This window comes from Heptranchias perlo, chromosome 6 (genome assembly GCF_035084215.1).
Source record: "Heptranchias perlo isolate sHepPer1 chromosome 6, sHepPer1.hap1, whole genome shotgun sequence".
Lineage (NCBI taxonomy): Eukaryota > Metazoa > Chordata > Chondrichthyes > Hexanchiformes > Hexanchidae > Heptranchias > Heptranchias perlo.
In genome coordinates, this window is record NC_090330.1 from 65,648,695 (window position 1) to 65,792,873 (window position 144,179).

The 144,179-nt window shown below is 43.4% G+C and overlaps 1 protein-coding gene across 2 annotated transcripts; it reads right to left on the bottom strand.

The window, feature by feature from the left end:
- Window positions 1–15,800: 15,800 nt before the first annotated feature.
- Window positions 15,801–105,162, bottom strand: pcdh17 (protocadherin 17). Of its 2 annotated transcripts, none has more exons than XM_067986439.1 (4): window positions 101,708–105,162; window positions 86,129–86,187; window positions 85,837–86,009; window positions 15,801–18,587 (listed from the first exon to the last, which is right to left on the bottom strand). In XM_067986439.1, exons 1-4 carry the CDS (start codon window positions 104,279–104,281, stop codon window positions 17,896–17,898), a joined length of 3,498 nt encoding a protein of 1,165 aa, XP_067842540.1. In that variant the 5' UTR covers window positions 104,282–105,162; the 3' UTR covers window positions 15,801–17,895. The 2 variants fall into 2 exon arrangements, with proteins under 2 accessions (XP_067842540.1, XP_067842541.1); XM_067986440.1 differs by having other exon boundaries at window positions 18,473–18,582.
- Between the last annotated feature and the right edge of the window lie 39,017 nt (window positions 105,163–144,179).

Genomic DNA, 144,179 nt, shown 5'->3' on the forward strand with positions numbered 1-144,179 from the left:
TCTACTGCATCTCTGCTGTTGCTGGGGCAGTCTGGCTCAGCTGGCTTTCTGGCACCATACTGGGTATCGGTTGAGGGGGTGGCGAGAGAATAAACATGCTGACATCCTGAGAGAGGGCAACATGTGCTGCTTCCGCTGTCCCACTGCCACTCTCATGGGGCTGAGGCTCATCACTTCCACAAATAAGTGACTCCTTGAAAGCCCCTATCCATTTGCTCTACTAATCTCTCCAAAGTGGACGTCTGTCTATCTAAGGCGATGATATGGAGATGCCGGTGATGGACTGGGGTGGACAAATGTAAGGAATCTTACAACACCAGGTTATAGTCCAACAAATTTATTTTAAAATCACAAGCTTTCGGAGATTATCTCCTTCGTCAGATGATCAATCATCTGACGAAGGAGATAATCTCCGAAAGCTTGTGATTTTAAAATAAATTTGTTGGACTATAACCTGGTGTTGTAAGATTCCTTACATTTATCTAAGGCGAAGCACAGGTTTGAGCATGGCAGACGTTGGAGCTTCCACCTAAGCTGCAAAACATGAAAACATGGACTTCTGTTGTTAGGGACCGGATGCAGCGTCCCTTGAGGTGGCCACACTCTCTAAGGTAGAATGCTGATGCCATGCGAAATGACAATAGTCAGGCTGGCAGTAGACTCCTCCATGCTTTCAGCAATGGCAGGATTTCCAACGCTTTGTTAGAGGACCTTGTCTCTGCCACCAGTATCTGCTGCTGCTTACTAGTACCCAGTGCATCATCACGAATAGACTGCTTTATATCACTCTCTAACCCAGCCGCGGTGCCAATGTCTGTGCTGGTGCTTGAGTGTGATGGAGCCTCCTCAAAAGGATTCTTCTCCTCTGGGCTTTCTTCATCAGGGGGCTGTGGGTATTAAGAAAGACTGAGAGGAAAAACAAAAGGGACAATAGTTAGGATGGCACTGGGAGGCTGCACATTTGTACATGCATCACAATGTGTTTTGATGTAGTCAAGCTGGCTCAATGTGCGTTTTTCCAGTGTTCAATGAAGGGGTACAAGTAATTGCCAGAGACCCAGTTCAGTGAAGGTCCAAGCCTCAAAATGCCCAATGCGCACAGCTCTAGCAGACCCACAAGTTTCCACAACTTGCTGCTCTAGCTTGCTGAGGATCATGAGGCTAGCTGCTTCTCCTCCAGTCTTGCTTCCCTCATGATTCTTGTGTGCAGTTATTACATAGGATTACATAGAATGTAAAGCACTGAAACAGGCCATTCGGCCCAACAGGCCCATGTTGGTATTTATGTTCCGTACGAGCCTCCTCCCTCCCTACTTCATCTAACCCTACCAGCACATCTTTCTATTCCTTTCTCCCTCGTGTGTTTATCCAGCTTTCCCTTAAATGCATCTATGCAAGTCGCCTCAACTACTCCTTGTGGTAGCGAGTTCCATATTCTAACTACTCTCTGGGTAAAGAAGTTTCTCCTGAATTCCCTATTGGATTTATTAGTGACTATCTTATATTTATGGTTCTTAGTTCTGGTCTCCCCCACAAGTGGAAACATTCTCTATGTCTAACCTATCAAACCCTTTCATAATCTTAAAGACCTCTATCAGGTCACACCTCAGCCTTTCCTTTTCCAGAGAAAAGATCCCCAGCCTGTTCAATCTTTCCTGTTAGGTATAACCTCTCAGTTCTGGCATCATCCTAATATGCCTTCTCCAGTGCCTCTATATCCTTTTCATAATGTGAAGACCAGAACTGTTCACAGTATTCCAAGTGTGGTCTAACCAAGGTTCTATACAAGTTTAACATGACTTCTCCGCTTTTCAATTCTATCCCTCTAGAAATGAACCCCAGTGCTTGGTTTGCTTTTTTTATGGCCTTATGCGCTGCTACTTTTTGTGATTTGTGTATCTGTACCCCCAGATCCCTCTGTTCTTCTACCCCACTGAGACTCTTATTTTCCAAGGAGGTGGCCTCCTTATTCTTCCGACCAAAATGTACCACCTCACACTTATCTATATTGAAGTTCCTTTGCCAATTACATGCCCATTCTGCAGATTTATTAATGTCTTCCAGTATTTTGTCGCAGTTCACTTCAGTATTAACTATACCCTCCAATTTGGTGGTGTTCACAAATTTTGAAATTGTACTTCTGATTCCTGAGTCCAAATTGTTTATGTAAATAGTGAACAACAATGGTCCCAGCACCGATCCTTGTGGAACACCACTTTCCACCCTTTGCCAGTCTGGGTAATTACCTTTAACCCCTACTCTCTGTTTTCTGTTTTGTAGCCAGCTTGTTATCCATTCTGCTATTTGTCCCCTGACTCCACCTGCTTTGACCTCAGTCATGAGTCGACTATGCAGTGCCTTTTTGAAGGCCTTTTGAAAATTCTAACATATTACATCTACCGCATTACCCTTGCCTTCTCTTTCTGTTACTTCTTCAAAGAATTCAATAAGTTTGGTCAAGCATGATCCTCCCTTTTGAAATCCATGCTGACTACTTCTTTTTATATTTTTGGTTTCTATATGTTTTTCTATTACATCTTTGAGTAAGGATTCCATTGGGCCGGAAATTGCTTTAAAAAGAACGGAGAGCTCAACAGCGCTCACTGTTGTTAGTGGTCAAATGAAAGAGCAAGTTCCAGCGTTCGCAAATGCGCAAACGTGGAAATCTGGAATTTGCTCGTCCAGGTTTACCAGCGATCTGTCAGCTTTGTCTTAAAGGGATATCGCTGGCTGCAATCAACAGAATCAACGGACCAGTGTCAACTTGCTCTTCTGCCCAGCTGGAAAGTAACTAATATCACCACAAAAACAGGTAAGCTTAAAAATACCAGGTCAAAACTAAGTTTTAACGCTGTGACTAGCACCAGGGACTAGCGCATGCGCACTCGGGCCCAGAGAATGTTGGACCGCGCATGTGCATGTGAGGCCACCAAATGCGCATGTGCATTTTAGTTCACCGTTCACCACTGCCGTTCACTAAAAGCGCAGACCGGAGGCCCAGCCACAAAATCACAGCTGATGCAGGTAGTCATAAGATGGGGGAAGAGCAGAGCAGAGCCCGGAGGAAGGGAAGAAGCGGGGTTGCGGGGGAGAGCAGAAGCAGAATGGGAAGGGGAGTAGCAGGGGGAAGGGGGAAGGAGGAGTAGAAACAGCATGGGAAGCAGAATAAGCGGGGAGGGAGGAGCAGAAGAACAGGGGACAGGGGAACAGGGGAAGCAGGGGCAAGGGGAGAAGAACGGGGAGCAGAAGAAGGGGAGAAGTGAAGGGGCAATGGGGAAGGTGAGAAGCAGGGGGGAGCAGAATCGGGGAGAAGGAGCAAAGCAGGGGTTAAGGGGGGAGCAGAAGCATCGCAGGAAGCAGGGTGAAGGGGAAGCAGAAGCGTGGTGGAAGGACAGAAGCAGCAGGGGAAGGGGGGAACCCGGAGGGAGCAGAGCAAGGGTGGGGGGGAGGGGAGAGAATATGATCCGGACCTAAGGTGGGGTAAGAGACGGAGAACGTGGTCCAGACGGGGAGATGGATCACACTCTCCTCCCCCCCGTTAGACCTGGATCACACACTCCTCCCCCCCGTTAGACCTGGATCACACACTCCTCCCCCCCGTTAGACCAGGATCACACTCTCCTCCCCACCGTTAGACCTGGATCACACACTCCTCCCCCCCGTTAGACCAGGATCACACTCTCCTCCCCCCATTAGACCTGGATCACACTCTCCTCCCCCCGCCGTTAGACCAGGATCACACTCTCCTCCCCCCGTTAGACCTGGATCACACTCTCCTTCCCCCCGTTAGACCAGGATCACACTCTCCTCCCCCCGTTAGACCTGGATCACACTCTCCTTCCCCCCGTTAGACCAGGATCACACTCTCCTCCCCCCGTTAGACCTGGATCACACTCTCCACCCCCCGTTAGACCTGGATCACACTCTCCTCCACCCCCCGTTAGACCTGGATCACACTCCCCTCCCCCCCGTTAGACCTGGATCACACTCTCCTCCCCCCGTTAGACCTGGATCACACTCTCCTCCCCCCCGTTAGACCTGGATCACACTCTCCTCCCCCCCGTTAGACCTGGATCACACTCTCCTCCCCCCGTTAGACCTGGATCACACTCTCCTCCCCCCGATAGACCTGGATCACACACTCCACCCCCCATTAGACCTGGATCACACTCTCCTCCCCCCCGTTAGACCTGGATCACACTCTCCTCCCCCCGTTAGACCTGGATCACACTCTCCTCCCCCCCGTTACACCTGGATCACACTCTCCTCCCCCCGTTAGACCTGGATCACTCTCTCCTCCCCCCATTAGACCTGGATCACACTCTCCTCCCCCCATTAGACCAGGATCACACTCTCCTCCCCCCATTAGACCTGGATCACACTCTCCTCCCCCCATTAGACCTGGATCACACTCTCCTCCCCCCATTAGACCTGGATCACACTCTCCTCCCCCCATTAGACCTGGATCACACTCTCCTCCCCCATTAGACCTGGATCACACTCTCCTCCCCCATTAGACCTGGATCACACTCTCCTCCCCCCCGTTAGACCAGGATCACACTCTCCTCCCCCCATTAGACCTGGATCACACACTCCTCCCCCCCCGTTAGACCAGGATCACACTCTCCTCCCCACCGTTAGACCTGGATCACACACTCCTCCCCCCCGTTAGACCTGGATCACACTCTCCTCCCCCCCCGTTAGACCAGGATCACACTCTCCTCCCCCCCGTTAGACCAGGATCACACTCTCCTCCCCCCGTTAGACCTGGATCACACTCTCCTCCCCCCCCGTTAGACCAGGATCACACTCTCCTCCCCCCATTAGACCAGGATCACACTCTCCTCCCCCCCCGTTAGACCTGGATCACACTCTCCTCCCCCCATTAGACCTGGATCACACTCTCCTCCCCCCGCCGTTAGACCAGGATCACACTCTCCTCCCCCCATTAGACCAGGATCACACTCTCCTTCCCCCCGTTAGACCAGGATCACACTCTCCTCCCCCCGTTAGACCTGGATCACACTCTCCACCCCCCGTTAGACCTGGATCACACTCTCCTCCACCCCCCGTTAGACCTGGATCACACTCCCCTCCCCCCCGTTAGACCTGGATCACACTCTCCTCCCCCCATTAGACCTGGATCACACTCTCCTCCCCCCATTAGACCCGGATCACACTCTCCTCCCCCCATTAGACCTGGATCACACTCTCCCCCCCCCATTAGACCAGGATCACACTCTTCTCCCCCCATTAGACCTGGATCACACTCTCCTCCCCCCATTAGACCTGGATCACACTCTCCTCCCCCCCATTAGACCTGGATCACACTCTCCTCCCCCCGCCGTTAGACCAGGATCACACTCTCCTTCCCCCATTAGACCTGGATCACACACTCCTCCCCCCCCGTTAGACCAGGATCACACTCTCCTCCCCACCGTTAGACCTGGATCACACACTCCTCCCCCCCGTTAGACCAGGATCACACTCTCCTCCCCCCCCGTTAGACCAGGATCACACTCTCCTCCCCCCCGTTAGACCAGGATCACACTCTCCTCCCCCCCGTTAGACCAGGATCACACTCTCCTCCCCCCCCATTAGACCTGGATCACACTCTCCTCCCCCCATTAGACCTGGATCACACTCTCCTCCCCCCGCCGTTAGACCAGGATCACACTCTCCTCCCCCCATTAGACCTGGATCACACTCTCCTCCCCCCGCCGTTAGACCAGGATCACACTCTCCTTCCCCCCGTTAGACCAGGATCACACTCTCCTCCCCCCGTTAGACCTGGATCACACTCTCCACCCCCCGTTAGACCTGGATCACACTCTCCTCCACCCCCCGTTAGACCTGGATCACACTCCCCTCCCCCCCGTTAGACCTGGATCACACTCTCCTCCCCCCGTTAGACCTGGATCACACTCTCCTCCCCCCCGTTAGACCTGGATCACACTCTCCTCCCCCCCCGTTAGACCTGGATCACACTCTCCTCCCCCCGTTAGACCTGGATCACACTCTCCTCCCCCCGATAGACCTGGATCACACACTCCACCCCCCATTAGACCTGGATCACACTCTCCTCCCCCCCGTTAGACCTGGATCACACTCTCCTCCCCCCGTTAGACCTGGATCACACTCTCCTCCCCCCCGTTACACCTGGATCACACTCTCCTCCCCCCGTTAGACCTGGATCACTCTCTCCTCCCCCCATTAGACCTGGATCACACTCTCCTCCCCCCATTAGACCAGGATCACACTCTCCTCCCCCCATTAGACCTGGATCACACTCTCCTCCCCCCATTAGACCTGGATCACACTCTCCTCCCCCCATTAGACCTGGATCACTCTCTCCTCCCCCCATTAGACCTGGATCACACTCTCCTCCCCCCATTAGACCTGGATCACACTCTCCTCCCCCCATTAGACCCGGATCACACTCTCCTCCCCCCATTAGACCTGGATCACACTCTCCTCCCCCTGTTAGACCTGGATCACACTCTTCTCCCCCCATTAGACCTGGATCACACTCTCCTCCCCCCATTAGACCTGGATCACACTCTCCTCCCCCCATTAGACCTGGATCACACTCTCCTCCCCCATTAGACCTGGATCACACTCTCCTCCCCCATTAGACCTGGATCACACTCTCCTCCCCCCATTAGACCTGGATCACACTCTCCTCCCCCCATTAGACCTGGATCACACTCTCCTCCCCCCGTTAGACCTGGATCACACTCTCCTCCCCCCATTAGACCTGGATCACACTCTCCTCCCCCCATTAGACCTGGATCACACTCTCCTCCCCCATTAGACCCGGATCACACTCTCCTCCCCCCATTAGACCTGGATCACACTCTCCTCCCCCCATTAGACCTGGATCACACTCTCCTCCTCCCATTAGACCTGGATCACGCTCTTGAGCTTGAATTGCTGGGTTGACCTGGCATGGAGTGTTATCAGAGTCAAAGCGAGGTGGGAGACTGCCCAATGTTGAGGCCTCAGTCCTTCAGCAGACAGGAGGGTTTGGTGGGAATTTTTATAAGATCGTGCTGATAGCATTCGACATGGTTCCACACTGTTAACAAAAACGAGAGCACATGGAATTAAAGGCAACCTATTGGCTTGCCCTCCACACCTGTCTCCGAATCTGGACATCAGTCCGTCGATGTTCCAAGCAGACTCCACCCTAATTACGTCAACTTTATCCCTCCACGGGACCTCTGACTTTACCTTTGGACTCCCTCCTATTGTCTCCTCCCTATTCTCTGTTTATTACCAGAATATATCTCTCCTAATCTTGCTATGTAACCACGCCTATGTAATTTGAGTTTCCCTGTGTCCATTCGTGTGTGTTTTGGACGCTACTCCAGACCCGAGCCCATCGCTTGTATTTCCCCTTTTTTCTTCTTTTTCTTTACCCCTCCAAGGTCCCTCTTTCCTGTCCTCATGCCTCCTTTCATTTTACCCCTCTTGAGTTCTCTGTCCCCCCAAATCCCTGCCCTAACCCTTTAGGACTCCCATTTAGATAAGCCTAAAGCTTCCATATGTGCCTCTCTAGGCATCCTCCAAAGGGCCCATCGAGGCACTCATCGCTGCCTCCATACGAGCAGTAACCCCAGCCGCCCCATCCTATTCTCTTACTGACTTTTCCGCCCAGTGCATCCGCTGGGGACTAATCTTGCCAATCTCCTTCCCGACCACTCACCCCTCCAGCGCTGACCCTGTGGACTCTGCCAGCGGATCAACTACCACTGCCATTCTCCGTATTTCTCTCCAGAATGTCCATTCACTTGTGAACAAGGCCCTTGCCATCCATGTGCTTATCGTGGATGATTGCATTGACATCATGGCCTTGACGGAAATCTGGCTGACAGGTGATAACAACCTTCCCCCTTAATGAAGCTTTTCCGCCTGGCTATATCTTCCACCACTTGCCCCGCCCAGACCACCGTGGTGGCGGTGTGGCCCTTATCACCAAATCATACCTTGGTCTGTCTCCCTATTTCTCTGACACCTTCTATTCCTTTGAGCATCTCACCTTGTTCCATCCCTCTCACCTCTCCTTTAAAATCCTCGTTCTCTACCGCCCACCGACATACCATGCCAAGTTTCTCACTGAGATAGCTTCATGCTTTCCTCCCTCAGCCTCTGCACTGAGCAACTTCTCATCCTCGGTGACGTCAATCTCCATCTCAACTCAGCATGCTCTCTCTCCTCTGAGTTCACTGCCCTCCTATCCTCCCTTAATCTCCCCATCCACATAAAGTCCCCTACCCCTTTTCACAGCTACCTCCTTGACCATGTGGCCTCTCTACACCCATCGTGTCAATTGCGGATAAGGCCATCTCCGACCACTTCCTTGAATCCCTCTCCACCCACATCCCCCTTCCCCCTCCCAACCCCACATCTTTCTGGACCGCCCCAGAAAAAACTCTCCCCCAAGTCACTTACAAAAGCACTTTCAAATTACCAACTGTCTAGCCTTTGGCCCTCCATTCACCACAATGTTCCTGCAGCTACCGATTTGCTCAATCACACCCTCACCTCCACCTTTGATATCCTTGTCCTCGTTAAAACATTACTTTCTCTCACTCTGGTCGTTTCCCCTGGTACGGCCCTCATCTCCATTCCTTTATTTCAAGGGACGCAGTCTTGAAAGTTTATGGCGGACAATTGGTTTAGCTATTCACCGCCAAATCTGGCTGGCCCACATAAAGCACTATTGGGTCCTGCTCTCCTCTGTCAAAACTGCTCACTATTCCAGGAACAACCTGAAATGCAAAGATAACCCCCGGCTTCTCTTCTCTACTACAAACTGTCTTCTTAAACCCCTCTCCCATGCCTCCTCCACCCTCACCTCCAACAACAAATGTGAGGAGCTCATGGACTACTTTGTTACTAAATTGAGACCATCCATTCACCTGCCTCTGCTGCTTCCCTCTCTTCCGCTAGCCCACCAAACCAAACTTCCCCTACGGTTCCCCCTTGCCGTAGCCGTGAATTTGCATCTTTCTCTAGTTTCTCTCCTATCTCCCCTCATGCCCTCGCCGAGCTCATCTTGACCATGAGACCCACCTCCTGCTCCCTCCAACCAAATATTAGGAAGACCAAAACCATTGTCTTCGGTCCCTGACACAACCTCGGTCCTAGCCATCAACTCCATCCCTCCCTTGGCCGCTGTCTGAGGCTGAACCGGACCGTTCGCAACCTTGGTATCCTATTTGACCCCGAGATGAGCTTCTGACCACATATACACTCCATCACCAAGATTGCCTAATTCCGCCTCCATAACATCGCGCGTCTCCGCTCGTGTCTCAGCTCATCTGCTGCTGAAACCCTCACCCGTGCCTTTGTTACCTTTAGACTTGACTATTCCAGTGCTCTCCTGGCCAGCCTCCCATCTTCCACCCTCAATGTACTTGAGCTCATCCAAAACTCTGCTGCATGTATCCTAACTCACAGCAAGCCTTGTTCACCTATCACCCCTGTGCTCGTTGACCTACATTGGCTCTCGAACCACTAACACCTTGATTTTAAAATTCTCATCCTCATGTTGAATTCCCTCCATGGCCTCACACCTTCCTATCTGAACACTGTAATGTCAGCACTGTGCGTTCTCTTTACTTGGTAGAGTCAGTGCCGTGCGTTCTCTGAAATCAGTAGTGTCAGTGCTGTGCGTTCTCTGGGCTTGGTGGTGTTAATACTGTTCTGTTCTCTGAAATCAGTAGTGTTAGCACTGTGCCTCGTCTGAACTCTGTAGCCTGCCTGACAATAACTAGATCAAATTACCCATTCCAGAGAACTTGAATTACTCTGTAGCAGACTGGATCAAATTACACATTGCAGACAAAGGGTTGGGTAAGTATTGTCTTCCCACATCCTGCCGGTGGCAATACCAGAATGTGTTAGTGCCACCATAGTGGTGGCAGTAGACCCAACCAAGTTTTAATAGCGCGGTCAGTCTTAATGACTGCCAAACAACTAAAAATTAACATTTAAAAACGTGGAGTATCATTACTCCTTACTTTAATAATTTTTGGTCATTAAAAATTTATTTTTAAAAATTAAATCTTTTTTTTCTTTTTCCTCTGTCTCTTTTATTTAATTCGATTATTTCTTACCTTCTCTTTTTTCGCTGTCTATAACTGTTTTTACAAATGATTTTATTTGTGTAACTTTCACTTCCTGGTTTTTTACGTTGCAGTTTGTACTTCAAGGTTTTGACTCTTCACAGCTTTTCAAGGATGCTGCAATCTGAGTTGTCGTGGGGAGAGATCAATCCTCTCGCTTCTTCCACAGGTCCTGGCTTTGCTGCAACTAACGCTGGGCTCTTCTCAGATTCCTACTAGAGGAAGTTCCCGCAGTAAAGACCGTGGTAAGTTAGTGGGTTAGTATAAATCTATGGAATGGTGAGCACCGTTCGTTCGCCGCTCGGAACAATTTCTGGGCCCATATCTTTCCTACCACCGATGTTAAGCTAATTGGTCTATAGTTCCCTGGACTTGTTCTAACTCCCTTTTTAAATATAGGAATCACATTAGCAGTCCAACAGTCCTCTGACACTATTCCCTTTTCTAATGAATTTTTATATATTCGTAATAGTGCTTCTGCGATCTCTTCCCTAACTTATTTTAATATGCGCGGATGCAATCCATCCAGACCCGGGGTTTTATCCTCTCCAAGTTTGATTTGTTTATCAATTATCTCTCCACTTTCTATCTTAATTGTCTTTATATCTTTTTTGATCTCTTCTTCTAACATCATGTCTACCATGTTAGTCTCCCTGGTAAATACTGAGGCAAAGTAATTATTTAATATTTCTGCCATTTCGCTATCATTACCTGTGAGTTTATCGTGTGTATCCCTATCCCTATCCTAATTTTTCTTTTGTTATTTATGTGTCTGCATAATCACTGGCCTCTTCATAAAACTGCCTCTGAAAAAAATCATCATTACAACTTTTGGTTTAAAATTCTACTGTCCAGCAAACTCTTAGCATTTCTGAACATCCTGATCCAAAAGACTCCCAAGTATTGATGATCACTTTATCTTGCTGCTGGCCGGTATTTCGTTCTTAAGGGATCTGCACCCCAGAATCAATGTTGCTGATGAGATTATTCAAACACCTCAGCCAAAATGTCCTGGTAAATATTTTAACCAGCAGCAGTCTGATGTTTTACAAACTTTCTAATGGGTCTCCAGGTCTTGATCACTATCGATCAGAACCAGTTGTCATGGTTCGGAAGACCCATGGTTTACTTTGATATATAGGCTGATAGTTATTAGAGTTACGACAGGATCCTCTTTTAAATTCAACTTATATATCTACAACATCAAGGTGGCTGTCTTGTGTGTAGCTTCCTCCAGCAAGCTGAAGGCAGATGTCTGTCAGATAATGAGGAAACTCTAAGGCTTGGGCGACAATAGCTGGAGGCCAATTACATGAGCACATGCTCAAGGGTTCAGTGCCTAACCTGATGGAATCACCATTCATTGGGGTATTGTGTGTGTCTATGATGTGGTCAGGTGACAAAGCCAATACTCATGCACACTTTATGGTACGTCACTGCTGCTCATCATGCCGCTCAGAATGAACTCCTCATGCCTAATGTCCACTATTAAGGGCTCAAACTTGTGCTGGTTCATTGATGAAAACCTGGAAAGGTAGATCTATCACCGGGGGTTGGGATTTCTCCTTGACAACTCCAATCCAGTGCTCGAACAGGCTGATTGGTCCCAAGTTGACAAAGCAATGGGATTGCTTACCAATGTTCTGTGTTAGTAAACTGTGCAGGTTAGGCACAGCCTGAGGTCCTGAAGGTCTAGTTTCTGCCAACCTATGCCAAAGTTCTCTAAGCCTTGACAAGTCAGCATGTACTCCAAATCGGTCAAATAGACATTTTTCTTGTTGATTTCTCAGTAGTTTTGTTTGGAGATTCTTAAGTGTGTCAGGAGCCCAGTTGACCAAAAAAAAACCTATTTTCTTGAAGTTTTTATAAAGCTAGTTAGAAATGGCTTGTTATGGAGACACTGCATCATTCTAAAGAAGCAGTTTAGTCACTGGCCTCTAGTGCCTTTTGATCTTTATTATCCTTAACAGCTTATTTATCACCGCACTTGAAGGATTAGTTCTGCTTTTACTAATTGTGTGATGTTGGTGGGTAAGTGCTATTCTGTGTATTAGTTAGGTTGTTTGTATGAGCTCCTGCTTTTAGTTGCAATGTACCATTATCTTTCAACCTCTTGGTTCACAACCTTTAATATTTTTATGTTCTAGATTTTATATCTTCTGTTAAAACCAGCAGGTATTGTAGGTCAGTTAGATCCCAAACATACTCTCAATGTTTATTTTATACAGAATTGTCCCTCTTATCTTTGTTTTTCACTGGGCACTTCCTGATAGACAAGTGATGGACTTCTTATCATTCTGATACATTTTTTCTCTTCTGTTTCCCTTCATTGTTCTTTAAGGATTCCCCTTTGTTATCACTCTTTAATTCAGTTTAGGCTGTATACACTTCAAAATCCTATTTCACATGGATTATGGAAACTCTTCTTTGGTTCTATTTCATGACCACCATGGCTGGGCTTCTGACCACTCAAATCCTCTTGGAAGAAACTACCTTCAGAACGTGCTTCACTTAGATTTCTTAATCTTCAATGGCCATACTCCTTTTTTGGGTACTCAGATTTTTGACCGTTACTTTGCAAAAGATTTTACCTTTTTTCTGTTTTATGGTGAGCCATCTTTTTTGTAAGTAGACTATCTCAACAAAATAATCAAGTTAAATCGGTTTCGACTGTTGCTATGTGCTCCTGCAGGGACACTCTGACCCTCCCTCCTCCCACATGAAATAAGATGTGATTCTTCCTTATCATCGCCAATCTCAAATCCATTTATTCTTTGACATGTTTATAGCTCTGTTCTCTCAGAGATGCTCTGCCACTTTTTTTACCCAATGAGCTCTTCTATTTGGTTCTTTATTTTGTTTGTTTTATGTGGTTTGCACATTCCAGATTTGTAGCTACTCATTCAGTTGTTACAAAGACTGATTGTCCTTTTTCCTAGACCAGTCAGCACTCATCTGACTTCTTTTCCCTTTGTTGTGCCTAACCAGGGGTTATCTTCTGTTCGATATCCATGAATCCATAATTTAAGTTCCTCTTTTGTGTTAAGTTTTGGTTACAACTTTAGTACTGCAATATTCTTTTGTGCTCACTTTTAAGAGGGCTTTCAGATACTCCTGTTGCAGGCTCTTAGATCATGCACATTGCTCTAATAGGATGTCATGTGGTTAGATGCTCTTCACATTAATTTCTTCTGACTGGTAAGTAAAACATCTGATGTGTTGAAATCTCCTACAACAACTTGCATTTATATAGCGCCTTTAATGTAATAAAACATCCCAAGGCACTTCACAGGAGCAATCATCAAACAAAATTTGACACCGAGCCATCTAAGGAAATATTAGGTCAGGTGACCAAAAGCTTGGTCATAAAGGTAGGTTTTAAGGAGCATCTTAAAGCAGGAGAGAGAGGTAGAGAGGCAGAGAGGTTTAGGGAGGGAATTCCAGAGCTTAAGGCCTAGGCACCTGAAGGCACAGCCGCCAATGGTGGAACAATTAACATCAGGGATGCACAAGAGGCAAGAATAGGAGGAGCGCAGAGATCTTGAGGGTTGTAGGGCTGGAGGAGGTTACAGAGATAAGGAGGGTGAGGCCATGAAGGGATTTGAAAACAAGGAAGAGAATTTTAAAATAGAAGCGTTCCTGGAGTGGGAGCCAATGTAGGTCAACGAGCACAAGGGAGATGGATGAACAGGACTTGGTGTGAGTTAGGATACGGGAAGCAGAGTTTTCGATGACTCAAGTTTATGGATGGTGGAAGATAGTAGGCTAGCCAGGAGAGCATTGGAATAGTCCAGGCTAGAGGTAATAAATGCACGAATGAGGGTTTCTTTATTTTTATTCGTTCATGGGATGTGGGCTTCGCTGGCAGGCCAGCATTTATTGCCCATCCCTAATTGCCCTTGAGAAGGTGGTGGTGAGCCACCTTCTTGAACCATTGCAGTCCATGTGGTGAAGGTTCTCCCACAGTGCTGTTAGGTAGGGAGTTCCAGAATTTTGACCTAGCGACGCTGAAGGAATGGCGATATATTTCCAAGTTGAGATGGTGTGTGACTTGGAGGGGAACGTGTAGGTGGTGTTGTTCCCATGTGCCTGCTGCCCTTGGCCTTCTAGGTGGTGGAGGTCACGGGTTTGGGAGGTACTGTCGAAGAAGCCTTGGTGAGTTGCTGCAGTGCATCCTGTAGATGGTACACACTGCAGCCACGTTGCACCGGTGGTGAAGGGAGTGAATATTTAGGGTGGTGGATTGGGATGCCAATCAAGCGGGCTGCTTTGTCCTGGATGGTGTCGAGCTTCTTGAGTGTTGTTGGAGCTGCACTCATCCAGGCAAATGGAGAGTATGCCATCACACTCCTGACTTGTGCCTTGTAGATGGTGGAAAGACTTTGGGGAGTCAGGAGGTGAGCCACTCGCTGCAGAATACCCAGCCTCTGACCTGTTCTTGTAGCCACAGTATTTATGTGGCTGGTCCAGTTAAGTTTCTGGTCAATGGTGACCCCCAGGATGTTGATGGTGGGGGATTCGGCGATGGTAATGTCGAGGGGAGGTGGTTAGACTCTCTCTTGTTGGAGGTTGCCTAGCACTTGTCTGGCGCGAATGTTACTTTCAGCAGCGGATGAGCTGAGGCAGGAGCGGAGATGGGAGATGTTACAGAGGCGGACGTAGGCGGTCTTGGTGATAGAACGGATATGTGCTCGGAAGCTATTCTCAGGGTCAAATATGGTTGCTGAGGTTGCAATTGGTCTGGTTCAGCCTCAGACAGTGGCCAGGGAGAAGGATGGAGTCGGTGGCTAGGAAATGGAGTTTGTGGCGGGGACCGAAGACAATGGCTTCAGTCTTCCCAATATTTATTTGGAGGACAGAGTAATATCTATATTGAAAACTGTTTATATGATGCTGGTGACTTGTTAGATTTTTCCTTGCAGATGGAATAACAACTCTAAATTTATTGTAAAGTTAAATTTATGACATTGTTACCTAATCAACAATATTTTTTTTTAAAAGCTGTTGTGGCACCATTAGCTAAGCAATAGGCCACACTATAGTCTAGCAGTAGATCAGCTTATTTGAACTAATGCTGTTAGAAAATCATGACTTAATTTTTTTGTTCTTCGAAGCTTGGAAAAATAATTGTTCACTTCCTCTGATTGGAGTTTTATGCTGTTTAGTGATCACACTGAAGTCAGCAAATGCAAGCTATTGATCCTGGTGTTGTGCAATATAATTAATCGTATGACTGACATTACAAAGTTCTTTATTTCTTGTGAGGTGTGGGTTTATTCACTGATTTAAATCATACACAGGGCTTCAAGGTAACATCTAGTTATCAGCAATATACACAATTGGCTCAGCAAGTGTAGAATTTCATTTTTTTTAGGAACAGATATTTCAATCTGTTATTTTTCACCAAAGACAGGGATACCATTTTAATATCTAATCACGATGCCAGCAGATTTCTTCAGCTGATACACTCTTTCAGTAAGAATATATTTTTGTCTAATCTGCAAAGCAAGGGCTGTAATTTGTTGGCAACCTGATAACTGGTTTTGACAGTTACAATACCTTGCATTACTCACTGGAGCCATACATCTGTAATTACAAAGAGGTGTACTGTGGTACAGAGAGCCCAACATACTTCCGTGGCTTTAATGAATGCAAAAGCAGGCAACATTGATGTTAGTAATTGCTTTAATTCTTTGTCCTCGTTTTCCAGATAGATCACATTAAAACACAGCCATTTAACAATAGCAGTTGAGTTATTCCATACAACATATGCTGTTCTTACTAGTTGCCCGGTGTAGCTCTGAGCCCTATGGGGTGACAGGGACTGATAAATGCAGAGCATCAGCTCAAGGACCGGGGTGGGGGCGGGGGGCGCTGGGGAAGTCAGGACCTCAATCAGGCTTCATTCAATTACATTTCAAGTCAACAAACCTTGATAGCAAAAATCCCTCCTGAATACTGCTCTGATTAATTTTGCTTGATGCCAAAATAATGTAATTAGGCAATAATGAGTGGGTGTATATTATGTTGGCTATCAAGACTAGCTGTTGACCTTGGTGACTTCTACTCAAATTAGAAAACAAATAGCCTGAAAGTACAGCTTAATGAGGCTGTGCGAATACCTCATTGCTATTCAGAATTACTTTTTTTTGTTTTGTTGTTAATTAAAGTGTTGAGGTTATGTTTTTATTAAACTGATATGGACTTAATGGAAAGCTCTCCACAAAAAATAGACAGCAAAGTGACTAAATAGTGTCACTGATGAGCTTTCAGTTCAAGTTGCTTTCCTTAGTTTTCACCTCTTGCACGGGTAATTATTAAGCGGTATTGTTCCTTTTTAGCTATCAAGTTGAGTTAACATGACATTGGTCAATTCTATAAAAACTGCAGCGCACACGAAAAAAAACTCAACAATATAGAAACATTTCAAAATATGGAGACAATTCCAAAATATTACTGACAAACACACATTTCTAATTCAGTCACCATACTTTGAATGGTTGATATACTTGAAGGATTACTTTGAAGCATACATTACTGGCTCGTTAAACAGAATCTGCTCGTGTACACTGCTTCCCACATTCCAAAGGGAAAAAGGGGAAAATAGTGAAATAAAACTCATAGAGTTCGACAGCTACTAAGGCAACATTTGCCAAATACAATATAAGCCCAAATATTTTGCAACACAACTATATATTAATTTAATAAAATACACAATATAGCTCTTAGTACAATTAACAAGTTTGGCTCATATGCACTGATATTGCAATAAATCAATTAAAAAGCTAGATTCAGTGTAAACACTCCATGATTCTCACATTTGCACATCGATATGTTTTGTTTTGCTAGTACTTCATAGGTATTCCCCCTAACGAGTCATTTTAGTGTCCATCTCGAATGTAACATAAATGCCTACTAATATGGAACAGTATTTCTTCATTTGGGACACGACATATTTTACCATTGGACAATTATATGGTGACAACATTTTGATGGCTAAAATGCAGAGGAGGAATTTAAACAACTGGACACTAAAATGTCACTCTTTGGTAGTACAGCTTAGAGAATTACCCTTTTGTACTTGTTTTGTATTAGGTCTGAGAGCGTGGGGCAAATGTTTTCCCTCTGCTGAACCCATTTTATGGAAATATTTTAAAGCGGGTTCATACAAATGATCTAGATGTGCATCATTGCATAATGGTCCAGAATGAAATGTTCTGTGAGGTGACAATCAATGATGCACTGTTCACTGCAGATAAACCTAGTTCATAAGGACACCTATGTCAGCTGACAATAACTGTACACTCTGAATTAAAGACTTGTAATATTTTCTGGAAAGCTGATACCTGCTTCTTATCAATGCTGCACTTCATTGTTTCCTGTTAAACAACGATATTGTTTTGTAAGCAGAGCTGTATACACTGGTTAGCTTGACAGCACCTGCACTTTCCACTTCTTTATCTAGGGAAGGGCATATATTGAGATTGTCGAAATTCAATTCAGTGAATGAAACACATCAATTTTTCGTAACTATTCTGGTGAAAACGCATGTGGTTTCTGTTTCCTAAGACACAAAAAAAACCAATGACAAGTGCACAAATGGGCACTTTGAATTCTAGCTCACAGACATCAACTAGCATCATCTTTCCTTGTATTCTGCCACTGGTGCTTCATCATCTGGAAAAAACAATGCTACCTCGAAACTTTTGAGTGATTCTTCCTTTAGAAGAAAGGTAGTCAACTGTCACTAATTACACAGTGTTCACTTTCTCACAGTTGAAGGGTCACTTCCTCGACAATCTTGTAAAAGCTTGTCGATTTCTCGAACTACCTGCTCAGCGTCCACTCCATCCCGTCCTAGGTCCCGGTTTGAGGGATCGTACTGGTCCAGGACAGTGTCCACCTCATTGAACTCCCGGCCAACTCTGGAGTGCACATCTGCAAAGACGGTTGCCACTGCTTCAGGTGAAATGAAGTGGCTGTCATGTCGTTTATCAGGTGATGGGTAGTGGGTATCAGATGTTAAATACTGGGCGGTTGACTCTGCTGATGTGTCAGCCATGTTCTGCTTCACCTCAAGTCCACCCAGAGATCGTTTACTTGAACTGTTACTGCCTGCAACCGAAGTCTTGTCTGGACTGCTTGCAGCTGATGAGACCTCTTGCAAGAGAGGACTAAGAGCGCGCTTAGCTTTTAAATAAGGTTTTACATTTGCAACGAGAATGGTGTGCTCTCGTTTGTCCTTCCCAAAAGTACAGAAAGTTTTTTTCCCAGTGGGAGTCGTGTTTTCATGAGTTTCAGATTCAACTGTGGCCTCTACGGCTGGTACAAAAAGATTCCGGCGATAGTCTGAACATTCAGCTTGGTTTGGAACAGGGAATTGAGGCATCCAACACTTATCTGAATGACCCAAGACACGGCATTCATCTGTACAGTTGACACAGTCCTCCTTCTCTGTAAAAAAAAAACCTGTTATGCCTTAGAGAACAAATTAGTTTAGCCAGCGGAACACTCACATTAATACATACACCTATAATTAGCAGCCCAATTAGCTGTTCTAGGTAGCGGAAATCAGAAGTAGGGAGCATACGAACAAGTGGCATCTCAAGCAGTCAGATCTCAAAAGCTAAAATAACTCAGATGTAAATGATATTAAATTACAAGAGGTGATTTTTTTCCTTAATAGTTACATGTTGCATATTCATTTAATATATACCTCTCATTTATATGTAACTTGGCTGAGTAAAGATCAATTTAAATGCCATGTTATAAACATAACGTTTAAAAACGTAATAAAATTATTCCCAGAACTGGTGAATTTATAAGACAATAACTCCCAAATTAACATTCCTTTACGATACTATTTCTACAACTAAGAATACTGAGATACAGGAATTTCTGAATGCATTGGAGACCATGTTTTCAGTTAATTACTCATAACACAATTAAAAAAAAACATATTTTTGTTGCAGCCTTATTCTGAAAAAAGGTTCTTCAAACCTTCCCTAGTCTTAGTAAGTTCACTGCTTTTTATGGTTTAGTAGTTTGATGATTGATAATGAATAATCATAGATATATATCCGGGTTTTCCCATAACGATTATTATAACAATACAGTTTAAGGTATGGGGAGTGAAAAAAATCTTTTAAAATAAACTACAAAATAAGTTTGTGCAATGGCAAACTAAGGAAGTTTTCAGATGCCTATCCTTGGAACTGCTAGGTGCAAATGTTCCATCGGCTTTCTAACAGTTGTTTTCTGCAGTAAATATCAAGTAACTAGTAACACCATTCGACCTTGATGTTGTCCTTTGTTTCTAAGCATCATTTCAATAAGAAAGAACTTGCATTTATACAGTGCCTTTTACGACTTGAGGACGACTCAAAGTGCTTTACAGCCAATGACGTACTTTTGAAGTGTGGTCACTTGTAATGTAGGAAATGCGGCAGCCAATTTCCACACAGCAATGTGATAATGACCAGATAACCTGTTTTAGTTTTACATTAAATATCCAGTGAGGAAGGCTTCCTTTAATCACTTTTTGTAGCATCATCATAAACATTGCAAGATTTCCCATCTCTGGTAAAGCATGTTCTTCGCACCCCCTTTACAGCATTGCTTAGTGGCAGCTCTGACTTTACCTGCAGTGCTGTGAAGTGAATGGGGCAGCACTGCCGGCAGAACAAACACAGAAGCTGCTGCCAGAAGCAGAGGCCGTCATCTTTCCTGGCCGTGAGCGGGCTGAGCCGTGGATCCCTGATTGGTGGCCTGGCCAAACAACCCCCACTCGCAGGGAATGGAGCAACAGCTAGAATAAAAGTAGCAAAGGGTCAGATTCCACAGTGCCAGCAGCTTCAGACTTGCAGAACAGTGCGTATTAAATCGGGGGCTAGCTGATCTGATCTAGCTCAATCTATACATCAAATAACGAACACAGCCTTGGCTCAGTGGTAGCCCCCTCGCCCAAGTCAGGAGGTTGTGGGTTCGAGTCCCACTCCAGAGACTTGAGGACAAAATCTAAGCTGACACTTCAGTGTAATGCTGAGGGAGTGCTGCACTGTCAGAGTTGTTGTCTTTCAGATAAGACGTTAAACTGAGGCCCCATCCGCCCTCTCAGGTGGACGTAATGATCCCATGGCACTATTCTAGAGCAGGGGACTTCTTCCCAGTATCCTGGCCAATATTTATCCTTCAACCAACATCACTAAAACAAGTTATCTGTTCATGATCTCATTGCTATTTGTGGAACCTTGCTATGTGCAAATTGGCTCCCATGTTTCCTACATTACACTTCAAAAGTGCATCATCGGCTGTAAAGGGCTTTGAGACGTCCTGAGGTCATGAAAGGTGCTATATAAATGCAAGTTCTTTCTTTTCACAAATCTTAACATCAATTTGTCTCTGTATTAATAACAACAAAGGCAGCAGGGCCTATGCTAGAGTGCAGTGGCAGGATGCAGCCTCTCCTGTGTAGTTCACCATGCATTTGTTTGGAAGTCTTGTTTAGATTGCCAAGTGGTGATGCTGAGTAGAGGCCAGATGCTTCTCACTGGAAGGAAAGTAAAAATCTGGGAGTGATTTATGCCAGATTGTTTGTGGCGTGTACTTGGAAATATTAGTTAGAAAGTGCAGAGGTCTCCTGCTCAGTAATCAGCCAGGGAATGGCAGCAGGTGCAGGGTTAGAGAAAGAAAGGGAAGAAAACCACATTTAAAAAAAAAGGGAACAAATAATTTAATTAAATGGAAATTTACAGCAGGATGTGAACATCAGATTTTCAAACAATTTTTTCACTGTTCTCTCCTGGTAACTAGGATGCACAATTTGACTTGCAGGCTCTTTCGTTCAAGAGGCCCAATTCCTTTTCTCACAGACCCTTGATATGGTTTCACTTAACTTCCCCTTTTAATGACAGAGACAAGTATCTTTAGTACTTAATGAGAAGCATCTGTTCAAGCACAGATGCCTGATGTCCACGAGTGATAAGCTAGCCTCATCATCTTGGTTGAAGTCATTGGGTCCACAGCATCCCTCATTAACGCTTTAAAATCTCTTGTCTTTTCCTGACTTTGTGGCTCAACTATCTCCCAAAAAATAAGGAAAGGATTTTAAGAGTAGATTTTAGAAGTTGCATGCCCAGCGAGAATGACAGAAAATCCCATAGGAGCTGCTGATCCTCACATCTACGTCTCAATGAAGGCTCCTGGTGTGTGATGCTCCAAGGTGAGAGTGATAATGAATGCAACCTATCCTTTGGTTCTTAATAATTTCAACATTTCAAAAAAAAGAAGGCAACTCTTAAGGATTAATATTTAACACCTGATGTTTCCCTTAGTTAGTTTTTAATTAATTTTAAGAAGAATCATATATAAGAGACTTGCACTCTGTGGCCCCGATATTTAATTGGGGCCGTGAAGACAACCGGGGCTGTGGGGGGGAGGATTTCCGGACGGGAAACCCGGAAGTATGGGTTTTCAGTATGTCCTCCAGAATTTAACTGAGGGACATTTTTAGAATTTTCTCAACAGGTTTCCTATGCAACAGCCAGCCAGATTGACAGGCTGGCTGGTTTGCCTGTAGGGCGGGAAAGCAGCCAGGGAGCGGATGCCACAAGGAAATTATGGAGGGCTGGAAGGTGGGTAAATGTTATAATTATATTTGTACAGTTAGGGGTTGAGGTCGGACATCGGGGAGTGCCAAGGACATCGGGGTTGGATATCGCGGGCTGTATCGGACATCGGGGGGGTGGCCGATCGTGGGGGTCCAATTGCGGCAGGTAAGCTTGTTGGGCCTGGAGGAAACACTCCTGCTCCTCCTGGCCTACAAGCAGGGCAATAAAGGCATTTACCTCATGGATCCGGCCCTTCTTGCCTCTGTTTCACTGGCGAGATTCACGAGCCCTGGGAAACCCGTGCCGGAGGCGTTAAATTTGAAGGTCTGTTAAAATCAATTTAAAAAGGCCTAGTTAACATCTCATAATGACGTTAATTACTCCAATAACTAACTGCCCGCCTGCACTAATTAGGAACCTGACTCCTACGAGTAGGTTACTCGCCCACATCCAAACGCACCTCCCTTAAACTCAGAAGTTAGAGCCGGGTTGTGGTCGCACTGGAAAATTCATTTATTTTAGCTTCCCACCCTCCCCCAATCCACCCGTTCTTAGGGTTAAAATACCCCTCTGTGTCTTCCATTTCTTCAGTGAATAGTTTAACGGAGGAGCTTTAGTGATATAAACATGCAGCAAACATGGAGCTAAACAAAAGTAAACAATAAAAGAGAAAACTGTCTCTGAAAACAGTAAGATGCAGGCACACTCTGGAGGGATCCTACTCACCTGATAACACTGTCTGCCCCACTTAGAAAATGGAGGACAAACAATGGGATTATTTTGAAACAGTTAAGAAAAAAAAGTAACTCCCTAGGACGCTTTGAGAGACAATTAAGTTCACAAAATGCACCTTGGAATTACTTTCTTCTTTAAATGTCAATTTTAGTAGTGAATAATTGAGGACATGCACCACTAAACAATTAACGTCCAGAAATAGACCTGTTTCATTGGCTCTCGCTTTTTGAAATGAGAACAAGCTATTTGATGACCCTAGTTAAGTGCTTTTACCTGTGAACCAAAAAAGAGAGAATGGCTGTTTGTCATTTTTGTCATGGCTGTCATTTTTTGACTACAAAATAGGAAGCAACATATGCTTTCTGGTTTTGTTGTGTGCCAGTGTACTGTAATGTGAGGACAACCTTATGTCTCTATTCCGCCTGAAACTCTTAAGCACAATGACAACATTATAGTGGGCGCATTGGTGTCAGTCTGATTTGCCCACTCTGTGGTGTCACCAAAAATTTAAAAAAGTACTTTACAGATGTGGGGTTAAAATAAAATAAATTATATAAATGGGAATACCTTCAGTGTGTAAAGGACAATTCTCCAAATTGTGATGAAAATTACACTTCTAACTGTCCTCGAATACCTGACGGCCGAGATCCTGGAGCTGGCGGGCAAGGCGGCGCAGGACAACAAGAAGTCGTGTATTGCCTCCCGGGACCTGTAGTTCGCCATCTGCAACGGCAAGGAGCTCAACAAGCTGTTGGATGGTGTCACCCTCGCCCAGGGTGGCGTCCTGCCCAACATCCAGGTCGAGCTCCTGCCCCAAAAATCTGGCTCTAACCCGTCCACCGGTGGCAGCAAGTTAGCCTGCAAAAAGGGTTTGCAGAAGTCACAGGAGTTCTAGAGCTCCCGGGGGGAGGAAGTTGGAACTGGAGATGGCAGGACTGTCTGATCCAAATCTCAGAAATCATGAAAGGATTTAACGGCAGACACATCACTAGGGTAATCGCACTTTAATGAGGTGCGAATAGTTGCTTGAACTGAGCGAAATAGCCAGGGTTGGTGCTTAATACGTTTTAAGCGGCGTCTTTTTAATTGACCCCTGTGGTAATGGCAAATGATTAGCTCCTGCTCTTCTTCGAAATAATGCCCATGGGATCTTTTACGTCCACCTGAGAGGTTTCAACGTCTAATCCGAAAAACGTCACCCCTGACAGTGCAGCACTCCCTCAGTACTGCACTGAAGTGTCAGCCTGGGTTGTGTGCTCAAGTCTCTGGAGTGGGGCTTGAACCTACGACCTTCTGACTCAGGCGAAAATGCTACCGCTGTGTCATGGCTGACATCTAAAAACAAAAGTCATTGTAAGCAATGATGCCTTCTCTGAGGATACTCAGTTCCCAGGAAATATAAATAAAATATATATATCATGAAGGGAGCTAAGACCAACCCTGAACTTATTCACCGCTACTTAATGGGAAATGTCTGGCAGATTAGTATAACATAGCTCCTTCTCCAAGCTTTCATGGTGGCTCCCTACTTTCACAGCTGAGTGGTGAAGAAATTGGAAAATCCGCCATGCACCACGTATAGACCACAAATATAGCTTTTGTTTTTCAACGTTTGATAAATTATTTTGATATTGTGCTATTGTTAGATTTTTTTTCTCACATTCTGCAGCTCCTTTTATATTTATTAAATGTCCCCATGTTTCACACCAATTTTCAGGTAATTTTCTTTATCCGATTTAAGCTAGTTTTTCATTTGTATCACCATGACTATTTGATGATTAGGCTCCTCTCCTATCAGGCAGCTAGTGTTCTATGCTTTGGAGTTAGGACAGCTCTTAATGATGAAGAACCCATCAACTGACATGTCTGGGTGAGTGGTCCAAACAAGATTTTAGTTACGTTCTATTTTTCATAATATTGATCTAACTGAGGATGATGTAATGCAGTTAGGGATAGTAATGGAAACCGATGAGGCCATAACATGTGTTCCACAGTAAAATCTCTGTTGGCCTGAGGCTCCTTCTTTAGATGCACATGGCAGAATAAGAATTGTAAGGTGTAGCGGCTATGGAATTATGTATTCAAATCACACGTTTGCTCAGTCCATGGAAACCTTAGCAACTGTGCATTCACACTGATGAACAGCAGACACTGTGGGTCTGAAATACCGGTGGGATTCGAGGGAGGAAATGGAATAGACCATCTGTAGGGGGAAGAATTTGGATCTGCTGGGTTTTAGCCCCTTGCAGCCTGTGGCTCAAATTCTGGGTGGAGGATTGCGGTCAATTCTTCCACCTGTTCTCCTTCTCTAAGTCTGCCAAAAGCACTGCGGTGGGTCTGGGGATAATCCTGGGCTACCCTGGGAATTGAACCCAGCATGTTATTTCAACGCACAATGGATGCCATTTCTGCTGGGCGCATGGGCCTGTTAAAGGGCCCCAAAGGGACTGATTACCTTCTATGCCCACAATTCTCCCATTTAGGAGGGAAACAATTTTTTAAAAGATATTTCCCCTTTGGCCCTTTAAGGGCCTCTGGCTCCTCTCCCCCCAGTCGGAGCCGCAGGGTGACACTCCGATTTCCTGGCAGGCGTCTCTGTAGCGTCTTCACAGACATGAGCTGTCCGCCCTGATTATTTCTAAGCCCCCGCCCATCCCCACGATTTGAGATGGGGGGGGTGGGGGGTTCACGAGCTATGCTATCTGCAGCCGAGAGCCCTGCTCCGCCACATTTCTGCCGGCAGAGCTGGACCCCATAATTTCAGGGCCGTATAGGTTTTTTTTAAAGTTGCATTGATTCTGGAAGAGGGAAACCTTCATCACAATAAGTTATTCAGGACAGTGAAGTAACATCAGCACTGAGGAAACAGTAATACTTAGAGGAGAAAGCATTAGTCAATTCTCACCTAGTGTAAACCCTTGATCCCAGAGGTGTCAGTGTTTCATAGATGTACTTATTGAGCGTATTACATGCTGTAAAGTATGAAATGGGATAATAGATGGCTGGAAATCTGGCCAGGAATTACAAGGCAGTAATTCAATGAAGCACTTTCTATAATGCCATAAACTGCTAGGGCGAAGTTTAAGCAGAACCCCAAAACTGGATTACTGCTTAACCTTCTTGTCACATACCTGTCATCCTTTGATACATATCTATATAGCCTAGATTTTCTTCTGTGTGTAGAACAGTGTTTCTCATTTTTAACTGCTACATGGTGACTGTGCTAAATGCAGCAGAAGTGGTGCGGTGGGGATGACAGGATAAAAAGATAGTGATAAATAGCTGAAGGCATATGCATCTATGTTATTGATACTAGATTAATGTCAATTTTTCTCCAGCAGGATACTGGAAATTGTTTTATACATACACACCACAGAAATGGAAGGCAACTAGATATTTAAAGCTATCTGTTTTTAGTCCTTAGTTGCTGTGACCTCTTTACTGACAACGAGGATCTAAAATTCACCATGGTTTTGGCCTTTTTAATGGCATGTAAGGTTTTATAATCATACAGCACAGAAGGAGGCCGTGCGACCCATCGTGCCTGTGCCGGCTCTTTGAAAGAGTTATACAATTGATCCCACTCCCCTGCTGTTTCCCCATAGCCCTGCAAAAGTTTTCCTTTTCAAGTATTTATCCAATTCCCTTTTGAAAGTTACTATTGAATCTGCTTCCACCGCCGTTTCAGGCAGTGCATTCCAGGTCATTACAACTCAGTACGTAAACAAAAATTCACCTAATCTTCCCTTTCGTTCTTTTGCCAACTTTCTTAAATCTGTGTCCTCTGGTTACTGATCCTTGAGCCAGTGGAAACAGTTTCTCCTTATTTACTCTATCAAAACCTACATTCTGGGCCTGAGTATAACCTGGGTCTATACTCCCTGGAGTTTAGAAGAATGAGAGGTAATCTCATTGAAACATTTAAGATTCTGAGGGGGCTTGACAGGGTAGATGCTGAGAGGTTGTTTTCCCTGGCTGGAGAGTCTAGAACTTGGAGGGACAGTCTCAGAATAAGGTGTCGGCCATTTAGGACCGAAATGAGGAGAAACGTCTTCACTCAGAGGGTTGTGAATCTTTGGAATTCTCTAGTCCAGAGGGCTGTGGATGCTGAGTAATTGAATATATTCAAGGCCGAGATCGATAGATTTTTGGACTCTAAGGGATATGGGGATCGGGCGGGAAAGTGGAGTTGAGGTTGAAGATCAGCCATGATCTTACTGAATGGCGGAGCAGACTCGAGGGGCTGTATGGCCTACTCCTGCTCCTATTTCTTACATTCTTAAAATTCCTCATAATTTTGAACAGCTCTATTAAATCTCCCCTTAACCCTCTCTGCTCTAAGGAGAAGAATCCCAGCTTCTTTAGTCTCTCCACATAACTGAAGTTCCTCATCCCTGATATCATTGTGGTGAAGCAGAATGAGTACCTCTGATGCAGTGCAGTACTTCTGCCAGCTGTGAAATGTGTTATTTGTCCTCATGTGGAAATGGGGTCATAATGTATTAAGGCTGATACCCCAGCAACTGTATTTAGTCTCACTCTGACTCGCTAATTTCTTCCCAGTCTGTCTCGGGGTTTGTGTCTCATTTTCTCTCTGAGTTCACCAAACCTTCCAGAAAACAGCATCTCTGAAATGACAAATGTCAGTCTCCTGCAACGTTAACATCTGGCTGCACAAACACAGACTGAGATCGGGTGTCCCACTGATCTGTAACAAATTGCATCTCTGAAACTGCTGGCACGGTAACAGGCCAACTGCCCCAATTTCACGCACCTTCGTCACTTTACTTCTTGCTACTTTTAAAATAAATAGATGTCCTGAAACGATGTGGAATAAACAAGATTTCGACCATCCCATCGAGCAGCGTTAAGGTTAAACTGGAACAGTTTATTGGTATAGTATTAGAATAACTGTCTTAAGTTTCATACCAACCGTAACCCAAAAGCTCAAAGAGAAAAATACAAAGAGCACAAAATTAGTGATACAAAATGCACTGATTTAAAAAGGTGAACTGAACTTTTATTCCTGATGGTCATTCATGTGTGTACTGTCACTCAAAGTTAGGTGATGGTTTAATTTTTTACCGTCAAATTCCATTGTACATCCTATAAAAACTGATTTGAGTTTGTTCTTTCTGTTGTTTCTTTGCATTTTCTACTTTCTGTTATTTGTCTCCCTGAATATTGAAAAAAGCAGAACTACAAGCTGAGCATATCTTGCACATGTGCTTGGAAAATGAAAAGTCCCAACAATCACAAGGAACTGTCACTTCTTCCAACTATTACAAAGCCGATGAAAAACAATACATTTCTTCACCTTTATCACAAAGGTCCAAGCCACCAGTTACAAATTTCAACCAACATCTAGGAAAGCTTTAGAATGTGAATTGAAAGCACAGCATGTGGAATACTATCCTTTTAATTCTGGGATTTGGATTGTGGTCAGCAGTGATTGGGTAAAACTATGAACCTCGCATACCTTGACTGTGCATATAAAATGGAAAGTCCACTCAATCACTAAGAACTGTTACTTTTTCCAACTTATAATGCTGAGCTTGAAATTTTGCTATTCCACATTCTGCTAGCTCTCAGGATACTACGTGAAATGATTTGGGCAGGTTCAGCTCAGTTTGAGGTGGTCACGAGACCCCATATATGCCCATAATTTGACACCAAATTTGTAATCTCTCTCAAACAGGTCACTAGGGTGTTTATCAAAAATGAAAAATTCATGTTTTGCATTAGGGGGCCGATTCCCTGAGGCTGGAAAAAGACACATTACTACAATGCAGTACAGAAAACTCTGCATCTAACCTGGCCTGTGAGTGCTTGATGCCGACACACATGATGACTGATGAGCAGAATAATCAATCATATAAAAAAGAATCGCACAAAATATACTTTATAACAGTTATAATCACCTCCTTGCTGTCGATGGGAGGTTTAGTTGCCTTTCTGATTACAAAAGCAGGGAATTTCCTCGGAACTGCTCCCTCTCTGGCGCCGTAGCTTCGCCAGGGGTTTGCAGCGCACTTCCGGCAAAGTTTCAGCAGCGGAGGGGAAGCAGCTCCGAGGAAATTCCCAGCCAAAGTTTCCCAGCCTTTTTTTTGAAGTTATATTTTTCTCTCTGCCACCTGCACTATCTATGCATCATCGTGCTAAAGGAAGTGAGCGGTGACTTCCTTCCAGGCATCTGCCGATATTGCTCTTCCCAGTAGAACCCAAATTCTCTCTCCTCTGCGGGATGCTCCTCCTGCCCATATCGGGAATCATGGGTGTGCCCTACACCTTGTTGAACTATATCTTAATGACAGAACCTTTCCTATTATGGGGTTCTCGAGCGAGAAAGTAAGATTCCCTGAAATGTTAAGATGTTCCTTACATGTGTCTAATTGTACCTATTTTTTTTGGCACTTTCAGCTGAGTGGATTTTTGTTTGCTGCAAAGTTGTTTTGTAGTTGTTTTAGAAGCTGTATTCCAACAGCTATGCTGCTGAATAAACCAACAAGATCAAATGGAAATATTGCCAGGCAGAAGCATCAGCCCTTCACTCTCTGAAACATGCCCCAAGGCTGGTGCAGATTCATTGTTATGTGCGCTATAGGTTATTTGCATCCTTCAGGCATGTGAAGAATAGGAATTTAAAGCACAACTAGTACTATTCCACTGACAAGTACAATAATCGTATCTACTATTAAAACAGACATCTTACGATTCTGTTACTGCTGCGAGACAAATTCTGCTTTGGTGACGATGATGTTTTAATAGTAAATACTGCTGAATTCTGCCATACTTGGAATGGCTGAAGAATGGTATTGTCAGACCAAGGGAACAACGGTATGGATATATCAATTTCATAGACTCATAGAACCTTACTGCACAGAAGGAGGCTTTTCAGCGCGTCGTGCCTGTGCTGACTCTTTGAAAGAGCTACCCAATTAGTCCCACTCCCCTGCTCTTTCCCCAAAGTCCTCCAAATTTTTCCTTTTCAAGTATATATCCAATTCCCCTTTTCCTTCTTTGCTTTTTCCTTCTTGTGATTCCTTCCCTTGCATCACCTCACAGTCAATACAGTCATGTAACTTTCTGAGAAATGTTGAGAGAGATTTTGGGAGTTTTGAAGTGTCATTTACTTCTCATGAGAGAATTCTTAGCTACCAGTCTTTCTTTTGGTGAAAACAAACAAGTCAGGGCAAGGCCACTGATTTATGGTATTCATGGAAAAAGGGATGGAACTGCGAAGCTCGATGTCCAAAAACAGCGGTAGACAGCATGGAATCCCATCTACAACAACAACTTGCATTTGTATGGTGCCTGTAACGTAGTAAAACATCCCAAGGCGCTTCACAGGAGGGTTATCAAACAAAATTTGATAACGATCCACATAAGGAGATATTAGGACAGGTGACCAAAAGCTTGGTCAAAGAGGTAGGATTTAAGGAGTGCCTTAAAGCAGGAGAGAGAGGTAGAGAGGTGAAGAGATTTAGGGAGGGAATTCCAGAGCTTAGGGCCTAAGCAGCTGAATTTGCTCTACTTAAAACCGAATTTGCCTTAGTGCAGTCACTGTAAATCAGGGATCCTGAGTATCAGTAATGAGGAAGCTTTCGGCACCACAGCGCTGATTTTCACATGTGGTGCCAATCAGGCAGGCGATAAATGGGCGATCGGATGCCCACTCTTGCCAGTAGCGAGAGTCCCCAACCATTTTGATGGCTGGGAACATAGCACCATTAGGAACAGGAGTAGGCCATTCAGCCCCTCGAGCCTGCTTCGCCATACAATTAGATTATGGCTGATCTGTACCTCAACTCCACTTACCTGCCGTACAGCCTTTTGGGGGAGAGGGTTCTAAATTTTGACTTCTCTTTGTGTGAAAAGGGACCTAATTTAAATGTCATAGGTGAGCAGCCCGTGAGCCCGTGCTTAGTAGCCAGGATTGCCAACAGGTCTGAAGCCTATTTAAAATGAGATTGCATCTCCTAAAGCAAGTTGTGTGTTAAGTTTGATGAATCTATGATTGATGTCTCCAGCAAGAGATCCCAGGTTCAGCGATGCACTGGTGGAGCAGGTGAGGGCCAGGAGGTCTGGTCCTCTTCCCTACAAGTGGCAGATGGATGCCCAGGCAGTTGCTGCAGCAGGCCTAGAAGGAGGTAGCAGATAACGTCAACACCAGAAGCATCATCCCCAAGACATTGGTGAAGTACTGGAAGAAGTTCAGTGACTTTACCTGAACAGCAAAGGTGCTATCTGTTTTTCTCCAGATGAGACCCGGCCACAGCACCCCCACGACCCCCCCCGACCAGCACTCCCTCCTCCACTCCACATGCAAGTCCTCCCCAACCCTCCTTCTCATTCCAATTACACTCGCTTGCTGCCGCTGCTCTCAGAACAGCCACGAACAGCATTCTGCTTTTACCTGGTACAGTCCCCACCACTTATAGCAGACGCTTTGGTGCTAATGCGATTTGCCCACTATATGCTTTGGATGGCTTATATGAATCTTGATGAATTTTGTAATCATAGCTCTGTATCTTGTGTTAAGTAGCATAATTACTGAAATCTGCCTCACAATCTTCAATTCCCTGATGAGATATGCGCACTGACCTACATTGGCTCCTGGTCCATCAACGCCTCAATTTTAAAATTCTCATCCTCATGTTCAAGTCGTTCCATGGCCTTGCCTCTTCCTATCTCTGTAACCTCCTTCAGCCCTAGAGCCCTCCGAGATCTCTGCATTCCTCTAATTCTGGCCTCTTGTGCATCCCCCACTTCCTTCGCTCCACCACTGGCAGCCGTGCCTTCAGCTGTCTGGGCCCTAAGCTCTGGAATTCCCTCCCTATATCTCTCCGTCTCTCCACTTCTCTCTCTTCCTTTGTCTATCTTTAAAACCTACCTCTTTGACCAAGCTTTTGGTCACCTGTCCTAATATCTCCTTCTTTGGCTCGGTGTCAATTTTTGTCTGCTTACATTCCTGTGAAGTGCCTTGTGACGTTTTACTATGTTAAAGGCGCTATATAAAAGCACATTGTTGGTGTTGAGATTCCCCTCTCGTAGAGACAACGATGATTACTTGTTCCAGATTATTTATCCTCTAAATCAAGGATGTGTGTAAATGGGCAGCATTGCAATGAAGCCTTAGTGGAATCCTACATTCCCAAACTGACACCATGGCCAAAAAAAGATTTGTGGAAATGCTGCTGTTGTATTCATCAGGCAACTCCTAATTCACTAACCAGTGTATGGAGAGAATACTGCAAAGGTGCTAACTTGTAGCCGACACCAGTTAGAGGTGATTAATTATAATAGGTAATTGCACTGTAACGAGGTGCGAACTACTCACTGAACACCTGTTTCTGCCCAAAACAGCTGGCATGCTGGAAGCGGCGACTTTGTAATTGACAATAATCATAATGGAAAATGGTTTGCGTTATTCCCTGATTTAAACGATTGCCCGATTTAAAGGTAGGTGGTTTAAGTGGTAGGGCCTGTTACAACATTTCACGTCTTCACTAACTACTTTCACATTTCACACTGGAGCCACTTTTTTGCACGTTTCCACCTCCCCCCTCTGCTCATAACTTTCTGCTTCTCCCTCTCAGTGTGCACACTCTATAAAGCCACCTTATAACATCTGCAAAACCTTTTCCAAGAACCTCACACTATGTGACTCCCTCTCTTCCTGCAAAACAAGCTGGCAAGCAACAACTGGGGGAGGGCCAGCCAACGTACAAGCCCTCACTCAGATGGATAAAGATGCCTTGGAGATCATTGGGATAGGCAGTAGTGGAAGTATCGGAGAGGGCTAGGCTGGAGGCCAAATGCTGTGAGGGTGCTTGCCTATTTCTCTTTACTCAAGCACTCACACATACAGGCAGCATGACAACCTGATGCTGCATTGTGTTGCCACTCATCAGCTCCTGCCTAAGCTTCCCACTATTCACTGACCCTTGTCCCTCTTCCCTTTCTTCAGCTCTATCCCTGACTTGGGCCCTTCCGCATAAGAGAGGGAGGGGGGCCACCCTTGTGAAGTTCCACCGTCACCTACTCACTCCATCCTTCCCAAGCATCAGCACTCTAGGTGGGATGGAGGCTGAGTTAGAGGACTATATGCAGGTTGAATCACTCAGTACTAGTGAGCAGGAGCTGGTGATAGTGGAAAGAACAGACCAGGAGACGCAGCACTTACCCCGTCTGGCCTCTCAGGTGGACGTAAATGATCCTATGGCATTATTTGGAAGAAGAGCATGCTATACCTCATGTCTCAAATTACTCATATACTATATCCCAAAATGTTATTTTCTGAAAGAAATCTATCTAATTTGCACTTGAATGAATCAATACTAACTGCTTCCTCGGGAGTCTGTTCCATAGATTGACCACTCACTCATTGAAATATTGTTTCCACAGGTTAGTTTTGAATTTACCCCCCTTCAAGCACAGGCTGTGTCCTCTGGTTCTATTGTTCCGGACAATGTGAAATAGCTTGTCATGGTTGACATTATCTAGTCCTGTTAGAATTCTAAAAACTGCAATTATATCACCTCTCAACCTTCTTTTTTCCAATTGTAAAGAATCTTACAACACCATAACCTGGTGTTGTAAGATTCTTTACATTTGTCAACCTCAGTCCATCACCGGCATCTCCACATCATTCTTTTTTCCAGTGAGAACATGCCCGATTTACATAATCATATTACTTAAAAGCAGAACCACTGTTGCTGCTTAAAAACATCCACCATAATAATTGCAAGAAATAAAATCAAAATATTAAATACACTGGTAAATTAATCAAACCTGCCTTTATATTTTAATTTTATACATTATCAGAAATATTTTAATGTCAATTTTGTTAATTTGTTGTACACTGATGGGTTACTTCCATTATATGAATCAATAAACACTCTATATTTGACATAGCTCTTGCTTTTTAGGAATATTAGGGATTTTTTTTGGGATGGGATAGAAAATTACTCTTTGATCTTTTCTATATTTCGGCTGCTCTGCTCTTCCATTGCCAGCTGCCTCTTGAAGCCAACTCTCTCCTTCATCAGTCGCTATGGTGCTCTTGATCCGGCTTCTAGGAGGTGTGGGACAGTGATCGGATGATGGTTTTTCCTCTAATTTTTTCGGTGCCGAGCCTCTGCTGTGAATCAGCCAAATATTCCCGCTCGTTGTTGAAAAGATTTCAGGTGGTGTCAATTCTGTTCTCAATATGAAAACTCTTGATGTTAGTTTGTAACGATCCAGTCCTTCTAAACTGAAATCCTCCATGTATTGATCGTGAACAGCAATTGTCTGGCTGAGTGTGTATGAACAATTCTTTTCTCAATATTTCTACGCATAAGGACTATCAAGATATTTTTGTGCTTGATATGAAGAATTTTGGATAAGTGGACATTGCTAATGGCCTTCAACACATTTATCATGTTCCTGAGAGCGGTTCACCGGCTCACCACCACCTTCTCAAGCAATTAGGGATGGGCAATAAATGCTGGCCTTGCCAGCGACACCTACATCGCATGAATGAATAAAAAAAAAGAATGTTCTCCTGCAAAGACCCAGTTTCCACCTCCTTTCAGCAATATCTCGTTGACAGCTGACTCTCTGGAAACAATCTTCTTCTGCTATTGTCCTCTTTTATCTGTTTTCTGCCTGGGGTATGAGATCAATCAATCAATGCCTTTTCAGACTTTCCAATAATCTGTGTGGTTCCTGCCCTTTCTACTTTGCTCCATTGAATTATCCTATCGGTTCCACGAGGCAACAAGTACCTGGAGTTGTGAGTAAACCTTACCATTTAAACTGGGTCTGAGATCACCAGCAACTGTCTTTTCTTATTCTTTGGCTCCTCCATACTATAAATGTCTAAAATAAGAGCTATCCGATTGAAAATGCAATTCCAATTCTTTCTTCTACTCTGTCTTTTTCCATTAAGATGGACCCCTTCATACTGGCATGAAGTGAGGATGCTGTATATCAATCAGTTGGAGCTTCCGACGATCTTCAGGCCCCTTCCCATCCTCAGTTCACCACGACTGATCACTTTTCATTAAACAGGAAACGTGGCACAAGGTCTGTTGACATGTATTGCCTGATTAGTCAGATCGCAGTGAGATCACACTACGTAACTTTCTTGTGACCTACATTACTAGCAGCCCGAACTTTATGGATCCCCTTTCCTGCAAGGAGAAACAAAAACCCTTTGAACAAGCAACATCCTAATAAACCCTTACATTTGGCTTCTGGATTTTCCTGTGTGGGATTCCAACAATGGACCCACCACCCTTATCCTTGGGCTTGCTATCCAGATGCTCCAGAGGGCTATCCTGCTCACAAGATCATTCTAACTGAGGTAAAATTGGAGGGACTCAGGTTGCTGTCCACTTGTGAGTGGCACTGGCAGAGGCCTGAGAATGCATATGGTATAGAAAGACTTAAGGATGCCTAATAATAATAACAATGTCACCGATCTAAAGGAACATGCTCCTTGTACTATTTAATACAATGGGGTAGAAATTCAGGCGTGCCCGTATTTGAATGGTGAGGTCCAAGGCGCCCCTGATATTGGGCCTCAGGCCTCATTTCAATAGAGCCGACGTGGCTTGAACAGCTAGTGGAAACGGAGGGCGGGGAGGGAGATCAGAAGCTTGGGGGGGTGTGAGAGAGAGAATGGAGTCCAGGGGGTTCTGGGAGCGGCGGTGATCGGGAGGGGGCGAGGGGAGAGTCCTGGGGAAAACCAATCTTGCAGTTGGGCCCTCAAACAGGCGTTAGGCCCTTATTTGCACATGCAATTTTTTTTGTCCTTTCCCAATATGGCTGGCAGCACACTTCCAGCCGGAAGTATGCGCACACGTCCTGCCCGCCATATTGGAGACTTAGTAGGCCGGTTAGTGCCCAAGAAACGGGTGCTGCTCAGGTGAATTTATATGCCATTGTGTAGTACATGGTATAACGCTCCTGATATTATAAAACAGCATATCCCCCATCTTAGCATAAGCAACTGCACAGGAGATTTGCCAGTCTTAGTCTCATTCTTCCTTGGGTCATATTCATGGAGGAGCTTGGAACTAGCTCCTTAATCTGATACACTGATGATCAACCCTTGTTGCCCAATGACTGGATGTTTTCAATGTGATGGTAATGTCTTGACTAATTATTCAACAAAATCCAGAAGCAAATGTGGCCTCGTTTAAAACAAGGTGGCATCCTTTTGACATACATACGATGCCTAAACATGAGGCATCCACTTAATACTGCATTCAAATCCCCATGGCAATTATTTGGCTATCTTATCCCATAAAGTCTGTAGAGCCATATATTCACCCAAAGGCACATTCTTTTCAGAATTAACTGGCGATTAAGTCAACTAGAAACAATCCCTTTGAGAAAAAAAAGCCGATACACAGTGCGACATATCTAAACACGAGTTTTAGCACAGTAATGCGATAAAAAAAGGATTAGCTCAACGTGGATTAGCAGATTATGTGAATTGGGAACATCTTGGTAAACTGACATCTTGACACGCTCAGTGCCTCACCATTCTAGTTGATGTCTGTATGTGTACACAAGTCTGCTTTTATTACATTTCTAAGTATTATCGTGTTTTTTCCTATTATTGTTTCTTTAGATTTATTGACTAGCCAGTTTTTATAACATTTCCTCTGGGAAAATATGTGGTGCTGAAAGCTGATGAATGTTAAAAAAAATGTGTGTGCACTGAAGTATTAAAAAGGTGTTTTAGGAGATTTTATAGAAAATCTGTAACATTCCAGGGGTTTAAGTCAGTATCTCAGTTTAATAGGTGATAATTTACTAGTTATACCCGCAACAGGATATTACATTTAAGTAAAACAGATAGAACAGTTGCTTCCCAGGTTTTTAGAACTCTGCATTGAAACTAATCTACTTCTAGAATATGATCTGTACAAGCCTGTTATCATCCTCTGTAAATATGAAATGTGTAGCTCATCTTGCCAATTCAATATGCATTAATCAGAGATAGGCTGCGGAACAGAATAAAGTATCGTTATCCACCTCCTCCTACCACGATTGTTTGTCGAGAATTTCAGATAGCCCGTGCAATATTAGCATACAAATGCTTAAAATAAAACGGTTAATGCCTCCATTAAAATATTGGACAATTTCAATTTTTATGAATGTGTTGAACATTTGTCTGTTAATAATGCAAATTATTCGTTTTTATCATAAAGGGAACTGGTCAATTTGTGGAACAAAAACAGAAGATGCCAGAAACTCAACCAGTCAGGCATCATCTGTGGACTGACAAGTTAACGTGTCGGGTGTGGACCCCTTTGATAATACTGCAGCACCCAAAATGTTAACTTGTCCATTCTCTCCACTGATGCTGCCCGACCTGCTGACTGCTTCCAGCATTTTTTTTAGATTTCCAGTATCTGCATTTTTTTATTTTGAAATCAATTTGTCGACTTATTTAGATATTCCATTCTAAAACATATTACTGGGTCACGCAGAAGTAGAATTACAATGTTACTTCAAATCGCTTTCAAACTATTGAGGTATGGCAGTCTCATAAACTCCAGCTGCTCAGGAAGCTGGCACTTGTTTAATTCCAAAGTTTACTGCATAAATAGCATGAACCTGCCTTCATTGAGGGGAAAATACCTGTAGTGTGTTTAATTCAAGGTCTCATATAATCTCAAGTCAAATAAGGCATCTCCTCTTTCCTCTTTAACACTAAAGCAATTTGTCAAAATAAATCTCTTTAGCAAACACTTGTGGCCAAACACAGGGCAGGTGCACACTCTTAACAAGACTGTGAACAATGTGGAAAAAAATAATTGCCACTGAACAAATTATAGCAGGCTGGACGTCGCTGTGAGCGGTGAACGAACACCGCTAGCTGTTTGTTAAACTTGCACTTGCCCATATACTTTCTATGAGGTTTTGAACGGCACGTTCCTGTAAATTAGAGATCCAAAAGATCCCTCAACATGGCATCTGGGACCTGTGTGAACAGGGCAAGCAGCTGTGTATCTCCTTAACTAATCAGATTGAAGCATCGTTAATAACAGCGCAGAGTCAGAACCAGAAAGTGTAAGTTAGAATAGTGAATTCAATGTGAAATCAGCTACAGAAAGCGAAATAGAGGATAAGAAAGATTGAATTAAGAGACAGAGGTAAAAGAGACAGAAAGAAAAAGTAAAAAAAATGTTTTTTTTAAATGTCCAACAATAATTAAAATTCGAAGGAATGAGACTCCACACTTGTAAAAGTTAATTTTCATTTCCAGAGAGGTTGTTTGGCAGTAATTAAGACTTACCACATTGTTAAAAGGGTACTTAGACTTGAAATGACTGACGTAACTATTTTTGGGGAGTTTAGTCCAGATCTATCAGGTAAGTACAGGAACTTCACGCAGCCAAACAGCGAGATGCCGTTTTTGTGCAGCTTTTGGAGGAGCATCGCATCTCGGCCAGCAACTTCCAAATTTTGGCGGTAACTGGGCATGTGCAGTCGCCGGAAGTTACTGTCCGATTTGCACGAGTAACGGTGAGCGCTGTTAACCTTACTGTTATTTTTACAGCAAAATCCGGCCCAATAAGCTCAATTAATTTGACACACACTTCAGTGAACTCATTGTTAACTGCCGCAAGAAGCAATTTAAAAAAAACCTTTCCCTTTTTGTCAACTGTACTATAGATTGTTAATCTTAGTTCTTTGAATGCTACAGCTTTTTAAAATGTTTAAAGTAACTAATAATGCAAGCCCAAGGTTAGAATCATAGACTCTTACAGCACAGAAGGAGGCCATTCGGCCCATCATGCCAGCTCTCTGAAAGAACTATCTAATTACTCCCACTCTTCCGCTCTTTCCGCATAGCCCTGAAAATGTTTGCTTTTCAAGTATATATCCAATTCCATTTTAAACTATTGAATCTGCTTCCACCACCCTTTCAGGCATTCCAGGTCATAACAACTTGCTGCGTAAAAAAAATTCTCCTCATCTCCCCCCGGTTCTTTTGCCAATTATCTTAAATCTGTGTCCTCTGGTTACCGACCCACCGGCCAGTGAAAACAGTTTCTCCTTAATTACTGTTATCAAAACCTCTCATAATTTTGAACACCTCTATTAAATCTCCCCTTAACCTGCTCTGCTCTAAGGAGAACAATCCCAGCCTCTTTAATCTCTTCAGGTTGTGTTTTCTTTATGACCACAAGTTGTGACCTGCGAACAGCTACAACAATATATGAAATAATTGTGTCCGCACTTTAAAGACCTCAGTATTTTCCTCAATTTACCTGTCCAACAGCAACAACAAAATTTTATGCAGTAGCCTGGTTAATTTATATATAAAAGTTATTTAGATTACTTTGGATCACTTCAATACTGCTGAAGGAATTGGGTATAGTGATGCAATTGCTAATATTTCTTATTCTTTAAAGACGCATATACATAATTTCAATTTCAAAAATGCACAACATTACAAAATACAGTAGAACCCAATTAGCATTGTGCCATTCCTATCGTAATCTGATTATTCCTTATTTCTAATTCCCTGCCATATATTTAACCCCATTTTAGGTCCTTACTGAACCCCCTTCCAAGCTGTAAAACATCAATTAGCCAAATCATGTACATGCACACCTAAATCTATTCACACCTAGCCTTGGTAAATTACTTTGGGGTGAAATGCTTCTAATGAAAAACGGGAGAATGCCAGTTTTTAAAAAAGTAATTAATGGCCTTCTAACAAAACCTCATTCTCAGAAATTGCACATTTCTGGCTAACCGTAACTCTGTTGAGTAATTAATTACAGAGACACACATCTTCCTGTTAAAAGATGAATATCATCCTGACCTATTATTAATTCCACGAATATATTACCACAGTCATACCTGCTCAGCTCTGTCTCAGAAGGTTGTGGGTTTAAGACCCCCTCCAGAAACTGACCTGGCCAATATTTATCCCTCAACCAACAACACTAAAACAGTTTAAGTGGTCATTTTCTCATTTTTGCAGGACCTTGCTGTGCGCAAATTAGCTGCTGTGTTTTCCTACATTACAACAGTGACTGCACTTCAAAACTACTTCATTGGCTTTGGGATGTCTTGAGGTCGTGAAAGGTGCTATATAAGTGTACATTCTTTCTCTTTCTGAAGAATGAGTGAGATCATTGCTAATGTAACCCAGCCAGAAATCATCACCTTCAGGAGAGGAGGGGAAAACGTTCGAGGGTAAAATACAACTTCTTTACCCAGAGAGTGGTTAGAATATGGAACGTGCTACCACAAGGAGTAGTTGAGGTGAATAGCATAGATGCATTTAAGGGAAAGCTAAACGCATGAGGGAGAAAGGAATTGAAGGGTATGCTGATAGGGTTAGATGAAGTAGGGAGAGAGGAGGCTCGTGTGGAGCATAAACACTGGCATGGACCTGTCGGGCTGAATGGCCTGTTTCTGTGCTACATTCTATGTAATTGCTGATCCTTTAAAAAAGTCTTTCTTTACGCTTCCTTGACATGAATATCTGTTTCGAATCTATAAAACCGCTTTATTTCTAGCTGCCACTCATCTCCATGTAATGCATTGGTGCATTGAGATAATATCTGACTTTGGACATTTAAGGAGGAGGGACTGGTTGCTGTATTCTGTTCTCGATACACACATGAATCTGCTTCATGCTGAATTAAGTCTAAATCAGCTGGCAATTCAATAAATTTGGGGCTAAACAGGTGTGAAGCACCTGGCAGTCTGAACAGCTTGCAAATAAAGTCGATGTCAATTAAGATCGGATGGAATCGATTTCAACTGTTTGATTTTCTTTATTATCTGCAAATGATATCCAGAAACAGCTGGAAAAGCAGAGAACTGTGCACACATATGCCGCATTCCTTATTTTTTCACTTTTCTGTTCCTGTTTTTACACTACGCATTTGCTCCTGTCTCTGGTGTCAGGACTGCACGATGGCTGCTGGTGCAGGCTGATGTCAGAGGAACGACGAGCTCCTCTCAGACACAGGGGCTAAATTTATGGATGTGCCGGAAGTGCACGACGGAACATTGCGGGCATGCTGCCTATGATTTTCCTTCCGTTAATTGATGGATCATGCTCATGATTTCCTGATATGTGCTCCCGGAGGGTGAGGCTCTGCACCAGGAAAGCTTATTCATAAAATTGATCCTACTGTCTCATGTGGCTTTCTACTTCACATCAGCAGTACTATAAGTGTATAAAGCACCTTGGGATGTTTTACTACATTAAAGTTGCTATATAAATGCAGACTGTTGTTGCAATGTTGCAAAGGTCGTTTATTAATTCATTTTTTACAATTCAGGCGATACAGCAGCTTGCCTTTAAAATTCTACTGAAATTGTGCTACCACCCAGCAACGTTATCTGCCTTGGCTCAGTGATAATACTCTTGCCTCTAAGTCAGAAGCTCGTTGGGTTCAAGCTCCCTTTCAAATACTTAAGCATGTAAACTAGGCTGGCACTTCAGTGCAGTGCTGAGGGATTGGGGTAAATTTTAACATACCAGTAGGAACTCAGCAGGGAGGGTCATTACACGCGTGGGAAACCTGGAAAAGTTTCTTGTGCGTTTTCTCGAGCAATTGCGCAATTGAAGGCCCTTAATGTGACGTCCGGGTTTTGTATCTCCAAGCTGCGAAGCGGGTGTACTGCGCGCCCGAATGACGTGCTGGGAGCTGGAGTACTTAAAGAGCCATTGCAACCATGGATTTTGAGGGAGAGAGGAGAAATCTGAAGATATGGAGCAGCAAAGGACGAGGCCAGCACCCCGGTTCAGTGACTCCTCGCTGGAGTTGCTATTAGCCGGTGCGAGGAGCAGGAGGGACACACTGTACCCGACTGACAGGAGGAAGTGCCCTGCCTCTGCCACCAAGAAGGCCTGGCTCGAGGTGGCAGAGGAGGTGGCCAACAGCAGCAAAGTCTCAAGAACATGGGTGCAATGCAGGAAGCGCTTCAACGACCTAACTAGGTCAGGGAAAGTGACTAGTTACTGATTCACCTGCATTCTGTAGTGCACATTACCCAACCCCCCCTCACACTCTGTCCTGCCAAACCTACTCCATCACATCACTCCTCAGAACCACTAAAGGCTCAGTATCAACTTACACTCACTTTCTGTGCACTTCCTCACCTCCCCATTTGTGCAGCCACCACTCCCACTCACCCCAATCCTGATGCAATGTGGTGAGTCTGTCTGATACCCTCTGATCCATTCCTTTCATTGTCAGTCTGACCCACAGCAATGCATCCATCAGGTGACCCCGTCACCCTCACTCATTCACACGTCTGTACTTTCTCCCCTTGTAGGTGAAGGGAACACAAAATGCAAGGGAGAGGAGTCGGACTGGAAGGGGGACACCACAAATAGTGGCTCTCACAGAGGCGGAAGAGGAGGAGGCCTTGGAGCACAGCCGAACGGTGGAATTCCTGGCTGTCGGCAATGTGGAGACTGGCAACCCGCAAATGTCTGGTGACAGAACTTTAACATCCTTTACACACACAACGTAAATTGATGTTATCAGTGATTGACCTCAGTATGCTCATCGCAACATCACTTCTGCGATGATTCTTAATATTGCTGTATGTTCTCTTCCAGGGCCTTCAAGGATTGCTGAAAGACCATACAACCTGGGCAATTCCTCAGAGGAGCTCCAGAGCCGCTGAGGATGCAGCGTCACATCATAGTGAGCCATGCACCAGCGCAGATACTCACACCTTGGTGGTTCCTATTAGACAGTTAGCTGGGTCATCACCTGGTGATTCACCACTCACAAGTGTGCACAAGCAGTCACTGGTGGCAGGGGCAGCTGCGGAGAGTCTGTGTCGGTGGGCGCACTCCTCTCCAAGCTCTGTTCAGTTGGATGCAAATGCTGAACCCCAGGAGCTATCCTTGAGAAGGAAAATGATCAAGGTAGAGATGCACTTTTGTGACATATTTGCAGACGTGCCACGCACACTCTCCACAATAGAGAGGATGGAGGAGTCCACCTCCAGCATTAGTGGAATGGTGGCGCAGGTAAGTGTGGGAACGCCTGCAATGGAGAGAATGGCAGCCTCCATTGAGCTTCAAGCATGGCTCACAAATGAGTCCATTCAGGTTCTGACAACCTCTGTGCGGACTCAGGCTGCCTAATATTCTGCCACCAGTGGCCTTACAAGGCATCACAGATGTTCTCCAAGTTGTTGTCCAGCAGAGTAGTAGGAGTGATGTGGCCGTGGCCCTGGAGAGGGATGACGGTGAAAGGGGTCATGGAAGTGGGGACTCCACTCAAAGCGCTCCCACATCTCACCCGTTGTTCCCCCTCAACTCCTGCAATGCTGCCTCCTTTTGTGAAAGCGGCCTTGCATGTGCCTCATCATGGATGGCAAGACTTGATGCCACCCACTGGGCGCCTTTATAATGGGTGTGTGTGTGGTTGTTGGACTGTTTTGTGCAACAGGGTGGGGTGGAGGGTGAAGGGGCTGCTGTTGGCGGTGGTGGTCATTCCAGGTGGTCTGAGTACTTCACTATCTTCAATTTGAAGATCTCCTTATGAGAATCTATCAGATATGAGTGACTGCCTGGCATCACAAGCAGCCAGGTGTGCCGCTGCTCTGCCGATGGGTTGCCCATCGCCATGGTTGTTGTCCTCCTTCTTGTCTTCTTCAATGTTGCTGGCAGATGAGGATGCTTCATGAGCGCAGGGGAGCTCCTCTACCTGTAACCCTCTTTGCTGAGCGATGTTGTGCAGGACGCAACACACAACTATTCTACACATATGGTGAGTACTGAAGGGCTCCCCCTGATCGATCCAGGCACCTGAAGCGCATCTTGAGCATTCCTATGGCTTGTTCAATGACAGACCTGGTGGTGATGTGACTGTCATTGTCCCACTGCTGTACCTCATTGGTGAGGTTTCTCAGAGGTGTCATGAGTCACGTCTGCAGGGGGTATCCCTTGTCTCCAAGCAACCAGCTTGTGCATGGAAGAGGGTTGGGATGTTGGGACTCGCATAAAATGAAAGGATCATGGTCGCTGCCAGGGAATTTGGCACACACCTGCAGAAACCTCTTCTGGTGGTCGCAAATCAATTGTGCATTGATGGAGTGATATCCCTTTCGGTTGATGAACAGTCCTGGCTCATGTGCGGGTCCTCAGATTGCTACGTGTGTGCAATCAATTGCACCTTGTACATGTGAAAAGCCAGCCAGAGAATAGAAACCCACTGCCCTTTCAGTCAGGGGAAGTTGACATATTCAGATGCCCTGGCAAACAAGCCATCCTTGACCTGTTGTATATACTTATGTGAAGACGACTGAGAGATCCTGGTGATGTCATCGGTGGCGTCCTGGAAGGATTCAGAGGTGAAGAAATTGAGGGTGGTGCTGACTTTAACTGCGATGGGCAATGTGTGGCCACAGCGACCGGCAGGTCAGGGTCACACTTGCGGACTAAGCGGAGGTGTTCAGCAAAGCGATCACCCAATCTGCGTTTGATCTCCCCAGTGTAGAGGAGATCGCATTGTGACCAGTGAATACAGTATACTAAATTGAAAGAAGTACAAGTAAATCCCTGTTTCACCTGGAAGGAGTGTTTCAGGCGCTGGACAGTGGGAAGGGAGGAAGTGAAAGAGCACATGATGCATCTCCTGCGCTTGCACGAGAAGGTGCTGAGGGGAGGATGTGTTTCATGGTGGGATCGCACTGGAGGTGGCAGAAAATGATACGTTGAATGTGGAGGCTGATGGGGTGGAAGGTGAGGACAAGGGAGACCCTATCATAGTTCTGGGAGGGAGGGGAAGGGTGAGGGCAGATGTGCGGGAAATGGGACGGACACGGTTGAGGGCTCTGTCAGCTACAGTGGAGGGGAATTCTCGGTTGAGGAAAAAGGAAGACATATCGGAAGCACTGGTGTGGAAGGTGGCATCATCAGAATAAATGCAACGGAGATGGAGAAACTGGGAGAAGGGAATAGAGTCCTTACAGGAAGCTATTTACAGCTCCTTTAGACCATCTTTTGTTTCTTTACTTATCCCATTAGCACCCTCCTTGCCTTGCACCATCATCCCTTTTGTCATTTAATCATGCCTGCCCTCCACCCTATCACAGACCTTCCCTTTTGATCTTTCCTGCCCTCCCCTTCCTCCCCCCTTTCCGTGGCTCTTTACTTGCTTAAAAACTATTTAATCTTCAACTTCTACCAGTTCTGACGAAGGGTCATTGACCTCAAACATTAACTCTGTTTCTTTCTCCATGGATGCTGCCTGACTTGCTGAGCGTTTCCAGCAATTTTTGCTTTTATTTCACATTTCCAACATCCGCAGTATTTTGCTTTTGATTTAGTAATCCAGAGGCCTGGACTAATAATTCAGAGAACATGAGTTCAAATCCCACCATGGCAGTTTGAGAATTTGAATTCAGTTAAAAAAATCTGGGAAGTTGTTGGTATCAGTAAAAGTGACCATGAAGCTATTGGATTGTCGTAAAAACCCAACTGGTTCACTAATGTCCTTTAGAGAAGGAAACCTGCCGTCCTTACTGGTCTGGCCTATATGTGACTTCAGTCCCACACCAATCTATCAAGCCACTCAACCAGGTCAACTGGGGGTGGGCACCAAATGCTGGCCTTGCCAGCAACGCCTGCATCCTGAGGATGAATTATTTTTTTTTAAATGGTGAATTATTTACACTGATTGTAAAATAAAATAAATGGTAAAAGAGGCATCAAGGGCTTTCATACCAAGGCATTTTCAGCATTGGTACATCTACACTATAATATTCTTACGAATAAGTGCCTAACCTAATAAGTTAGCAATATTCATTCGAAAAGGTGGATGAGATAAAGCACATCCATCATAACAATTCACTTTTTAAATACTTTATAGCCTTGTAATATCCTGTCAGTCACATGATATAATATCCAGCACTTGCTTGAAATCTCACATTGAGGTTGGCATATTAGTTGTGCATTCAAGGTGAGTGTTAACCAATGATTCCCTAAAGAGAATCCGGCTGTTTGAGAAATGGGCAATTTACCAAGCAGATGTTAACAAATAACAAAAACATCTAAAAAAGATGTCCTTCAAGCTCTGGGCAACTTTAATTTATATAAGCAGGGTGACTATAAAACTCCAGACAATGGGGCAAAGTAATTAGAAAAGCTCACCAAATAAAAGGGAACCCAAAAGTCATTTATAAATATATAGATATTAAAAGAGTAGTCAGAGGAAAGGTGGGGCCGATTAGGGACCAAAAAGGAGATCTTCTTGTGGAGGCAGAGGGCAGGGCTGAGGTACTAAATGAGTACTTTGCTCCGGTCTTCACTAAAGAGGATGCTGCCAATGACGCTGTAAAGGAGGTAGTTGAGATTTTGGACAGGATAAAAATAGATAAAGAGGAGGTACTTAAAAGGTTGGCAGTACTCAAAGTAGAAAAGTCACCCGGTCCGGATGGAATGCATCCTAGGTTGCTGAGAGAAGTAAAAGTGGAAATTGCGGAGGCTCTAGCCACAATCGTCCAATCTTCACTAGATATGGGAGTGGTGCCAGAGGACTGGAGGATTGCAAATGTTACACCCCTGATCAAAAAAGGGGAGAGGGATAATCCTGGAAATTACAGGCCAGCCAGTCTAATGTCGGTGGTGGGGAAACTTTTAGAGACAGTAATCTGGGACAAAATTAATTGGCACTTGGAAAAGTATGGGTTAATAAATGAAAGCCAGCATGGATTTGTTAAAGGCAAATCATGTTTGACTAACTTGATTGAGTTTTTTGATGCAGTAACCGAGGATTGATGAGGGTAGGACCACTGCCCATTTTGATATATATTAATGACCTGGACTTGGGTATAACCGGCATAATTGCAAAGTTTGCAGATGAGATGAAACTCAGAAATGTAGTAAACAATGAGGAGGATAGCAATAGACTTTAGGAGGACATAAATTGGTGAAATGGGCAGACACAAGGCAGATGAAATTTAACACAGCGAAGTGTGAAGTGGTACATTTTGGTAGGAAGAATGAGAAGAGGCAATATAAACTAAATAGTACCATTTTAAATAGGGGGCAGGACCAGAAAGACCTGGGGGTGTATGTACACAAGTGTTTGAAGGTGGCAGGACAAGTTGAGAAGGCTGTTAAAAAAGCATACAGGGCCTGGGCTTTATTAATTGAGGCATAGAATACAAAAGCAAGGAAGTTATGCTAAACCTTTCTAAAACGCTGGTTAGGCCCCAGCTGGTGTATTGTGTCCAATTCTGGGCACCACACTTTAGGAAGGATGTCATGGCCTTAGAGAGGCTGCAGAAGAGATTTACTAAAATGGGACCAGGGTCATGGGACTTCAGTTACGTGGAGAAGATGGAGTTATTATCCTTAGAGCAGAGAAAGTCAAGAGGAGGTTTGATAGAGGTGTTCAAAATCATGAAGGGTTTTGATCATGAAGGGTTTTGATCGAGTAAATAAGGAGAAAGAGTCTCATTGTTACACTCCCAGGTCCCACTGTCACACAAGTAGATATAGGGCCTTATGCGTCAACTCCCATAAAAAAAACTCATAGGAACAGAAGTAGGCCATTCAGTCCTGCGAGCTTGTTCCGCCATTCAATTAGATCATGGCTGATGTGTACCTCAACTCCATTTACCCACCTTTGCACCATATCCCTTGACATTCGTACCGAATAAAAACCTGTCGATCTCAGTCTTGGAAATTTCAATTGACCTACCATCCATAGCCTATTGGTGGAAGAGAGTTCCAGATTTCCACTACCCTTTGTGTGAAGAAGTGCTTCCTGATTTCACTCCTGAGTGGCCTGGCTCTAATTTTAAGATTGCTCAGGCCACTTATGGGAGTGACTGACACCACTGAACGCAAGAAGATATCTACGGCAGACATGAATTTGTAACATTTTTCTTTGTTCTTAAGAGATGGTCAGCCTCAAGTGGAAATTAAAAATTACATCAGCTTTGTGAAGTATCTCATTGACAGTACCTATGTTATATGCTTCATTTAATATATATTTCAGAACTGGGAAACAGATAGTGAGCAATGGTCATATTACTGCTGTACTGGAACACAAGTGTACAAATATGATTGTTATATTTTCGAGATCATGCAAGTGTTATAATGGGTAATGTATGTCAGACACTTCATTTGCTGTCAGAATAACATAGAACAGGACTAAAAAGGAATTGATGCTAAATATCCAAAAATGATTGGAAGACATGGCTAGAGATGTGCAGTGATCTGAAACAGAAGATGGGTTGATGAGAAAACTAGAGGGTCATCAGGAATAAAATGATGTATCTGGAAGCTTATACAAGGATGAAAGGGCAGACCTAAATTGGCCTGACATTTGGTCGGAGTCTGGAGATAGTCAGCAGACATATTTAGAAAGTTCAGAAAAGAGGGATAATAAAAGAGGGAAGGGGCCTTTGCTAGTCCGGGAGGATTTAACTGTGCGAGAGGGAAGGCTTGTCCCTGGAAGGGGAAATGTCACAATCAGTTTGGATGGAACTCGGAACTAACAAGAATAGGGATATTATTCTGGGTAACGGCCGCGGTCAAAGTGAGCAAGTTGATATTGAACAGTGTAGACATATAAGGGAGGCCGAGAACTAAAGTAAAGCTGTGATTTTGAATAACTCATATTGACTGGGAAGAATAGAGGTCACCTCGGAGGGAGAGAAATCCATGAACTAAGGTAGCCCAGGACTGTTTTTTACTCCAGCGTGTGATTTAATGTAGCAGGGCAGATGCCACGTTATATATTTAATATTTAGCAGCAAGTCAAAAAACTGCTAATATTAAATGTTGAGGAACATTATGTACAACAAATAATATTATTAATACAATAACACAGGTTAATGCTCAGAACAGAATGAAAATGGCTGACTTCAGAGAAGTAAATTTCATACCTGCACAGCTGGAATTAGAAAAGAAAGAATGAACTGTAAGGGAAATGTTTTCAGGGGAAATCTAAAATGAAAGCAGGCAGCAGTGACTGCAGCTAGCTAATGTGGTGCAATTTTTATGGAAAGACAGGCATTGGGAATTGCAGGCCAGTAGAGTAAATCAGCAACATTAAAGGTACCCGACAGTGAGGGTGTGCAATTCAAGAAGGCCCATGAAAAACAAAGAACGGTCATCAAAAATACAGTAGACTGGCATAAGAAAGAAAGGTTGTATTTACACAGCGCTTTTCACAACCTCAGGACGTCCCAAAGCACTTCAAAGTCTCTGAAGTATTTTGAAGTGTAGTCACTGTTGTAATGTAAGAAACGTGACAACCAATTTGTGCACAGCAAGCTCCCACAAACAGCAATGAGATAAATAACCAGATAATCTGTGTCTGGTGATGTTGGTTGAGGGATAATTGTTGGCAAGGACACCAGGGAGAACTCCTTGCTCTTCTTCAAATAGTGCCATGGGATCTTTTACCTGAGAGGGTAGACGGGACCTCGGTTTAGCATCTCATCCAAAAGGGGGCACCACCGACAGTGCAGCACTCCCTCAGTACTGCACTGGAGTGTCAGCCTCGATTCTTTGCTGAAGTTTCTGGAGTGGGGTTTGAACCAACGACCTCGTGACTCGGGCAAGACGGCTACCACTGAGACAAGGGCACCAAAAACACAAGAGGGGCTATTTTACAAACATGTGCTACCGGCCGTGAGCGTAGCTCATCAACCGTGCATACCAGGAAATTAAAGGTCCAAAATCGTGGGCAGTGCGTCTCAGATTTCCTGATTTTCGCTAAGGTTTCCCCACTGGTAATTCGTAAGGAATCGGTGAAGGATGAAGTTATGGTTGAATATAAAAGGCAGTTGAGGATTATTGAAATTAGAATAAGAACAGCGAAGTAGAAAAGCAGATGGCATGGGTATTACAAGGATGGGCTTCCTTCACCTCTGGGAACTGAGTTGAAGTCCAATCCAATCTGATGGAATCAAAGCCTACTTTCTTTTGTGGCTGCGAATGTCAACTAATGGGTGTGAGCCAACTGCACTGAAATTCTCCTAATTTGGCACTAATTATTTATATTGGCACTAAATTAGCTGTTTCAATTAGAGGCCCAAAGTATGTCTGGTGTAGCAAATGAAAATGTCATAGTGGCAAGATGCACTTCTGACTTTGGGATTAAGGCACACTGTTGGAGCAGAGAATAAGGAGCTTTTCTGATTAGTTCACAGAGGAGGCATCCTTTCACAAATCTGAAGTATTTTTTCCCCGAATTTGCAAATCTAGAATGCAAATTTGTGATTTTGAAATTGAGGAGTTAAAGTGCTGGAATGGTAACTAACATTTAACAAGAGGAAGCTGGTCACCAATAAAAAGGAAAGAACCTATGTTCATATAGCACCTTTCACGACCTTAGGACATCCCAAAGTGCTTTACAGTCAATTTGCACACAGCAAGGTCCCACAAGCAGCAATTAAATAATGACCAGATCATCTGTTTTAGGTGTTGGTTGAGAGATAGATATTGGCCAAGACATGTGGGATAGCCGCCACAACCTTCTGACTCAGAGGCGAGAGTGCTACCACTGAGCTAAGGCTAACACCTGAAACTTAGGAAGTGCTGTAAAGCACTTCAAAAGCACGCCATTGGCTGTGACGCACTTTTGGACATCCCAAGGTTGTGAAAGATGCTATATAAATGCAAGTTTGTTTTTTCTTTCAAAAATAATTAAGTGACTAGTAACAGGTTAATACTATTCACATTTAAGTGACCAAGTAAAGTTATAAGCAGTAATCAAAAAAAACTTTCTGGATATTGAGGTAATCTAGTCACAGGTCTGACTGTATTCAGCATTCTATTTTACCAAGTATTCTTATTGCAAAATGCCATGGATAGTCTAAGAGTTAAAGAAACAGTGCTAATTGATGTTTTAAATATACTGTATTTTTTTTGTATTATTAATTTGAACTACAGCAATTAAAAACACTACAGCCTAGAAAATACTGTTGGTAATATTACTGGATGCATACTTAACATGTTAATATGACATTCCTCTGTCAGATATTTTAGGAGATGTGTTATCCATCTGTAATATAGTAATTCAATACACACTGAAAACTTCTACGTCAGGCTTTGTCAATGGGTAAACTCCTTATTAAAGGTGTCAACAGTTGCTGCTCCACCGTTGTAACTTCACTGGAAGCCCTGTTTACACATGTAAACAGGATTTCTGCCGCTCTTCTGGCGAAGCTGCGATGACAGAGGGGTGAGAGCTCTCAGGAATTTCCCGACCCTTGTTAAATGTCTGTCACATAACGTTAGGTGCCAAGCCCTCCACTGTTAATGTGATTTGGTAATAAGGCCTGGAATGCAGCTCCAGTGCCAAGTCGCTGGGCCTGAGATTATGTTGTGCCATTTAAATCATTTTGAAATCTTTTCTGTTCCAAACAAACCCCTGAAAATTCATTGTCAATTTGGCCATCCTCTGAGTGTACAGCGAGCCTTCCCATGACTGACAATGAATATGGAATGCCCTGCAACATTACTACTTCCCCATAGACCAAAGAGCCCCTTTCCCACCTGCCAAGCATGAAGTCATGGCTGAGGAGAACAACAAAGCAGTCTGTCATCCCCACCCAATTGAGCAAGAATTCAGGTCTGGGGAGAGGAATGAACTATTCCCCCTACAAGGATCTTAAACTCGGGACCCATGAGTGCAGTGAGCTTGCTCCATGCCGCCCACCCCACCCCCCCACCTCCTCCACTCCCAAACACTTGGAAGACACATGTCCTAAGATTGAAGTGAACTCACCTTCTGCCCCCACCTCACTGAACATAAACTCGGGTCAGTGAGTGTAGTGAACTCACTCTAGGCCTTCCCCCTACTAAGCAGAAAATTGAGGTTTGAAGGAGTAACGGGTAACTCAACCGCCCCTCCCCGCTGAGAGAGTTAGCATTCCCCCGCATTTCCCCTGCTTATCCTATCCCTTCCCAATAACCCCTACACCTCTAACCCCTCCTGCTCTCCCTGTTCTGCTACTATTCCCACTTCCATTCCCTCTCGCCACGCTACTTGTCCATCGTACCCCATCCTCCTTCTTTCCCCACTCCCACCTGGGACCATTTATCCCCCCGTGCTCTAATACCGCACTTGGCCTTGATCTCACCCCCACCAACAGACGGAGGAACGAAATAGAAATGTGTTAAGCAATCGTCGAGTGTTGCTAATTGTAATTTCTAGGCTTAAATCTATGATGAGTTTTATTAAATTTAAAGCATTGAAAAGAGCACCTTGTGGAAGACGTATTTTTACAAGAATTAATTTATTCTCAAGGATGGAGCTGTCGTGTGTGTAAGCCACGAGCAAATGCAGGTATAAAATACATTTTAGAAATGATATTGCTGCAGAGCTTCAGCATCTTGTTCTGATAAAATGAGATCTGCCCACCTCCAGCTGGCTGACAACGTTTGATTCTGCCACTCGCTTCCCAAAATATGAAAGTGTTCCATTCCACCACACTAGCATCCCCTGCCTTCATGAGCTCAAGAGGGGAAAAAACAAATAGGATGAAGTTTTTCAGCTATATCCAGAACAAGCAGAGACAAATTGGGCTTCTGAAAGACAAGACTGACAGATTAGTCACAGAAGATCAGAGGAAGGCTGAATTTTTAAATGGGTTCATCTATTTTTGAAAGAGATGAACGGGGTGTCACAAGAGTGAGTCAGGAAGACAGGCATTGGCAAGGGAGGAATATTTAAAGAACTGGAGATACTGAGAGTAGATAAGACACCAAGACTTGATGGCATCTGCTCAAAGATTCTTAAAATAGAGCTAAAGGAAGAACTAGGAGAGGTCTGGCAGAGATGCTTATTCGATAGTTAGGGGGGATATACCTGATAACAGGGAGGTGGCTAATGAGGTACAATTTTCAAGGAAGGGGAGAAAAATGACACTGAGAATTATAGGCCAGTGAACCTCAACAACAACAGTATAAACACTCAAGAGCATTATAGAAACACAATTAACGATGTTCTGTCAAAAAAAAATGATCAGTATGAATTAATGGACAGCTGCTGTACAGATTTACTGCATCTGTTCAGTATGGAACTAAATTAATAATGAGTGACTTACATGCTTTAATAGAATGTATTATGGGAAGAAGAGCAGGACATGTGTGTCATATGGCTGAAGATTAGTCATTGATAGAATGCATCCTAGCTAGGAAAAGACTTCATGGAAGAACTGAGCTGGTGGTACTGTACAGAAAGAAATTAATGTGACAAATGTCAGGCATCTGGCACTGGGGACGGCACAATGGAGGTCTGGTTATAAGGACTGATTAACTTAACCAATCTAGCAGATATTGTCAATCTTGACTCTTAGGAAGTGATAGAAGAGATTTGTTGTGAAGGATGAGCTCATGGTCAAGGGAGAAACAGCAAACTTGGGGGTTAATTTTAACCTAACCCGCCCGACGGGAAACTAATGAGATCAGATCAGCCGTCCATTTTACACCCTGCACGATTTAACATTCCACTGAAGGTACAACGGGGTGGGGGGATGGGTGGGGCGGAGGAGGCAATCTGATCCCGTCAGTTTCCTACTGGGAGGGTTAGGTTAAATTTACTCCCTTCATCAAAAATCGGCTTACTAGGATAAAACAGAGTGCAATTATAAATGGCCAGTTAGTGAGAAATGAGTCATGAGATTCCCCTGGTTCAGTCTTTGGACTTCTTTGGTCTTGCTTATGCCAAAATCCAGTGTTGTCAACTGGGTTCAGCAATGTGAATCTGCATAAGTTGATCTATTCCATTATGATATTTGGTAGCTCCACTGGAACATGATTACTTTTTCCAAAATGGAACTTCATGCAAGATAAACAAATCTCCTTGACTGGGTGTGTGTGCACGTCAGATATTGTGTGCACATTTTTCTTTTTTTGTTCAATTTAAGTGGGTTGTTCACCAATCGGCAGTTGGCATCAGAGAATGGCATGGGATAGGACAGCACTGGCGAAGGCTACAAACAGGAAGAGGAGGAGGAATGTGCTGGCTGGTCTGAAAAACTTTGGGCCACAAATATATACTGGCACGTACACGCATTGAAATCAGCACTGGCTTGAGGCCTGCTCCTTTAGTTGGTCTGATTTACGCTGTTGCAGAGTCAAAATTCATAGCTGGGGCACATGGTATTTAAACTTTGCATGAAGCTATCCTCATTTTTCCATTAGCTAAAGACCTAACACAATGTAATGAATGGATCTAAAAATAGAATTACAAAGTAAGCTGAGGATGCAAACTTGTATGGGTTTGGTAAATGCACTGCAGAAGCAGGTACTGTTCAAATCTCAAGAGCCTTAGCAGCTGGGCTAATAGCTGGTAAATGGTGTTTAAAATAGACCAACACAAAGTGATGCATGAAGGTTTGAATAATGTTAACTATGATTACAAGATGAATAGTTGTTGAAGGGAGCACAGCAAAAGTAAAGATCTACGTGTAAGTATAGATCAGCCTGTTAAAATGTCTCTGCAATGTGAAATAGTGATTAACAAGGCAAAGAGAATGATGGAGTTAATGCTAAAAACTACAAGTCCATGGTGGTGATATCAATACTGTTTGAGACACCAGTGAGGTCACTTCTAGAATGCTGCATTCTGAAGGAACATTGATCGATCATAAATGATGTATAGAAAAGCAGCATAGAAAATTCTCACACCTAGAATGCTGTTTCGTGAGAATAGGCTAACAACTATTCTCATTAGCAAAACAAGGTGTGGAGGAAGACGTGATCCTTTTTGAGGGGAGTGGATACAGTAAAAGCGGACAAAATTTATTTGAAATGAATCAGGAGTTGTAGGACAAGCATTCACAGTTTAGAAGCCAGTAGCTGACTGAGGATCGAAAAGAACTTCTCACAAACCAAAGGGCTGTTAATCGTTCCATACTTTCTTGTGCCACAAGCCGCCACTTAGTTTAATAAACACAAAAGAGTACAGGACAGATTTGTACCGCAGGATACACTCTTAAATGAGAGAAAAACATTAATGGAAAGGATTGTGATTTGACAGATGAGAGAGTAACAGAAGGAGCTGGTTGAAGCACCAATTCACTACATGAGCCAAATGGGCCTCTCTCATTCGGGAGGTTTTTATGTTTTAACCATGTGATGTTCCTGCCTCTACTGTAGTGTAAGGGGTAACACAAAAAGAAATCAGCATTAAAAAAATACTTGAACAAAATTGTTAAACGTGTTATTTTATACAGTGGATTCTTGTTACTGTCACTCTCAATTTACTAAGCAGTAAAATGATAATAAGCATAAAGTGACAATAACACCATTTCTCCCCGTTTTGAAGTGCTTTTATTCAGATAACCTGCAAGGACATCCACGTAGCAATAACATCCCAGTAAAATAGCTGACTCACTTTTATCAGAGATGTCTACAGCAATTTTGTGCAGACTTTTGATCCCAGTTTCCATTCAGAGGGAGCTATGAACACTTCCATTTGACGAGGGTGACAAGAAAACTATACCACGTAACTGTGTGTCTACAGCAAAAATGACAGTAGGTAAGAACTGAGAAAACTTAACAATAAAAAGTAACATTGTGTATAAAATATTAAGTGGGTCTACTTTGAAAAAAAATTTGGATCTTAGAAAAATAATTAGTGGAATGAGGACAATCAGTACATCCGGTGTAGTGCAGAACTGATGAATAATGACAAAGTCGACCATACTGACAGACCCAGTCCAATTAAAAATCCTCTCTCTAAGGCTCAGCTGATTGTGTACTTAGTTAGCTGACCTCAGCCTGGGTGGTGATAGGGACACTGCAACTGGCCTCAGCCGGATCCCGACCCAGCAACAACAACTTGCATTTATATAGTGCCTTTAATGTAGTAAAACGTCCAAAGGCGCTTCACAGGAGCGATTATCAAACAAAATTTGACACCAAGCCACATAAGGAGATATTAGGACAGGTGACCAAAAGCTTGGTCAAAGAGGTAGGTTTTAAGGAGCGTCTTAAAAGAGAGAGAGGTAGAGAGGTGGAGAGATTTAGGGAAGGAATTCCAGAGCTTTGGGCTGAGGCAGCTGAAGGCACGGCCGCCAATGGTGGAGCAAAGAAAATTGGGGATGCGCAAGAGGCCAGAATTGGAGGAGCGCAGAGATCTCAGAGAGTCGTAGGGCTGGAAAAGGTTACAGAGATAGGGAGGGGCGAGGCCATGGAGTGATTTAAAAACAAGGATGAGAATTTTAAAATTGAGATGATGCCGGAGTGGGTGCCAACATAGTTCAGCGAGCACAGGGATGATGGGTGAAAGCAATTTGGTGCGAGTTAGGATACAGGCAGCAGAGTTTTGGATGAGCTCAAGTTTACGGAGGGTGCAAGTTGGGAGGCCGGCCAGGAGAGCATTGGAATAGACAAGTCTAGAGGTAACACAGGCAAGGATGACGGTTTCTGCAACAGATGAGCTGAGGCAGGGACAGAGACTGGCGATTTAAGGAGGTGGATGTCTCTGGTCTTGGTGATGCAGAGGATAGGGTTGGAAGCTCAGCTCAGGGTAAAACAGCAAGGTTGCGAACGGTCTGGTTCAGCCTCAGACAGTGGCCAAGGAGAAGGATGGGGTCGGTGGCTACGGAAGAGAGTAGAGCAACCCCTACTGGATCTGCATGTGTGTGGACGTCAGCTGAGGATATGTTTGGGTAGGCATGCAATGTCCTCCTATGGTTGAACAACTATAACACACCAGGTATGACCACTTGGGTGAGAACTGAAGAGTTCCCTGCACCCATGGAACCATTCCCCAGCAAGGATTCAATGCCTTTAGGAGAGGAGGGGGAGGAGAAGATTGGTAGGAAAAATCATCCAATCGTTATTTTGCAACCTCGGTCCTGTGGATGGGGTGGACACAGTGGGATAGACGCTGCCATTTCACCTCAGGCACCTGGGTTCCAACACAGGCCAGACCGTTCTTTTATTGGCTGCAAGCATCCTACATGAAATAAATAGTCACAACCCAGTCCATAGTGAGCAAGGGTTCACATGACAACTGGGGACATCGCAGTAGTCACTCTGAACCTGTGCACCCGGCAATGGTTATATTGCAAGAAACAAGCCAAACAAGAAAGGAACGGGACAAACATCTTGATGTATGTTCACTGGGTTCACAGGCCAACATCACTCGATGGTTCTCACATTTGATAGTTTGAGTCTTTAAAATCTTAAGAAGGATCTATATTTATCTTTGTCCCAATGAAAAATTCCTATGGCTAGTTAATAATTAATTGTCATTAATATCTCTGCAACCTCAGAAATACCCAAATCCCTTTACGGCGCGCACCCCAAAAACTATCGTCACAGTTGCTCACAGCATTTCTTTGTTTCCTCATGGCGAGAATTGTAGTTACCAAAATGTAATTTTGTTAGCTGATACTAGGAATTCAATCAGCCATCAGCAATTTAATCATTAATGTAAACATGACAGAAAACACGCTGCAGAGAGAAATCTGCTACGATAGCTCCTTTGATGCTTGGTACTTAAAAGCCTGTTCTGGGTTTCTGATACTTGATGATATATTGATTTTTCAAAAAAGTATTTTCAGAAATAATGGGCTCAATTTTAAAACAGAGCCAGGAAGGGGGCGGGGGGGGGGTCAAATTGAGGTCGGGAAACCCATTAGTACGGGTTTCCCGGACATCCTTACGATTTTGACGTAAGGACGACTCATTTTTTTTTGTTGGTTTCCCGTCCGACTGACCGGCGGATTGACAGGCTGGTCTCAGTCGGACGGGAGACCAGCCAGGTAAAGGACGTCCTTAGTAAGTATGCAGGTAAGTCTTTCTTTGCATGGATGGAGGGGAGGGGGGGCACGGGAGCATGGATGGGCAAGAGGCATAGGTGGGCATAGGTTGGCACGGGGGTTGGAGTCATGGGGGATGGGATTGGGGGTAAGTCACTGGGGGGGGGGTCGGGATTGGGGGTCATCGTGGGGGTCCGCGATCATTGAGGGAGAGGGTCGGGGGGAGGAGGATCGGAGTGGGGGGAGGATCGGAGTCAGGGGTGGGAGGATCAGAGTGGGGGGAGGATCGGGGTCAGGGAATCGGGGTCGGAGGGGGAGGATCGGGATCGGGACATCGGGGTCGGATCGGTGTCGGGGATCAGGCTATTGGGGTCGGATCAGGGTCGGGGATCAGGTTCACGACTGGGGGTGTCTGGGGTCCACGATCGGGGGATCGGGGGTCTGCGATCATTGCGGGGTCAGTGCAAGTAGGCTTGTTGGGCCTGGGGGAAGCACTCCTAGTCCTCCGGGCCCACACGCAGCGCCTTTCTAGGCACCTAGTCTCGGGCCTTCTCGCTTCCTTTCTCGAGGCGTAAAACAGAAGGCCTGGGAATCCCGGACCCCCGGGGTTGAAATCGGGAATTGGAGAAAAATGGAGGCCTGAAGCCTCCTTGAAACGTTTTAAGCCCGACCCGCCTCCTGGGAGCAGCTTGGTCGCCCACCCTTCGTCCCGCCCCGGTGAAAAACGGAAATGGGCGGGTTGGGGGCGAGTCTGAAATGGTGGCAATTTTCAATGCCCTCCCACCCCCAACACACCTGTTGTTTACTTTGAAAATTGAGCCCAATATGTCATTATAAGCTTCTTGTATAAACAATCTAAGTCATTGAGTGTGCATGAGTATAGATGCTCTGTTGGGGGAACTAAAATTTAAGTAGAACACTAGGCTGCACGTACAGCAGTAAAGGCAGGCAGTGTCTTCCATTTATTGGGTGGCTATTTCTGGCCTATGAATCAGTAGCTTCATTCAGGAAACTTGAGAAAATCGGTCAAAATTATTTTGTTTTCCACGGAGCAAGAATCTTTCTGGGCTACCTGCTTTCGTACCTCCAGTACTATTAGGTTATTGACTGGTGTAGGTCATTCCAGGATATGAAGCACGGTTGCATAAAAATCATTGCAATAAACAATGTTCTGACTGGTTAAAGCAGTGTGTAGGTAAACCATACAGACAAGGAAGACCCAAGATTCGACCCCTGGTCTGTGCTGGGTTACCTCAGCTCAGATGGGGCAGTGGTAGGGGTGCTACCAATGGCTTGAGTACCTCCTGGGCTAGGGAGGGGAAAATCGACCAATGTTTGCAGTAGTGATCACTATCCACGATTCCTGCCGGAAGTACACATTTGGTGAGGACAGGAGCAGACTGTAATGTCCCCACATGGTTGAAAAGCCTGGGAACATAGACTCACACATGAAGAATGGGCAAGATACCGGATGATGACCAATGCCCATGGGACTGTAACGTAGCTAGGAATCAACTCTGTTAGGAGAGGATTGGGGAAAACTATAGAAACATAGAAAATAGGAGCAGGAGTAGGCCACTCGGCCTTTCGAGCCTGCTCCGCCATTCAATATGATCATGGCTGATTCTCTATCTCAAAACCATATTCCCGCTCTCACCCCATACCCCTTGATGCCTTTTGTGTCTAGAAATCTATCTAGCTCCTTCTTAAATATATTCAGTGACTAGGCCTCCACAGCCTTCTGTGGTAGAGAATTCCACAGGTTCACCACCCTCTGAGTGAAGAAAGTTCTCCTCATCTCAGTCCTAAATGTCCTACCCCATATCCTGAGACTTTGACCCCTCGTTCTGGACCCCCTAGCCAGGGGAAACATCCTCCCTGCATCCAGTCTGTCTAGCCCTTTCAGAATTTTATATGTTTCAATGAGATCCCCTCTCATCCTTCCAAACTCGAATGAATACAGGCCGAGTTGACCCAATCTCTCCTCATACGACAGTCCTGCCTTCCCAGGAATCAGTCTGGTGAACCTTTGCTGCACTCCCTCTGTGGCAAGTATATCCTTTCTTAGGTAAGGAGACCAAAACTGCACACAATACTTCAGGTGTGGTCTCACCAAGGCCCTGTGTAACTCAGACATCCTTGCTCCTGTACTCAAATCCTCTTGCAATGAAGGCCAACATATCATTTGCCTTCCTAACTGCTTGGTGCACCTGCATGTTTGCTTTCAGTGACTGGTGTACAAGGACACCCAGGTCCCTTTGTACATCAACATTTCCCAATCTATCACCATTTAAATCATATGCTGCCTTTCTGTTTTTACATTATACTGCATCTGCCATGTATTTGCCCACTCACTCAACTTGTTTAAATTGCCTTGAAGCCTCTTTGCATCCTCCTCACAACTCACGATCCCACCTAGTTTTGTGTCATTAGCAAACTTGGAAATATTAACATTTGGTTCCCTCATCCAAATAGCTGGGGCCCAAGCACGTTCCCTGCGGTACCCCACTAGTCATTGCCTGCCACCCCGAAAAAGACCCATTTATTCCTACTCTCTGTTTTCTGTCTGTTAACCAATTTTCAATCCATGCCAGTATATGACCCCCAATCCCATGTGCTTTAATTTTGCACACTAACCTCTTCTGAAAATCCAAATAAACCACATCCACTGGTTCTCCCTTATCTATTCTACCAGTTACATCCTCAAAAAACTCCAGTAGGTTTGTCAAACATGATTTCACTTTCATAAATCCATGTTGACTTTGTCTAATCCTGTTGATATTTTCCAAGTGTCCTGTTATCACATCCTTTATAACAGACTCTAGCATTTTCCCTACTACTGATGTTAGCCTAACAGGTCTGTAGTTCCCTGTTTTCTCTCGCTCTCCTTTTTTAAATAGTGGGGTTACATTTGTCACCCTCCATTCTGCAGGATCTGTTCCATAATCCATAGAATTTTGGAAGATGACAACTAATGCATCCATTATTTCCATGGCTACCTCTTTTCGTACTCTGGGATGCAGATTATCAGGCCCTGGGGATTTATCGGCTTTCAGTCCCATTAATTTCTCCAGCACTGTTTTTTTACTAACACTAATTTCCTTTAATTCCTCCTTCTCACTAGTCCCTTAGATCCCTAGCATTTCTGGGAAGTTATTTGTGTCCTCTTCCGTGAAGATAGAACCAAAGTATTTGTTTAACTGCTCTGCCATTTCCTTGTTCCCCATTATAAATTCTCCCATTTCTGACTGTAAGAGACCTACATTTGTCTTCACTAATCTTTTTCTTTTTACATACTTGTAGAAGCTTTTACAGTCCACTTTTATGTTCCTTGCAAGTTTATTCTCATACTCTATTTTTTCTCTCTTAATCAATCTCTTGTTCCTTTTTTGCTGAATCCTAAACTGCTCCCAATCCTCAGGCTTTCTACTTTTTCTGGCAACTTTATATGACTCTTTTTTGAATCTAATACTATCCTTAATTTCTTTTGTTAGCCATGGTTGGGCCGCTTTTCCTTTTGTGAGAAAAGACATTTTGAAAGCATGTCCACTTTAATTTATGTAGTCGATGATTTGGGAACTAGGTAGTTAACTTACAAAACCAGTGTGTAGGAGGAATTATTCTGTTGAAGTATTGGTAAGATGATTCAGCCATGCAGGACTCTAACATCAGTACTTTTCACTACTAACTATTGAAAGGATACAGAAGGGAGCAACCAGAATGATTGAGGGGATGGAGCAATTATGTGGAGCAGCCTTTAAAGAGGAGATGGTTCGGGTACAATCTATGTACACTCCCACGAGGGGGAAAGGTAGGACAACCAAAATCAGAGCTCCCTGGATGACGAAAGAGATAGAGAGTAAGATGAAGCAGAAATAGGGGGCATATGACAAATGACAGGTTGATAATACAAGTGAGAACCAGGCTGAATATAGAAAGTTCAGAGGGGAAGTGAAAAAGGTAATAAGAAGGGCAAAGAGAGAGTATGAGAATAGACTGGCGGCCAACATAAAAGGGAATCCAAAGACTTCTATAGGCATGCAAACAGTAAACGGGTAGTAAGCGGAGGGGTGGGGCCGATTAGGGACCAAAAAGGAGACTTATGCATGAAGGCAGAGGGCATGGCTGAGGTACTAAATTAGTACTTTTCATCTGTTTTTACCAAAGAAGAAGATGCTGCCAAAGTCACAGTAAAAGAGGAGGTAGTTGAGATACTGGATGGGCTAAAAAATTGATAAAGTGGAGGTACTTAAAGTAGATGAGTCACCAGGTCGATGGGATGCGTCCTAGGTTGTGAGAGAAGTATGGGTGGAAATTGTGGAGGTACTGGCCATAATCTTCCAATCATGCTTAGATACGGGGGTGGTGCCAGAGGACTGGAGCATTGTAAATGTTATACCCTTGTTCAAAAAAGGGTGTAAGGATAAACCCAGAAACTACAGGCCTGTCAGTTTAACCTCGGTGGTGGGGAAACTTTTAGAAACGATAATCCGGGATAAAATTTCCAGTCACTTGGACAAATGTGGATTAATTAAGGAAAGCCAGCATGGATTTGTTAAAGGCAAATCGTGTTTAACTAACCTAAATTGAGTTTTTTGATGAGGTAACAGAGAGGGTTGATGAGGGCAATGTGGTTGATGTGGTGTATAAGGACTTTCAAAAGGCGTTTGATAAAGTGCCACATAATAGGCTTGTCAGCAAAGTTGAAGCCCATGGAATAAAAGGGGCAGTGACAGCATGGATACGAAATTGGCTAAGTAACAGGAAGCAGAGAGTAATGGTGAATGGTTGTTTTTCGAACTGGAGGGAGGTATACAGTGGCTTTGCCCAGGGGTTGGTACTAGGACCACTGCTTTTCTTGATAAATATTAATGACTTGGACTTCGGTGTACAGGGCACAATTTCAAAATTTGCAGATGACACAAAACTTAGAAGTGTAGTGAACAGTGAGGAAGATAGTGATAGACTTCAAGAGGACACAGACAGGCTAGTGGACAAGTGGCAGATGAAATTTAGCGCAGAGAATTGCAAAGTGATACATTTTGATAGGAAGAATGAGGAGAGGCAATATAAACTAAAGGGTACAATTCTAAAGAGGGTGCAGGAACAGAGAAACCTGGGGGTACATGGGCACAAATCTCTGAAGGTGGCAGGGCAGGTTGAGTCAGTGGTTAAAAAAGCATACGGGATCCTGGGCTTTATAAATAGAGGCATAGAGTACAAAAGCAAGGAAGTTATGATGAACCTTTATAAAACAATGGTTCGGCCATAACTGGAGTGTTGTATCCAATTCTGAACATTGCACTTTAGGAAGGATGTGAAGGCCTTAGAGGGGGGTGCAGAAAAGATTTACTATTATGCTTCCGGGATGAGGGACTTCAGTTTCGTGGATAGACTGGAGAAGCTGGGTTCGTTCTCTTCAGAGCAGAGAAGGTTGAAAGCTGATTCAATACAGGTGTTCAAAATCATGAAGGGTCTAGACAGAGTAGATACAGAGAAACTGTTCCCATTGGCAGAAGGGTCGAGAACCAGATGACACAGATTTAAAGTAATTGGCAAAAGAACCAAAGGCGACATAAGGAAAAACTTTTTTATGCAGTGAGTGGTTACGATCTGGAATGCCTGAGGGGGTGGTGGAGGCGGATTCAATCGTGGCTTTCAAAAGGGAATGGGATAAGTACTTGAAGGAAAAAAATTTGCAGGGCTACAGGGAAAGGGCAGGGTACTGGGACTAGTTGGATTGCTCTTGCAGAGAGCTGGTACGGGCTTAATAGGCCGAATGGCCTCCTTCTGTGCTGTAACCATTCTCTGATTATGTCAATTGGGCATGTTCTCACTGGAAAAGAGGAAGTTGAGAGGTAATATGATTGTTGTCTATACGATTCTAGAGGGACTAGATAATGTAGACCATGACAAGGTATTTCACCTTCCCCAGAACAGTAGAACCAGAGGACACGCTGACCTGCGCTTGAAGGGGGTAAATTCAAAACGAATCTGTGGAAACAGTATTTCAGTGAGCGAGTGGTCAATCTATGGAACAGGGTCTCTAGGAAGCAGTTAGTACTGATTCATTCAAATGATGTTTAGATAGATTTCTTTCAGAAAATAACATTTTGGGATACAGCTTATGGGTAATTTGAGACATCACATGTGGTAATTGTAGCTTGCCAGGAGGAACAGATGACTTTGGGCCTATGGTTCCCAAAGCTCTCCACTACTGGGGTTTTCCTTGCATCATGTCTGGGTCTGTTGTAGGCTAATTGATAGAGATTGATTGCTATGACAACCCCATTATCATTGTATCATGTGACTACCAGGATGACAGAAGCTGAACTAGATGGATCTTGGTCTTTTTTCGTCTAGCAATTCCTATGTGCTAAAATCAGTAGAAGCACATTGCTGGTCAATAGCAGTACCTGCAGGGATCTGTTACATATTAAACAAAGTTTTGAGTGTTACAAGGCAGTGCCACATTGGACGAGAGACAGCAAAACTCAAAGAGCTTATCAATAACATCTCAATTTGGGGTAGATTTTCCTAGTTCTGCGATTAATTGCCTGAGTGCAGCCAATATTGGAAAATCAGGATAGTTGGAGTGCTTGTCTGTGAAGGAACCCGCCCGATTCTCTTTTCCATTAATTCTGAAAAAGCAAAATTGAGCAGGTTCCTTTATAAAGGGGGGCACTCCGACCTGTCCAATGTTCCGATATTTGCCTCACTCTGGCAATCCAGTGCACCTGGGCGCAGATGTAGGAACATCTCCCCTATTATGTCCTCAACCTTCACTTTATTCTGTGTCATGCTTTTTAATACATACGGGTTGAATTGATAGGGTAGTTTTATTCTGTTTTTAGCAGCAGTTTTCATAGCTGACAGCACATTCCTGTGACCAAACAAATTCTGTTGTACCATATAATTTGAACTGTGGTGATACTGGGTTTTGTTTCACCGTATGGGTAGATTTTAACTTTGTGCAATAGTGTGAAACGGATGATAGCGAATCGGAAGCCCGTTTGACATCTCTCTTGATTTTTATTGTAGTTTTAGCCATGGCTCTCTTGCCTCTGAGTCAGGAGGTTGTGGATTCAAGCCCCATTCGAGATTTGAACGCATATTCCAGGCTGACACTTCAGTGCATTACTAATAGAGTGCTGCATTGTTGGAGGTACTATATTTCAGATGAGACGTTAAACCGAGGCCCCGTCTGCCCTGTCAGGGTGAATGTAAAAGATCCCATGGCACTACTTAGAAGAAGAGCAGGGGAGTTCTCCCCGGTGTCCCGGCCAATATTTATCCTTCAACCAACATCACTATGACAGATTATCTGGTCATTATCTCATTGCTGTTTGTGGGACCTTGCTGTGCGCATATTGGCTGCTGCGTTTTCTACATTACAACAGTGATTACATTTAATAAAAGAGTATTTCATTGGTTGTGAAGTGCTTTGAGACATCCTGAGGTCATGACAAGCGCTAGATAAATGCAAGTTTTTTTTTCTTTATTTCCACTGACGTGTTTTTCCTTTTACTTTGGCATCTTTGGTATAATTTTCTTCAAATGTACTCCCAAATAGGAAAATATTTACACAATTTTTCACCCACTTTCCTATCTTCGATCTCCCTGCGTCATGCACCATCCCCTGGAATGAGAGGCCGAGCAGGCAGCCTGATCCCAGGCCTATGCTAGTAAGCTGTTGCTAGGAGATAAACAAGACCAGCCAGGGGACGACTCTCCCAACGAGTTTTCCAGGGACTCTGCCCTGTGTCTCCCGGGCGGTGCAGCTGAAACTGACAACTTGACAAAACCCCAGCTGCAAATTCCATCCTGCCACCGTGCATCTCCAGAAACAGGGGATTTTCTAAATTAAATTACTATTGTTTTGTTCTATTCAGTATGAAAATAAAGTGTTACTTTTAAAAGAAAAAGTAAACAATTTTTGAACGGAAGCTAACTTTAAAGCATGAATGAGCTGAGAAAAAGACTCAATGCACTGTTATTTCAGCAATTATCAGGGATGAGTCAGAATATCTAACTAAAGAAAAAAGATGAAAGTGTGAAACTGTTGAAAGTACACTATATCCCAAGGGATGTAATTTCCATTTCCTACCAGTAAATATCTCTGATGCACTTTGTGATGTCAGCGATGTACAAGATGTTCCTTCTTTTAGATAATGTACAATAAAAAGGGGACTCCTAATAACCATTGAGCACATGGACAATACCCAAAACCTTCCCAAAAAACAAGAACATTTTCATCTCTGAATAATGGACACAAATCATGAATACCATCCTGTCAAATACGACGAATCAACTTGCATTTATATGGCGCCTTTCCACGACCAAGTCCCAAAACGCTTTACAGCCAATTAAGTACTTTTGAAGTGTAGTCCCTTTTGTCGGGAAACGCGACAGCCAATTTGTGCACAGTAAGTTCCCATAAACAGCAATGTGATAATGACCAGATAACCTGTTTGTGATGTTGAATGAGGGATAAATACTCGCCAGGACTCCGGGGAGAATGCCGCAGCTCTTCTTCGAATAGTGCCAAAGGCACAGGTTTGCCACTGTAATATAGGGGGTACAGTATTGGTGGGTACAGGTATGGCACTATATAACAGAGTGTTACAGTACTGGTGGGTACAAGTCTGTCACTGCGTAACGCTGAATAAATGACAATCTGGACAATTAGAGGATCAGGTTTCAGTAGGGATATCGGATGCCTGGTTGTGTTTGGAAGTGGACTGGTATGCAGATGTACCTATTTGTTTTGTGCTGTTGAATCTGCAACTGGGATGTACATTTGCGCACATTATATCCATCAGGTGCTAATGTGGCTGGAATTTCATAAGCCAATTAACGCACTAACTGTTTTAAAACCTAATTTTGAATGTATTAGTAATAATAAATATTTAAATACCTAACGGTATTGTCTTAGATATAGTATTCATAGCTTAAACTTCAACCATAATTACAAGCTCCAGGCTTTCTGCAGAAGACATAACAGTTGTACATCTCAGCAAATAAATGCTCCAATACTAAGACTGGTGTTTCCCTCAGCTTTCAGTTGCACTCACTTCCTGCACTGATGGGGGTAGCACTTAAATATGAAATCCATTTCCAAAACAGAAAAGGCTACCAGACTGATTTCTGGCACGCTCCATCGTCATGAAATAATAATAATAATAATTAAAAAGATCCTCGGTTCAAATGCTCTGTAAGGTACCTTTCAGTTCACTCTCCAACTTTAATTAGCTCTGTTATAAATAATAAACTAGCTGATTAATAGAACAGTCAGTTCCAGTTAAGTGACATCTCTGTAACAAAACTGCATTCACTTCTCACAAATATACATTTGAGAGGAATTCACAGTGAACTATTACACATCGGACCTGCAGAAAATTACAAAACGGTTTCAACTGAAATAAAAAAACTGTTATTTCCTCCTATGATTTTACTTTGACTCTGCTGTACTTTATAACCAAGAGCAACATAGGAATCTGCAGTTCCACATGAGCAATCTTCTAAAAGTCTACAGGTAACAAAATACTAATCTAACAGGCATAAGCATAATTTACTTTCAATTATTAAAAAGGCTATGGTATCTGCCTCAGACAATTGCATACAATGATGTATTCAGTTTTACTGCTAGGTTCCCTATCTGCTGGGATGATTATGTATTTACAAACAGGGCAGACTGATGCATCTTCCTATAAGCAAAGCACACAGGCAAATCACAAGGTCTTGTATATATTCTAATGAATATCTTAAGACATTCCATTGAGGCCCTATTTCAATGGTGGGATGATGTTGCTTATAAGGTTCTGTGCCTATGCCTTTTATTTTGACTGCAAGGCTCAAAAATAATTTTTCTTGGGTTTGGCCCAGACAACAACCGGTCCTAACTTCCAAATACTGAATCTCAACAGAACGTACTGATTTTCCTTGCGGGCCTGTAGACTCTGGTTTGACTGTTTTCCATAAAAAGAATCAGCACATAATCCTAGACGTTTAAAAGGTTTGTACTTTGGTGTAAAAAAAGCCATATAACCAGTAACAAGTGTGATATTTCACAGAAATTCACTTCGCAAAAGCTTACGTTTCTAACAGTACAAAAACTGTCCGTTCCCTTGTCTTTTTTTTCTATCTTTCTTCTTTCAAATTTCTCTTCCTTTCTAGATTTTTCTGTCCCCTATTTTTATTTTCCTTCTTCCTTGGCCACAAGATGATTGATTCTCTGACTTGATCCTGAACTTGGAAGAGTGTTTTTTTTTCATTGCTGACTGATAACAGCTACAATATCTCATTTACACAGATGAGATTGCTGTAAATCCTATTTTATATCAAATTGCATGAGGCAGAATTTTTAAAAAAAATTATACAATATTTTGTGTAATCTTTCTTTTCGTATATTTATCACATTTTTCTTCACCTGCTTAGTCTGACACCTTCAGCTAAGACTGTGGACACATGGGAGGGTGAAATTGGACTCGGGTGGGAAATCAAAACAAGCGGTTTCGTATAGTTCGGCCGTTATGCACCCTGCTTAATATTCAGTTCCATTGACTTCAATAGAACTGAATATCGGGCGTGTCGTGTAACGGGCGGAAAAATCAATTTCACCCCCACCGTCTGCCCCCAGACTATTACCAATGCGCCCTTGTAGCCAATTGCTAGGAGGTGCCAGAGACGATTCAGGCCCTTTCTATTGATGCTGCCCCTCGGGATTTCCCTGCTCAGATTGGAAACTGAGCAGATTGGGTTTCCAGGTTGGCATCCATGCCAGGTTATGGGCAATGCAAATGATACGGACATAAATTTCCCACTTCTGCTGCGTCCATAAAGTGAAAGGCAACGGAATTTCTATACTTAACTAACTTGAAATCAGTTTTCACTTATTAGGCTGAATTGGTTGTACGTGTTCAAATAATGAAGTGCTTGGTTTACAACTGCAAGGTCGTTGACCTGATAATGCAGTAATAACTTTGTACTATTCTATCTCTTGCATTGCTAAAACTGGCATGTTATATTTTGATAACATATTGATAAATCCTACTCATACCTCTGTATATGGAACAAATCAGTCAAAGACATCATGTACTTTTGCCTTCTGTCTTAATATTCTGGCTTATTGTTATTTTATTTTTCTGAAGGTGTTTTGCCACTACAGATGAAAATTTGCTAAATTGAACTTACATAGATTTAATTCTCTGTCAGAGCCCATTGTTGCCTTGAAGCAGTCTTTACATTTCTACAGTCATAAATACTGTAGACAGCACAGACTTGTTTTTATATCTTTGATTTGCTCGGAAGAAAAGCATTTGCGTTTGTTGTTAAGCTATTACAGAAGTGTCTACATGTAAAAAGATGATTCCAAAGAGGGCACATTTTGTAACTGCTGTCGTATATCAGCACTCAAGTATGCATGGAAAATTGTGAGCCTGGCTCTAATCCAGCTAGGTGGCAAGTTGCAATACAGCTACTAAATTTAACAGTGTGTAAAGGAACAAAAATTCAATAGTGTCCTCACTGTAACTATATCATCAAAGTGTTTCACACAGAACTGATACAGCTGTCATATTCATTAAACCCGAGGAGGCAGTGGTTACCTTAAGGCAGTCGGCATTACTTTATTTGATTAAACAGGAAAGGGAAGGTGAATGCTTGATAATATACATCTTTTTTATTAGTCAATTTTAAAATTCAAAAACCACACATTTCTGTAATTACATAAATGAGTAAACAATGCAGCTACATAAGATCATTATTCCCCTTTCATTATTATTATAAGGGAGCAGAATTAAGATAAAGATTCCAGGCAAGAGAAATTCTAAGCAACAACCAAAATACAATGTTCCTCGGTCATGGTACAGCGTTCACTGTTAAAGCAGCTATCGCATCAGTGGTGTTGTCAATAGCTGTTCTGAGAATAATGTTATTGAAAAGCGTTTAACGAGAGAATAACGCCATCTCAATGTAACTGGGCAGCAAATAATTTACAAGCTACCACAGCATATTATAATGAGAAATCACACACACCCAGCAGCCTAAATTTTCTAACATATTAAACAGAGACTCATACCGTGAAAGTGAACTGGAAACCTGTGGACATATGTTTTAGGATAGATTATTCTTCTGCCAACACTGCTTTTGAACACTCGTTCCTAACCGTTGAGAATTTCACGTCAGAAAAATATAAAACATAACCACACCATCCTAAAGATATTAAACCATCCTAAAGATATTAAACGTAATATAACACTTTGCACAGCCTCTTCCTGCCCTTCTTGTTCTATTGTTACTGTTACACTACATTCTAGAGCATGTTATTTTTGCCAGTCTCCCTCCTGTCATGTACCTCTTGTCGTCACCATTCTACATTCCATATTCAAATCTCGTTGTGTCCTCGCTCCCCGCTCCCTATCTCTGTAACTAAGGAATAGAAGAATATGCTGAGAGGGTTAGATGAAGTAGGGTGGGAGAAGGCTGGTGTGCAGCATAAACACCGACATAGACTAATTGGGCCGAATGGCCTGTTTTTGTGCTGTAAATGCTACGTAACTTCCACCAGCCCTACAACTCTGAAAATTCTGCGTTCCTCCAACTCTGGCCTCTTGTACATTCCCCACTTCCTTCGCCTCACCATTGTCAGCTGTGCTTTCAGCCATCTAGGCCCTAAGCTCTGGAATTCCCTCCCTAAATCTCTCTGCCTCTCTACCTCTCTCCTTTAAGACATAGAATTATATAGAACTTACAGCACAGAAATAGGCCATTTGGCACAACTGGTCTGTACTGGTGTTTATACTTCACACGAGCCTCTTCCCAACTACTTCATCTAACCCTATCTGCATATCCCTCTATTCCTTTCTCCCTCTTGTACTTATCTAGCTTTCCCCTTAAGGTCATCTATGCAATTCGCCTCAGCTACTCCATGTGGTAGTAAGTTCCACATTCAACCATCTCTGGATGAAGAAGTTTCTCCTGAATTCCTTATTGGATTTATTAGTGACTATCTTATATTTATGGCTGTTAGTTTTGGACTTACCCACGTGGAATATGTTCTCTACCCTATCATAATTTTAAAGGCCTCTCTTAGGTGACCCCCTCAGCCTTCTCTTTTCTAGAGAAAAGAGCCACCTTAAAACCCACCTCATTAACAAAGCTTTTGGTCACCTGTCCTAAAATCTCCTTCTTTGGCTCAATTTTGTTTGATAATCACTCCTGTGAAGCACCTTGGGGAGTTTTATTATGTTAAAGGCTCTTTCAAAGTGCAAGTTGTTGTTGCTTTTCTAAAACAGTGATACTTTAATATGGCCTATGACACTAAAACAGAGACCCTCATGATGTTTACCAACTAGAGGCCATTCTTCACATTTATCTAATTTATTTAATATTAAATCTAAAATTGTCTTGTTATATTCTAAACGGCAGTCTTAATTTAAAAAAATATTAAAATTGGATAAATTGGATCTATGCTACACTTTCCTGGCAACTTGTACACAAGTTCTTGTGTGCCAGATTCAGGAAAATAAGTCTCACACACCTACATCCGCTAAAATGCAATGTCATTGCATACAATCTTCGTAAAATAGCTTTAAAAACAAGTTAACCATCAGGCGTTTGATTTTTTTGTAATATACTGGGCTGTATAACAACAGGGTTTATCTGGAAGCAATTTTAATGAGGGCAGATTTTCAATAAATTGTCCCTCAGAGTGACCTTGAGAAAACAATTAACGTACGTTCATATCGCCTTTAATGTAGAATGAAAAAGTCCAAAGGCACTTCACAGGAGTGTAATCAGATAAAGATCAACACTGAGCCAAAGAAGGAGATATTAGGAAAGGTGGCTAAAATTTTGATTGAAGAAGTGGGTTTTAAAGATAGTCTTCAAGGAGGAGAGGGAGGTGGAGAGGCAGAGATGTTTAGGGAGGGATTTCTAGAGCTTATGGCCTAGATGGCTAAAAGCACAACCGTCAATGGTAGGGCAAGGGTAGTGGGGGTTGCCCAGGAGGCCAGAGTTGGAGGAATGCAGTGTCGTTAGAGGGTTATAGGGATGGAGACGGTTACAGATATTGGGAGGGGCGAGGCCATGAAGCAATTTAAAAACCAGGATGAGAATTTTAAATTTGAGGTGTTGGGGGACTAGGAACCAATGTAGGTAACAGCAAGCACAGAGGTGATGGGTGAGCGGGAACTTGGTGCAGGATAGAATAGAGGTAGCAGTTTTGGATGACCTGAGGTTTATGGAGGGTGCAGGATGAGAGGCTGGCCAGAAGAGTATTAAAATAGTCGAGTATGGTAATGACAAAGTCATGGATGAAGGTTTCGGCAGCAAATGAGCTGAGGCAGGGCGGAGATGGGTGATGTTAAGGATGTGGAAGGAGGCATTCTTTATGATGGAGAGGATATAGGGCCAGAGACTTACCTTGGGGTGAGGACTGAGAGGGGGATGAAATTGATGGCTAGGGTACGGTGTTTGTGGTGGGGGCCGAAGGTTGATAGGTTTGGTTTTCCCAATTTTTAACTGGAGGAAATTGTGGTTCCTTCAGGACTGGATGTCGGCTAAGCAGTCTGGCAACACAGAAGCAGCGAAGGGGTCAATTGAGGTGATGGAGAGGTAGAACTGGGTATTGTCAGCGTACATGTGTAACTTGACGTCATGTCTTCAGATGATGTTTCCAAGGGGCAGTATGTTGATGAGAAAAAGGAGGGGGGGGGGGGCAAGGATAGATCCTTGGAGTAATTTCTGGAGACTCTTCGTCTACGACTGGATAGGTAAGAGTGGAACCAGGCAAAGGCAGTACCACTCAGATGGAGGAGAGGTGTTGGAGGAGAATGGTGTGGTTGACCATTTCAAAGGTTGCAGAGTGGTCAAGGAGCATGAGGAGGGATAATGCACTATGATTAAAGTCACACAGGATGTTATTTGTGACTTTGATTAGGGCCGTTTCACTGCTGCGGCAGGGGCAGAAACCCGATTGGCGAGATTCATACATAGAGTTGCAGGAAAGATGGGCACGGATTTGGGAGACGACAACATGTACAGGACTTTGGAGAGGCAAGGGAGGTTGAGATGGGACCTTAGTTTGCAAGGTAGGAAGGGGTCAAGGGTGTTTTTTTTGCAGAGGGAGTGAGAATGGCAGTTTAGAAAAGGAGGGGTCATTACCTGAGGTGAAGGATCCATTTACAATGTTGGCTAGCATTGGGGCCAGGAAGGTAAGTTGGTCAGTCAGCAGTTTAGTGGAAATGGAGTCAAGAGAACAGGAGGTGGGTCTCATGTACAAGCTGGACTGGTTGCACCTCAACAGAGTTGGGACCAATGTCCTTGCGGGGAGGTTAAGTTGTGCTGTGGGGGAGGGTTTAAACTAATTTGGCAGGATGATGAGCACCAGAATGAAACATTAGAGAGGAGGAACAAGGCGCACGGAGGACTGGGAGAGACAAATAGCACTAGAGTAAAGAATAGTTCAGAATTAGGAGGGATCAAACAAGGGGCAAGGCGAGGCAGTCTAAGATGAGTTTGGAGTGCATGCATGTAAATGCTCGTAGAGTGGTAAATAAGGTTGATGAGCTGCAGGCTCAAGTCGCCACATGGGTATATGATATAGTAGCAATAACAGAGACCTGGCTCAAAGATGGGGAGGATTCGGTACTTAATATTCCTGGCTACAAGGTATTCAGGAAAGGTAGGGAAGGAAAGAAAGGAGGGAGGTGGCAGTATTGATCAAAGAAACTATTATAGCACTGGAAAGGGATGATGTAGTTTTGGGGTCAAAGGCAGGATCTATTTGGTTAGAATTAGGGAACAATATAGCAGCTATTATGCTATGGGGTGTATACTATAGGCCACCAAATATTGGGAAGGAGCAAATTTGTAGGCAAATTACAGAAAGATGCAAGAACTATAGAGTAGTGATAATGGGGGACTTCAATTATCCCAATATGGACTGGGATAGTAACAATGTAAAGGGCAAAGAAGGGGAGGAATTCCTGAAATGTATACAAGAGAACTTTCTTGAGCAGTGTGATTCCAGCCCAATGAGGAAGGAAGCAGTGCTGGATCTAGTTCTGGGGAATGAAGTGGGGCAAGTGGAGCATGTTTCAGTGGGGGAGCATTTGGGGAACAGTGATCATAATATCATTAGGTTTAGAATAGTTATGGAAAAGGACAAGGAACAATCAAGTATAAAAATACTTTACTGAAGGAAGGCTAATTTCAGTGAGTTAAAAGGGGATCTTGCACTGGTGGATTGGAATCAAACATTGGTAGGCAAAACAATAATTGAACAATGTGAGGCCTTCAAGGAGCAGAAAGTTTGGGTACAGAGTAGACACATTCCTACGAGGGGGAAAGGAAGGACATCCAAAGATAGAGCTCCCTGGATGGCTAAAGATATAGAGATTAAAATGAAAAAGAAAAAGGAGGCTTATGATAAATGTAAGGTTCATAACTCAGCAGAGAACCAAGCTAAATACAGAAAGTACAGAGAAGATCCAAATAAGGGAATAAGAGGGGCAGAGAGAGATTAGCGGCTAACATAAAAGGGAACCCAAAAGTCCTCTATAATCATTTAAATAGCAAAAGGGTAGTCAAAGGAAGGGTGGGGCCAATTAGAGACAAAAAAGATCATCTTGTGGAGGCAGAGGACATGGCTGAGGTACCAAAACAATACTTCGCATCAGTCTTCACTAGAGTAGAGGATGCTGCCAATGTAGCAGTAAAGAAGGAGGTAGTAGTGATATTAGAGGGGATAAAAAGAGATAAAGAGGAGGTACTTAAAAGATTGGCAGTACTCAAAGTATAAAAGTCACCCGGTCCAGATGAGATGCATCCTAGGTTACTGAGGGAAGTATGGGTGGAAATTGCAGAGGCTCTGGTCACTATCTTCCAATCCTCCTCAGATATGGGGATGGTGCCGGAGGACTGGAGGATTGCAAATGTTACACCCCTGTTCAAAAAAGGGGAGCAGGATAAACCCTGCAATTACAGACCATTAGCCTAACATCGGTGGTGGGGAAACTTTTGGAGACAATAATCTCGGACAAAATTAATTGGCACTTGGAAAAGTATAGGCTAATAAGTGAAAGTCAGCAAGGATTTGTTAAAGGAAAATCGTGTTTGACTAACTTGATTGAGTTCTTTGATGAACTAACGGAGAGAGTTGATGAGGGTAGTGCGGTTGATGTGTGTATGGCCTTTCAAAAGGCATTTAATAAAGTACTACATGATAGACTTGTTAGCAGAATTAAAACCCATGGAATTAAAGGGACATCGGCAGCATGGTACAAAATTGGCTAAGGGAGAGAAAGCAGAGTAGTCTGTTCTTTAAGGGTAGGTATTAGGACCATTGCTCTTTATGATATATATTAATGACCTGGACTTGGGTATATAATTTCAAAGTTTGCAGACAACATGAAACTCGGGAATGTAGTAAACAATGTGGAGAATAGTAACAAACTTACTATAAAAGGACAGGGACAGACTGGTGAAATGGGCAGACATATGGCAGATGAAATTTAATGCAGAGAAGTGTGAAGTGATACATTTTGGTAGGATGAGGAGAGGCAATATAAACTAAATGGTACAATTTCTAAGGGGATACAGGAACAGAGAGACCTGGGGGTGTATGTACACAAATCTTTGAAGGTGGAGGACAAGTTGAGAAGGCTGTTAAAAATGCATATGGGATTCTGGGCTTTATTAATAGAGGCATAGAGTACAAAAGCAAGAAAGTTATGCAGGACCTTTATAAAATACTGGTTAGGGACTTCAGTTATGTGGAGCGACTGGAGAAGCTGGGCTTGTTCGCCTTAGAGCAGAGAAGGTTAAGAGGAGATTTGATAGAGGTGTTCAAAATCATGAACGGTTTTGATAGAGTAAATAAGGATGAACTGGTTCCAGTGGCAGAAGGGTCGGTAATCAAAAGACACAGATTTAAGGTGATCGGCAAAAGAACCAGGGGTGACATGAGGAAACATTTTTTATGCAAAGTTGTGATGATCTGGAATACACTGCCTGAAAGGATGGTTGTAAACAATCGAGGATTTATAAATTGAGGATTTATAAATTGAGGATTTCATTTCCACAACATTCATCTGAGGAAGGAGGAAGCCTCCGAAAGCTTGTGAATTTCAAATAAAATTGTTGGACTATAACTTGGTGTTGTAAAATTGTTTACAATTGTCAACCCCAGTCCATCACCGGCATCTCCACATCATGAAAGGATGGTGGAAGCAGATTCAATAATAACCTTCAAAAGGGAATTGGATAAATACTTGAATAATTTTTTTTTTACAGGGCTATGAAGAAAGACCAGGGGAGTGAGACTAATTGGATAGCTCTTTCAAAGAGGGCACGATGGACTGAATGGCCTCCTTCTGTGCTGTAACATACAATGAAACTATGAACTCGGAGACGGCCATGAGGAGAGATATGAAAGAATCTAGAGTAAGACGCGGCTCAGGGCAAGGGCTGGGGGGAACCTTGGGGGAGGTTTGACTTGGTGAGCAAGGGCAAGGGAGGTACCAGAGGCAGCTAATCATACTGGGTACAGTGAAAAAGCCAGAGGTTTTGCACTAACTGACACATGGTTTAACAGCCCTGATTGAGCACTTAATGAGCAACTGTGCCTTTGAACTTCTTCACACAAGGGACAGAGTCTGTTTGTACTGGCACTGAAAATAAAATAGGGCCTCACATTGGATGTAAAACTCATAAAAGACATTGACTTCAGTGAGTTAATATGCAAAATATCAAATTAGAGCAAGTCATTTTCTTACTCAAGTTACAGAAATGTTTGATGTGTAAATCCATTTGCAGAAAGGTGAGTATAATTTTTGTTCATACCATTGCCAGTGATGAAGACAACGCTTCAAGTGTTTAGGCTACAAGGGTTTTCTCAAATATTGGAGCCAAAACTCTGGAGTGGGTTCCGCCAATCTCCCACTGCAACTCTGATGGGAGACCAGTCATACGCCCAGGAAGAAGGTGGAGTCCCATTTGTCCCTGCACAAAGCCAATGACAGCCAGGGGATGGATCCAGAGCCTGGGGTCTCCTTAAACCAGGAGTTCCCACTTCTCGGGGTGGAAGGGGACTCGATGTGATGGCTGTTATTCTGAGTGAATGGAGTGCCAGCCTCCATGAGGGTGTCTGTGGGACCCACGGTGGGGTCCAGACCAAACAAATTGCCGTGGCCCCTGAAAAATGTTCAATGTTGGCCAACTTGCTCAGGGGGCTGAGAGGACCATGGGGTTGGTCGGTCCATGGAGGTGGAGTCCTGGAGTTTCTGGCAGGGTTAGGAAGACAGGTGCTGGCGGTGTACCCGAAGTGGTGCTTGCGCCTGCTTTAACCATCTAAAGAGGTGCCCTCCCGCCGCCCTGCAAAATCCGACAGCGCTAGAGGGCACCAGCAGGCACGAATTTTGGGGCCATTGTGGTGGTAGGTTTTAACACATAACTAGTTGATCTCCCAAGGGAAATGCTCACAGACAAAATAGTCTCTTCCAGTGCTGTATTTCTGCTTCTCTCCCATTCGGTAATTCTTTCTCTCCCTCTCCGTTTATCTTAAACTTTTTCTACCCCTCTCTCTTTCTCTTTATGTCTCTCACATACTTCCTCATCTCGGTCTCCAAATCTATTTGTTTCTCTCTTGCTCTTTCTGCAAGTCTATCCTTCCACCTACCTCCTCTCTCTTCTGTTTATTTCCCACTTTCTCTGTATATTTCGACAGGTCTCCCCTTTCTGACATCCTCGATTGGTACCTTACAACTTTCAAGGCCAGAGGGCACAGCAAGGTGGGTAGTAGAGCCAGGTGGCGACAGACTGGGGCCAGGCAGGGACAGACTGGGGCCAGGTGAGGACAGACTGGGGCCAGGCAGGGACAGACTCGGGCCAAGTGGGGCCGGGCAGGGACAGACTGGGGCCAGGCAGGGATAGACTGGGGCCAAGTGGGGACAGACTGGGGCCCGGCAGGGACAGACTGGGGCCAGGTGAGGACAGACTGGGGCCAGGCAGGGACAGACTCGGGCCAAGTGGGGCCGGGCAGGGACAGACTGGGGCCAGGCAGGGATAGACTGGGGCCAGGCAGGGATAGACTGGGGCCAAGTGGGGACAGACTGGGGCCCGGCAGGGACAGACTGGGGCCAGGCAGGGACAGACTGGGGCCCGGCAGGGACAGACTGGGGGCAGGCAGGGGCAGACTGGGGCCAGGCAGGGGCAGACTGGGGCCAGATGGGGACAGTCTGGGGCCAGGCAGGAGTCAGGTGGGGACAGATTGGGGCAAGGTAGGGACAGACTGGGGCCAGGTGGAGACAGACTGGGGCCAGGTAGGGACAGACTGGGGCCAAGTAGGGACAAACTGGGGCCAGGCAGGGTCAGACTGGGGCCAAACGTGGAAAGACTTGGGGCCAGGTTGGGAAAGACTGTGGTCAGGGGCAGGCTGTTGAGAATTTGGCACAAATTTTGCAGGAAATTAGGGGCTGTAGCTTGGGTTGAAGGTAGCTGGGGAGAGGCTCAGGTTGGAGGGAGGGAACTGAATGGGATCTAGGGCCCGTCCTGGGAAGAAGTGGGAGCCAGGGCCTACCCTGGAAGGGCCCAAGGAATGGGATGTAGCAGACAGAATGCCTTGGATGGGGAAAAACATTAAAAAAACACTTCATCCTGCCTCTGATACGATTCTCTCTCTCCCTATGCTCCTCTTAACCAGGTCTCTTATTATGTTTTCCACACTGTTTATCGCTTTCTTTGAAAGAATTACGTGCTCTCTCTCTCTCTCTATCTAAGCCCCTCAGAGCATTTATTTACCTATTTCATCTAACAGACTTTCTCAGTTAGCCTGACATCAGTAGCAGGGAAAATGCTAGAATCTATTATTAAGGACGTAGTAACAGAGCACGTAGAAAATCATAATATGATTAGGCAGAGTCAACACAGTTTTATGAAAGGGAAATTGTGTTTGACAAATCTACTAGAATTTTTTGAGGGTGTAACTAGCAGGGTAGATAAGGGGAAACCAGTGGATGTAGTATATTAGGATTTTCAAAAGGCATTCAATAAGCTTCCACACAAGAGGTTGTTGTGTAAGATTTGAGCTCATTGGGTTTGGGGTAATATATTAGCATGGATTGAGGATTGGTTAACGGACAGAAAACAGAGTAGGAATAAACAGATCATTTTCAGGTTGGCAGGTTGTAACTAGTGGGGTGCTGCAAGGATCAGTGCTTGGGCCTCATCTGTTTACAATATATATCAATGACTTAGATGAGGGGACTGAGTGTAATGTATCCAAGTTTGCTGATGATACAAAGCTAGGTGGGAAAGTAAACTGTGAGGAGGACACAAAGAGGCTGCAAAAGGATATAGACAGATTAAATGATTGGGCGAGAAGGTGGCAGATCGAGTATAATGTGGGGGAATATGAAATTATCCACTTTGGTAGGAATAGAAAAGCAGAATATTTTTTAAAAGGTGAGAGACTAAGAAATGTTGGTAGTCAGAAGGATTTGAGTATGCTTGTACACAAATCGCAGAAAGTTAACCTGCAGGTACAGTAAGTAATTAGGAAGGCAGATGGTATGTTAGCCTTTATTGCAAGGGGGTTGGAATGTAAGAGTAAGGAGGTCTTGCTGCAATTATATAGGGCTCTGGTGAGACCACACCTGGAGTACTGTGTACAGTTTTGGTCTCCTTACCTAAGGAAGGATATACTTGCTTTAGACGCGGTGCAACAAAGATTCACTGGATTGTTTCCTGGGATGACGGGGTTGTCCTATGAGGAGAGATAGTGTAGAATGAGCCTATATTCTCTGGTGTTTAGAAGAATGAGAGGTAATCTCATTGAAACGTATAAAATTCTTAGAGGGCTTTACAGGATAGATGCTGAGAGGCTGTTTCCCCTGGCTGGAGAGTCTAGAACTAGGAGTCTGAAGATAAGTGGTCGGCCATTTAGGACCGAGATGAGGGAAAATTTATTTACTCAGAGGGTTGTGAATCTTTGGAATCGTTGACTATATTCAAGACTGAGATCGATAGATTTTTGGACACTAAGAGAATCTAGAGATATGGGGACAGGGTTGGAAAGTGGAATTGAGGTAGAAGATCAGCCATGATCTTATTGAATGGTGGAACAGGCTTGAGGGGCCATATGGCCTACTCCTATTGCTATTTATTTTGCTCTTATATTCCTTCTCCCCATCTCAACTACATAAGAACATAAGAAAAAGGAGCAGGAGTAGGCCATACGGCCCCTCAAGCCTGCTCTGCCATTCAATCAGATCATGGCTGATCTTCAACCTCAACTCCACTTTCTTGCCCGACCACCATATCCCTTGATTCCCCTAGAGTCCAAAAATGTATCTATCTCAGCTTTGAATATACTGAGGCTCTATCACTTTTTATCTCTCCAGCTCATCTCCCAGAACAGGGTCTCTGTAAACTCATTTTAAAATTTGTATCTCTCTTTTTGTAGCTGTCTCTCTGCTTCTCTCCCATTCTATAATTCCTCTGTCACCCTGGTTTTATGTCTCCCTCTTATCTCTATATCCCTCTGATACACATTCTCTCATTGTTGTAACTGTGTCTCTCTGTGTCCAAATTTATTGCTGCTCATAGATTGGATTTCTTAAAAAGATACTCAAGTCATAGAATCATAGAATCTTACAGCACACAAGGAGGCCATTTGGCCCATTGTGTCTGTGCCAGAACTTTTAAAGAGCTACCCAATTAGTCCCACTCCCCTGCTCTTTCCCCATAGCCCTGAAAATTTTTCCTTTTCAATGATATATCCAATTCCTTTTTCCTTCTCCAGTGCTTATCTTGTAAACCCTCACTCACACTGTGTTTGACACCCTCCAGCCCAACTCTAAGCTTTGTGTGTCTCTTACCTTTTTGATTTCAGGAATGAAGCCTTCGCCATCACCTGCAACACCCACCCCTGTCCCAACCCTGCTACCTCACACCTAACCCAGGCCCTGTACCTAACCATGTGCTACAGCCCTGCCCTCCTCTTGCTGAATGACAGTCGCAACAGCTCAGAGAATAATATAAAAAAATATGAATACGTTCCTTGAACCCCCCCACCGCAACAGGCTCTCTTTCCCTTCCTTCTTCCGAAGAGAGTAAGGCCTAGAAATTGGTTTGCATGGCCTGCTGGTGCGAGCTGGCCTCAGGGAATGATCCCTGCACTAGAACGGGTAAGCTCTAGACTCACCCGATGATTGGGCCTCGGGCTTCATCTACATCAGGCCGGCGTAGAACATTTGAATTTCCAGCCGCTGTATTGCTGCATTGACCCTTAGGTAGGTCTTTCGTGACCAGAGAGATATCGGGAGAGGGAGGGGGGCAACCGGGAGAGGGGGGAAGCAATCAGGTGGAGGGGTCCAGGTAGTGATACCGGGGGGGAAAGGGGGGTGGGGGGGGTGGTGGTGGGTGCGACTGGTGGCTTGCAGTGACCCGTGGTCTTAATGTGGGGTCAGGAGGAGCTCTCCTGCACCTCTCAGCTCCACATTCAGGTAAGTATTTTTTAAGAACTTTCCTTTTTGGTGGCGGCCTGCAGCAATTGAGGTCCTGGTTAGGCTGCAAGTAGACCTGGTTTTCCTGAACAGGGCAAACCAATTTGGTTAAGGGGGTCTCACACAGGCGTTAGGCCCCTATCTGCATTGGCATAGGGCCTACTGCCTGTTTCAGGCGCGGGCCCTGGATGCTTCTTTTGATGCCTATACCAATATGGTGGGCAGTGCATTTCCGGCTCAGAATGTGCACGCACACGGTGCCCGCCATATTGGATGGCTTGTCGACCATTCTGCACCTGTAAAGCAAGCACAGCATCATCGAATTTCTAGGCCTATATGTCTTTCTACCCCACCAAAACAGGGTTTCCCTTTCCCCACCCCAGCACCAGAGTGGCTCTCTGTCTCCCCTCACGTTCAACATCTCTTTCTTGTTTTTCCTCGGTGTCATTTTAAGGATAGTGTGCTGCAAGCCTTCATTAGGGCTTTCCTTTCTCTCATATTGATTGGCAATGACCTCAGGCGGGAACCATGGGGCGATTCAGATGCAGTTACAATGTGCCATACTTGTGCAAACCAATTTTATTTATATTTATTCTTTTCCCAGCAGGTTGCTGAATCTCTGCCTTTAATTATTTTTGTAGAGTTCCTGCAGTCCTTCATTGATTTTTTTTTTAACTTTTCATGTTTAAATGCTTCATAAAAACAGCACAGTTGAACAGACTGTGGTGTCACTGTTTTTCTGTGTCTGATTTTAAATAACATTTTGAAAGTTCATACTCAGCAAATTTTCTATTGACGCCAAGGGGGTAATTTTCAAATTGATGAATGGAAAGGAAAATCAGGCAGTTTCTACAATAGGTGCTTGACCTACGATGCCAATTTTACTCTTCAGCAGTAAGTTGAAAATTCCCCCCTCAAGTATTTACGAAACATTCCCTGCACAACCCTCCCCCCCACAAAAAAAGCAATGATTGATCATTTGATACTTTCTTTTACAAACATTTTAAGCAGTTCTATGGAGCTGCACCTAAAGTTGATTGGTTCTTGTCACCTAACGGATGGACCAATCAGATCACAGAAAAGTGACAATGGCGGAAGTGAGGTCAATCTTTTTGAGAAAAGGCAGATACAGCGGCTAACCCGGTATAACAAAGCTTGACAACAAAATCTTTTAAGTGTGCATGTTAAATAAAGTGTTACTTTAGAAGGACCCCATTTGAAAGTAATTGCAATCATTCAGTCAGGTATAATCTCTCATAGAGGGGACTAATGCTCTTTCTTCAGCTGTGAAAAGTGATTCTGCAATGCTGTAGTTAGCAGGGAACTTGCTGGAGATCTGCACTGAATATAAGTAATACAATTCTTTCCACTTTGATATATTTCAACATTACAGTCTGCAGTGCCTTTGTTACTTAGAAACATTTTATCAAGTCCACTGATTGCCCAAACTATTAACTTGATAATCCACAGCTGGGTCAAAATCCTGGAATTCCCTACCTAACCGCACTGTGGGAACACCTTCACCACAAGGATTGCAGCGGTTCAAGACAAAGCCCTCCACCACCTTCTCAAGGGCAACTAGAGATGGGCAACAAATGCTGGCCTTGCCAGTGACGCCCAAAACCGGAGAATGTATTTAAAAAAAAAATACAACAAAGTCTGGGCTGCAGTTAAAATAGTATCATCTTTTCTAAAGCAAGGAGCGGCCCATATTTTTAAAATTGAAACTTCCACCAGTGCGTTAAACCATCATAAACAAGCAGTACGCCTCCCTGGCATCCTGGGTTCATCGGAGTCAAATGTTGATGCTGAGCCTGGTAAGTCCCATCTCAGATACACAGGATAAGCTCCAAAGGGCTCTGTGTTCAGACTGCGATTGTGATGATGTCTGCAGTCTTCTGTTGAACAGGTGCGGGATGACCCAATGAAATGTGTGTACTTACCACCATTATCCATACCAATAAGGTCATTAGTCATTTCTGTCCAGTACAATTTTTACTTGATAACTCTATTACATATTCAATTAATCGGTGAAGCCTGGGGTATATGTTAATGATGTTGTTCTGTTCATATCAGGTAAAAATGGAGATCGCATCCTGGACTATCGTAATTATGATCAGACAGCAATGCCAATTGGTTGGGTGGGAATAAACAGGTGGCAAAAATATTTCTAAATCCCATTCAGTGTTGTTTGGCTCACAAAGTTGTCAAATATGATTTGGTTTCAGTCCTTCATTAATAGTGAACAATTAACATCAGTTTTAGTTTTTAAATTCCTTTGTGGTTAAAGTAATTTCAAACGTAAAGCAGGATTGGCGTATTCGATAGAAACAGTAGGGTACTCTAAGCTCTATTTATGAAGCAAAGCCACTGTGTGTTTTTCTCAGTGTGATGCTCAAACGTTATGAGACACTGATAAGATCTTACACTGAATATAAATTGTGTTTGGAACACAGTCCCTAAAACCCCATTGATGTTTGGCAGTGTCTTGAAAGTAGAGTGAGCGAGATAGTTTCAAAAGCTGCTCCATTAAAATCTTTTATTGAAATCTATAGAAAATAATCTTGGGTGACTGCAAGCAGTAAAATGTCCATCATCTCTAATGCACTGCACTATGTTACAAATCAACTGAAGAACTCAGGGAAGATGTTAAGATTATATCGATCAAAAGGGAATTCAAAGTACACTGTATTTGCATTTCTAGTTGCCTCAGCTAAAGGAAAATGTTATTTTTAAGTTTTCATTACTCTACAATGGTGGTTCCTTTTGATATGCAATTCCACAGGCTTTAAAATTAGCTTTCTCTGTAAATAAACTTCAAGAAGCTCATTGGATCCTACTTCTCTGAAATGGGGTTTGTTTGTATAATGCTTAACCCGTACTAATCAAGTTACAATTAGCTAGCTATCTGGTCTCCGTCCTTCAGTTTTTTAAATGTGTTTTCTTTGCGATTTTCTCTGTTTCTTATGTCATTAGGGAACCTTTACTGAGCACTGTTGCTGGCTAGGAGGACAGGAACGAGCTTGTTTTTAAAAAGATACACAATTCTGAAGAGTTAGGAGCATGCGTCACATTTGTATGTATCAGTGTTTGAATGAAAGATCCCAAAACTGAATTGGGGTTGCAGTAACAACAATGAAAAGGGAGCTACAATAGGAAAGGTACACCCTGTACATCCTGGTTATCTCTATACCTGCACTCCCAAGTTGTGCAGACACACATGCACATTTTTGGCTTTGCATCTGACAGAATATTGAAAAAGATTTGCAGGCCAGCTTTAAAAGCACATGTATTGGGATGTGCCAGTATTGAGTATTAACAAGTACTGTATCAGCCTTTATCCTGCACATCTCAATATATGTAAGTGAGAAAAAATGTTAGTTTATGAATAACTCACAATCTCTTCATTTGCGGTGTCTTTGATAAAAACCTCGCTGAGTTATACAGCGCAAGGGTTTTCACAGAAGTCAGAGCTGGCTGTACTCTTCAGTTATTCTATGTAGAATACCTTCCTTACTCTTATGGAAACTGCTTCTTATTGGAAATTCTGTACAAGTTCCCTTTGAGGATACCACCTCCTTTCTCCTTTGGGAAGTCTGTCTACTTTAAAATCTTGGGGGGAAAAATCCTCGCAGTGAATCATTAAATATCAAAAGGTAACTGCTCTCTTTGCAGAACATTTAATGGGAGACAATTTCTGTTTCCAAACGCTGCATTTCCATGTTGACTTTTTCCAGTCTCACTACCCCAGGTGTTTTTTTTTAAACAATGTTCAATTATAGTTGCATAAGAAAACTTTTTTTTTGTTTGTTGATTATTTCAAAACAACCATTCAGAAGAAGAAATGTAAAATGACATCCTTGCTCGGTCCAAACACCCAAGCAATTTAACAGCAGCAACATTATTCAGCTCAACAAAATAAAAATAGCTACATAATGGTGTGTTACCAGGGTAGAAATTATTTTAGGTCCATTTTCAGGCCTGAAATAGGCAACGCACTTGGAGCACGCACCAGAAGCTGGAGGCTTGAGGCCTGTCCCAAATTGGGCCTCAGGCTTCATCTGAATAATTCCAGCTAGCCGGGGATGCCAATTGGGCATTCAGAGACTGCTTGCTGAAGACCAAATGGACTGGCTGGAACGCAGGCAGTGGCCCACATGTAGATCCTGGTTGGGGGGAGGGGGAAAGACAAACGGGAGGTGGGTATGTGCGGGCCAGTAGTGGCCTGCAGTGATGCTGTAGAGCCAGGAGGAGCAGAAATGCTGCATATTGAGGTGAGTTACAAAAAAGAACTTACCTTTCTGTTGGCGGCCCTTTAAGGATCGCTGGTTAGGCCGCACATGGAATTAAAATGGAAGAATTTTTGAGAGGGATCCTGAAAGTTGTTGGGCCCCTCATTAGCATACACAAGGGGCCTACCGCCTGTTTCAGGCTGCCGCCAGGGGTGCTTGAATATCACCCATCTCAATATGGTGTTGGACGTATTTCAGATACTCTTGCCATGCAGGACATAGCCCCACAAAATTGGACCTTCCCCTCCACCCCCCATCCTAATCGAAAATCAGACGCAACGCGGTCCAATTTCTATCCCACCTTTTAGTTACATGCAACATAAGGGAGTAGAGTTATTTTTTTTAATTGATTTATCAATATGGCATCCAAGGGTAGATTGTACAAATTTGCATTCCACGGCTTCGTGAAATGCGAACGCACATCTCTAGCTGAGGCACAGAGGTCAGCACATCGGCAGGATTTCCCACCCATTACCCAAGGGAAATCCCGCCTGAATTCCCGATTGTGCTCCGGTCACACAAAGCTCCACGATGGGAGTGTGAATTTGCAAAATCTACCCTCCAGCTCTTTTAATCGTGAACATAAATCAGGTTCTAACAGATCAAAGTGATCGATTTTTGAAGCAGAATTGTTTAAAAAAAATCATCTCTTCAGCATTACTATTTTCAATGGATCCTCTTTCCATCACCCACCTTAAAAGTAATCTGTCTCTGGCACGTTTTTAATGGGGAATGAAACATCACATTTCCTCTTCAAAAATGTTCAGTGCAGCTTAGAGCTTTTTGCTTTTGAATCATTACAGCTTTAACTAACCTTGTTCGGGTACTGGGGGTTTCGCTGTCGTAGATTTTATCTTGAGTGCATCCTTGGCAGACATGTCACAGCAGGAGCCTTTATTAGTGTCCTGATCGCTGTCGGCTTGGTCACTGTCTCCGTGTCCGCTGTCCCTCAAACTCACCCTCTCTGGATCTTTGAACGTGGAATTACTGAAACAAAAGACAGTTCTGCTTCGTCACCACATCAATTTACAGTAATTTGGTGTGACTGAGCAATGCAGACAGGAATGCAAATGCAGCAGCTGAGCAAGACATTTAAAAGGACTTACCTTTGAACAAACTGCTGCCTGCTGCCCATGTAATTGGGCTCTGCGGGAAAATTGTCTGTCTGTGAAGAATAGATGAGGAAATTTAAGTATATTGGTACATATTAAAATCTCCTAGTGTGAAACAAAATTTCCTAGAGGAAAATGATTAATAATTTAAAAATTCCCTTTTATCTTTAGATTTGTACACTATAATTTCTTTTTAAAAAATTGCCTCTATAATTGCATATCCTAAACAATCAGATCACTACAGGGCAAGAATTTTGCTGGGTTAAGCAATGTAACTATCAAAAATAAAATGTCTCTTTTTTTCTGTTGAATTTGAATTAGAGTGTGCATTAAGCTAAGGAGGAACATTGGTTCTCCATCAGCATCAAGCAATTCCAGGATGGGATTTTCAATTCATAATTTTTTTCCTTTAATGCAACAATTGCCAAATACAGAAAATGAGCACTTTACAATTCAGAATATGTTCATTATTCCATTAGATTAGTTACAAATGTAATTATATCATTCACAGAACTGAAATGAAATTTTTCACCCTCAAAACACAGAGGGTTTAATTTCCTCTAGTAGAGTACTGGTTAATGTGCTCATGTCAAATTTCTTTGTGAATTATTTCAGGCCGTTTAAAATAATTGGATGAATGACTATGTTAGAGGAGCACACAAAGAACTTTGCTTGAACACGTTAGGCAGTGCTCGGAGGAAGTTAAGCTCCCCATGTGACCTTGGAACTTTTAAAGTAATCGTGCTTTTTGTTAAACAACTGTAAAAAAAATCCCCATCTCTCAATCTTTAATGTGGAATAGTGTGAAACAGAATAGGAAGGCACTAAATAACCATGCAAAATTTCTGCCTTCAATATAGTGTCAGGAAAGGTTAAGAGGAATCATTTCTTTTAGAGTAAAAATGCGGATGCAAAGGGTTAACCATGAAGTACCACTTTAATTGCTTTAGACATTAATGGATGTTTGTACCTTTATTCTTCCTCGGAATATTCCAAGAAACAATTTTTAACAAGTGTAAAGATATGAATTTTGTACACACGCTATAATAAGATATTTCAAATAGCTGGTTTATTTATTATACTCTATGGTACTAAGAAATTATGCATATATAACTATTACGTTTGGATACTGGTTTTTGGTCGATACCTATGTACACTCAGTAATAAACAGCCTGCTGCATATTCCTATGAATGCACTACAAGCACTGGATTTGCAGGTCAGTGACAACCACAGAAATTGGATCCCTACAATCCCTAATGGCTGAATTCAACCATTAAACATTTAAGTGACATGTGTCCACACAAATTAACATTTCAGTCCTGGTCACTGAACTTTGCTGTTCTGCTAATTGCTGGACAATAAATTATATACAAATCCTGTTATTTCGACATTATTTAAACAATATTAAGCACTGTATTGCATTTGACACATAGTCATTATCCTTCCACCTGTGAATGTTGCTATCTGGGCTAACTTTCCAGGAAAGAAGGAACACTCAAATTAACTAGCAGGTGTAGGGTTAATCAGCTAAAACTGCAGCACTGGCCTAGTGAGCTTTAGGGGCATTTGAAGTCTAGCACTGCCAGGAGTCATGCTCTGCCTGCCCATGTGAAGGTCACACTAGCAATAATTGACTTTGCCTCAGGTTCATTGCAGATACTGATAAGGGAATTTGCTGAATTTAGTTAACCATCCATGTCATATTGTGTTCTCAGGTGACAGATCCTCTTGCCATATGAGATCCTTGCAACAACAAGAAGTCAGACAGGAGTTGTAGTAAATATCAGTCTTTCCAATTGTCCCAGGATTCACTAATCACATAACATGGATCTCTTCTTTCCAGATTGAAGGTAGACTGACATGCCAGGAGAATGTAGGTGATCTGTGATTCCATGTGTTAAAATTATACCTCCAATTGACTTTATGCCCAATAGTGTCTCAGCTCTTCCTGGGCACATGGTAATTTCTCTGTTTAGCCTATACTAACGTGGCACAGTGTAATACCTTTACCCCATCATGATTGCTAGCTGTCTATAATGGACCTTGCATTCATCCACTGGGGAAATTCTATCACCAAATCTTTCTTCTGTTTGCAGCGAATAATCTAAAGTAGGCATCTTAAATATGAAACTCTCTTCCCAAGAAATCTGGAACTCTCTTCCCCCAAAAGGCTGTGGATGCTGGGACAATTGGAGCTTTCAAGATCGAGATAGATAAGAGTTTTGTCAGGTAAGGATATCACTGGATATGGAGCAAAGGCGGGTAAATGAAGTTGAGGTGCAGATCAGCTATGATCTAATTGAATGGCAGCGCAGGCTAGAGGGGCTGAATGGCCTCCTCCTGTTTCTGGTGTTCCTATGTTCCTAGGCATGAAGAAAAAGATGGTCCTGTGAGATCTCATAAATGTACATACCCAATTTTCCAACTGTACTTGTTCCTAACACTGCTCAACTAATTGTTTATATTATACTAGCATTTCAGGTTTCTTTTTTGTGACTTGCAAATAGGGTCCTGTTCTAAACTAACTCTAATGAGCCAAGTCATGGTCTTGTTCACCATTCAGAATACCCCATTAAAGAAGGGGGTGGAACAAACAAACAAATAAAGAAAGAAATCAATCTCCTTATTTCAATGGTTCACCTTTCCTTTTATGGCTTTAGCAACAGAAGCTTCAACAAAGCACATGAACTACCCAGGTTGAAACACACATTTATTTGCTCGTTATTTCTCCTGCCCATTAATTCACCGTTTTCAGTAAAGCCTTCGATATTTTGGCAAAATGCTTTGTCAGTAGCAATCCTAGATATCAAAATTCTTCGTCATACCGACCACAGCTTTAGAAAACCTATTGAAAGCCATGAAGGTGGGTGCCACACATTAAATGCATCCACTATATCAGGTATTTAAATCTGTACGGGCTAGTTATCTCAAAATCCTGCTAAACATGAACTCACATTTCTTTTGAAAACATGTTAATAGGGGGAAAAGTGGAAGTGCTGCAACCTTTTCTTTAACCACTACATTCCAGTGAGAATTCACAGCTGTCCGTTTGCTTTGTGAAAGCGTTAAGATAATCCAAGACTAAGCGGGTTAAATGAATTTCACACAATAAAGTCTAAAGCACTTAAAAGTCTATAGAGCAGAAACAGCTGTCAAGAAATACCCTCAGTGCTGAAAAATCACTTTGTTTTGTCTTTATCCATTTCGAAGAACGTGGAATATGTCAACTTGTATTAGGGTATTGGAGTGGATGTTGACAATTTTATTAATGTTTTTTTTTATGAGCACGATATGACATGGCTTTTCATACATGTCAGTTCATTCTTCTATTACGCAACCCAACAGCGTGATAACAACGCTGCTGGCTTGGCTGTACTGTGGCATTCAGCGTATTTACATCATTCAGCAAAGATATGTACTTAGCAGTAGGTACGCTGTCAATAAAAAGCGCATTAAGACCCTATTGAAAGGGCTTCCCTGTCAATTACAGAGCAGAAAGGATTCTATTGCCAGATTTTTCCTGTCAATTTAATACAGTAGGTCATATTAACAGCACTGTCTTGTCAATAAAACAGTTCTGAATCCTATTAATGGTGCTATCCTGTCAATATCATCTGACTTCTTATTTCTCAACCTTTCCAGTATCTGTAAAACCTGCAGAATGGGATTATAGGGTTACTCTGTGTCGATCTGATGTACTGCATACGAATTTACCAGAAATATGATATTTTATCTGAGATCTAACTTCTAAGCTTTGCGGGTTCTTCCATGTGTGTGTATACGGCTATGCTTGTAATAGGTGTCAAATAACTTGCATATCAAATGAAGAACTGTCTTGGAATCATCCTCAATGCAGGTAATAAATAGGGTAACTCTGGTAACCATTGATTTTTTAAAAAGTACTGTAACAAAGAATCCAATTTCTATGGAGCTATGGAAACTGTGGCAACTGTTTTCATCACAGCACACTGGTGGCAGGCACTCAGTTACGGTACATGCATCTGTGATCTGATAGCAAGCAAAATGGTTTTGGTAAGTAACGGGACAAGAGAAAGGGGTGCAATCAACATTGAATGCACAGGAAAGCTAGAATACAAAGGTGGAAAGAGATAGAAAAAATTTATATAGTGCCTTTCACAACCTCAGGACGTCCCAAAGCCAATGAAGTACTTTTGAAGTGTAGTCAATGTTGTAATGTAGGAAACAAGGCAGTCACTTTGCACAAAGCAAGGTCTCACAACCAGCAATGAGATAATGACCAGATGAGTGATGTAGATTGCGGGATAAATATTGGCCAGGACACCTGGGAGAACTCCGCTGCTTTTATTTGAATAGTACCATGGGATCTTTTACGTCCATCTGAGACCTTGGTTTAATATCTCATCTGAAAGACAGCACCTGTGACAGGGTAGCACTCCCTCAACACTGCACTTTAGTGTCAGCCTAGATTTTGTGCTCAAGTCTCTGGAATGGGACTTGAACTCAAAACCTTCTTTACTTAGGGGCAAGAGTGCTACCCACTGAACCAAAGCTGAGACCTTGGTACATACAGACAGGTCTTATTACAGACTGGCACTACTCCAGCTTGTCCATTACACAAATACAAGTAGACATTAAAGCCTAACATCACCAAAAGAAGGTTGATTCATATTCAATAAGAACAGATTTTTGGCTACATCAGTTCTTCATGGTTTTGAGAAAACTGTGCATTGTGCAGCAAAAAAACTGTAAATGCTATATTTCTAAATGAGCACAAATGACAAACATTAAATAAATCTGCATGAGAGTAAAAGAAAATAAGAGTAATTGGTTTCAAATAACTTATTTGTTCAAATTTACAGTGGTTTGCACGTTACAAGAACTGAATTTGCATATAAATTTGCTGTATGCAGTTTCGTCAGTCAAAAATAGTAGATTTGCCTCTGATGGGGACTAAATTCTGTTTAGATGTAATGGCCTTGTCAATGCTGAAAGATATTCACGAACCACCATCTTACTGGAATAACAAAATCCCACTTAAGTTTGCTGTTGGGAAATTATTTCACTAAGATGGCTGCTTCCTGGCACTTTACATTATCAGTGGCAAAGTAATTTGATGGCGTGTTGCTACATTCATGCAGTAATCCTTCCCTATCTGATTATATTCCACTAAAAATAATTAGAAAGGTGAGCCACGCTCAAAAAAGAAATCCATCTGAAATGAATGTTGATGGAGAAGCTTTTGAAGATCGTTCAATGAGTAAATCAAAATGTGAGAGGAAAGCACGCACAGGCATGCAAATGTGATTTGAAACTGAAGAGCTGGGAAGGGTATGTTTGCAGAAATAATTTTTTCAGTGCATACACAAGGAATTCCACACAAGTATTGAGCAGACAATTTTACTGCAAAAATACAAAATAAAATAAGAACAAATTACAAAACTTAATTTTGAACTGATTGAATCAGTGTTCCTAAACACTACTCGCCCCTAAAAAAACACAGGGAAAGATAAGTACTAATTAGAAAGTTTTGAGCAGTTTCTAACTGTTCTCTCTTTATGTTTATCTTTCTCTCTTTAATCCAACATCCTATGCTTTTGGAGGTGTCACAAAGCTATTCTGATGCTTGAAGCTTATTATCTGTGTATGATACAGCAAAGGTATAAATATTTGTATTTGTTTTATTGAGTATTAACCATAATTAGGCAGTTAAAGGAAAAGTCTCTGTAAAACTCCAGCGCTCAAATCTTTCCTTTGGCAAGACTGCAAATGTTGGATCTGATGGCAAGTCCGATCCCCCTTTCTTACAAGCACTTGAAAGCTGAAACCATGAACATGCAGAACAGACATGCCAACTGGCGTTAGCTAGGATGCCATATTAAACAACCCCAAATTTACTTGCGGAAACTTAAAAAACAAAATTAACACATACAAAAAATTAATAAAGGTGGGGGGGGGGGGCAGAGTATTTTTTAAACTGTCACAGTGGGGCTGAGTGGTGTAGTGATTACCACAGTATACAGTCACCCCTGAGATCTCGATCTGAATCTAAGCCTAGACTGATCAAATTGAAGCCTTCTCTTCCCCTGTTGGTTTTAATGGCCCAAGATGAAACCAATTTGAGCAGTCTCAACTCACCTCCTAGTGGGCACGATCCAAAAGCACAAAACTGCCTGTGAATCTGCATTAAACTGGTAATCTCACTTGGAGAAATCCTGAGGGTGTTTGTGTGAGAAATTAAACAAGTCACACTGGTGCAGTTGGGGCAACTCTTCTGAGATTGAGGTTAAGGCACATTGTTGGGGCAGAGTAGAGGGAACTTTGTTCTGTATCGAGCAGGGATATACATGCTCTAGAAGTAATGGGAAAAAAACAATTTCATTCCTCGGCACTGACACCCCTAACCCTGATAAGCACAAATAGTCAAATGGTCCTACTGTTCCCCAAAATATACAATTTAAAAAGACTTGCTATTAGGACCGCTTTGAAATCAAAACTACAAATAATTATTATGACTATTACTTTTCTGTTTTTTTTTACTTGTTTTTCTATTTTAACAGCTTATGATGATGGATTGATTGAGATACTAAGATATTCTGTGTAACCCTCCCAAATCAGTCCACGCATTAATATCATCAACACTTGTTACAATTTAAATGTCAACTGAAATCAAGGAGCTGTTAGGTCACTGTAGGTATGCATATGCACCTCTCAGTACACCTGTTCGTGAAGGGACCTTATAGTGTTTAATTAGATAAGATCACTAGGTTAAAGTGCAATGAGACATATAAAATCAACACTAACCTGCATTTATATAGCGCCTTTAATGTAGTAAAACATCCCAAGGTGCTTCACAAGAGCATTACCGGACAAAGATTGACATCGAACCAAAGAAGGAGCCATTAGGACAGGTGCCCAAAAGCTTGTTCAAAGAGATAGGTTTTAAGGAGCATCTTAAAGGAGGAGAGAGAGGCAGAGAGGTTTAAGGAGAGAATCCCAGAGCTTAGGGCCTAGACAACTGAAGGCACAGCCGCCAATGGTGGAACGAAGGAAGTCAGGAATGCACAAGACAACATTCAAGGCTGCAAAACAGGAACATAGGAACAGGAGTAGGCCTTTTAGCCCCTCGAGCCTGTTCCACCATTCAATGAGATCATGGCTGATCTGTGTCCTATCTCCATATATCCACCTTAGCCTCATATCCCTTAATATCTTTGGTTAACAAAATCCATCAATCTCAGATTTAAAATTAACAATTGAGCTAGCATCAACTGCCCTTTGCGGAAGAGAGTTCTAAACTTCTACCACCCTTTGCCTGTACAAGTGTTTCCTAACTTCATTCCTGAAAGTCCTGGCTCTAATTTTTAGGCTATGTCCACTAGTCCTAGACTCCCCAACCAGTGAAAATAGTTTCTCTATCTACCCGATCAGTTCCCCTTAATATCTTGAAAACTTCGATCAAATCACTCCTTAATCTTCTAAATTCCAGGGAATACAGCCCTAATTTGTGTAATCTCTCCTCGTAATTTAACCCTTGACGTCCAGGTACCATTCTAGTAAATCTACACTGAATTTCCTCCAAGGCCAATATATCCTTCCCTAAGGTACTTCAGGTGTGGTCTAACCAGGGCTTTGTATAGCTGTAGCGTAACTTCTACCCCCTTGTATTCTAGTCCTCTAGATATAAAGGCCAACATTCCATTAGCCTTATTGATTATTTTCTGTACCCGTCCGTGACATTTTAATGATCTGCGTACATGGACCCCCTAAGTCTCCACTGTTTCGAGCTTTTCCCCATTTAGAAAGTACTCTGATCTATCCTTTTTAGGTCCAAAGTGGATGACCTCACACTTGCCTACACTGAAATCCATTTGCCACAGTTTTGCCCATTCACTTCATCTATTAATATCTCTCTGTAATTTTATGCTTCCATCTACACTACTTACAATGCTGTCTATCTTTGTGTCATCGGCAAACTTGGATATGTAGCTTTCTATCCCATCATCTAAGTCGTTAATAAATACAGTAAATAGTTGAGGCCCCAAAACAGATCCCTGTGGGACACCACTAGTCACATCCTGCCAATTTGAGTACCTGCCCATTGTCCCTACTCTCTGTCTCCTGCTGCTCAGCCAATTTCCTAACCAGGTCAATAATTTGCCCTCAATTCCATGAGCTTCAACTTTAGCTAACAGTCTCTTAGGAGCTAAACTAGTAGTCCTACATCGGTAGCTGTAGCATGCGAAGTTTAGCTGGCAAGATCTAGTTACTACACCTGGCTACAAAGCGCACTCTGCCTGCCAGTTCTGAGCTCTGCTTTCGTTTTTTGCACATGAACAGGAGTAGGCCATTTAGCCCCTCGAGCCTGCTCGGCCATTCAATTAGATCATGGCTGATCTGTACCTAACTCCATTTAACCATCTTTTTCCATATCCCTTGATACCCATACCTAATAAAAATCTATCGATCTCAATCTCGAAAGCTCCAATTGTACCAGCATCCATAGCCTTTTGGGTGAGAGAGTTCCAGATTTCTGCTACCCTTTGTGTGAAAAGGTTCTTCCTGATTTCTCTCCTCAATGGCCTAGCTCTAATTTTAAGATTGTGTCCCCTCGTCCTTGATTCACCCAACAGAGGAAATAGTTTCACTGTATCTACCCTATCGAATCCTTTTAACATTTTAACATCTCGATTAATCACCCCATAATCTTCTAAACATATCCATTGAGCTCTGCCCACCTGGTGGATGTTTAAATGCGACTAGTGCAGAAGCAACAATGCACACATTCTCATAGCATTGTCAATAGACACACTGCCATGGGGGGAATCTCACTACCTGGGCGGGGTGGGGGGGGGGGTGGATTCTCACCGCCTGGGGTGGTCAAACTGACTGGGGAGGATCTCACTGCCTGGAATGGGGCTCGCACAGCCTGCAAGGGGGGAGGGGGTCTCACACTGCCTGGGGCAGGGTCTCACACTGCCTGAAAGGAGGGGAGGGAAGTCTCACACTGCCTGGAAGGGATGGGGGGGGGGGAGGAGTCTGACACTGCCTGGAAGGGGTGGGTTGTCACTGCCTGGGGTTCTCACATTGCCTGGCGGTGGGTCTCACACTGACTGGGGGGTTGGGTCTCGCACTGACTGGGGGGATGGGGTCTCACACTGACTGGGGGGGGGGGTCTTGCACTGACAGGGGGGTCTCACACTGACTGGGGGGGTCACACACTGACTGGGGGATAGGGTCTCACACTGATTGGGGGGAGTTCTCAGACTGCGGGGGGGGGGCGGTCACACACTGACTGGGGAGGGAGGTTTTACTGTCTGGAGGGGTCTCATTGACTGGGGGGTGGTCTCACAATGAATAGGGAAGTTCTCACACTGACTGCGAGGGGGGGTCTCACACTGATTGGGGGGTAGAGTCATCACACTGATGGGAGGGTGGGGGGCGTGGAGGGTCACTGCCTGGGTGGGGGTTCTCACTGCCTGGGGGGTTCACACAGCCTGGGAGGGGGGTCTCACACTGCATGGATGGCAGGGTTTCTCACTGCCGGGGGGGCTCGCAATGCCTGGAGGGGGTTTCACACTGCCTGGAAGGTCGCGGGGGGGTCTCACATTGATTGGGGAGGGAGGTCTTACTGTATGGGGGGGGAGGTCTCACTGACTGGAGGGGAGGTATCACACTGAGTGAGGAGGGGTCACATACTATGGTGCGGGTGTTACACTGACTGGGGTGGGGTCTCACACTGACTGGGGGGGAGGGGAGGCGGGAGGTCTCACTGACAGGGGGGTCTCACACTGACAGGGGGGAGGGGTGGGAGGTCTCACTGAGTGGGGGGAGTTCTCACACTGACATGGGGGGCGTCAGACACTGACTGGGGGTTCGCACACTGATTGGGGGGGCCTCATGCCGACTGGGGGGGGGGTCTCACTTTATCTAGTGGGAGGTATCACATTTACTGGAGGGGTCACTGCCTGGGTGGGGGCTGTCACTGCTTAGGGGTCTCACACTGCCTGGGGGTCTCACACTGCATGGAGGTCTCACACTACCTGGTGGATGGACCTCACACTGCCTGGGGGGGGGGGGGGGTCTCACTACCTGGGGGGGCCTTGCACTGACTGGGGTGTCTCACACTGACTGTAGGGGTCTCACACTGACCGGGGGAGCCTCACACTGAGTGTAGGGTCTCACACTGATTGTGGGGTGTCACATTGACTGGGGGGAGGGGTGAGGTCACTGACTGGGGAGGAGGGTTCCTCATTGTGACCGGAGATGGGGGGGGTTGGGGTCGGTGGAGGAGTACGGGAGGTAACACACTGCTTCGCTCTACTGCACTGTGGAACTAGACTCCTGAGTTAACCGTACCACTTTGGTTTTGCACAAAGGAAATGCTTTGCATCAATGCAAACGTGGCAGTATAACTGCAGACTAAATGTTTCTAGACACACCTAAATATGAAGTTCTATGTGAAGATTAGTTAAAATCCATTTAATCCTTTTTATTAATTATAATAATTATTATAATATTGATGTGCCAAAAATCATTGTGGCACAGATGGACAATGCCATATAATGAATAATACATTCCCCTTGATTTTAGAAAAGAGAGAGGATTAACATTAACATTCTATGTTCAGATCACATGATTTCAGTATCTGCAAACCGAATAAGGTAAAAATAGACACAAATTATCTTGCCACATTTCAGTTTGCTATCAAACACAATAAAGGTATCACAAATGAATGCTGCTCTGCTGACAACGGTATTTACCGTTTTTTTTTAAGCATTAATGTTTTATTTGAAAATGTTAAATATGAAATTACTTCTGTATCTCAACTAAAATATTAGACTGTGATATGAAAGCCTTAGCAAACGATTGCTGAACTGCATTGATCTGAGCTCTTGTTTATCTATTTATGATTCACACGATTTTACTGTACACAAAAATCTGATCTCATGCCACAGGTGTTTTCCTTTCTGTATATGTTTAGTATTGTCAATTACACACTTCCCATGAGAGGAAAATGTTTTCTGACTGAAGGGGACCATGTGTCCATTTTGTTCTTATTTGGTGACTTGCCGCAGGATCTGTATTGAATTTTTCTATAACAGAAAATATGTGTGCATGCCCAAAAAGATCTTGTAGAAGTTACAATAAGATACCATGATGGTTGTTCTGCTGTCTCTATAACCGAATCTATATTGAAAATGTTACCAATGAATCCTGACAGGAGTTACTATTACAGTTACCCCTGGGTATATTGAATATACTGCAGGAACATGATGCTGATTTGGCAGAACTGTGCTTTGCATGACCATGGGCTTATAGAGAAGTAATGAAAAAATAAGATGTTTTTATAAAGTTGGGTGGAAGTCACTTTTCATCATTTTGAATTGCAACAACCAACTACTGAAACTGAAAGTCCTTCAATCTGCCATACTTACTGACTTTTTGTTTATTCATTCATGGGATGTGGGCGTCGCTGGCAACGCCAGCATTTATTACCTATCCCTAATTGCCCTTGATTAGGTGGTGGTGAGCCGCCTTCTTGAACTGCTGCAGTCCATGTGCTGAAGGTACTCCCACAGTGCTGTTAGGTAGGGAGTTCCAGGATTTTGACCCAGCGACGAAGGAACGGCCACATATTTCCAAGTCGGGATGGTGTGTGACTTGGAGGGGAAAGTGCAGGTGGTGGTGTTCCCATTTGCCTGCCGCCCTTGTCCTTCTAGGTAGTAGAGGTCGCGGGTTTGGGAGGTGCTGTATAAGAAACCTTGGCGAGTTGCTGCAGTGCATCTTGTAGATGGTACACACTACAGCCACGGTGCTCCAGTGGTGGAGGGAGTGAATGCTTAAAGTGGTGGATGAGATGCCAATCAAGCGGGCTGCTTTGTCCTGGATGGTGTCGAGCTTCTTGAGTGCTGTTGGAGCTGCACTCATCCAGGCAAGTGGAGAGTATTCCACCACACTCCTGACTTGTGCCTTGTAGATGGTGGAAAGGCTTTGGGGAGTCAGAAGGTGAGTCACTCACCACAGAATACCCAGCCTCTGCCTAGCTCTTGTAGCCACAGTATTTATGTGGCAGGTCCAGTTAAGTTTCTGGTCAATGGTGACTCCCAGGATGTTGATGGTGGGGGATTCGGCGATGGTAATGCCATTGAATGTCAAGGGGAGGTGAATGTTGTCCAGGTCTTGCTGCATGCAGGCATGGACTGCTTCATTATCTGAGGGGTTGAGAATGGAACTGAACACCGTGCAATCATCAGTGAACATCCCCACTTCTGACCTTATGATGGAGGGAAGATCATTGATGAAGCAGCTGAAGGTGTTTGGGCCTAGGACACTGCCCTGAGGAACTCCTGCAGCAATGTCCTGGGGCACAGATGATTGGCCTCCAACAACCAGTACCATCTTCCTTTTTGCTAGGTATGACTTCAGCCACTGGAGAGTTTTCCCCCTGATTCCCATTGACTTCAATTTTACCAGGGTTCCTTGATACCACACTTGGTCAAATGCTGCCTTGATGTCAAGGGCAGTCACTCTCACCTCACCTCTGGAATTCAGCTCTTTTGTCCATGTTTGGACCAAGGCTGTAATGAGGTCTGGAGCCGAGTGGTTCTGGTGGAACCTAAACTGAGCATCAGTGAGCAGGTTATTGGTGTGTAAGTGCTACTTGATAGCACTGTCAACAACACCTTCCATGACTTTGCTGATGATTGAGAGTAGACTGATATTATGGGGCGGTAATTGGCCGGATTGGATTTGTCCTCCTTTTTGTGGACAGGACATACCTGGGCAATTTTCCACTTTGTCAGGTAGATGTCGGTGTTGTAGCTGTACTGGAACAGCTTGGCGAGAGGATACAGACTGCCTGTAACCCTCAGTCATTAATTGTAAACGCACATGTTTGTGACAATATTCCTCATCTATTCGCATAAATATGTGGTTCTTATTAAGTAACAACTATTAGTGAAACTGTTCACTGAATTTAACATTTTTAAAAAGAGGTGATGTATTCTAGATCATCTGGTCATTATCTCATTGCTGTCGGTGGGACCTTGCTGTGCGCAAATTGGCTTACACGATTCCAGCATTGCAACAGTGACTACACTTCAAAAAGTATTTCATTTGCTGTAAAGTGGCTTTGTGACATCCAGAGGTTGTGAAAGGCTTAATATAATTGCAAGTTCTTTCTTTCTATATTGCATATATCATCAAGCTATTTTAAACAATGCTGAATCACTTATGAAGTCTCAATGATGACTATTATGACATCACATAGACAGTTCTACCTTTATGATATAACAAAATAACCAAACACTGGTTTCACAGTTTGTATTGCCATGCCTTGGCTACATATTGAGATTTGTTGCTCCATTTTTATTACTCATGTAATTGCTTAAAACGTCTTATGTGGCAATCCAGAAATAACAAACTGAATTATCATCGGAAGATTTTTTTAAAAAAAATTCCAATTCAATCACGAGTTTTCCAAAAGGTTTGATGAGCTTGGGGTGGAGTTAATAGTTCATGAATTTAAATTTGGTTACTTTCTGAAAGTAGGTGAAAGAACAAGCTCAACGTATGCATCATCTGTCCCACAACAAATAAATACAATGGTATTGACTCTAAGGCGAAGTTGTTTACACAGTAATGATTTATGCTGCTGGCAACTCTTGTCTTTTCAAATATTGCAGTGTGGGTATAATACATCCCAGACAAGTTGGTAAGTGGCAGTAAAGGGGTACTTCATGGCCCTTATCTCCATTCACCTACAGAAGGGTATCAAAGATTATTATGCAACAATAAACAAGGCATTTTGGGATTGGAGTGGAAAATTGATCTTAAATGGCAATTTAAAAGAATTGATCTTAGTGGTTTATTCTTACTCATAATAATTATATTGCACCAAATGAGAATATTCCTGTAAATTAAAAATGTCTATCTCAAGTGGAATCAGATTTAATCAATCAGTACTTCCAAGCAGACATTTATATGCCAAAAATATCTCACTTTTACACTGAAATCAATGTAACTGTTTGCAAAGTTATATTTCTATTGTCAGTTGACGAACACAAACCATTTAAAATTATAAATGTAACCATGGAAAAAAAGTCAGAAACAGTAAAAAGTGACCATATAGCTGTTGGATTATCCAAAAAACCCAACTGGTCACTAATGTCCTTTAGGGAAGGAAACCTGCTGTCCTTTCCCAGTCTGGCCTGTATGTGACTCCAGTCTCACATTGACGATGTTGACTCTTAACTGCCCTCTTAAGTGGCCTAGCAAGCCACTCTTTAGTACCACCACGTTCCTAGGGCAATTAGGGATGGGTAATAAATTTGTGCCTTGCCAATGATGCCTATATCCCAAGAGTTAATCATTTTAAAAAAAGAATGTAAATAAATACACCACAAAGAAAGTGCATTAAAACGTTATGTACAACGGGTTATCATTGAAATTTCCCGACCCCCATGTCAACCCAGTAATAAAATATTGCTGAGAATATTTGTATGTGTTTATTATAGTAAAAATGTGCTCTGATAAATTTAGCAATATACATTATGAAGCTTACTCTCACTTCTAATGTGAAGTTCATTCAGGTAGCATTGCCTCAAACATTTCCTTAATCGCTGCTAAATGTATTTTAGAATCAAAGTTTTTTTTTCCACTGTAGTAAGATCTCTAAATGAACAAAGCTAAATTAACCACAATGCAGCAAAAAGTCAAAAATGTAACATTATTTATATCTAAATATTTTCCCCATATTCAAAATTGTCTTCATCCTTTCCCTGCTGATTGTGAATGTTGCACTGTGATAATTGAACACTATTTCCTCACTAGTGACCAGGGTTTAAGTATTATTAAAGGTGAATTTGCATGATGTGTTTATTAGTTATTAGAAAAATAAAGTTTTTTATTTTAATAGAAGCAAATACCACCTTTTAATGTGAATAAAATTAACTCTCTCTTAAGGATCCAACACAATTTTGGTAAGCACTTTTTAAATATATGCATCTATCATTATGTATTGTTACCCTGTACTTCATCAATGAAACCATGACATCTTCTGTGGATCCATAAAACTGTTACATCTACAGATACATTTCCTCCAAAAATCAATGTGATTCAAAGCCAGACAATAAATCTAAAGTCTGTTGAGTTTCAAACTGGCTTGTGGAAGTGTTTTTTTTTGTGCAACAAAACAGACATTAACTCGCTGTATTTAAAACCAAGGAACTAAAACAAAATGGTTTCACAGAGAAAAATAATTACAGTTTTTGGCTAAGTGTTGCACAAGTGGGGCTCAGTAGCCTTATGATCTCTTGCCCAGCACTGAGGGACCCCACTTATATTTGGCCCTCCTACACAATAGGACTTTAGTCATAAATCCCTATGCAAATCAATAATGAAGTCAATACACTTCACGCGAGGGAACACGTTGTATTATAGAAATATTGACTTATCAAAGATATTAAGTGCACAAAGCACATTGCCCAACTCTTAAAGACGCATGGCACAGTTCGGTCAATAACTTTCTGAAAGCAACAGGTCCCACCCAATCAGATGAACAATGACACCGTGGTGTGTGTGTGTTTTACCTGAATCAGTGACATTCTTGTTGACGTTACGTCGGTCGGATTTGAACCCTGTCCGGAGAAAGTGTGACAGACCACATGGCCCTGGGGGACGGTGAGGTTGTTGGAGGTGGGCTTCAGATACATGACTTCTGACCGGGGGGAGCTGAGCGGCAGGCGCGTCTGGTAATCGAAATAAACGGGAGAAGAGGCCAGGGAGGGACTGCTCACCACGTTCATGACATCTCTCTCCTCCACTTCGCTTTGGACCAACATGATGTCGTTCTTGTTGATCTTCTTCTTCTTGTTGCTCTTGCCCAGGTGGGGGTGCGAGTACTCGGCGATCCTACAGTTGTACGTCCTGATCTCCTTGTTTTCTCTCCTGCACTTGACGGCGATGGTGACCATGGAGGTCAAGAGGATGACCGAGATGGAGCTGAGGGTGACGATGAGGGGCAGCGACATGTCCCAGTGGCGTTGCTCCTTGTTGACCCGGTGCTCGTCCTTGGGGGCCACCCCCATGTAGGCCACGATGACCAGCCGGGCCACGGCCGAGAGGGACGGCTTGCCGTGGTCCGACACTTTGACCACCAGCTCGGCCGTGGGAGACACCTCCTCCCAGAAGGGCTGGGCCGTGCGGATCTCGCCGCTCGCCGGGTCCATGTCGAAGAGGTGCTGCTCGTTCCCCTCGGCGATCTCGTACGACAGGCGGCCGCTCTCGCCGTAGTCGTTGTCCACTGCCCGCACCGTGGCCACGATGTAACCTAAGCCGGCGTTGCGGGGCACGTGGATCTCGGCCGTGTCGTTCTGCAGGACGGGCAGGACGATGACGGGCGCGTTGTCGTTGACGTCCAGCACGGTGACCCTAACGGTGGAGTTACTCTCCAGGTGAGGCGTGCCCGAGTCCTTGGCCAACACCTTGAACTCGAAAGACTTGGTCTGCTCGTAGTTGAAGGAGCGGAGAGCGTAGATGGCCCCGTTGGAAGGGTTGACCGACACGTAGGTGTAGATGGACACGCCGCCCACCCGGGACGGGAGGATCGAGTAGGAGACGGTGCCGTTCTGGCCCAGGTCGGGGTCGTGGGCCAGCACCGAGCCCAGGTACTCTCCGGGGATGTTGTTCTCGGGCACCTGCAGCACGTAGACCGGCTTGGTGAAGCGGGGCGGGTTGTCGTTCTCGTCGGCCACCCTGACCGTGAAGGAGCGGGTGGCGTTGAGGGGCGGCGAGCCGCTGTCCCTCGCCACGATGGTCAGGTTGTACTCGTCGGTCACCTCGCGGTCCAGGGGCCGGTCGGTCAGCACGGTGTAGAAGTTGTCGTAGTTCTCCTCCAGTTTGAAGGGCACGCTGCCCAGCACCTGGCACTGCAGCTGGCCGTTGCGCCCCGAGTCGCGGTCGGTCACTTTGACCAAGGCGATGACGGTGCCCGGCGGCGCCGCCTCGCCGATCGGGCCCTGGTGAACCGACACGAAGTTGACGGCGGGCGCGTTATCGTTGGCGTCGATGACCCTGACCGACACCTTGCAGTGAGCGGGGATGGAGTTGGGACCCAAGTCCTTCGCCTGCACGTCGATGTCGTAGATGCTGCTCTCCTCATAGTCAATGTTGCCTTGGACCAGGATCACTCCCGACCGCGGCTCGATGGAGAAGAGCTCCCGGATCCTCTCGGTCACGTATGGGCTGAAGGAGTAGACCACCTCACCGTTGCTGCCTTCGTCCGGGTCCGTGGCGTTCACGTCGATCAAGAAGGTGCCAACCGGCGTGTTCTCCGCGATCTCCACCGTGAAGCTGGGCTCCTCGAACGACGGGCTGTTGTCGTTGGTGTCCACCACTTCCACCTTGATCTGCACCGTGCTGGACTTGGGAGGGTCCCCGCCGTCCAGCGCCGTGACCACCAGGACGTGCCGGGGCTGCTCCTCCCTGTCCAGCGGCCTCTGGATGATCAGCTCGGGGAACTTGGTGCCGTCCCCCCGCGACTTCACCTCCAGGCCGAATAGCCGGTTGGGGCTGGTCAGGAGGTAGGTTTGGAGGCCGAATTGGCCGGTGTCGGGGTCGTGCGCACTGGTCAGGGGAATGCGCGTCCCCGGAGCCGCGTTCTCGGGGATCTCGACATCGATTTGCTCGGTGGAAAAACTTGGCGCATTATCATTGATATCCAGGATCTCCACTTTGATCATGCAGAGGTCCTTGTCGTTGGCGAAGACTTCCAGCGAGACGACACACTTGGCAACCCGTTTGCAGACGGTCTCCCGGTCGATGCGTTGCTTGGTGTAAAGTAACCCACTTTCCCGGTCGACATCCAGCAAATGTGGGGCGGAATTTTCCAAAACCCGAAAGTTGGGCTTTCTCTGCTCGGGACTCGTCCCCAGGCGAGCATCTTTTGCAATGTTCCCGATCACGGTCCCGGGTCCCTGTTCTTCCAGGATCGTGTATTTCAAATTCTTCAAGGTCAGAGCTCCAGTCCAGAGTAAGAGGAAAATCAAAATATGCAGGTACATTCCCAGCACTTGCTTTTTTCCTCCCCTTTCCTTTTTTTTGGGTGTTAAACCTGTTGATTTACAGCTCACAAAACAGATGAGCCTGCAGTGGTGTGTGAGCATCGATGCATCTTACAATAACCATTTCAACAACAAAAAAACAGGAGTTTGACGACAAGAGAAAAGTCTCTCGTCACCATCTTGCATTATAAATCCTTAATGGGGAAAAAACATAGCAATCGTGCCAGACACTTTTATTCCACCCCCCACCCCCCTTAACAGCCCACGGATCTATTTGCACAGTCGTGGGACTTGATCGGTGTAGATGCGAAATCTGGCTTCCTTCTCCCAAGTGAAATCCAAGCGTTTGCAAAATGCGGCGTAGCCGATGTTCCAGTTTCAAGGCTTGCGATGTGTTCCTTCCAATTTCACGAGATGCAGCTGGCGAAAATTTTGCATGCTGCACACACACACACACTCACACCGACTGGATGAATATCTATCTGTGCTTGGGCGCCTATCTCCACTCAAAAAAAGCGGCAGCAGCTGCTGTCAGTGACTCGCTCAAGACTGCAAGAAAAAAAAATGACTCATTTTTATTTTTCTCCCCACACTCGAAGAGCAGCAGTTATAATTTTAACTGCTTTCATTGGCACGTCTAGGATCTCCGTGGAAGTCTCCCATCACACGATCGGTAGCAACACAGACCTTCAGTGACACTTAGTGAAGGCAAAAAGAATCAAATCTCTGCCTCTCTCTCGCTATCTGCGGCAGCCCCAAGCTCTCGGTGACACACGCGTTACTTTCCCTGTTGATTCTCCCCACTTGTGATGAGCAACAGTCTTGGGTCCAGTCTGTGCTGCAGGAGAGAAGGACGTGAGTGACATTCAGAGGCTTGGATGTACTCTTTCCCTCTGCTTTTAGTGTGTACTGTTGTTTCTTTTTGTTCTCTTTGATCGTCGTGTTGCTTACATTCGCTCCGTTAGGCGTCCTTTTTGGACATAAACCAGTCGCCGACACGCTCCCAGCTCTCTGACTCCCCCCTGCAAGCTCCGTTAAAACATATAAGGCTACCCACAACCAAAGCCTCTCCGGCCAATGGGGTGCTGGCGTCCTCTGGCACCGCCCAATGCGAGCACGCCGGGCTCGGCCAATGGAGTGGGGAAGTCTGGCGTCGGAGGTGAGGGGTTGGCGGTGGGGGAATGAGGAGGGAGGGAGGAGGTGGAGGAGGAGGGAAGGAGGTCTCCGGAAGGGAGCGAGTATTGCAATGCGTGGTCCTGGCACTCGCTCCCAGGCCGCGGGAACGCGCTCGTGCAATTTCACCCGCAATACTTTATGAATGAACCGGTCTCCAGTTGCGTGTGAGTGGGGACCGAAAAAGTGTCATTCGAAGCTTTACTTGAATTTTAATTTTTTTAAACAAAAATATTATTGGCAAAAAGTACTTTGAAAGATGACAACACAGCTTTTAGGGAACGACAGCAGAATTGGATATAACATGAATACTAACTAACAGCGTTTATTGTACGTCAGTGCTGACGGCTGAGGAGAAAACTAGATACAGTTTTACGAGGGAATATTGCAATTTCCTCCAAAAATGAAAAAAATTAAGACAATTTATTTACTTTTTTTCTTTAAATTAATGTACTGGTGCAAAGTGATGATGTAAACAAGTAGGAGAGATGGTGTGTGACTAAGGACTGGAGAGTGGTGACAGTGGGGAAAGTAAATCTGTCATCGTTCTTGTACGTGCTTTAAGTCAATTCACAAATTAGGGGGGAAAATCACAATTCTAAAGCAGATTTCTTGATTGTAATCAAAGACAGAAGTTTGCATTTCATGTCATTTTGTATGGGAAATTGCCGCGCAGCTAGCTGAGTGTAAATGGCTCGAAATTATAACATTACCATCAACCTAAGCACACGAAGTTAAGTTGTTGCAGTGAAGGGTTTGATGCATGTACTCGCGAAGCTCAGTAGTGAGTGAGTGCACAGCTTTGCTGAATCTTCACAGCGAGCTCACGAATTCAAAAAGAATATGGAATCACAAGTTTTATTGGAAGTATAGACGGTGACATATATCATCTTACCATTCCCTCCAAACGAAATGGTAGAATATAAAGCGTATCAAAAACAACCGTGTACTTCCACCGTTAATAGTTTATATTGCGGGATTCTAACTGATTTTCAATGTTAAAACTGATCTAGGTGGCGCGAGTTTTGTAAATAATTCGGTATCTATTTAGAAGTAGGTGAAAATGTTTAATTGCAACCTTTTCGGTAAAATGGCTGAAGGACGAAAAGTGGATTGTGTAGCAAGTAATGCGTTTTTACAGACCATTGGATGGCTCTACTGTAGTACAAGTTAACTTGGAAAGGACCGTGTTTTTTTTAAAGCAGTGTCATATTGTAATCGGCAGATTTAACTTTTTGGAAAAGGCCGGGTTTTAAATTATTTGCGGACAAACCTGTAACAAGGCAATAGCTAATGGAGCGGCTTTACTGACACGCTCACTTCAAGACAGCAAGATTTTATTTCGTTTCTGGCAACATAATCTGCTTTCGCCACTGACAGGTCTAGTGGAGAGCGGCGAATCTCCCATGATTAAATCGCACAGTATTTTGAGCAGAAGGGCTATTGTACAATGTCAGTTGAACTGCTGAGATGTTGGATTTTATTTCATTGCATATTACAAGGAAACTATACCTTGTGTATATTATGTAGAAAGTAACAGGTGGCTGTGAGAGATGAGACGTTTGGGTAATGTTTCTGATACATTTTGATAAGATATGAGAGTGAGACTCGATTGGTTTACAAACTAACTGAACCCAGCCAGCGTGTTATACCGAGGGTTCAAATTTCCCAATTGTAACTGATAGAACTCAGCACATCTTTACTGAACGCGCAGTTTTGACACTAGTGTTTATTTCGAAAACATCGATGAATCACCAAAAATTAGAGATTAAAAATGAGCTAATGTTCTCACCAGGAATTTTCCATAAATCCATCCATTTTTACAAAAAAAATTGCCTGCCTACATAATCCTTCCAGGAAGCTCATGGCCGAGAGAGTTCACACATTTTCTTTTCTAACTTTTTTTGCTTTAGAAAAGAAAACATATTTATGCTGTGCAATGCGATCATTTTGTAACAAAGATTTTTTCACTCTATTCGGGCACTGTATGAGACACACAATTTTTTTAACCACGTAACGCCAAATTTACAAGGATGATACTAGAACTAAGAGGGTACAACTATCAAGAAAGACTGAACAGGCTGGGGCTCTTTTCTCTAGAAAAGAGAAGACCTAGAGATGACCTGATAGAGGTCTTTAAAATTATGAAAGGGTTGAATAGGGTAGACATAGAGTGGATGTTTCCACTTGTGGGGGAGTCCAAAACCAGAGATCATAAATATAAAATAGTCACTAATAAATCCAATAAGGAATTCAGGAGAAACTGTTTTCCTCAGGGTGTGGTAAGAATGTTGAACTCGCTACCACATGGAATGGTTGAGGCGATTAGCATAGATGCATTTAAGGGGAAGCTAGATGAGTACATGAGGGAGAAAGGAATAGAAGGATATGCTGATGGTGTTAGATGAAGTAAGGTGGGAGGAGGCTCGTGTGGAGCATAAACACCAGCATAGACCTGTTGGGCTGAATGGCTTGTTTCTGTGCTGTAAAATTCTATGTAATTAACATTCACTTTTAAGAATTATTAATTTCTTGTAAGCGCTCACTCCACGCACTTCCAGTGAGGAACTGCGCTTGCAGGGCGCCTGGCTTGTTATTTTCTGTCCATTGATATTAATAGATGAAAAGTCATGGGTTGTGGGCCAAGCACTGCTCCTTGCAGGGAGCACCTGGTCATGGATTCAGCCCATGATGCCCTCTCTGAACACGTCCTGCTCTTTCCAATGAGGAGCACCTTTGCAGTGACAGCTGTGGCTCAGTGGTGGAACTCTCGCCTCCGGGTTAGAAGGTGGTGGGTTCAAAGTCCCACTCCAGAGATGTGAGCTCAAAATCTAGCCTGACACTCCAGGGCAGTACTGCAGGAGTGATGCATCGTCTTTCGAATGAGACGTTGAACTGAGTCTGCCCTCTCAGGTGGACGTAAAAGATCCCATGGCACTATTCGAAGAAGAGCAGAGGGGTTTTCCCTGGTGTCTTGGTCAATATTTACCCCACAACCAACACCACTAAAACAGATTATCTGATCATTTATCTCATTGCTGTGTGCAAATTGGCTGCCCTGTTTCCTACATTATGACAGTGACTACACTTCAAAAGTACTTCATTGGCTCTAAAGCATTTTGGGAGGTCCTGAGGTCATGATAGGTGCTGTATAAATGCAAGCCTTTCTTTTTTTCTTTTCTTTTAATGTACAAGTTCTTTTTCTCCACATGCCTGACCATGGAGCAACTAATTGACACAGTAGTGAGCCACTAGCCACGTTTGGCTAATTGGGAATGCACTTATAGCTAATTGGGAATCCGGATGTGGCTAATTACATTTCTGATCAGTAAATAAAAAATAAGTAATAGACACTGTCATTGGGCTTGTGACCTCAATACTCATATTTGCATGGCATATGCATGTCAACTTTAACCTTTTGTGCATTTGTTGGTAAAATGGTGAGATGAAAAGCAGAGTGCAAATGTTTTTCGATCATTGTGAGTGCTTTACTTCCTTGGTTATTGAATGGTATTAGATATTTGTTAAGTAAATATACCCATGTGAAGTACATTTACCTGTATTTTGTGTAAGGTGTTTTCTCCTAAAATTAGTGCATGCAGCTAAAACGGTGTTGCCATAACCTGTGGCTAGTCAGCAATTTCTATTGATCACCGTGATGCAGTAACCAGCTGGTATTACGGTCAACATGCCCGCTACTCATTGGTGCTCTAAGTTTAAACGGGAGTGTATCAGCAAGTGGAGGAACAGCATATGTTAATGGGAGGATTGGATCTGTAGGAATTGCGAATTCTGTTGTGATCTCTGTGGCTTCCTGCACTGCTGTCCAAAATGGCTGAATGTGGAGGGATGAACAGAACATATCAGTGTACCTTACCCATCAGAACCCTTTTGGCCAGAGCCCCTCCAATAGTCATCTCCCAAGGAGGGATGAAATTCATTAGATTCAATATGCTCACTGTGTTATCTTGAGCTGGCACTCACACATTCTGCTGCATGTGGTAATTGTAAATACCTGCCTCCATATCTCTCTCCATTTCCTCTTATGTTATCTAGCAGCTTAGTCCTTTTCCAGACCCTTTTCCGTTTTTTTTTGTTTTGTCTGTTGATTTGGAGGCAAACATAATGCAAAAGGTGGACATGTCAGGAAGCAGAGATACAATTCCAGGGAGTGAACCCAGGCTAAGAGACTTCGATTGCTGGGTGGGTTCTGGAGATAGTTGTATCTGCTGTCTGAGCAAGGTGATGTTTGTCTACCAACTGTTGGTTGGGGATAATCTGATCCCTGTCAAACAATTGCCCTAACCTAGTGGTATATTTTTTGAGGAAGGCACAGAATTCAAAATGATGAATACATCTGGGAATGTCCTACTGTGTCAGATTGGGAAGTGAGCTGATAGGCTCAGAGGATTTTTTGGGGTACACTTGGCTCTTTCCAGGCTGATATTGTTATTGGTACAATCAGTAGAGAGACAGCTACCGGGGATGTGATTATGCTTTTACGCAACTGGAATGTAAAGAGGTCAGCTACAAGCTTTGTAAAAGTACCACATTAGTTTGAACCAGCTCTGTAGACACTGCATCTGTTAGTTGTGTATTTTGTAAAGCCTCATTCAGAAATAAAGAGACAACAAGCAGCAAAGAACCCACTGTGAGCTGTCAATGAACAATAACATATTTATATCGTATTTTCAACATAGCTAAACATCCCAAGGCGGTGCACACTTGGAGATAAGACTCAAGCAAGAATAAGAGGGAGAATTAGAGGAGTCGGCCAAAGGTATGATTGAAAAGGTAGGTTTTAAGGAGGTGTGGGGGAATGTAGCAAGATGAGGATTTTTAGAGAGAGCTCCAGAATGTGGGCACAAAACAGCTAAAGCCTCTGCCACTGATATTAGACTGGGACAGGGTGGGGAAATACAGCAGACCAGAGCAGAAATACAGGGCGAAATGAAGTTAGAGGTAGGAATTAGTCAAGTGGAACCAATGTTGGCAAAAACAAGGGTGATAGATGAACAGGACTTTGTATGGGATGGGTGGCAGTGTCAGAGTTCTGGGTGAGATGGAGTTCATGAAGGATGGAGCTTGAGAGGGATGACGAGGAGAATGCTGGTGAAAAAGCCATGGATGAAGGTTTCAGTGGGAATGGTGAGGTTGGAATGAAAATGGTCAATATTTCATACATAAAAGTAGGTGGTCTTGGAGATGGACTTCATGTGGGGCTTGAAACACAGTTCATAGTTGAGCAGCACACTAGAGGTGAACACAGTTAGCTTGAACTTAAACAGACATGGATTTTCTGTTGAGGGCCAAACAGGATGACTTTGGTCTTGCCAATGTTGAGCTGCAAAACATTTTGGCTTATCCATGACTTGATGTGAACAGGCAGTTAAACAGGACAGCAACAGTCATGGTAATGGTGTGGAATCAGAGACATCATTACACACTGTCAGAAGTGTTTAAAACTGCTGACTGCAATAGCTTAACAATCACAACTCTTAACTAGAAATTAACATAGAACAGAGAGAAATTAAAGCAAAGGTGCGTGAATAATGAGTCAGCTACAGATGTTGCAGGGAAAAGATGAGACTTAAGGGTCACAATTTTCCTTACCATGCTTCTCAATGAATATGTTGATGTGTTTAATTTGTTTACATGGGATGCAGCAAATGATGAAAACAATTGTAGAAAGCTAGTGAGAAATTTGAGAGTTTTTGCCAGACAAGAAAGAATATTATGTATGAGAGTTATGTTTTCAGTTGTAGAACTGAAGAGAGTGGGGGAACTGATTGATCACTGTTAAGGAACCTTGCAGACACTTGTGAGGTTATTGAACTGAAGTATGTTACACAGTTTTAGATGAAGCAGCTCAGCAATGAATAAACTGTCCATACAGTTAAGCAAAAATGGAGTGTCAAGAATAAACTAGCTGGCATGTAACCCAGTGAACAGAAGCCCAAGTTGAATAGAGGTGAATTAAAAGGCAATTTTATGAGAAGAAATATCCTAAGAACATTCTTTAAAAATTCAATCTTAGGATGTGGACATCACTGGCAAGACCGGCATTTATTGCCCATCCCTAGTTCCCCTGAGTTTGATACAACTGAATGGCTTCCTAGGCCACTTCAAGGGGCAGCTAAGAGTCAATCACATTGGTGTGGAACTGGAGCCACATATAGGCCAGACCGGGTAAGGACTTCAGGTTTCCTTCCCTTAAGGACATTAACGAACCAGTTAAATTTATGAATGTTTAACCTTCAGACAGGCCTAAAAGAAGTGTTTTAGAAACAATTTTACTACCATTTGTAAAAGAAAGGACAGGAAAAGAAGAGGATTTTGTAGAGGGACGTGAACAAAATTATGAAAATATATACACAGTTAAAGCAGCGGAGGAGGTGGAATAAAAAACTTTACTATTTCTTTGTAACAGTGAGGGTCAATAATATGTAGATGCCAAGTTTCCACAAATTGTGCAACTGTTTGCAGTTTACTCCCTCTCAAACAGTACATAAATGCTATAGGAAATCCAACTCCAGAAGCGTGAAGCTAAGTTAGAATTGTATAATGGATCTTAGAAACATAGAATCATAAACACAGAAGGAGCCCATTCGGTCAATCATGTGTGTGCCGGCTCTTTGAATGAGCTATCCAATTAGTCCCACACCACGGCTCTTTCCCCAGAGCTCTGCAAATGTTTCATTTTCAAGTATTTATCCAATTCCCTTTTGACAGTTACTGTTGAATCTGCTTCCACCACCCTTTGAGGCAGTGCATTCCAGATCATAACAACTCTGTGTAAAAAAAATTCTCCTCATTTCCCCTCTTGTTCTTTTGTCAGATATCTTAAATCTGTGTCCTCTGGTTACTGACCCTCCTGCCAGACAATCTGCAGTCAAATGTAGACAGAGTCATAGAGGTGGACTTGCACACAGTTTTCAGTTTTAAGTTGTAGGCAAAGATGTCACATTATTGTTGAGTGTCTGAAACTGAACTTTGATATTTGGTATACCAATTCATCATGTAAATATTGTTAACAACAAGATAGCTGATGAACCACTAACTTAGGATAATCACGAAATAAAAACAGAAAATGCTAGAAACGCTCAGCAGGTCAGGCAGCATTTATGGAGAGGGAAACAGAGTTAATGGGGGTAATTTTACCACCCGCTATCGGGTGCGTTCTCGGCGGGGGGGGCCCCGAAAATCGGGGAATCCCGGAGCGGGACCAGATCCCGTCTCGATCCTGCCCACTTCCGGGTTCCCCACGGACGCGCCGGCGTGCGCGTGCAGCCCCCGCTGGTGGGAATCCCGCAGGCAATTAAAGCCAGCGGGATGCCACTTGACAGTATTTATTTAGGTATTTCAGGTCATTAACTGACCTGATTAAGGGATTATGTGGGATTTTAGAACAAAGTGGGACTGTTTCCCACACTGCGGGAAACACTCCCAGGTCAAATGGACGTGTTGCAGCTGTCAGCCTATGGCAGCTGCAAAGGTCATTTGACAGGTAGGGGGGGAGACCCTCACCCATTGCAGGAGGCCACTCTGTCACTTGGGACAAAGTTTGGCCTCCACCACCCTCCTCCTGACAGTCAAAGTCACCAACTTGCACACTTACCCCGGGGTCCAGAGACATGTACCCACCTTGCGGACCCCCTCAGATGTACATCTTGCGGATGGGGGCCGCCGTAGCTGCAGTCATGACCTCCTCGGAGGGCGAACAGCATCACCAGCCTCGCCATCCACGCCGTCCACCTCTGACACGTGGAGCTCCACAACAGAGTGCTGTGACACATCCACCTGCACAGCAGGAGGGAGGGCTACCGCAGAGAGAGATGCATCGCAGAAGGCACTACCCTCGCCACAGGGTCCACAGACCGAGGCTCAGCCTCCTGGACCTCTCTGAGCAGCAGTGCACACGGAGGCTCAGAGTCACTCGACATGTAGTCGTGGACATCTGCAGCCTCTTTCATGCCGAGCTGCTCCTGGCTGGCCCGAGCACCATCTTCTTACCTGTCGCTGTCAAAGTCACCACTGCCCTCAACAACTTCTCCTCCGCATCCTTCCAGGGTGCAACCGGGGACATCGCCGACGTCTCCCAGTCGTCTGCGCAGAAGAGCCCTGCAAATACACCTGCACCCACTCTGCATGACACAATGGGTGGCATCAGTTGTGGCTCCTCATAGTGATCCTCAGGAGCGGGCATTATTGCACAAACCAGACAGGATTCGCGAAGACATGGCAGTAGTGGTGCCAATATAATATGTAATGTGAGTTGTTCAGAAATTCAATATAAGTAACACCCATGACAAACCCTCAAACACCCTTGTGCATCCCCTTCATGCTCACGACACGTTTGCCTTACGCTGCCTACTGCACATATGTGATGCATGCCCTGTGGCTGCAGCACAGGTAGTGGCAGGTTGAGTGAGGCTGGCCGTGAAGAGATGCACGAGAGGGTGAGTATGAGATAGAGCCATGAGATTGTATGAGGATTGGGTTGAGTGGTAGTGGCGGGATGAGTACTGGCGAGGTGAGTAGGTGCAGGTAAGATGAGGATGAGGTTTGAGTGGGTATGAGGGGTGATGTGACAGAGTAGTGTTGGCAGTGCCGAAGGAGATGTGGGGTGGGGGTGGTGATGTGGCAGACGGAGTGTAGGGGAAAGACTACGTGTACTCACTTTGGCTGACCTACTGAGGTCATTGGAGCACCTCCGGCACTGTATGCAGGTGGGCGATATGTTGGTGGCGCTGGTGACCTCCTCTGCCACCTCGAGCCAGGCCTTCCTGGTGGCAGAGGCAGGCCGCTTCCTCCCGCCCGCCGGGAGGAAGATCTCTGTCCTCCCCCTCTTCCTCACCCCATGTATTGATACCTGGAGTGAGGCATCGTTAAACTGGGAGCAGCCTTCCTCCTGGGCTGCTCCATGCTGTAATTTTTTCTATTTGTTGCAGCATCAATCAGTGGAGGACTGCCCCTTTAACTAGAACGACTCCAGCTGACAGATCTTACTGCGCATGCGCAGCCCGCCCGACGCGCAGATCAGCAGTGGGGAACCCGGAGGAGCAGGTAAGTGGCTCCAATTAGTGAATTGTCTGCTATGATCGCGGGGGAAACTGACTAATTTCACCGGGCGCATTACCTACGTGCCCGATAGCCCCCCCGCCGAGAACCCGTAGCCCTGCTAACATCGGGCCCAATTTCTCAGGTCGATGACCTGTCATCAGGACTGGAAGATGTTAGAAATTTCATCCAAAAGACAGTACCTCCGACATTGCAGAACTCCCTCAGTACTGCACTGATAGGTCAGCCTAGATTTTGTGCCTAAGTCTCTGAAGTGGGGCTTGAACCCACAACCTTCTCACTTGAAGGTGAGAGTGCTACCATTGCAAAAGTGCTCACTTCTGAACCTACAGACTGTTTATTAAGAGCAATAACCATTGTGAAGACGCTGATAATAGAAATGTTTACCAGAAAACTCAGTTAAACCAAGGTTTCTTTACTAGTTGTCAAGGTGTCAAAGTGGGCTCTTTATTTTGGACGAAGAATCATGTCATCTTCCTTTTGTACTCCATTTGGGAAGATAGCAGTGGCTGAACATGCATGAAACTCTCGAGTTGAAACTGTCCAAAGGGAATTGGATATACACTCCTCTTCCAGGAGTTGAAGTAATTGTAGATTACATTTTAGTTTCAGGAGATAGAAATGACATTTATAGTACCATAATAGGCCATAACAAGAATCTCCATTGCCTGCATGAAATTAAAAAATAAACTTAATTTGCACCTTACAGAAGTAGCATACATAGGGTTATGTGTTAACCTCTGATGGTTGAAACCAAACAAAAAGGAAGTTGAAGCTATCCTGCAGGTGCCTAAATCAAATGATGTATGTTCATGCAATGTGTATCTTAAATATGGCAAAATATCATTCAAAGCTTTTGCCACATTTGTTGACTGTAACTGAACTACTGATATGTCTAGAAGATAAAAGTGTCAAATTAAACAAGTTAGAAACCCAGGACCAAGCTATGACTGAAGTCAAAAACCTAAGCACAGAACATCCAGTTCTTAGGTACTATGATGTGAAGGATACATTACAGTGTGATGCTGAAGAATCGGGTCATTTCAGATTTGAGAAAAGGACAGTCAGAGGCATGTGCCTCAAGAACACGCACTCCATAGGAACTATGCACACATTGAGAAAGAAATGCTTGCTGTTGTGTGGGAGTGTGAGCAGTTTGTGCAATATGCATGTGATTGAGGCAGATCAGAAGCTCTTGGAGAGTGTTGTTAAGAAACTTCTCCTATACAATGCAAGATCCGTACTTACCCCTAAAGGTCAAGAGCTCTACTTGTGTAAATAAACAACCTTGGTCAACAAAAGAGGTGAGCTATAGTATAAAGGTAAAAGGAAGGGCTTATATGAATGCAAAGAATAGTGGAGATCTCATAGATTGGGAGAGATATAAAGAACAACAAAGGGATACAAAGAAAGTAGTGAGAGCTGCAAAATGAGAATATGAGAAAAAACTTGTGGAGGATATCAAGGACAACACTAAAAGTTTTTACAAGTATATTAAAAGAAACAGGATGGGTTAAGAGTAATGTGAGCTCCTTAAAGACAGAGGCAGGTGGTATTGTAATTGAAAATAAAGTAATGGCAGACTTGCTAAATAATTACTTTGTATCGGTCTTCACAGTAAAGGATGAGGATAAAATACCAGAAAAGAAAGAACTTGCATTTATATAGCACCTTTCACGACCTCAGCACGTCCCAAAGTGATTTACAGTAAATGTAGTACTTTTGAAGTGTAGTCACTATTGTAATGCAGAAAATGGGACAGCCAATTTGCATACAGCAGAATCCCACAAACAGTATTGAGATAATTGATCAGATAATCTGTTTTTTAGTGATGTTGGTTGAGGGATAAATATTGGCCAAGTACCAGAGATATGAGGGAAGCTAAAAATAAATTAAGGGGAGAAATTTACTCCGACTTAATATAAATTAAAAAATAAAAATGCAGAAAATAATGAGACTAAAAATTGATAATTTTCCAGGACCTGATGTTTTCCACCTTAGAGTATTAAAAGAAGTAGCTGAGGAATTGCAGATGCTTTAGTCATGATTTTCCAAAACTCTCTTGATTCAGGAATTGTCCCCTTGGATTGGAAAATTGCCAGTGTTACTCCATTATTTAAGAAGGATGGGAGAGATAAACTAGGAAATTATAGATCTATTAGACTAACATCTGTTGTGGGGAAGTTTCTAGAATCTACCATTAGGGATAGAGTGACTGAGCACTTGGACAAATATGAACTGATTAGAAAGAGCCATCATGGATTTGTAAAAGTTAAGTCATGTCTTTACTTGAGCGGATAGGTACAGCCAAAGACAGTGATTATGAAGTACTCCTGAGGTGAAGATGAATTCATTGAAGAAATTGAGAACATCAGTATGGTGTATCTTTCTCACTCAGCACAATGTCTAGCTGAAATCCAGCAAAAAAAACTCAGAAAAGTCAAGCCCTTCCAAAGTTGAAACATACAGTTCTGATTGGATGGTCATTATGCAAAAATGATATTCCACCGGAGATTGAAGAGGTGTCAGCCGTGACTCAGTTGGTAGCACTGTCGCCTCTGAGTCAGAAGGTTGTGATTCCAGGACTTGAGCACATATTCTAGGCTGGCACTTCAGTGCAGTACTGAGGGCCCCATCTGCCCTCTCAGGTGTATGAAAAAGATTCCATGGCACTATTCAAAGAAGAGTAGGGGAGTTCTCCCAGATGTCCTTGTCAATATTTTTTCCCTCAACAAACATAACTAAAACAAATTATTTGGCCATTATCGTACTGCTGTTTGTGGAACCTTGCTGTGTGCAAATTGGCTGCCATGTTTCTTACGTTACAACAGTAACTACACTTGGCTGGGAAGTGCTTTGGGATGTCCCCAGGTTGTGAAAGGCACTATATAAATGCAAGTTCTTTCTCTTCTAGTATTACCATTTCTGAGTTGAATTGTCTGTTCAACGTGAAACCTAGTTCAAAGGAAAGACTATCATCATCCCACAAAATATGAGGGCAAAGGTGATGCGGAAATCTAGCCGCACGACATTTGGATTGAAGGATGCTTGACAAACCGGACTGGCATGAATTTTGAATTCAAAGACATGTCTCTGTGGTGAAATTTGTAAATTCTATCACAAATAATGTTGGTAACCCTCCCAGATTCTGGAGTTTCCAATAGTTAAAGAGTAATCTCCTAGACATTGCTGTGAGCAATCCTGGAGAAAAATCATAGGGGCATCAAAAAATGTGTTTTTTAAATCATTTTCATTGATCAGTTATAAAAATATTGGAGATGGAGAAAAGAACAGTTTGATTGATAGTTAAGAACCATCCAATCGCATAATGAAGAATCTTTTCGCTTTACAATTGGCGTAGGAAGGCGGTGCACTGAGAGGATGGACATGTCGTGTGACCAATGACGGGAGTGTGGGGCGGGATGATTGGAGGCAGGACATCATGTGATGAAACCTGGAATATGTCCTACCAGAGTTAACAACCGGAATCACAAATCACAAACTAAGGAATCATTGAAGTCTGAAAGTCAAATCCTAAAGTCAAGAAAACTCAGTCAGGAACCAACACATCTCAGAGGAAGAGATCATCAAGAGGCACAAATAGAGGAAGACAGATTAAACCTCCAATGGAGCTGAAGGACTGCTTTATAAATGAATAATTACCAAAGGACTCTAAAAGAGCTATTTAAAAGAAAGGAAACCAACTGAATACTTTAATGCTTTGCTTTTTGTGAAAAGAACGGAGATGTAATGATATTGATACAATTAGCAGACAGGCAGGCACCTGAAACCATTATGTTCTCAAGTAGCTGGAATGTAACTAGGTCATCCAAGTGCTTTATTAAGTTCTCAGACGAGCTTGAACCCGTTCTACAAGCAGAATGCCTGGGATTGTGCTGCTTTGTTAAGATTTGTTGATAAGTAGACCAGCAATAAATAACTACTGAGTGAGATGTAACTCAAAGGTGTGAATTATTACATTTATGCGGGTGTTTCTGGGCCACTGTTGGAATTCTCTGGGGATCTATGAAGGGCAGGCTGTTTGGGGGTGGGGGGGGAGGCGGGCATGGGAAGGTTGGTTGGGATGTCTTGGTCTGCATGGCCTTGGGTTGGGTGGGCAGACCAGATTCAAACCATAATTCCCTGGAGTTGAGCTATCCAGTAGTAGTGCCTAAGGGTGCATTTATACTGCAATTGTAGAGTTGGCGCCAACTGCTTTCACTTCGCATCAATGCTGAAGTTAGTGTAAATGTGACCTGAATCTGACTTCAGGGACCAACATGACATTGGAATCAAGTGGAGTGATACCTCCGGAGGAGGGACTCTCACTTGCTTCACTTTGGAGTCAGTTCACGCCTGTATTTCCAATTTACACGCCTAAACTTAACGTTGGTGCGAAGCATTTTTTGGCTTTGCACTAACACTAAACTTGTGGCGTGTGAATGCACGTAAGATTGAGAAGGCTGAGCCCTTGCTTGAGGAGATTTTATACCAAAAAAATAAATTCAAACACTGAAAAAAAAACGGAATTTAGTAGAACTGAAAAGCTGTTTAAACTCCCCTCCCTTCCCCTCCCCAACCCCAAGATAAAATACCAAATAACAGAAAGCCCAGTTATACCCTTGAACACACTCCCAGACAATGTTTGATCTGTATTATATAGTCTTCAACATTTTCCCATTGGTATTCTTTCCTGTTCATGTGTTTATCTTCATTTCACTGCAACCAGCTTTTTCCTTATCACTGTCATTAAGACTGCTTTATTTTGCCATGTGGCTTGATATCAAATGACAGGAAGAAGTGGTTTTACAAGATTATAATACCAGACTATGGGTGTAATTGCATTAACTGACTGGAAGTGAGTGCTTTACTGAGAAATTAAACACTGTTTAATTGGTTTAAAATACTTGTGTGTGTATGTATTTTATACTAATTATTACTGTATCAATAACCTAAATTAAGTGGGTTGGTTTACAATTGTTGCAGAAAAGACTGAGGCAGGGAATAACAATGACAGAGAGGCAGGTATCTAATGAAACTAAACTGGTAAGGATAAGAAAAGACTATTCAATCATCAAGCTGCTTTTGTCATATATTGGGCCATTTTACCTCCTTCCCATAGCACTAAACCATTGAACCAAGGAGCTGTTCAGTTTTTCTATATTCATCCAAGTCCACAAACACTGCACCAGGTGGCAGTTTATTCTATGAACTGAGAGTGAAGTATTTATTATTCAGTAACTGAAGTTTAGTTCCCTCTTTTCTTAGTTTACCATTTGTCTCTCACTTGTCTCAGTATAAAACTTTATCCGTCCTACCAGTTCCCTTCATGCTTTTAAAAATGTGGATCATGTCCGCCTAAGACCTTTTTCCCCAATAAGAACAGATTTAGATTGATCAGCCTCTCCTCATAGCTCATTGATTTAAGAACCAGCACCATCCTTTGTTGCACATTTGAAAGCTTTCCAAAAACAGTGTCATTTTGTAAGTACCATGTTTTGTAGACAATACTCCAAATGTGATCTGATCAATGCTGTATATAGAATGTTGGTGAACCCTCAGGTATGCTTGTAAGAACATAAGAAGGTTAGATTTTCTTAACATTTAAGGCATCATTTTACAAGTCTGTACTGCTGATGGGGAGCCTAACCTGCCGGTAGTATATTTCACCAATTCGAATGTATGCCATCCACAACTTCCTGACTATTAAAATTGTTTTGAATTTTTTTGCTTGTGTGTCTAATGATGTGGAAGTATTAATTATTCAGTTAATTTTCCATAATTAACTCAGAAAACATTATAATTCAAGCTATCACCCCGACCCTTTGCTCTCACTTTCCTGTCCCCATTTGATTTTGGTCTTAGCGAAGCTTATTTATTACATTTGTACAATAACGACAAGATAAGAAAAAGGATAATGCAACTCTTGAAAAGATACAGAAAAGAGCAACGAGGATGATTGAGAGGATGGAGGATTGGATTAAGAGGCGTGATTATGCCAATTGGGCATGTTCTCATTGGAAAAGGGAAGGTTGAGAGGTGATGTGATTTTTGTTTTTAGGATTCCAAAGAGGCTTGATAATGCAGATCATGACAAGCTGTTTCACCTTGTCCAGAACAATAGAAACAGAGGACACGGCCTGTGCTTGAGGGGGTAAATTGAAAACTAATCTGCAGAAACAATGAGGGTAATTTTAACCCCCAAGGACGGGTGGATTGGGGGTGGGTGGGTAGGTAAAAGTTATAAAAACGTAAAACCCGACCCCAAACCCTGCCCCCAATGGAGGCAGGTCACGGGCGGGCGACCAACCCGCTCTCAGGAGGTGGGTCAGTCAGTAAAATCTTTTAAGGAGGCTGCAGGCATCCATTTTAATAGCTTTGTTATTTTTAACTCCTGGGGGCCGGGATTCCCAGGCCTTCTGATTCATGCCACGTAAGAGGAGGCGAGAAGGGCCAGATCAACAGGTAAGCCTTTATTGCACTGCTTGTGGGCGAGGAGGAGCAGGAGTGTTTCCTCCAGGCCCAACAAGCCTACCTGCCGCGATGCCACACACGCAATCGGACGACCCCCACCCCCTCGATGACTAACCCCCCCCCCCGGTGTCCGGTCCCCCCCCGATGACCGACCTGACCTCCCCTGATGTCTGAAACCCCTCCCTCGCTGTCTCCAATCACCGATGTCCGACCCCCCTGATGTCTGACCCTCCAATAACCGACCCTCCCAATGTCTGGCCCCCCGATGTCCCACCCTTCGATGACCGACCCTCCCAATGTCCGACACCCTCACTGTCTGACCTACCCCCCAATATCTGAGCCCCTGATGTCCGACCCCCCACCATGATGTCTCTGAACCCCCCGATGACCGACCCCCTCTCGATGACCAACCCCCTCTCCCCGATGACCAACCCCCTCTCCCCGATGACCAACCCCCTCTTGATGTCTGGCCCTAAGCCCCCAACGTCAGACTTATCTGCTCCCCGGCTGCTTTCCCATCCAACAGACAGAAAGCCTATTAATCTGGCTGGCTGTCACGCAGGAAACCTGCAGAAAAAATATAAACGACGCCCTTACGTCAAAATTGTATGGATGTCCGGGAAACCCATACTTCCGGGTTTCCCGCCCAGAAATGCCCCCTCCCCCTCCACTGTTCGGAGTGAAAAGCCAGGCCAATATTTCAGTGAGCGAGTGGTCAATCTATGGAACAGGCGCCAAGAGAGACGATTGAAACAGTTAGTATTGATTAATTCAAATGCTAATTCGATAGATTTCTCCCAGAAAATAATATTTTCGGATACAGTATATGAGTAATTTGAGACATGACGTGTTGATAGAGTGTAAAGGGAGGACGTATTTCCCTTAGCAGAGGCGGTCAGTGACCGGGGGCATAGATTTAAAGTAATTGGTAAAAGGATTAGAGGGAAGCTGAGGAGAAATTTTTTCACCCAAAGGGTGGTGGGGGTCTGGAACTCACTGCCTGAAAGGGTGGTAGCGGCAGGACCCTCAACTCATTGAAAAAGTACATGGATGAGTACTTGAAGTGCCGTAACCCACAAGACCAAGTGCTGGAAAGTGGGATTAAGCTGGATAGTTCTTTTTGACTGTCACAGATATGCTGGGCCGAATGGCCTCCTTCTGTGCTGTAACTTTCTATGATTCTATGGTAAATGTAGCATGCTTGGGAGGAACAGGTGACATTAGGCCTATGGTTCCCAAAGTTCTCCACCACTGGGGTTTTCCTCTCCTCATGTCTGGGTCTGTTGTAGACTAATTGATACAGATTGATTGCTATGATTAGCCAACAACTCCATTATTGTTGTATCATGTGACTACTAGGATCGTAGAAGGCAAACTAGATGGGCCTTGGTCTTTTCTCGTCTAGCAATTCCTATGTTCCTATGTACAACAATTTGCTTATCTATATATATATATATATAATATATATATATATATGTATACACATATATGTATATATGATGTTGCAATGTATTGACATAGTACCAACAATTGTGGGTGATCATACTTGCCTCATTACTACTTTGCCCCAGACTATACCCCTTCAAAAGGCAATAGACTATTTCATTCCCCAGTATTTACATAATTCTTGATCAGCATGAATGTGCATGCAGACATAATAAATGGCCAACAGTAGAGAACAGTGCTACATATTTTCAATTTGAACTATTAGATAACAAGTAGTTTTGGTTTTGGTTGAAACAATCAATAGTAACTTACTTTTCAAGTCTTTTTGCACATTTCAAAAAAAATGCTGCCCGATGGTCAAAAAGTGTACAGTTGGAGAGTGATGGAGAATGCTCCATTGCTGCTATGACATACTGAAAGGAGTGATTACTCAGCACACTGCCACATGTTGGAGTGACTCACAATTGACTGCTCAATCAAGTTTGAAAATGCAGCATTTAGTAAATTAAAACACTGCATTTTCAAACATTGTCATCGAATGATTTCTTGTGTCTGGTAGCAGATTTTCAAATTATAGGTAGCTAAAAGTGTACAGCAATTGATGTGCAGTATTTGCATCTTTTGGAAGGAAAATTCTGGAGCAGCACGGTATGGACTGAGAGGAAAGGGGAATCTACCGCTGGGAGAAGGCATGGTAGTGACTGGGATCGGACAGGATGGTAGGACGTGGGTTTGCACTTGCAGTATCTCACACTGTGGGGTAGATCTTGACTTTGTGCAATAGTGTAAAATGGATGATAGTGAGTCGGCAGCCCATTTTACATCTCTCCCTATTTTTATTTCCATTGACGTCAAATAGATGTAAAATAAGCTGCCCACTCCTATCGCCCGTTTTACACTATTGCACAAAATCAAAATATACCCCAGTAAGTTCTTGGTGTGATATGTGCTACCTTGGAAAAAGCACTGTCTGGAAATCGTTTTTTGGTCTACGGATAAAGGAGGATCATAGAAGAGGATGAGGAAATAGAGAGCTAGCTAAATGACAATTTGTCTATATGTATTAATATTGTATCTATAGGAAAGCATTGCTAATATGTTTCTGCTATTTTCATTGTTTTTGCCCCAGATTTTATCTGAAATCTGTTTGTCTAACTCTTTTCGGTCAGTCTTGCCTCAGTGGTACCACTCTCAGCTCTGAGTCGAAGGATTGTCGGTTCAAGCCCAACTCCAGAGACTTGAGCACATAATCTAGGCTGACACTTCAGTGCAGTACTAAGGAAATGCTGTACTGTTGGAGGTTCTGTCATTTGGATGAGACATTAAACTGAGGCCCTGTCTGCCCTCTCAGGTGGATGTAAAAGATCCCACGCTACTATTCAAAGACGAGCAGGGGAGTTCTCCTAGTGTCCTGGCCAACATTTATCCCTCAACCAAAAACAGATGATGATGTCATTTATTTCATCACTGTTTGTGGGAGTTTGCTGTGTGCAAATTGGCTGCCGTGTTCCCCTACATTACAACAGTGACAATACTTCAAAAATACTTCATTGGCTATAAAGCGCTTTGGGACATCCTGAGGTCGTGAAAGACGCTATATAAATGCAAGTTCTTTCTTTCTCTCTTTCTTTCTGACTGCTTTCTTCTTCTAACAAATTTCTTGTTTTCCTTTCATTTTTCCAGGCCCTTCCTCTGTCCTTCTAAATTATGTCCTTTTTTCCTCTGCTGTTTCTCTTCTGCTTAGTTTTACAGTACTCTGATCAGCATCTCAATTCTTTTTTGTGCTGTGTAACTTAGCTGGAAAATCATATCAGCAGTTAGTTCACTGAAAATTATGCAGACAGAGAACAGAAACTGGTTTCTATGTGTTGTAAGCTCTGCTCAGCAACCAAAAGAGACAGAAAAGACATGGCAGAATGCAGGCTTTTTGCTTGGCCTATAAGTCTTGCACTATCAAATGTGGTGGATCTTGGAAACTCTGAGTGTTTTGGCTGCAGCAGCCATTTTGAATGCATTCAGCGACCATTTTAGGCAAGAGATGTGATTCCTGAAATTCCCATTGGGCCTGAGATATGTGTGATTCTGCAAAACTATGCAACTGAACAGAAACATAAGAGTTAGGGAGAAAAAAAGAGTAAAATTCTGATGAACACAGGAATATTGACATTGGCATAATGCCCTTTATCTATGAATCTACTTGTCATTTGCATGGTAATATACATATGAAAGCAATGATCTGCAGGCTGATTGTGAAGCAGGGCTGTCAGTAAAAAAGGATCATCAGATCGCTCTAGAAATTTTAATACAGGCTACTCATGATAATTTAAAGTTTCTTGCGCTGATAAAATGGAATTATCCGATAATTCAAATTAGGCAATGTAAATGACACAGCAAAATTGAGAGTTAGTGCATGAAAAAATGCAATTATAAGATTATTCGAATTGAAGGACTTTGAATTAAGAGTAGATTGTAAAGTGTTACACGATAAACATTTGTTTTTCAGTGAGATATTAAGTTGACACTTCAAGAAGATTCAGAAAAGGGATGTTACAGTTTTTATTTAATCAACTTTTTTTCTCTCTGACTTTCTCATCCCATTATATTCTCCCATACCAGCATTGTTGGAGTTCCAGCAGGATTTCCTTGAGACTGTTTGACAATTAGCCAGCAGGGTGCACCATTCAAACAAAAGCAAAATGCTGCGGATGCTGGAAATCTGAAATAAAAACTGATTGGGCTAGAAATTGGTCTGTCTAGTGCCCGTTGTTTCGGTGCTACGCGGCCTCCCGAACATCCAAAATGGTGTCTTAGATGCGTGCGTGATGTGCTCCGTATGCGCAAATAATGAATGCTGGCAGCTTGTAAAGTAAGGAGAAAATGCATTTGATCAGTGAGCAAGGCTGATTTAAAGTGATAGACACTATTTTGGGACTTAACGCTCCACACAATGCACTGTCATAACTGCAACCATCTGAGCATGCCTTAGAGTGCCCCCCCATCAGCGCTATTTAAAGGGACAATGCAGAATTTACAGGTTAGTTGCTGGATTATTGCTTCTAGCTGCAGATGCATTTGTAACTGTTTATAGAGGTCTCCTATACTTGAATACTAAGACAAGGGGACATAACCTAACATTTAGAGCCAGGATGTGCCGGAATGAAGTTAAGAAACGTTTCTACACTCAAAGGGTGGGAGAAGTTTGGAACGCTATTCTGCAGACAGCAGTTGATACAAGCTCACTTGTGAATTTTAAATCTGAGATTGATAGATTTCTGTGAACCAAGGGTATTAAGGGATATGGGGCTAAGGCAGGTATATGGAGTTTGATCACAGGTCCACCATGATCTCATTGAATGGTGGAACACGCTCAAGGGGTTAAATACCACTGCCACTTGCTGCCTCCTGTTATGCGCCACCTTCTCCTGCAAGAAAACGGGACATATGTCTAAATGATGTGCCTGTCATGGTTGAATAGCTGACAGTGTGTGTGGCCTGTGAGTTGTGGGTGTGCGGCTTGCAACAGTGGTAATGTGTAAGGGTGAGAGGAAGCATCTGATTGGAAGAGTTGAGTACCGATTGAAAGAGTTTGTTGGTATATGGGTGATGGGGGGTGTAGTGCGTGGAGCAGTGGATGAGGCTAGTGGTGCAGCTGGTAGGAGACGCCATTTGACAGTTGACCTCACTCACCTTGACCACTTGTGTCAAAGCATTGAACTTCTTCCTGCACTGCATCCATGTTCGTGGTGCTATGCGCCTGGCACAACTCAGATCGGCAGATTGGTGAGGTCTGGCATGCAGATTGGAGGATTGGGATTTAATGGTGCGCAACCTTTATTCAATATGGAGGGGACCTGCATCTGTGCTTTACATGTGCGATGTCTGATTTCTGTTCAGACTCCGTGCAGACAGCAGACTGTTAATTTTAGCAAATAACAGATACCGGCTACCTTTAAGAGATTTTGGCAGGTTGTCAGAGAGACAAGGCCTGGATTTTTCGCATGCAGGAGGTAAGTCCTGTGGTAGCACAAATGTCTCATCCTACCTGCATCGGGTCGTCTGGGTGTGGGTTAATCGCGCAATGTGATGCCCGTGTCCATTTTCGGGGGTTAACCAATTTAACCCCCAAAATGTTGGAAACACTCAGCAGGTCAGGCAGCATCTTTAGTTTCAGGTCATTGACTTTTCATCAAAACTGGGAGATGTTAAAGATGAACAGCTTTTAAGCAACTACAGAGACATGGAAAAGGGGGGTGGTGGCAGGAAAAGAACAAAATTTAGAGGACTGTGATAGGGTAAAGGCAGTAGTAATTAAATGACAAAAGTGATGATGGTGCAAGGCAAAAGGGGGTGATAATGGGACAAGTATAGAAACAAGTTATAGGTCACCACATTACAGGAAAGATGTGATTGCACTAGAGAAGGTACCGAGGAGATGTGCAAGGATGTTGCCAGGACTGGAGAATTTTAGCTATGAGGAAAGATTGGATAGACTGGGGTTGTTTTCATTGGAACAGTGAAGGCTGAGGGGAGATTTAATTGAGGTGTATAAAATTATATGGGGCCTAGATAGAGTGGATAGGAAGGAAAATGACCAGGGGGCATAGGTTTAAAGTAATTGGTAGAAGAACTAAAAGGGAGCTGAGGAGAAATTTCTTCACCCAGAGGGTGGTAGGGGTCTGGAACTCACTGCCTGAAAGGGTGGTAGAGGCAGAAACCTTCAACTCATTTAAAAAGTACTTGGATGTGCACTTGAAGTGCCGTAACCTACAAGGCTATGGACCAAGTGCTGGAAAGTGGGATTAAGCTGGATAGCTCTTTTTCGGCCGGCATGGACATGATGGGCTGAATGGCCTCCTTCTGTGCTGAAACTTTTTATGATTCTATGAAAAGATGAGTCCAGAGGAAGTGTAAATGATTACTGCAGAATAGCAGAGGGGGAGGGATGCATGAGGGTTGCTGTGGCCTAGGAATTCAAGTTGGGTAAGGCTGATAAGCCAGCACTGCAGCCCTTAAGTGATTGACTGAGTTTTGTCTGGGCCATATATGGGTCCGGAAAGCCTGGATTTCAGTTCAGCAGCTTCAGTAATTGACCACTTTAGTTACTGAATTCTTCACATTTCCCTGTATTTCTAACTCCAATCCAAAATATCTCAATTTCTGTACCATGTTTACATTTAACGATTCAATGTAACTATCTATAGATTTAAATATAATTGCATAGTTAAATCCACTCAGTACTTAATCCCTAGCGTTTGGTCTAGACCCTGTACTGCAGTTTGTGTCAGGTTTCGTACATGGACCTTACACTCCAGTCCTTTGCCAGCCCAGAACCAACTTTACTTCCCAACTCCTCAACTGAAACAAGTGTGCGCCAGTGATAGACAGCTATGGGAATCACACTCACCATTTGCATCACATAGACAAGTGAACTACTGAACCAAGGCGATTCTATACATTTAATTTGTAAATTTTAAATGAATTAAGACCACAGAGATTGTGCAGAATTGTTAGAGGAATATGTGCATGTGAATATTAATTGTTTTGGTATGTTACATACCAGCCAATGTTGTGATTAATATATTTTATTCTATATACCCTATGTATTAAGTTCTATATTTCTGCTAAGAATTCATAGGGAAGCTTGACACGTTTATAGCTTTGTGAAGTTTAAATGCACAAATCTGGATTTTCTATCCTGGCATCTGACACTTTGGTAGTAGGAGCTATTTACAGCTCACAACAGATGTCTACAATACTAACAGGCACAGTTGTGAAATTAAATTGTTCTTAATGTGGAATAAATGGAGATTTTCACAATGTGACTGTTGTCCTTGTAATTATTAGTTTAGGGTTTTGTGTTCTTTGCACATATGCCTCTAAATGGATAAGGTTCTGCCTACTTATGAAATTAGTCACTAAAACCCCTTGTGATCATCTCTTATTAAGAATATCACTGCAACTGTTTACTCACAAACAATTTGAGAAATTGGCTGCAAAGGGCATCTTGCCAAAATATTGCATTGAAGGCAGCTAATTGTTATTTTTTCAGTGCTAGTCATTTATAAACATTTAGAACCTGAAGTATTGAGGCAGCAGTTGATATGGATATAATTTCAGGTAACAACTTGCAAGAGATCAGGAACAAGACAAGCCCATTTTTCCAATTTAGCTGGCGCCATTATGATCCAGACTTCTGTGATTAATTATATGGATTGTCTCTATTATCTTTCCACTACAAACACACGCATCTATGAATCTGGTTATTCTTACCTTTCATAGGACTAGACATGTGTCAAAAGTGTGTCAAATTCCTTTTAATGATTTTTTAGTAAATCTGCACTTTTTCCTTTTGGTCCAGCTGGTGCTAGTTTATTCCATATATAAGAGATTTCTGTAAGAGATTTCTGATGAAGTAGTTGGTAACTTGCATTCTCCAAATCTTCACACCAGGTCTTCTCTTTCTAAGGTGCAGAGTTCCATCACAGAGAGAATTGTGAATAGCTGCATGTGAGGTGGAAAGATATAACATAATAAAGGATTTAGGGCTGGTTTTTAAATGTCTTTTGAACTCAGACAAGTTTTAAACTTACTTATATGAACAAAAGTGAATTGGATATATACTTGATAAAGAAACACTTGAAGAGCTATGGGGAAAGAGCAAAATGGGACTAATTACATAGCTCTTTTAAAGAGCTGGCACAGGCATGATGAGCCAAATGACCTCCTTCTGTGCAGTATGATTCTATGATTCTATGAACATAGGGAAGTAGATGGTTGGAAAAGACTACCGCAGTCCATCTGGCCAGTCCCATTATATCTGTACACTGTATTTGCTTGTTTGGTAGTTAATGCCTGTGGTGCCTCTCACTGTCCATTAGATCACTTGTAATCTGCATGAGAATGTCTACTAGACTAATAATAATCACATTCATTGTAACAGTACCAGATGACAAGTAAACGATTCATCAAGTGTAATTGACAGGCAGGACACAATTCAGATCAATACTAACAGTATGTAGCAGACATGCTTTTGTTTGTGAAGTTGTGTTCCATTTTTAGGTGGTTTGTGCTGCTGTCAGTGTGGACCATGTCCTTGATGTGTAATGACAGAAGGGTTTTAATGCTCTGTGACAGCAACGTCAGGTTTCATTTCACTGTTCTTTGCCAGGGTTCAATAGGCTTGGGATACATTAGAAATAACGTACTGGCTTCTGTTTAATAAGTTCTTTCTTTGGCTGAATTTTATACTTATTAAAGTGATGGATGTTAGAGCTGGGACGTGGAGCACTTTCATATTTTGGGACCCTGTGTCCGCATCAAGCACTCTCAATTCAGATATAGACATGACTCGAGGGTATATAAAGCTGCCTTTACTTTGAGCTAACAATTTGCTTTAGCCCGCCTTCACATGAATGTCCCTTACTACATCAGTGTGATAAGTGTCTGCTGCGTTTCCCTACATTACAACAGTGACTACAATTCAAAAGTCTTTCAATAATTGTAAAGTGCTTTGGGACGTCCTGAGGTTATGAAAGGCGCTACATAAATTCTTTCTTTCTATATTTTTCAATTATCCACACCATGCACTACAACAAGCTACAGCTCTTGGGGAATCTATTGATTTTTAAATTCAAGATAACAACAACAAACTTGCATTTATATAGTGCCTTTAACGTAAACATCTCAAGGTGCTTAACAAATTATATATAAGCACTCTGTTATCTGAAGCTATTCTTTTTACACAATTTCCAAATTTTCTTCTTTATTGTATGAGTCACTGCCTTCTCTAAACATCTCTTGTGAGGGATCTTATCAAATACTTTTTGAGCATCCAGATATGTCTTGTCAACTGCACCTGCATGTCTGCTGTTGTCATGACATCTGAGAAAAATAACATAATGAGGTTGTAAAGCATGAGTCATATTGCATGACCTCCCCTTTCTAAATCCACGCTGCTTGTCATTGATCATGTTCAATTTAGATAAATGACCCTGCATAGTTTCCCTTATAATAGCCTGTAATATTTTGCATTGGATCGAAGTCAAGCTAACTGTCCTGCAGTTCATAAAGTGCATGCTTCTGGCCTTTCTTGAATAGTGGTGTTACATTAACTATCTTGCAGTGTGCTGGTACTGCCCGTACTTCTAATGAACTACAGAAGGTTTGAGCCAAAGTTCCCCACTACATCTTCCTTCAATTGCTTTAATATTTTCAGATTCATGCTTCTTTGGCATGATGGCATACCTACTTTTAGCTTTTCCTAATTACATTTCCTTGTATACTTGAACTGAATACTCTACTGGCCTTCGAGAAAAATGCGGCTTCAGGTTTCTGAATATCTTTACAATTATCTGCAACAAATACTCATGGGAAAACATTGTGAGTATCTCAGCTACGTGCTTGTCATTTAATTTTGGACTACTTTTTATGTATTTGTTCAAAACTGTTTGCTATAGCTGTAGCTGAAAATGATTTGATGTCTTCTTGATACCTCTACTTTAAAAAAAATAATACCTTTGTTCCTCAGTTTTCTTTTGGTTTTCCAGATTTATTTTTAAGAAGCCTTGGGACCTTAACATTCCTGTGTTGCCTATCCCAACAAAAAGGCATGAATTTTAAAAAATGGGACAATGTTGGTAGTTGCACCATTGGATGATCTGCTAGGTTGCCATTGCTATGAGATTTGTACCCCTCCAATAAGGAAAAAAAAGGCTAAGCAAAAGTGAGAAAACAACATACATTTTACTTATTAAAGGTCATTTGACTCAGTAATGAGTAACACATACAGCGTTCCATAGCTGTAGAGAGTCAAGTTGATAAGTGAATACGGTATCAGCCTTGGTTCAGTGGTAACATTCCTTGTCTCTGAGTCAGCAGGACATGGATTCAAGCCCCATTCTGGAGACTTGAGCAGATAACACAGGTACTGAGGGAGTGCTGCACTGTTGGAGGTGCCATTTTTTGGATGAGACGTTAAACCAGGACTACATCTGCCCTCTTAGGTGGATGTAAAAGATCCCATAATATTGTTTCGAAGAAGAGGAGGTGGCCTTGTCAATATTTATCCCTCAACCTACACCTAAAAAACAAAAATTTGGTCATTTCTTTCATTGCTGTTTGTGGAACTTTGCTGTGCGCAAATTGGCTGTCACATTTCCTACACTACAACAGTGACTACACTTCAGAAGTGCTTAATTGGCTGCAAAGCGCTTTGAGACGTCTTGAGGTCTTGAAAGGTGCTATATAAATGCAACTTCTTTCTTTCTTTCTTATTTTACTCCAGATGAGACTTGGAGTTAGTGAGCTCAGTGAAGGGAAAATTTCAACCTATCACCATAGAAAACAATGGTATAGAGGAGTTTTCTGGCTACGGCAATGGTTGCAGATGTCATTGGTAGATATATTGGAATGGCGGAGGAGAGAGTGATCACGAAGTGCAGAGGGCACAGGAGACACAAGACCCGTATCAGGTGGTACTGCAGTGTAACAAAAGAGTCAGTTTTCTGTGCATGATGGAAAAGACTGAGGCTCACCAGGGAGACTATGATGGAAGTGTGCCATCTGGTCTACCAAGCTCTGTAGGGGCAGTCAGCCATCTGGGAGTGCACTATTGTGGTAGTGAAGATCACCACTGTCCTATTAAGGACAGTGGTGATCTTCACTACCACAATAGGTCACGCTACACGTTACCCCACCAGCGAACAAATGTTATCTGTTTTTAATATAATGGGTCATTTGCTGGCTCTCTCTGCCTTCCGGATGTTTCTGCCTCTCTCTGTTTTTTTTCTCTGTTTTTTTTCCCTGTTTGTTTTTTTGTTGAATGTGTATTCGGGGGTTCTGCAGGTGACACCTCTCTGTCTGAACACGGTGATTGCCTTGGCAACGGGCAGTTGCAGGGGCAGTCTGTAAACACCATGTATTGTTCTATATGTATAAATGCGTAGGCTTCAAGGAGCTCTTGAAACATTTGCCTGAGGAAGGAGGAAATCTCCGAAAGCTTGTGAATTTAAAATAAAATTGCTGGACTATAACTTGGTGTTGTAAAATTGTTTACTATTAAGGACAGGCAACCACAAGGAATCAACCACTTTTGCTTGTTTGCCTTGTAGACAATTGACATTTCATTTTCTGCAGAATGATAGACTGGAAGATATATTAAAAATTAATTCATTCTCAGCACTAGTAAGGCACACTTGATGTGTTTTGCTGCTATTTCTGCCCTTTGTGTGTCATAAAATTCCTCTTGGATGTGCCCTACTGAAACTCCTTGTTAAGGAAGTAGCACTGGTGGATGGCTCCAAAGCCTACTATCTGTACCTGTGACTAACCCTGACTATGTTTTATCTGTGACCGAGGCCTTTGTTGCTGTATTCACTGTGGGTTCAGTGCTTTCAGAGGTGATGGTTATTGTCACCTTCTCAAGACAAGTGATGTTGCAGAATTGGAACTGACATAAGTGTCGGTCAGATGTACCTGAGCAGCTCTGTATGCCACGGGTGGAATTCATCTTTTCACAATGCTCACTGAACTATGTGGGCATTGAACAATGGTTATCTATGAGGTTTCGGAATCTCTCGTAGTTGCCTGTAACCGTTCCTCAAGTGAGTTGATGCCGGTCATGATTGCTCTTAGAGTTGAAATAAAAAGACTTGCAATTATACAACAACTTTCACAACCTCAGGACATCCCAAATCACTTTACAGTCTTCGGCTGTAGTGCTGACTTGTGCTCCAGAACTAGCTGCGCCTCTAGCCAAACTGTTCCAGTACAGCTACAACAATGGCATCTACCCGACAATGTGGAAAATTGCCCAGGCATGTCCTGTCCACAAAAAGGACAAATCCAATCCGGCCAATTACCACCCCATCAGTCTACTCTCAATCATCAGCAAAGCGATGGAAGGTGTCGTCGACGGTGCTATCAAGCGGCACTTACTCACCAATAACCTGCTCACCGATGCTTAGTTTGGGTTCCGCCAGGACCACTCAGCTCCTGACCTTGTTACAGCCTTGGTCCAAACATGGACAAAAGAGCTGACTTCCAGAGGTGAGGTGAGAGTGACTGCCCTTGACATCAAGGCAGCATTTGACCGAGTGTGGCACCAAGGAGCCCTTGTAAAATTGAAGTCAATGGGAATCAGGGGGAAAACCCTCCAGTGGCTGGCGTCATACCTAGCACAAAGGAAGATGGTACTGGTTGTTGGAGGCCAATTATCTCAGCCCCACGACATTACTGCAGGAGTTCCTCAGGGCAGTGTTCTAGGCCCAACCATCTTCAGCTGCTTCATCAATGACCTTCCCTCCATCATAAGGTCAGAAATGGGGATGTTCGCTGATGACTGTACAGTATTCAGTTCCATTCGCAACTCCTCAAATAATGAAGTAGTACGTGCTCACACGCATCAAGACCTGGACAACATCTAGCCTTGGGCTGATAAGTGGCAAGTAACATTCGTGCCAGACAAGTGCCAGGCAATGACCATCTCCAACAAGAGAGACTCAAACCACAACCCCTAGACATTCAACGGCATTACCATCGCCAAATCTCCCACCATCAACATCCTGGGGGTAACCATTGACCAGAAACTTAACTGGACCAGCCATATAAATACTCTGACTACAAGAGCAGGTCAGAGGCTGGGTATTCTGCGGCGAGTGACTCACCTCCTGACTCCCCAAAGCCCTTCCACCATCTACAAGGCACAAGTCAGGAGTGTGATGGAATACTCTCCACTTGCCTGGATGAGTGCAGCTCCAACAACACTCAAGAAGCTCGACACCATCCAGGACAAAGCAGCCCGCTTGATTGGCACCCCATCCACCACCCTAAACATTCACTCCCTCCACCACTGGCGCACCGTGGCTGCAGTGTGTACCATCCACAGGATGCATTGCAGCAACTCACCAAGACTTCTTCGACAGCACCTTCCAAACCCGCAACCTCTACCACCTAGAGGGACAAGGGCAGCAGGTACATGGGAACAACACCACCTGCACGTTCCCCTCCAAGTCACACACCATCTCGACTTGGAAATATATCGCCGTTCCTTCATCGTTGCTGGGTCAAAATCCTGGAACTCCCTTCCTAACAGCACTGTGGGAGAACCTTCACCACACGGACTGCAGCGGTTCAAGAAGGCGACTCACCACCACCTTCTCAAGTGTAATTATGGATGGGCAATAAATGCTGGCCTTGCCAGCAACGCCCACATCCCATGAATGAATAAAAAGAGGATACCTAATGACTACATAAATACTCATATCCATTTGGGCATTCTGTTGTTATTATATGCACTATCATCTGTGTATGGAGATGTTAATATAACTTATAGTTCAAATCACAGGATATATGATTAGTATGGTATATACCACTAGTTCTTTTCTCTCCTATAGTCTCCACAGCTCAACATTTTCTAAACTTTCCTTCCAAGACAAATCAGCCATAGCTTCTGAAGTGAGCTCCCTAACTCCTGGACCTCTACCAGCTGCTGTTTGTTTTGCCCTTGTTTTATGTGCTAGTTTAGTTTTTAAACACGTGGGGACCGAGACAGGGACTGTGAATACCCTCGGAGTTGCTCCTGATAGGCTAGCGTAACTTTGCGAAATGCAATGGAAGCCCCTTTCACAACGTGCCAGCGGGGCATTCCGCCACACATCTGGCGAAGTTTCGGTGGCCGAGCAGGAGCAGCTCCGAGGAATTTCCTGGCCAGGATGTTCAGCCCATTGCAATTCTTTCCAGTAGTAATTTCTCCTTCCTATTATGGCAGGTACTTAGTGTAATTTGCATAACTCTGCTGTCTTCACTTTCTAATACATTGCTTGGCACATCCTTGCTAACATTTCATTAACATGTCCTTGCTTTGCACTGATACTGCATTTGCATAGCCTCATTGTTAAATCGGCATTTTCTCAGTTGCTGTTCAGTCCCTTTCACCAAATGTTGTATAATTCCACAGCTGGATGAAAGACTTTTTGACATTTATACTGGTTCAGTGTCACATTATTTGCTTCAGAAGAGAGAAAAGATCATTATTGCAGTGTCATGATTGGCTCCTATTGTTTCATTGCTGTTCATTAAATTGCATCTTCAGAAATCACAGGTTTTGAAGCTATGACGTTTTGCAATTTTTATCGAGGTTTTTTTAATTCAGGAGATTAAAAAAAACAATGAAATAATTTTTCCCATTTTTTGTGATAAAGGAATATTGGGTCCCTGGATTTTTCTGTATTCTAGGATTGTTTTTCTTAGAGCAAAGAAGGTCAAGGGGAGATTTAATAGAGGTGTTCAAAATTCTGAGGAGTAGAATCATAGAATCATAGAAAGGTTACAGCCCGGAAGGAGGCCATTTGGCCCATCGAGATCGTGCCGGCTCTATGCAAGAGCAATCCAGCTAGTCCCACTCCCTCGCCCTATCCTCATCGCCCTGCAAATTTTTTTCTTTCAAGTACTTATCCAATTCCCTTTTGAAAGCCATGATTGAATCTGCCTCCACCACCCCCTCGAGCAGTGCATTCCAGATCCTAACCACTCGCTGTGTAAAAAAGTTTTTCCTCATGTCACCTTTGGTTCTTTTACCAATCACCTTAAATCTATGTCCTCTGGTTCTTGACCTTTCTGCCAATGGGAACAGTTTCTCTCTATCTACTCTGTCTAGACCCCTCATAATTTTGAACACCTCTATCAAATCTCTTCTCAACTTTCTCTGCTCTAAGGAGAACGACTCCAGCTTCTCCAGTCTATCCATGTAACCAAAGTCCCCCATCCTTGGAATCATTCTAGTAAATCGCTTCTGCACCCTCTCTAAGACCTTCACATCTTTCCTGAAGTGTGATGCCCAGAACTGGACACAATACTCCAGCTGTGACCAAACCAGTGTTTTATAAAGGTTCATCTTGACTACCTTGCTTTTGTACTCTATGCCTCTATTTATAAAGCCCAGGATCCCGTATGCTTTTTTAACCGCTTTCTCAACCCGCCCTGCCACCTTCAATGATTTGTGTACATCTACCCCCAGATCCTTCTGTTCCTGTACCCCTTTTAGAATTGTACACTTTAGTTCATATTGCCTTTCCTCATTCTTCCTACCGAAATGTATCACTTCGCGTTTTTCTGCGTAAAATTTCATCTGCTACGTGTCCGCTCGTGCCACCAGCCTGTCTACATCCTCTTGAAGTCTACCACTATCCTTCTCACTGTTCTCTACGCTATCAAGTTTTGTGTCATCTGCAAATTTTGAAATTGTGCCCTGTGCACCCAAGTCCAAGTCATTAATATATATCAAGAAAAGCAGTGGTCCCAGCACCAACTCCTGGGGAACACCACTGTACACCTCCCTCCAGTCCGAAAAACAACCATTCACCACTACTCTCTGTTTCCTGTCACTTAGCCAATTCTGTATCCACGCTGCTACAGTGCCTTTTATTCCATGGACTTCAATCTTGATGACCAGCACTTTATCAAATGCGTTTTGAAAGTCCATATACACCACATCAACTGCATTGCCCTCATCGGCCCTCTCTGTTACCTCATCAAAAAGCTCTATCAAGTGAGTTAAACATGATTTGCCTTTAACAAATCCGTTCATTGCTTTCCCTAATCAAGCCACACTTGTTCAAGTGACTGCTAATTCTATCCTGGATTATCGTTTCTAAAAGTTTCCCCACCATCGAGATTAAACTGACTGGCCTCTAGTTGCTGCGATCATCCTTACACCTTTTTTGAACAAGGGTGTAACATTTGCAATTTTCCAGTCCTCTAGCACCACCCCTGTATCTAAGGATGTTTGGAAAATTATGGCCAGTACCTCCGCAATTTCCACCCTTCCCTCAGCAACCTAGGATGCATCCCATCCGGACTGGGTGACTTAGCTACTTTAAGTACAGCTAGCCTTTCTAGTATCTCCTCTTCATCAATTTTTAGCCCATCCAGTATCTCAACTAAATTTTCCTTAACTGAGTCTCGGGCAGCATCTTCTTCCTTGGTAAAGACAGATGGAGAGTACTCATTTAGTACCTCGGCCATGCCATCTGCCTCCATGAGTAGATCTCCTTTTTGATCCCTAATCAGTCCCACCCCTCCTCTTATTACCCGTTTACTATTCATATGCCTGTAGAAGACTTTTGGATTCCCTTTTATGTTTGCCGCCAGTCTATTCCTGTACTCTCTCTTTGCCCCACTTATTACCTTTTTCACTTCCCCTCTGAACTTTCTATATTCAGCCTAGTAAATAAGGAGAAACTGTTTCCACTGACGGGAGCGTTGGTAACCAGAGGACACAGATTTAAGATAATTGGCAAAATGACCAGAGGGGAGATGAGGAGAAATTAAATGAGTTGTTATGATCTGGAATGCACTATCTGAAAGGGCGGTGGAAGCAGATTCAATAGTAACTTTCAAAAGGGAATTGAATATACACTTGAAAAGGAAAAGGAAAGGGGAAAGTAAAAATTTGCAGGGAAAGAGCAGGAGAGTGAGACTAATTGGATAATTGGATTCAAAGAGCTAGCACAGGCACAATGGGCCTAATGGCCTGCTTCTGTAAAGTAAGATTCTATGATTTCAGTTTTCTACTTTCCCTCATTCCTTAAAATTATTTTTTTCAAAAAAAAAACAATCGTTCTACCCCATTAATCTTTGACAACCCTTTTACTCACTTGAGCCTGCACATTAAAATTACAGCACATCATTATATCATACTTTGAGTGTAGTGCTGAAAACTTTTCCTTAAATTCATTTTTTTCTTCTGACATGCTCCCTAATGATTCCGATTTCTGATTAATCTTTCCTAATGTCTCCGCTGCATCAGTAAAATCTTTTTGCTGTTAGCTTCTTTGGATTATGAAATCTAATAAAATTAAGATCACTTGAATATTTCCTCATATACAGATTCTGGGGCACTGTGAACTCTTTGATAAAATACAGCACCTCTCCTCCAGCTTACATCTTGTGTTAGGAGTAATACTGCACTACTTCTAAATGTATTTCCTTTATTTGGCAAAGAACCAAATTGTTCCCAGTTTATGTCACAATGTCTAAAAGCCAATCCCTAATATTAAAATCACCACCAGTTGCTCAAAGAATTGCCTATCTACGGGCTGCTTTTATATAGAATTACAGAGAATTTACAGCACAGAAATAGGCCATTCAGCGCAACAGGTCCATGCCGGGGTCCATGCTCCACACGAGCCTCATCCCACTTACCTCATCTCACCCTATCAACATATCCTTCTATTCTGGGTACGGTAGCATAGTGGTTATGTTACTAAACTAATAGGCCTGGACTAAAATCCAGAGTCATGAGTTCAAATCCCGCCACGGCAGCTGGCGAATTTAAATTTAATTAATTAAATTCAATTAATTAAATAAAAATCTGGAATTAAAATACCAGTATCAGTAATGATGGCCATGAAACGACCGGATTGTCGTAAAAACCCATCTGGTTCACTAATGTCCTTCAGGGAAGGAAACCTGCCGTCCTTACCCGGTCTGGCCAAAATGTGACTCCAGACCCACAGCAATGTGGTTGATTCTTAATTGCCCTCTGAAATGGCCGAGCAAGCCACTCAGTTGTAAAATCTCGCTACGAAAAGTCATAATAAGAATAAAACCGGACGGACCACGAGGCACCGGACACGACAATGGCAAACCAAGCCCAGTCGACCCTGCAAGGTCCTCCTTACCAACATCTGGCGACTTGTGCCAAAATTGGGAGAGCTGTCCCACAGACCAGTCAAGCAACAGCCTGACACAGCCATACTCACAGAATCATACCTTTCAGCTAACATCCCAGACTCTTCCATCACCATCCCTGGGTATGTCCTGTCCCACCGGCAGGACAGACCCACCAGAGGTGGCGGTACAGTGATATACAGTCAGGAGGGAGTGGCCCTGGGAGTCCTCAACATTGACTCTGGACCCCATGAAATCTCATGGCATCAGGTCAAACATGGGCAAGGAAACCTCCTGCTGATTACCACCTACCGTCTTCCCTCAGCTGATGAATCAGTCCTCCTCCATGTTGAGCACCACTTGGAGGAAGCACTGAGGGTAGCAAGGGCACAAAATGTACTCTGGGTGGGGGACTTCAATGTCCATCACCAAGAGTGGCTCGGTAGCACCACTGCTGGCCGAGTCCTGAAGGACATAGCTGCCAGACTGGGCCTGCGGCAGGTGGTGAGCGAACCAACACGAGGGAAAAACTTACTTGACCTCGTCCTCACCAATCTACCTGTCGCAAATGCATCTGTCCACGACAGTATTGGTAGGAGTGACCACCGCACAGTCCTCGTGGAGATGAAGTCCCGTCTTCGCACTGAGGACACCATCCAACGTGTTGTGTGGCACTACCACCATGCTAAATGGGATAGATTCAGAACAGATCTAGCAGCTCAAAACTGGGTATCCATGAGGCGCTGTGGGCCATCATCAGCAGCAGAATTGTATTCCAGCACAATCTGTAACCTCATGGCCCAGCATATTCCTCACTCTACCATTACCAACAAGCCAGGGGATCAACCCTGGTTCACATGAGGAGTGTAGAAGAGCATGCCAGGAGCAGCACCAGGCATACCTAAAAATGAGGTGCCAACCTGGTGAAGCTACAACTCAGGACTACATACGTGCTAAATAGCGGAAGCAACATGCAATAGACAGAGCTAAGCGATTCCACAACCAACGGATCAGATCAAAGCTCTGCAGTCCTGCCACATCCAGTCATGAATGGTGGTGGACAATTAAACAACTAACGGGAGGAGGAGGCTCTGCAAACATCCCCATCCTCAATGATGGCGGAGTCCGGCACGTGAGTGCAAAAGACAAGGCTGAAGCGTTTGCAACCATCTTCAGCCAGAAGTGCCGGGTGGATGATCCATCTCGGCTTCCTCCCGATATCCCCACCATCACAGAAGCCAGTCTTCAGCCAATTCGATTCACTCCACGTGATATCAAGAAGCTGCTGAGTGCACTGGATAAAGCAAAGGCTATGGGCCCTGACAACATCCCGGCTGTAGTGCTGAAGTCTTGTGCTCCAGAACTAGCCGCGCCTCTAGCCAAGCTGTTCCAGTACAGCTACAACACTGGCATCTACCCGACAATGTAGAAAATTGCCCAGGTATGTCCTGTCCACAAAAAGCAGGACAAATCCAATCCGGCCAATTACCACCCCATCAGTCTACTCTCAATCATCAGCAAAGCGATGGAAGGTGTCGTCGACGGTGCTATCAAGCGGCACTTACTCACCAATAACCTGCTCACCGATGCTCAGTTTGGGTTCCGCCAGGACCACTCGGCTCCAGACCTCATTACAACCTTGGTCCAAACATGGACAAAAGAGCTGAATTCCAGAGGTGAGGTGAGAATGACTGCCCTTGACATCAAGGCAGCATTTGACCGAGTGTGGCACCAAGGAGCACTCGTAAAATTGAAGTCAATGGGAATCAGGGGGAAAACTCTCCAGTGGCTGGAGTCATACCTAGCACAAAGAAAGATGGCAGTGGTTGTTGGATGCCAATCATCTCAGGCCAAGGGCATTGCTGCAGGAGTTCCTCAGGGCAGTGTCCTCGGCCCAACCATCTTCAGCTGCTTCATCAATGACCTTCCCTCCATCATAAGGTCAAAAATGGGGATGTTTGCTGATGATTGCACAGTGTTCAGTTCCATTCGCAACCCCTCAAATAATGAAGCAGTCCGAGCCCGCATGCAGCAAGACTTGGACAACATCCAGGCTTGGGCTCATAAGTGGCAAGTAACATTCACGCCAGACAATGACCATCTCCAACAAGAGATAGTTTAACCACCTCCCCTTGACATTCAACGGCATTACCATCGCCGAATCCCCCACCATCAACATCCTGAGGGTCACCATTGACCAGAAACTTAACTGGACCAGCCATATAAATACTCTGGCTACAACAGCAGGTCGGAGGCTGGGTATTCTGCGGCGAGTGACTCACCCCCTGACTCCCTAAAGCCCTTCCACCATCTACAAGGCACAAGTCAGGAGTGTGATGGAATACTCTCCACTTGCCTGGATGAGTGCAGCTCCAACAACACTCAAGAAGCTCGACACCATCCAGGACAAAGCAGCCCGCTTGATTGGCACCCCATCCACCACCCTAAACATTCACTCCCTTCACCACCGGCACACAGTGACTGCAGTGTGTACCATCCACAGGATACATTGCAGCAACTCGCCAAGGCTTCTTCGACATCACCTCCCAAACCCGCGACCTCTAGCACCTCGAAGGATAAGAGCAGCAGGTACGTGGGAACAACATCACCTGCACGTTTCCCTCCAAGTCACACACCATCCCGACTTGGAATTATATCACCGTTCCTTCATCGTCGCTGGGTCAAAATCCTGGAACTCCCTTCCTAACAGCACTGTGGGAGAACCTTCACCATACCGACTGCAGCGGTTCAAGAAGGCGGCTCACCACCACCTTCTCAAGGGCAATTAGGGATGGGCAATAAATGTTGGCCTGCCAGCGACGCCCACATCCCATGAATGAATTTAAATAAAAGTCCTCTATCAGGTCACCTCTCAGTCTTTTCTTTTCTGGAGAAAAGAGCCTCAGCCTGTTTAGTCTTTCTGATAGTTGTCCCCTCTTAGTTCTAGTATCATCCTTGTAAATCTTTTTTGCCCTTTCACTGGTGCATCAATATCCTTTTTGTATTATGGAAACCAGATCTGTGCACAGCACTCTAAGTATGGTCTAACCAAGGTTCTGTATAAGTTTAACATTGTTTCTCTGCATTTGAGTTCTAATCCACTAAAAATGAAGCCCAGTGCTTTGTTTGCATTTTTATGGCTTTGCTAACCTGCATTGCTACTTTTATTGATTTGCGCCTCTACCCCATTTAGACACTTATTTTCCAAGGAGTAGGTGGCTTTCTTATTCCTCCTACCAAAATGCACCACCTCACACTTATCTATATTGAAACCTATTGGCTATTCACACACTGATTCTACAAGTCTGTTAATGTCTTCTTGAATTTTGTCGCAGTCTTCCTCAGTATTAACTATACCCTCTAATTTGGTGCCTTCCGTAAATTTTGATATTATACTTCCGATTCCTGAATCCAAGTTATTTATGTAAATGGTGAACAGCAGTGGTCCCAGTACCGACCCCTATGGATCATCACTTCCCACCTTTTGCCAGTCTGAGTAACTACCTTTAACCCCTACTCTCCATTTTCTGTTTTCTATAGCCAGTTTGCTATCCATTCTGCTACTTGCCCCCTGAATCCACATGCTCTGACCGTGGTCATGAGTCCATAATGTGGTACCTTATCGAAGGCCTTTGGAAGTCCGTGTCTATTACATCCACTACATTGCCCTTTCTGTTACTTCTTCAAAGAATTCAATAAAGGTTGGTCAAGCATGATCTTCCCTTTTGAAATCCGTGTTGACTATTCTTTATTATATTTTCAGTTTCTAGATGTTTTTCTATTACATCTTTGATTAAAGATTCTATCTTTCCTACCACTGACATTAAACTTACTGGCCTATAGTTCCCTGGATTTGTGTTCTATCTCCCTTTTTGAATTTAGGAATAACATTAGCTGTCCAACAGTCCTTTGGCACTATTCCCTTTTCTTTTGAATTTTTATCTTTATGTAGTAGTGCCTCTGCTATCTCTTCCCTTGTTCTTTGAGTATGCATGGACACGTTCCATCCGAACCTGGGGTTTTATCCTCTCTAATTTTGTCTAGTTTATCTCCCTCCTATCTATCTTAACTATCTTGATATGTTTTTTGATCTAATCTTTTAATGTCAAATCCACCTTGTTAGTCTCCTTGTTAAAACTGAGGCAAAGTAACTATTCAATATTTCTGCCATTTCACTGTCATTGCCTGTGAGTTTATCTTGTGCATCCCTTAGTGGTCCTATCCCTATCTTAATTTTTGTTTTGTTATTTTTATGCCTATGGAATGCTTTACTATTTCTTTTTATATTCTTTAATAATTTCATTCCGTAATTCCTTTCACTTTCCTAATTTTTTGACCTTTCCTAACCTCTTCATATTGCCATTAGTCATCCTTTCCTTTATTGTCTATATACTTAGTGTATGCCATTTTCTTTAGTCTCAATTTTGCCCTTATCTCGTTATTCATCCATTATGTCTCATTATTGGCTTGTTTGTTCTCGTTTTTTGTGGAATATATTTGTCCTGAACTCTATTGATCACCTTTTTAAATATTTCCCGCTGCTGTTCTATCTCTTTGTTTATCAATTTTTTTTCCAGTTTACCTTCCCTAGTTCCATCCTCATCCCCTTATAATTAGCTATTTTCCAATCTATTACTTTGGTCTTTGTCTAACTTATGTCTCTCTCAATCAGTATCTTAAAACTTATTATGTTATGATCGCTATTGCCTAGATGCTCCCCCATGCTTACTTCTCTTATCTGCTGTGATTCACTTCCTGTTACCAGATCCAGCAGTGATTCCTCTCTTACATATTGGGTAGGAAAGGAGACCTGTACACACTGTAAAAACTCCATTCCCTTTTCCTCTTCTTGCCAACTTATTTGGGGGTAGTTGAAATCGCCCATGATTATTATTCTGTGTCTTTTACTCATTTTATAGATTTGCCTATATATTTCTCCCTACACTTACCTTCCACTATTAGGTGGTCAGTAGTATAGCCCTATTAGCGTGATTGATTCCTTCTCATCCTTTATATCAATCCATGTGGATTCTGTTTTGTTAATGTTAGTTATGTCCTTTTTTTACTACTGACATTATGTTATCTCCAATTGATACAGCAACCCCAACCCCCTTCTTTCCCTATCCTTTCTAAATACATTATATCCTGCAATATTTAA

Excerpts from the sequence above, each read along its gene's own strand:
- pcdh17 (XM_067986439.1), bottom strand. The coding sequence starts at position 104,281 with ATGCTCACACACCACTGCAGGCTCATCTGTTTTGTGAGCTGTAAATCA. Across the intron at positions 86,010-86,128 it reads AGGCAGCAGTTTGTTCAAAG|TAATTCCACGTTCAAAGATC; the intron begins GTAAGTCCTTTT and ends CTTTTGTTTCAG. Across the intron at positions 18,588-85,836 it reads ACCCCCAGTACCCGAACAAG|AGAAGGAGGACTGTGTCAAC; the intron begins GTTAGTTAAAGC and ends TTTTTTTTACAG.